The sequence below is a fragment of the Simochromis diagramma genome, unplaced genomic scaffold (assembly GCF_900408965.1).
Source record: "Simochromis diagramma unplaced genomic scaffold, fSimDia1.1 OVJJ01000320.1, whole genome shotgun sequence".
In the NCBI taxonomy this organism is placed as follows: domain Eukaryota; kingdom Metazoa; phylum Chordata; class Actinopteri; order Cichliformes; family Cichlidae; genus Simochromis; species Simochromis diagramma.
The window spans coordinates 5,076,501-5,193,348 of record NW_024386773.1 but is presented as its reverse complement, the minus strand read 5'-3'; the positions used below and the strand labels follow the sequence as shown (position 1 = coordinate 5,193,348).

Genomic DNA, 116,848 nt, shown 5'->3' with positions numbered 1-116,848 from the left:
AAGATTTGTGCGTGCGTAAAAAAGATTTGTGCGTGTGTAAAAAATATTTGTATGTGTAAAAAAGATTTGTGCGTGTGTAAAAAATATTTGTATGTGTAAAAAAGATTTGTGCGTGCGTAAAAAAAGATTTGTGTGTGGACTTAGCCAAAAAAACCCTGCAAGTTACAACTACGAATTTTGACCCTATTTTTCTTCCTTTCATCTGATTGGTGAATGTCATGTCAATCACAAATGTAACAATCCAATCAGAGAACAGATGGGTTTGGCTGTCGGAGGGGCACTTTTTTTGAACTGGGCATTTGAATAAATGCCCTTTTACATGCCAACCCAGCGTTTTCCTTCATCACCACGAAGGAAAACAGTCTGTGGTCGTCCGAGTTTGGTGATTTTTGTGTCACAGGACTACGTGTTTAATACAGGGACTTCCACAGCCTTTTCAACAGCGCTGCGGACGCGGGGGGGGACAGTGTTTTGGAAATGACAGTCTTCATTACAAAGCTTTCTTCGTTATGAATTAGCATACATGTTTTTATTGAACATTTGAAGAACTAGCAAAAAAACCCCACAAACTCTTGTAGTTCACATAAAGTCAGAGATAAAAACGACAAGGAGCAGGTGCATCTAGTACAGGTAGAGCTGCTGCAAAAACCGAGAGAGCTCAGCAGCCAGCAACAAATTCCGGATCCTTTGCTTTTAGTTAGCAATTAGCATTAGCAGCACATCCTGCGTCCGATGTGAAAGGACTTTTATGCTGCGCACTGACTCACAGCAATGGTCCCGGGTCAGCCCTGATGTTGTGTTAAACTAATCCTAAAGTAATAATGTATTTCTAACCACTGATATACCACAACTTTATCCTTTCAACAGCTGCTGAAAGTAAGGGGACCTAACTGCTATCGGATATTTATATAGAGATTACCCTTCAAGGACCTGCAGTTCAAAAAAGTGCCCCTCCGACAGCCAAACCCATCTGTTCTCTGATTGGATTGTTTAATTTGTGATTGACATGACATTGACCAATCAGATGAAAGGAAGAAAAATAGGGTCAAAATTCGTACTTGTAACTTGTAGGGGTTTTTTTGGGCTAAGTCCACACACAAATCTTTTTTACGCACACACAAATCTTTTTTACGCACGCACAAATCTTTTTTACACATACAAATCGTTTTTACGCACGCACAAATCTTTTTTACACATACAAATCTTTTTTACGCACACACAAATCTTTTTTACACATACAAATCTTTTTTACGCACGCACAAATCTTTTTTACACATACAAATCTTTTTTACGCACGCACAAATCTTTTTTACACATACAAATCTTTTTTACAAGTACAAAATATTTATGACCACATTTTGAGCCCATACAGGTCCCAAAAAAAGTTGACATGGGGACAAAAAAGGGCTGAAAAGGCAAGAAAGTTCAAAAATATTTACCTGGGATAACATCTAACAAGTAAGTAATTTAACTGATATCAGTATCCAGTCTGTAACATGATTAACAATATAAGGGATGTATTAGAAGGTCTCCTCTGTTCCTCAATGTCACATTGCAAAGGCTTTGCAACTCTCATTATCTACAGTGCATATCATCATCAAAAAATTCAGAGAAACTGGAGATATCTCTGTGCATAAGGCACAAGGCCAAGGATTATTATTGGATGCCCATGGTCTTCGGGCCCTCAGACGACACTGCATCTCTCATCAACATGATTGTGTCACTGACATTACTAAATGGGCTCAGGGATACTTCCAGAAACCACTGTTGTTTAACACAGCGGTCCCCAACCCCCGGGCCTCGGACCGGTTCCGGTCCGTGAGTCGTTTGGTACCCGGCCGCGAGAGTTGAGGCTCAGGTGTAAAATGTATGGTTTTCAGGGTTTTTATCGGTTTTCAGCGTTATTTTGTTATCGTTTTGATCGTTAACTCGGTTTTCCTGGGTCTTTTCACGTGTGTTATGAATAAATCTTCTTTTTTTCGGTACCAGTACTAGTTTTATTTTGTTGTATTTATCCGCGACACCTTAAAGGCTGGTCCGTGAAAATATTGTCGGGCATAAACCAGTCCGTGGCGCAAAAAAGGTTGGAGAACGCTGGTTTAACACATTCCACCATGTCTTGTTGAGATCTAGCAAGAGTAGATAGTTGCTTGGACAAAATTCACAAGATCACACAAGATTTCAAAGTGCAGGAAAATCTCTGGGGTTATAAGAGGCAGTAAAGCATACACACACAACGTGTATGCTATTGCTATTTATTGTGGTTTAACATGTCAAGGACAAACATATAATATTGTCTGTCTCTCTGTGTTAGACCCTGCGATAGACCGGTGACCCGTCCAGGGTGTACCCTGTTCCTCGACTCCAACCTTTTCTTTTTAAGCTTCAGTTATACGAAATATACTAAACAACTGACAAATAACTAACCACATCTGCTTAATCATCTCCAACACCCTGAAGAACAGCGGGGAGGACAGCGCAGTCCACAAATATAATTAAAGAGGACATGAGCGATTTTGGATTTTGTAACGCATGGCGTTCCCTTCACCTCAACCGTAAGGAATATACTTTTTTTCTCACATGTCCATCACTCATACTCTTGTCTGGATTATTTCCTAGTCAACAGCTCACTGACACTGAAGTACACCCTATAGTTGTCAGCAATCATGCTTCTGTAACTTTAATTTTAATACATAAGAAGATCATTCCGCCAAGTAAAAACTGGAGATTTGATACATCATTGCTTACAGATGAAGATTTTATTAAATATTTTAAAAAACAGTGGGCTTTATATTTAGATTACAATGATCTCCCTGCAACATCCACATCTGTTCTGTGGGAAGCAGGGAAAGCTGTGATGAGAGGTAAAGTAATTTTATTCTCCTCACATAAAAAGAAAACAAACATATTCAGGAATTAGAAGAAATCATCAAATCTTTAGAAGAAGCCTTTGTGTCATTTCAGGAACAGAAAATACTGAACAAAAGATGTAAAACAAAACTACAATTAATTTAAATTATTAATTGAAAAAAAACAGTTCTTAGTACAAAGATTTCGCTTGCAAAATTTTGAACATGGTAACAAATCCGCTCGATGTTTAGCGAACCAGTTAAAATTAAATAAAGAAAAATAAACTATATGTGCCATTAAAGACTTATCTGGGAACACCGAAATTATCAAACAGTCAAGTAATAGCACTGGAATCACCACTGACATCAGGTGAGAATTCTACAAAGAGTTTTGGACAATTCTGGCACCAGTATTCCACAGAATGTTGCAGGGAATTAAGGAAGATGGCAGACTACCACCAAATATGAATTCTGCCAACATTAGTCTCCTGCTAAAACCAGGCAAAGACCCTATATTTCCCACCAGCTATCAATATTAATAAGCCTGGCTAGACATAGAACAGGCACTATGCAATAATATGGAGATTTTGGATCTACCATTTATCAGCTCAAACATCATACGACATCAAATGATCTCGTCTTTTTGTCCCACCTTCGTTATTATACTTGATGTGGGGGGGTGGGTAAAGGCATGGAGTGTCTGGGGATTGCCTAGCGACAAGTTTTTTGGGCGGGTTCAACCCGGGGGCTGTGGTCATGACCTGGATGGGGCTCTGGTCGCTCTTGGGTGGTATTTTTCTGGCGGCTGGGGGAGGGTCTGTGTCGGCGGACGTAGGTTACCGGCCGTGGGTCCGGGACGGGTTTGGTGACTTGGGGTTCTGGGGATGCTCCGCCTCCGGGCTGGGGTTCTGGCTGGGCCTTGGTGGCTTAGGTCCTGGTTGGTGTGTCGCCAGGGTTGTGGGTAGGTGCATGCCTGGGGGCCCACCCCTAGCGCAGGGGGGCCTCTGGTGCGTCATGGTTGGAAAACTGTAATTCATTATTATCAGGATGTCCTATTACTCCCTGAAAAGCCTTCAGTTGATCTAAAATACTGCAACCAGAGTAATGACCAGGACTAGAAAGAGAGCGCATATCTCACCCCGTATTCGCTTCCCTTCATTGGCTCCCTATTAAATCCAAAATCGATTTTAAAATCCTGCTCCTCATATATGAGGTCTTGAATAATAAGGCCCCTGCTTTTAAGGTCCAACCCTACTTCCCTACTTTTAAGATCAGGCTTAAATGTTTGTTTTTGATAAAGCATATACTTAGGGTTGGATCAGGTGACCTTTAATCCTCCCTTATGCTGCACTGACTGTTTCTTCTTCAGTCACCTTTTTCACTCACAATGTGTTTATACCTCTCTGCATTTAATCATTAGTTGTTATTAATCTCCGGCTCTCATCCACATCACGTGTTTGTCCTTTCTTCCTCCCCTCACCCCAAACCAGTCATGGGAGATGGGTGCCCCTCCCTGAGCCTGGTTCTGCTGGAGGTTTCTTTCTGTTAAAAGGGAGTTTTTCTTTTGCATGGTACCAAAGCACTTGCTCACAGGGTTGTTTATATGATTGCTGTGGTCTTTCCTGTTCTCTTTGTATTATTGTAAAGCACCTGGAGGCAACCACTGTTGCACGATATATATATATAAAAAAAAAAAGAATTTGAACTAAATAGAAAATTAAATTAATCACCAGCACCGTGTCCTCTGGGTTAAAGAGGGAGACCTTCCAGCATGTTACCAGCATTCAGTTCAAAAGGTAGAATCTCTGATGATATTGGGGTACATAAGTGCATACAGTATGGGCAGCTTGCATTTTTTGGAAGGAACTATGAATGCTGAAAAGTATATAAAGGTTTCCCTATAGAGAAAATATGGCACATCATTAAACGAAAAATACGTTAAAGACAACCACAAACTCTTCAGCAGCTGGAAACCTATATCAGGCAAGAATGGGAATTCCAACACCAAATCTCCAGACTTATAACCTCTATGCCCAGACGTCTTCAAGAAGTTTTGAATAGAAGAGGAGATGCTACACCATGGTAAACATGCCCCTGCCCCAATTTTGAGACCAGTAGCAAGCATCAAATTTGAAATGAGCTAATTTTGTGCATAAGATTGTAAAACTTCTCAGTTTAAACATTTGTTATATAATTTATGTTCTGTTGTGGATAAAATATTGGCTTGTGTCATTTTAAACTCTTTTAGTTGTCATTTTGTTCAAATTCAAAGTTTAGACCCCCCCCCCCCCCCCAAAAAAAAAACAAAACAAAAACAAAAAAAACCCTAAAACCTAATTCTGACCAATTTTAATAACACAAAACTAACCTTTTTTAAAAAAAAATTTTTTTATTTGTAGTGAACAATGACTGGCAGACAACCAATTTTCGACCCCACTGACGTGCCAAAACTGTATCCAACACTCACAATGTACTCAAAAGTATGATGAAGCATTCAAGGTATTTGATAACTGAACACCTGCATTTAAAACCATGAATATTAATCTGCTACTATAATCATTTTCAATCTGTTGGTTTACTCCAGATTAGTGAAGTCCAACACTGAGGAAGTGACGTGATAAGCAGACATTCATAGATCCAGCTCATCTCAAAAGGTGCTTGAGGGTCAAACACCGACAGATTCCACATGCTTGAAGTCTGTCTGTAAACGTTTGTCTATTGGGTGTTTGTTTTAAAGCAGTAGTAGTATTTGTTGAAGTCCTCATGATGTCAGTGTCCTCACTTTGTGCTTTAACTTTGAGTGGACTAACTCAAAAACACAAAACATACAATGTTTTCACAAAACAACAAACACAAAGAAGTTTCTGTCGGTGCCTGATGTCACATTAAATATCTGTAATGTAAATCAATCCTTTGTTTCATCCATCACTCATCGACTTTGCGAGCTCGGCGGCAGAATGTCCAGTGATGTTCCACTGTGTTCTCATTAGCCCGTTCGCTCATGTGATGAACACGTGTGTTGCGTATCGTAAACCCCTGAAACATGAAGATGGACACAAAGTCATAGCACCACATTAAATCCAATTATATTATTGACTATATTTGGTTTTTAAGATAATTTATTTCTACACACAATACTAGCGGTGAGCTAAAATAAAATAGACTCACAGATTTGGAGATGAAGTCGAGGAGGTGGACACGCAGGCTGACCTCCTGTTGGTGGTCACATGGCCCGAAGGTGAAGGACACCTGGTAATCTCTGGTGTCCATCATGTGTTTGTTCCATTTTGTGAAACTGCAGGAGATTGACTCCAGCATTGCATGGATCTGGAGAAAGAGAGAACTGTGTGAGTGGTTAAACTTTAACACCATCTCCACCAATTATGAGATTTTCTGGAGCAAATATGAAGATATTGACTCATCAATAGCGATAAAGCTTTCACCAAGGTAGGAGGAGGTGTTGAGGTTGTTACATATGTACAAAAGTACAGCTGTGCATCGTCAGCATAGCAATAGGAGAAGCCCTTGAAGCAGTTTAGTAGATGATCCAGGGTAATATGTATAAAGAAAACAGAACTGGATCAAGAATTGAGCCCTGAGGTACCCCTCACATGGGGGGCACAGATGAGGACAATGTAGTTATTAATAAGAATTCTGATGGATCTTTTAACTGAGTATGATCAGAGCCTTTGAATGGCGAGTTGCATCAGTGGGGACCCAGTGGGGACCCACTATGATACACCATTGCCCTTAAAAAAATTTTTTTTAAAAATTGGTCCATTTTTATGAACGGAGAAGATGCGACTCTCTATTCAACATCTCTGAGTATAAACCCATTTGAGAGCAGTTCCAGAGATACCAAACCCGCTGTTAATCTGTCTAGATCTGTCAGTGGTGTCTAAAACTGAAGGTAAGTCCTAGAGGACTAAAATGGAATATTCACCCTTATCTGGGTTCAAAAGAATATCATTAGCAATTTTTTAATAATACTGTTTCAGTGCTGTGGTTTCATTAGTAACCAGACTTGAATTTATCAAAGATATTGTTTCCCTGACAGGTCTATCAAGAATTTTTTAATTGAATGCAAGTTTAGAAATGGTTCTGTAATTGGGATCTAGAGAGTGTTTTTAAGCAGAGGGAAGACAATGTTTTGCAGTAATATGGAATGCAGCCAGATGAAAGGAAATGATTTATTTTAGACGAGGAAAGATGACTGGCAGAACATCATTAATACATTTAGGAGGGACGTCAGCTTGGAAGGAAGAAGTACCTATGTGGGAGACTATATTTTAAGGAGATCTTGGAAATCAGATAAAACTTGGAAAATAAAACTTGAGACAGTTGATCAGATGAAAAGGATCAAGACTTTTCCATTGTCTTCTACGGCAATGAATCTAATCTGTTGGGCTTTTATCAGAGCTATGCTATTGAGAACTGATGAACATACACTAAACAAACCAATGAACTAAATCACTAAATTAAAAAAATAAAATAAAATTAGGTGTTGATATGGGCAGATTGGAAAGAAGAGCTGAAAACCTAGCTGCTGAATTCTCATTAATGATACAAGACTGAGGAGTTTGCTTCTGGGAAGACTGGGAAGAACACTGGCTCTGAAAAAAAAATTATACAGTCATGTGAAATACAATAAAATTATGGAGTCAAATGAAATATTCTTAACTGTGATGGGATGAAGAATATATATATAAAAAAAAAAAAAGCTTTAGACTTCAAACTACAATCTCCTGCTCTGAAGTCCATTTCTCATCTTAAACACGGAACAACATAACAGGTTTTTAATGATCAGATTTATGAGCAGAGAAGCAATGCAACAAATACGAAAGGATTAACATGAAGCTAGACATAGCTTCATTGTCTGATCATAGCCATTTAATATTCAAATAACTTGTCAATCAAATATCATATTGAAACAAAAAGAAAAGAAAGGCATGCATTTAATTTCTCCACTTCATTAATCCAACAGATAGTTCTCTCTTTGAGGAGCCAGTCTGACTGAAGCTTTGTGCAGCCATCTGTCCTACTACAGAGCACTTTCTGCTGTCACACCACACCCACTGGGGAGATAATGTCGATGTTTCACCCATGTTTGCTGAGAGAGTGAAGATTTATTGCTGTGGAAGCCTTGAAGCAAAAATGTAATCCTCAAAATAACAATGATGCTTTTTTGAGGAGTTGAGCAACAAAACTTGTCACACAAGTACATTTTAGTCCCCTGAAGGTTCTAATCTATATCAGATATTATGTCATCGTATTGCCTAGCAACAATCTAGCAATGGATTAAAATGACCTGTGTTTACCTTTTATACATCTACAATGCCTTATAAAGAAAGTTTATCTTATGACAATAACACCCTCCATCCATCTAAATCTACAGCTTCACTTGTCCTCAGCTGTCCCCTCCTGGTGACACTCCTGCAACACCAATCTGTCTGTAAAGCTCCAGTTTCCCTCTCCCCTCTTGAACAAGACCCATAGATATTTAAACTCCTTTGCTTGGGGGAGCAGCTCATCCCTGACCTGGAGTGGACACCTATCCATTTCCTGCTGAGGAAACCTAATTTTTAATTAACAAAAGCTGAATTATGCATGGTATATTATGATGCAGTCACATTGCCTGGTAATCACCCAGCAACTGCCTTCTTATTGCCTCTATGCATCTACAACAGCTCACAAAAACATTTTGTTTTTTCTTTTTTTTTTTTTTGTATAATTTCAACAACATCTCATATCTACAAAATTTGAATTATAGACTTTTAGCAGGCTATAATGTACATGTTTGATAAAACAGCTTGGACACTCGAGTTAAAACTCCTTCTCTTGACATTGATTAATCTCTTAAAACTAATTTCTGTTCATCAGAATTACATATTTAGAGTTTTTGTCCTCATTTACACAAGTAACTCAACACTTCTGGCTCTTTTAGTATTCATGAATCTATGAATATAACATCAGCCACCGACTCCTTTGCTTCCTTCCCCACCTCCAGAGCTTTCCTCTGCTTCTGTGAGCCCCTCTCACAAGTTTCAAGCCACATGAAGGGAGACCCAGTGCCAGTCTACACTGCTGAAGTGTGCCTTTCATTATGCAGGCAAGGAAAAACCTGAAGCAAAGTGTGAAAATCAGGAGGTCACAAATAGAAGAAAGAGTGCTGTTCTAGGAGTCAGGGTAAAGAAGTTTAACACTTCTTGGAAAGCTTTTACTGCACACTTAAGGTATCGTCAGTTCACCCATCTGTAAGGTGCTTTCACATGGGCTGTGATTTGAAACATGTTATTTTCAGTGGTTTCCACCTTGCAACGATGGTCTGGTGCTGTGCTGAGTAAAGTGCAACTGCAGCACAGCTTGGGAGATCCTGTGGATTTGAAGTTTGCCATCAGTATCATGGCATACAAAAAGGCACCTAGCCAAAATTACACAACACATGTTGAGTTTGTATTGAGACCACAGGAGGAAAACCCTTTCTTGAAAGGGTTTGCATTAAAATTGTGTATAACAACAAATGTGCTAACAGTCCTTGAGAAATGTACATAAACAAAGCGTAGATGTGTTATGAACACTGTGTGGATCCCAATATAGAGGTTTCAAACCTTTGCAGTTCAGGTTTCAGCACTCTCTCACCTCTTATTTACTTTGAACATGATGGTGCAATTTGTTGCCAAACTGAATTGTGGATTGTGGAGTTGGGAAATGATTAACTTTTCTAACAGGATCCAATCAAATGAAGTTATGAAAATCCCTCACAGAATAGAGAAGATGTTGCTTGTGCAGCCTGTTAGCCGTCCAGCTTCTGGGCTACAACCCGCTACAGATCATAGAAAATTAGGATTAATGTATAAATTTAAAACATGTATTTAAAATTTTGTAGGAAAAAGCAAAAAATACTGGTAGCTGCTTCTCCTCAGTCTCCTAGTAGATGTACCTCAGCTTTATATCTGAAAGTCCTAGATCAGCGGTCCCCAACCCCCGGGCCTCGGACCAGTACCGGTCCGTGAGTCGTTTGGTACCGGGCTGCGAGAGTTGAGGCTCAGGTGTGAAATGTGTGGTTTTCAGGGTTGTTATTGGTTTTCAGCGTTATTTTGTTATCATTTTTATCGTTAACTCTGTTTTCCTGGGTCTTTTCACGTGTGTTATGAATAAATCTTCTTTTTTTCGGTACCGGTACTAATTTTATTTTGTTGTATTTATCCGCGACACCTTAAAGGCCGGTCTGTGAAAATATTGTCGGGCATAAACCGGTCCGTGGCGCAAAAAAGGTTGGGGACCGCTGTCCTAGGTCATTTGCAGAAAAGTTGACCTCTGACTTTGAACTTGAGGTCAAGGTCACTGAGATTCAAACTCATCCAAGGTTTTTAGTAGTTGCGTCTATGGTATGAATTTCAAAATCCTATGTCATCTCACTCTCAAGTTATTGCATTCACAACCCTGGGTGTCCACGCTGTCTACCTGCCCAGTTGGGTCATGAAAATACGCCATCAATTCACTTATGATTATGGGTCAGGCTTCATCAGATGTGGCCTCCAGCTTGCACTGGAACAGTTTGCAGCTGAGTGTGAAGCAGCAGGAATGAGAATCAGCACTGAAGTCTGAAGCCATGGTCCTCAGCTGGAAAAGGATGGAGTATCCATGCCAGGCCAGGAACGAATTACTACCCCAAGTGGTCGACTACTGGTGATGGCCAGAGGGGCCGATGGCGCGATATGGCAGCCTCGCTTCTGTCAGTCTGCCCCAGGGTAGCTGTGGCTACAACTGTAGCTGCCTCCACCAGTGTGAATGTGAGAGTGAATGAATAGTGGAATTGTAAAGCGCTTTGAGGGTCCCAAAAAGCGCTATATAAATGCAATCCATTATTGTTATTATTATAAGTGAAAGAGTTTAAGTATCTCAGGCTCCTGTGAGGGGAGAGGGCATGTCCCACCGAGAGGAGGCCCCGGGTAGACCCAGGACAGGCTGGAGAGATTATATCTCTTGGCTGGCCTGGGAACACCTTGGTGTTTCCCCAGATAAGCTGGAGGAGGTGGCTGGGAAAAGGGAGGCCTGGGTTTCCCTGTGTAGGCTGCGCGTCCACATTGAAATGGCCGAAAACACTTACGTTCCAGTACTGCGCATGCGTGAAACGCAAGAAGATTCGACCTGCCTCATTTCTGTCTGCTGCTTATTTACTTTCCGGCTCTTTGAAACGTTGTGGCAAAATGTTGAGGAAAAGCACAGAGTTTTTTTAAATGGACTAACAATGAGGTGGAGTTTTTGCTGCCAGTAACACAAAAGTACAAAGTTGCAAAAGAGAGTTAAAGAATTTGAAGAAAGCTATCTGGAGCATGTACAGACTGATATTAATCTTTAATAAGGCTGTTAAAATTGAGAGCAAACAAAACAACTGCTGTGTCTTAGTTTAATTGGTCACATGACTGCATCATATGACTAACATGCGTCATCATTTTAGAAAGTTTGCATTTTCGCTGTCCACACTGCGACGCAAGAGCAGTTTTGCACGTTTTCAAATGTATGCGTTTTCGAGAGCGAAAACGCCATCTCAGTGTGGACTGGAGGCCAAAACGAAGAGAAAACAACGCAGCCAAAGCTACTGTTTTTATTGTTTCTTCACCACTTCCAGGTGTGAGGACAGTGAAGAGAGAAAAAAACAAATACTGCAGAGTCATCACACTCTTCAGAGTCTGTTTTAAACTTCAGTGAACGTAGAAAGATATTCAACAATTTAAGATTCCGGAATTAATAATATATAAGGGGAACAATTGCAATACTGTAAATGTTAACTTCACACAGTGTACTTTTTCCAAAAAGCACGTCACATCACTTATTTTGTAGTGGTTAAACTAGTTAAAAGAAATAACCTATTATAGGAGTCCCAAATTAGTTATGGTAAAACTGTAATAATTAGTATTATTTTTTTAAAAGTAACATTTCCAGGCAGCATGTATAGACACTCAATGGAAAATGCAAAAGCGGTAGCAGAACTTAAAATTTATGAATCAGGCATTAAGCATAAAAAAACGAATCAATTTTATTTAAAATTGTTTGTTTTTTTCTAGAAGCAGACTCAGAAGCAGTCTAAAGGAAAAATAAATAAATATACTGTATAATCTGCTGTGATAGATCAATACAGCCTGACCAGGCCTGTTCCCACTGACCTTGGTGGTGATGGTGAGCTGGGTGATGATGACTGCAACAGGATTGGAGTACTTTGAGAGCTTTCTGGTGCTGGACAACTCAACCACCTCTTCGTAACTGTCTGTGGGGTAGGGCAGATGCGGCTTGGGGTCTCCCAGGCACTGGATAAGGGGCTCAATCTGATAGAAGTCAGCCTCCTTTCTTAGCAGCTCCGTCTCCTTGAAGTCACATGGCAATGTGAGCTCTGACGTCCGCAGGAAGTTGAGGATGTAGCTGAAATAGCAGAACCAGAGACAGGATCAGTCAAGACTGCTGAGCCAACAATTCTGAGCTGTCAGTTAAAGTTGGGGCAGGAGAGCTGCTAAATGATGTGCAAGTAAGCTAAATAATCATGTTTCATACATTTTTTTTCCTAATGTTCACTCTATATGACATTAAAGAGATGTTATATAGATTGGGGTGGCTGTGGCTCAGGTGGTAAAGCATATCAGCTACTGATTGGAAGGTAGGTGGTTCAATCCTTGGCTTCCCCATGCCAAGTATCCTTGGCCTAGTTGCTCTCCGATGCGTTCATCGGAATGTGAATGTTGGTTAAACTGAACTTGAGTTTAGAAGTGCTTGTATGAATGGGGTGAATGAAACATGTTGTATACAGTGCTTTGAGTACTCCAGGAGAGCAGAAAAGCGCTATATAAGAATCAGTCCATTAAAGAGAGAGCATATTCCTAATCATTGTCCAACAAAAGGTTTTCCCCACTGACTTTGATTTATTTATATACTACAGTGGAGTCTAATATGTGAAAAAGCACCATTTAGTAGATTTATATGTTATTTTAATAATCTGTCCATCCAGTGCATCCATCGTCTACCACTGGTCCAGGTCCTGGAGGATGCTATCTAAGCAGAGATGCCCAGATCTTCCTCTCCCAAGCTAACTTGTCTAGCTCTTCAGCGAGGCATTCCCAAGTCAGCCAAAAAAGCACAGAGGGAGATGTACTAAGCGGGACAAATTAGTGTAAGGTTGCAAATGAACCAATGGGAATGGTGATCTGCCAACAATTTGCTTGTTTATATAGAAGGACATCCCCGAGTGGGACTCACCCAATTATTGGAGTTGATTCTAATTTGGTTGTATTCTAGTTTGTGTGAATGTGAGTATGAATGGTTGTCTGTTTCTCTGTGTATGTCCTAGAACACACTGGCAACCTGTCCCGGGTGTACCCCATTTCTTGTGCCATGGCAAGACAGGCTCCATTCCCCACAACCCTGAATTAGATAAGTGGGGGGAAAAAAACAGATGGATGGATGGCTATACCAAGACGCAGCCACTTTATTTCAGTAATGACTGGCATTCTGCCAAGAGCAGCACAAATTAGCAGGTCATAAACAAACAGAGCCAATGAGGAAACGAGTAACATACTGATAAAAAAAAATTACAGTGTAAATGCAGAGTTTATCAATTTGTTTCTTTCTGAAAAGAGCAAGGCAATTTAGATCAGTGAGAGGAAGCTAAAGGAAAAATCAATGGTTCTATCGTAAGGGCTAACTCATCTGTTAAAAAAAAGAAATAGCTAGAGACTGTGTGTGGATAAAGGTGTGTAAATTCTGGATGAATCTGTATTCGTTGTATCCCTCAGACACACCACATTAATTTCTGCTCCGTTTCACTGAAATTTTAGCATTACTGAGGACCAGACAGACAAACATTCAGGTTAAGGACGCAAAGCTTTAAGAGAGAGACAATGTTTTGGCATTGTGCTGACAGCTTTGAGCCATCCACCTGTGCCAATTACACACTTATTCTGATAAACTCTCCCTCCATCATCACACATGAAAGAACACTCCTAGTGGCAACACATACATATCAGTCACAAACTACGATGCTTTTTCTGTATTAAATCGAGCACAGTCTAATGCCACATACCTATATCAGGTCTGTGTGATTTATTTAAATAATGTCCTCCTAAAATGTTGTGTTATGAAAGGAAAACTCATAAATTCTTATGAAAGAATTAACAGGCTGCAGAATTTCCCTTGGTCCCCCAGCAACCACCACATTCTGGTCAGATGCCCAAACCAGCTACTAGCAAATTATTCTTTTTATTTCAATGCGTTTCATTTTTGTTTTTCTTTTTGTTCTGGAGGTTTGCGAAGGCCTCTGCAGCAACTCGAGTCCCCTGAGCCCAGCCTCTCTTTCATCATGAGATTTTTGGACTCATTTTTCATTCAGCCATGCTTCACAGAATCCCAGGAGGTTTTGAGAAGAACAGAATAACATAGTTCAGGGTCAGACTGAATAAAATGTTGATTCTTTTTTCCATTAGTTTACTGCAGGGGTCGGCAACCCTAGGTGGCACGCGAAGGGTTAACTGATGGCACGGCCCATAGCTGGACTGGTCATCGGGCATACCGGGCATTTGCTCGGTGGCCCGATGATTTTTTCTTTTTATTATTATTTTTGTAACGGTATAAACAATGAAAGGTGTTGGATTGGCCAAATGCTGGCCGGTGTGTAAAAATAACTCAGCTGTTTGGTGGTGGCATTGCGGAGCTTCCACAGATTCAGTAACATTAACAAGTGGTGGAGGCCAGCATGTGGATGAGGGAGATCGGAGGCAGGACGAGGAGAGACCCGAGGCGGCCGCTGGTCCGAGCGTCAGGTGAACTGAACTTCAGGTAAGAAGTTATGACCTGCAGTCTATCTGGGTCAGATATAAACCAAGTTTAGGTGGAGTTTTTCGTTGTGATGACTTTTTACAGTCAGTTACAATAACTCGTACTGCGTACTAGCTAGCATGACGGAGTTTCTATACAGCTGGGTGGGTGCTTTGATGTTACTGATGTTGAACTTTATTTAATTCACAAGGTTAGTTAGTAGAGTTACCAACCGTCCCGTAAAAAGACGTAATCCTCCCGCATTCAGAGAAATTATTACGCGTTTTGTGTTGAGCTGAGAGGGGACGCAGTTTGTCCCGGGCTCCAGCTAGAATGAAAAAGGACACAAAGGTGGAGTTATTCTTTGTCTTTGCTGCACAGCTGCCTCTTCTTCTCTCATTCTCTCCCTTCCCTCTCCTGTTGCTACTTCAATCATGAAAATGATCAATGATCAGCCTTTCTCTCTTGTTTGTTTATCACCCACTTTGCGCCAGAAAGAAGAAACCGGCGGATGTCGCGCTAAACAACAGCAGCACGTTTAAGCTTGATCAGCTGTTGTTAGAATTTATTTAATATTAATTTCTAGTATCAGCTGATGTTTGCTGGAGCCACAGCTGTAAAAGCTGCTGATCATGATATCGGTTTGTATATCTGGTGAGAGGGAAACATGAAGATGAAACCAGGAGATGTCCTTACTGAATCATCAGAGCTGAACAGGTGATGGAGAAACAGGTTTACCCTTTAGGTGACATGAATGAGTTGAAGGGAAGTTATGAACTGTTTCTGACAGACAAATAACACCAATATCATTTTCTAAGTAGCTGACAGCTGGTAACTGTCTTCTTCTTGATGACGGTATCTTAACTAATAACCCCAACTACCAGACTAAAAATAACTTAGCCTACTGGTAAGACGGACATTGTTAGCTTTCCACATTCCGACACTTCAAAAGCTTCAGCAGCTTTCCGCTCAGCACAGCATCAGCACCACGGAAATACACGGATACATCCGTAGACTTGAGACACAATGTATTTTTGGGACTTTCAGGTGTATGGACCAATGTTTTATTTTCTGATCAAACCAGAAATCTTTAATGAGCAGCTAGATTTGTCTCGCATTAACTGGCTGAGTTAATGCCAGTTAATGCAACATCGAAGCAGCTGGAATCCACAGCTGTGCGTGTTCATGGAGCTGCATTTTCACCGGCTGGACATCACTACCTGACAAGTTTAACTGTCTTCAGAACATTGCAGAGGCCTTATTGACAGTATTTGGCTCTACATATCTGTGTGAGCAGATTTTCTCTCACATGAGTGTCCTCAGGTAGCCATCTGAATGCTGGACACTCCGAGACCTGTGTCTCTGAGTGGGAGACCAGAGATCATATTAGCATGTGTGTCTCTGTATTAACAAACATGCCATATCGGCTTAGTTTATTTTTCTTATCATTGTTGTGAGGAGACCATAAATAGCATTTGTATTTTCTGTTGTACAGTTCATTTGCTGCTATGGAGTTCTTGTTATGGATAAAAAGTGTCCTTTTTTTGTTTCAAAATAGCTGATAACTATTTGCTGATAGCTGCCAACATCTGCGAACAAATATTATTCTATAAAGTGGTTCTATACAGTGTGTAACTGTTAATATAGAGCGTTATTAAATTTATTGCTAATGCAGTCATATGGCACACTGACCTCTGAGGAAATTTTAAATGGCACTCGCCATCAGAAAGGTTGCCTACCCCTGGTTTACTGTATTTGCAGCTGTTGAAAAAAAAATTGATGATTACTGCCATTAGGTTCTGGATGTATTAAACAGACATACTATGTTTAATACAAAGGTTTCTTTAAAGTCCTTTAGTCAAAGGCTTTTGTTGGTTGGGCTAGACTGTGTATTAATGTTAACTGTTACATAGCAAAGAGAGCTTATGTTAACCAAAGAGTTTTCACAGGTATTCTTGTGGTTGGCCAGCAGGGGAGACTTTCGGCAGCGGATAATGAGGCTCTTTGTTTCAGCCATCTACACAAAACATAGCAAAAAACCCCAACCAAACAAAAAAACAAAACAAACAGGTACTAAGTTGAGTGTAGCCCAAATATAAATAGTAATTAGTTAAGATGTCTTATCATACTATTGTAATAATAAGTGTAACCCAGAGTAAAATCTGTTTTACTAGATTTTAGTAATTTCCTAATTGCCTACTGGTGATGGCCAGAGGGGCCGATGGCGCGATATGGCAGCCTCGCTTCTGTCAGTCTGCCCCAGGGCAGCTGTGGCTACAACTGTAGCTGCCTCCACCAGTGTATGAATGTGAGAGTGAATGAATAGTGGAATTGTAAAGCGCTTTGAGGGCCCCGAAAAGCGCTATATAAATGCAATCCATGACTTTGCTCAGCCAATCGGATGGCATGTAGGTCATAGTAAGCCTGTCCCGGCTTCCTCCCGTCAGATGCGTGGAGGCAAGCCAGGTGACAGAGCTGTTGCAGGTTTGTATTGGCAAACACTTGCTTTTCCCGTTTTTAATGCATTTTTTTGACACCAACTAACTTATGCGACTTAGACGCTGATTACTGTGAGCCAGAGCCGTAGTGTTGTTGTGCACTGAACGGAACGGAATTGGTGAGTTTGAACTTTTAATTGACGGTTTGTATTGCTACCAGCTGATGCTAATTGGCGGCTGCCGGTCCAAACAATTTGATTTTGATTTGACCGATATTTGTTGAATAACAAATGTTGTGAAGCTATATAATATGTTTATAGCAGTTGGAATGTTTCAGTTAAATCCTTATTGGCTAAATATACTGTTTATTCATTTATAAATCGTGTACACAGGAACAAGAATAACTTAATGTATTTAGCTTAACTGGCTGACATTTTTGTATTATTCTTGTCATTTCTTATTGGCCTTGTTTATTTAATGCAGGCCAGGTGAACCTTTTTGGGTATGAAAAAGGATGGCGAGCCAATGAACGGCTAGGAGCAGGAATCATTCTGCATTGAAGCTTCCACTGGACTGGTAGGAAGTTATCAAAGACGATGCTCTGTCCCCATTTTCCGAATACACTGATTTCCGCAATCATACACACCATTCCCCCGTTTATGGACAATAGCGCTTGGACATCTCTCGTGGACATTCAGATAAAACTCATGGACTTTCTCCTCTTCAGTGTGGATCAGTGTTTTTGATGTTAACATGTGTTATTTATGGGGAACTTTTTTGAGAATCTATATTGCTTGGTATAAGAATTTTTATTTAAGTTTTCCTTTTCTTTTCTTGTTATTTTTCTTTGGTTTTGGTTAAATACATGGTACCTGCAAAAGCATTTTGTGTTGTGTGTATTTATTACTTACTGCCTATCAGCTCCAGTAGCATTCCTAAATCTTCTGATTAATAATAACCTGATATTTCACTCAATACCTAGCCTGTATTAATTCATTAGCGCTTCATCAGTGTTACATAAGACATTCAGAATGCACAAGTTTTATCATATAAAACTGTATATGAAAATAAAAAGTGTTTTACATTGCATGAAAAATTACAGCTGACTAGAAACTTAATGTGTTGCACCTGGCAGCTGAAGACGGAAGAAGAGCGATGTAGTGGGTTGCCACGGTAACATTTTTTCTAACTGTATATCATATATATTTTCCCAGCACAGGGACAGGAACATAGTATTGTATACTCCGTATACATAAAAGTTTTTTTTTTTTTAATGTGCACAATTAGTCCAGTGCATGCTCTAAAAGCTTCTTATGAGCTCTAAGACCCTAAAAATAAAACATTTAAGAACTATTTGGTTGAGGGTATCAGTGTTATGATAGATTTCAAATTTTTATATTTAAAGATTAGTGTCTTGAAATTTCCTGTACTTATAACAGGATAGTTTGGACATTCATTTGAATGGTGACTTTCCAGCAGACTACCACTTGCCATGTTATCCATTTAATCTCAGCTGACACAGCCTTAATGTCCCTTTTTCCACTAATATAGTGCTGCTGCCCAATCTAGAAGCAGTTTCCACCAAGGATACACTGGTGCCAGTGCCGAAAAGTATGACTTCACATAACTTCTGGGGCCAAAGTTCGAACCACAGATGCAAATAGCTATGGTAGAGAATACCACAGGAATTTAATGATTAACAGGCCACAGATTCTGTTAACAATGACTGCGTTCCCATGGAAATTACCTCAACTCCTGATAGTGATACTACTTGAGAATCAATAGACTATGTGCACGTTAGCATATGCTACTTCCGGTGCGGAAACTCCTGTGGGGAGCTTTGTTTCCGGTGTCCTATTCGTGCCTTGTTTACGGTCCAAAACAAGTTAAGCAAATGAATGAACCAAGCGGCGATTTACATTTCTATAGATGTCTTGGGCATTTACCCAATATATCTGTAAATGATGTTCATCGACTTGTCGATATTTTTTCCCCCGCGCCTCAGAGCAAAACAGAAAGGGGATTCAAATTTTATATTTCTCAGTATCTGTAAACAGCGGTCCCTCATTTATCGGGGGTGTTATGTTCTAAAAGTAACCAGCGATAGGTGAAATCAAGTAGCCAATTTAATTTTTTTCATCGACATACAGTACTGCACTTCAGAGTCACACTGCTAGCGATCGATGCAGCGATTCTGTACTATACAGGAGAGACATCACGGAGGAGATCGTCTGCAGCGATCAGGACGCAGGACACAATGTGATGTAAAAAAAAAAGCAAGAAAAAAAAAAAAAAAAAGCATGCAAACCTGCACTAAAAAATCTGCGAAACAGCGAGGTGAAAGGTGAACCACGTTATAGCGAGGGACCACTGTAATTTTGAAGGTAAGTCACAACATACCCTTTGTAAATACTAATGTATAGAAACCCTTACCAGCAATAATTCATTTTTTGTGTGGCTTTTTTTCACGGTTTGTTAACATGCTGTGTAGGTGTGTACTTGACTAGCTGATATCGACATAATGGGGAAACATCTGGTTTGACTATTGTTCACCTGTAGTTTGAATGCTGAACATTTGCCTGTTTAAATCATAAGACCAGTCACTATACAGATGTGCTTCTGAATGTGGACGATGTGTCTTCTGATTTTGTAATGCAGTTCTGCTTGTGTTGAGTGATGTAAACAACTGATCGATCTAAACTCTTTAAACGTCAAAATTGATCATTAGATTTTTTATGACACAACAGTGGTGAGTGTTCCCACCTTCTGCTCTTTGTAACTTAACGCGATCTTTCTGTTTTCGAGTTTTGGACATGATTTTGGAGTATATCTTCGCAGTAGCGATTGACCGCAAAGTAAAGCTACCGGAAATGTACAACCCCACATCCGGTCTCAAACCAGGAAGTTAGTATTTTCTCGTGCACAGGGTCTATTATCAAACCTGTTGAAACTTGGCCAGGTCCTCAAAAAGCACTGCATTGCATGTCATCAATCAACTGCAGAAGTTAAAATAAAAAACCCATCTCACTCACCGAAACAGTGGGCCGTCACGGTCAATGAAGTAGTTCCCGTGCGCATCCCTGACAGTGGGGAGGTCACCTCTGAACATGGCTCCCAGCATAGAGTCTGGGTAGCGCTGTAGCGTAGACAGGGATGTGCTATACACACAGCCGCCCACATTCAGAGTAACTGGCTCCCCCATCTGGACAAAGTAGGTAGGCAGAGATAACACTCAAGGCTTTTGTCAATGGCAGTTTTTTTCCACAGCAGACATTGTGACTTCTCACTAGGGTTGTACCTAGGGCTGTTCGATATAACGATATATATCGGATAACGATATAAAAAACGTCTATCATTTCATTTTACGCTATCGTTTGTTTCGTGGTGTCGCAAAATAAACTGTTTACGGCAATATTCTCTCATCGTTTTGATGGTCACTGTAGTGGCTATATTAATTTCTTAAAGTTCTCTCTTTCTCTTATATTTAATATAACCACACTACGGACGGACAAACAACTGTTTTTATGCGTTGTCGTTAGCAACAACAACGGTAAAACCATCGTGTGTCCGTTTGTTTATCTTCCACATAAACCTTTTGGAATAAAGCTCAAGATCCTGTTGAGACTTTTCAAAATAAACTTAATCACATAAAAGAGTATGCAGAGTACTTACGGATAGGGATTGGTACCGGTATCCGGTGCCATCATGGCACCGGTTCTGACATGAACGGTAGTAACCAGACCGAAAAGCAGCGCACATTTCGGTGCTTTTTTTCCCTGAGATGTCATACACTTTGGATTCTAGCCAATCGTTTTACGTTTGTGAGCGTAGTAGGCGGGCCCAGGTACATACGTTCTTTTAGAGCAGAGCTACAGATTAAAAATGCCCAAAGCGAAGCGGTCAAAGTCTGGCTGTACTTCACAGCAAAAGATGCAAACTCAGCAGCCTGCAACAAGTGCTTTAAGGTGATACTGTGCAAAGGAGGTAACACCTCGAATCTGATGAAACAACTGGCGACGCATAGCTGGGGGGGGGTGGTTTAAAGCCGAGAAATGCGCCGTATTTGATAGCTTGCTGCAAGAGCTCACACCGAGCACATCTACTGCGGGTGTGGTGCCTGTTATTGGACCCGGCCGCCAGGTGCTAAAAAAGAAAAATAAACCTTAGACTAAAATGTTAGAACAGGCTTTTCCCCGCAGCACGCAGTGTAATAAATACTCACAAAGAAAACGGCGGCCGTTACAACTTATGTCTAAAAATGTATAGTTTCATGCTTCGGTTAAAACACTCGACTCCAGGTACACGACGCCCAGCTGGAAACACTTTACGCAAGTTGAGCTGCCCGCGATTCTCAGAATGTACATAAAATGTAAAATTTTTGTGATTTATATCGTTATCGGGACGATAGATGTCTTATATCGGGATATGAGATTTTGGTCATATCGCACAGCCCTAGTTGTACCTAGATTTTCAGTCCCATGCAGACTCAAGGGGTTAAACAGTAAAAACAGGCCTAATATGCATGAAAATCAGGAGAACATGAGCATGAGACTGAACATGATGACCTAGGCTACCACACAGCTGCGAGCTGTTTCAGCCTGGGCAAAGTGCTATAAAGAGTATGAGACAAAACAGAAGACAGACACGGACATTGCTCAACTCTCAGATGCAGACTTGAAGACTGGTCTCACATTTGCTGGTGATGTGTCTATCCTTTATATTTTGACATCAAATATTGAACCTGGCTTATATCTACTTGTTCAAGCCCAAACCAGACTAGATTTCTTTCACTGAACAAGAACAACAAAAAAAAAACCAAAATCAAACAAAACAAACAAAAAAAAAACAAAAAACTTCAGCGCAATTTATTCACAACTCTTTTTTTAGAATGTTGATCACATTTTTAATCACCTAATTGTAATGTCTGATTTGATATACCTTTATTAATCCCACAAGGGGAAGTTTCATAAGGCTGCCAACCTATTGCACGCAATGGCAGCGCCATCTTACCCTCCGACCATACATACATTACACAAAACATCACATGGGGAAGACAGGTCAGAGAGGTATAACAATGGAAAATGCACCACATGAGGAAAGATAAGGAGAAAAAAATAACTCCCCCCAGACTGAGCTCCAACAGGGAGATCAGTTTGAGAACAGAAAAAAAACACCTCTGCACATAGCACATGAAAAAAAACTCTTAATACACCAAAGAAACACATGACAAGCAACAGGGGTGGGTAAAGGGTGAGAGACAGCCGAATTAGACAGTACATCCGGGCCTGCGTGCGCTGGTCTCCTTGATCCACCGTCAGCATCGGAAGGGAATAAGGAATAGGGAATCCAGAGTTCAGCTGAGACAGTGTCCTTCGCCCTGCTAGGCTAAGTAAACAGTCTTCCAGCCAACCCAGGTGGCCTTGCATGGAATGGGAAGGAACAATCTAAACACAGTCGTTATCAGGGTGTTTTTGTTTGGCTCCAGCCTTGCGACCGCAGCTGGCGCCGAGAGGGTATCCGCATAAGTGATGGTGGTTTTTACTTTAGTGCGAACAGCTCATATGAATTTCAAAGCAGTTCTACAGTCCAACACTGGTCCCTCAATCTCCCGTTGGAGAGCCGCGAGCTTTGCCATACTTGCGTTCTGTGATGTTGTCATTTCTTGTGCTCAAGGAGCAGATTCTGAGAACTCACGACAGTATGCCTCCCCGAGATGTCATCCAATTTGCGCTCAGAGATGTTATTCCGAGCTAGCCCTTCCGAGATGTATCCAGTCTGCAGTCAGAGATCTTATTCTGAGTATTCACAGCAGCCGTAGCCTTTCCAAGATCTTATCCATGCTGCACTCAATGAGCCCATTTTGAGAAACTTGCGCCTCTTCCCATCGTTTCAATCCCAGCAGGCAGCCTTGTGGGGGTTTGAACAGCCGGTTCCGCTTTCTTAATTCTTTGATAAGTCAGGGCCAAGCCAGCTCTACACCTATCAGTAGTAGTTTATAAAGAGATAAAACTGTATTTGAGCAGAACTGAGTTTAACTTATTGACGAGGCCTTTCCCCAAGAGTACCAGTTTATCATGTGACCCACCCCTGAACTAGAATGATATAACCTGCGGTTGAGCATTACATAATTATAACTTTGACCTTTGACCCTTCTACTAAAGAAAAGTACTGGAAAAGTAGGAAACACTGTTTAACAAGTTTGAGGTTGAGATCAACATTAAACAATGAAGCGTCACATGGATTGGCACTACTCAACACTTTATTATAGTCCTCATGTATTGCCTTACAAATTGTGGGAGTGTTGCATTTTATCTCACAACACACGTGGTTTTCTGAGCACAGGTAATCAGTATTTTAAGTTTTGGAGGTCTACCAAAGTCGAATTTTATGTGTGTATTTTGTGTACTTTATCTGGATTTTCCTTTATGCCATTTTATTGGCTTTGAACATAGTGGAGGATGGAGAGCACATGTGCTGCTTTGATAGGTGATAGTTCGGCAGAGGAGTGAGGTACTGGAGTGTTTCAGGTCGTTGTGACCCGCTAATGGTGGTAAACACAGAACTGGAAAATACTGGATTTTCTGAGCTGAACACATGCCAGAGATGACATCAGGACTGGAATTTTAAGGGGGAGTGGAAAAGGTTAAGCCTAATAAACCAATCTCTGAATTGAAGCGAAAGCCCCTGTGGGTCTGGAGGGGTCCATGTGTCTACAGTTTAATACCCCAGGGGACCTTTTTGACAATTTCTGTCTATATTCTCAGAGGTTTTTTTGAAAGTGATTTTCAATAAACTGGAATTTGAAGCTACAACTCCAATGTTTTTCAAATATATTAGCACCAGCTTGAGAGTTTGGATTGACTAAATTTGGTCTTTGATTTTAGTTTTTTGACACAACACTACAATAATCTGTAATATTAAATCATTTCTAAAACACTAAAGTGTCTGAATTTTGCAGTAAAAGGTTTGAAAGCACCAATTTTCATCAGCTTAACATATCTCCCTTGTTCTTATCCTCGGATAGTTTTCTGAAGGTCATGACCAGAGTGAGGAAACCCCAAAATATCTACACAAAACAAGACAAGAAAAAGATCACACAAAGAGAAAAGGACAGAGGTGCCATCATTCAAATGCCAGACATGTTTGGCTGGTGAAAGGCTAGCAGAGAGAAGAACAGGTTGGACAGCAAAATGGCTGCATACCAAAAAAAAAAAGACAGACAAACAGATCTGATTTACAATAATTTCCTTATGAGGACTTGTTGCTTGTCTAGAAAAACTGGTCAAGTCCAGACCATGTGCTACACAAACAGCTCCCTTAGGAGGAAATATAAGCACAGTGGTAGGTTCAAATGCACTGATCATCTACAACTGAGCAAACAAATGTGAAACTGAATAAACTGAATACGGGATCATATAAAATCATCTCTATGCTTCATCTCAGTCTCTGCCCATTTAGTACTGGATGGTATACTTAATATAGCTGTATACTGGCCTCAATTTCACACATGATAGGACTTCTTTAAATCCTACTAGATCAATGAACAAAGACACAGCCACTGGGGGGTTTTATTATGATGTATTTATAGTAGCCACTAGTAGTAGAAACCACACACTGACACATAGCTTGAACACAGCCTGGATAATCCTCCTTTCTGACACTTTGAATGACCAAAATTTACAAAATGGACTCATTGTTTTATTCAATCAGACCTGAAATGAGTCAGGGCATGAACACATCAAGAGAGGGTCTACAGAGGTCAGGGCAAAAGTCCCTTTTCCCATAGACTTCTATAGGATAGGAAGTGTTTTTGCAGCCACAGCTATCACCCCCTGGTGGCCATTATAAACAATGCAGGTTTAAGATATTTCCCTGTTGGCTTCACTTTTCAGACCCAGAAACGGTCATTTTTTAAAATACTATATGACATTATATAAAAAAAACAATTAGTTGATAACTAGAAGAAGAAGCTCCGCTGACACACAGAGACAGGGAACCAGGTATAGAAGAAGTAGAAGTGGAAACAGGAAGCAAAGAAATCTATGTTGATTTTTTTTTTTTAAATTTTGCTTTCTCTTTCTTGGGGTGTCCACTTCCTGACACTTTTTCCTATCCTCCTGATGTGCTGTTCATTTACATTCATATCTTATGCAAATAATATTAAAAATTCATTGTGTGCATACTGTGAGTACAAGAAAACTATTATTAGAATATAATGTGTTAAATTTGCTTAGATGAGAGGGTCCAGCAGTAGATCAGAGAAATAGGGAAGTGTGTTTCAGTTTGATTTAGCTATAGGCCTGAGTGTGCGTAATTGTGTAGAGGGAGAGGAATTTATTGACACTGGGGGTCTGCCTGCCTTAAAAGGAGACAGAAAGCTACAGTTGGGGGATGCTAGGACTGTATGGAACAGATAGTATAGAGAGGAGAAGTCTGTTACCCATTGTCCCTGAATGTAATAGAAGCTCATAATTGTCACAACTTAGAAGTAGGTTTGCAGGAGATCCTTCACATGCTTAGCTGTAAAAGTAAGACAACAAGAGGCCAATGGCCCAGTGGATGCAGAGTGGGGGTCTCAGTGCTTGTAATCTGTTAACTATGCTTTGTATGTTTTGTAGAGGAATTTGGTGTAGTTTGGGTGAGGGGAGATGGACTTTTATGACCGACAGAAAGTCACATATACAGAGACGCACAGTCTCTCACGTGCACTCACATACACACACAGGTATGTGCATACACAGGCACTCACGTGCTCGCGCATACATACACAAACAAAGAGTTTACAACACATGATAGGGTCGCTTCTATAAAACTGGTTGTAACAAACAAAGAAGTGATGATCTGCAGAGGGACACCGGCCTTGCACATCTCCCCTTCTAGAAGATGCATGCGTAACTGAAGATGAATAAAGGTTTTGTGAAATGACTACTGAGTCCGGTGTAGTCTCTGGAGGCCCAAGGAATAAAAAAGGAACTGGGGTGAAACTGCTTTACGTAACAATACCCACACACAAACAATAAACTATTTGTGAAACACTGTTCTGTGACTTTATATTTTCAAAACATCACCGCTCCTCTTCTTAAAATGAGTCTGTTCCTCCAAAATGATGACTTTATTCTAAGCTTCTCAAAATACTTCAGCTTCACTCTTGAAATATGCCTCATCAGATATTTCTCATAAATTTAACATTGATTTTTGATAGTTTTCTCCATTTGAAAACTTGCTTTTTACAACTTGTCAAAACAAATCTCTCACCACTCCAGCGGTACAGAGGATGATCTGATCTTCATGTGTAACTGATGAACAAAAGGTTTTTTGTACTTTGTTTAGTTTTTGGTTTTTTTTTTAGAAAGAGAGATGAAAACAGGTATTTTCTTCACCTCTCATCAAGGGAACTGTTGTGATTTGGCCCTATATAAAACAAAAATGAATTGAATTTTCTCCAGAGTGTCATCATTCTAAACTGCTGATTAGCGAGTCTTCCTATAGTCTAGGAACCTCTTAGCTGCTGCACGATTTGTCATTAAAATAACAGTAAGTAATGACAAGCCTGTGCACAACAAGCCAAAGTGCCTCTTAACTGGTGTTTTTCCTTCATGACAGAATAATTTGCACTACAAAGTTTGAAAGACAAAGTCTAAATGGAGTTTGTGTGGATTAACTTATTATTTTCATGATCTTACTTTATTGTAGTTTTAGTGCATGTTTTAGTTTTAGTGCATATTTATTCAGATAACAGTTTCATATTCTATATAGTCCTGACAGAAAAATGAGCTACAATAAACCAGTAAACGCCTTCTTATGAAAAATACTAATAAAAATAATATCCTGAGCTTTTGGTCATGCACCTCATCACTGACAGCATTACTTTTCTCTTATGGTATTTTTTGGCTAATGTGATGGCAATGCTTTTAAATATGGCCTGCATTTGTATAGCGCTTTTCTAGTCCATAGGACCCCAAAGCGCTTTACACTACATTCAGTCATTCACCCATTCACACACACATTCACACACTGGCGATAGCAAGCTACATTGTAGCCACAGCTGCCCTGGGGCGCACTGACAGAGGCGAGGCTGCCGGACACAGGCGCCACCGGGCCCTCTGACCACCACCAGTAGGCAAACATGGGGTTAGTATCTTGCCCAAGGATATTTGGCATGCAGCCAGGATGCAGCCTGGGATCGAACCACTGACCTTCTGATTAGTGGCTGACCTGCTCTGCCTGCTCTGCCACCTGAGCTACAGCCACCCCGTAGATACGTAAATACTGGATATTATAAAAGAAATCATATTGTGTTATAAAATTAAAACCGGTTACTACCCACCATGTGACCCAGGTCTCCATTCTCCATCTGCAGTCAATGTTTCTTCTTAGTTCAGGTGGTCGAGAAGATCATTTCTCAGTTTCCACAAACACCTGCAACAAGAGGGCGAACAGCTTGTGAGACGGTTGCCATGGAGACGAGCAACAAGCTGATGCAGTGGCCGTCACGATCAGGAAGACTAATCGAGGCTGATTAGTCTCGAGTTTGCCGACGTGTCCTATGCACACGGCCAGCCGGTAAGAAAGGGGAAGAGACGCGTTTCTTAAATCAGATGAATGAAGCTCACACAGCGACTGATTAATGGAACTCAAACAGCATCTTAATGAGCCGTGATTAAGTTTTAAAATCACAAATCAGACCCAGCTGTGGCTGAAAATCTCCAAACACTGCTTCTCCCATGTTTAATTTTAATTTGGTGTGGTTCAAAATGACTGCAGCAGCACTGCAGAGGTTTTCTTAGTCCACTCATTCTTCCTTCCTGTCATATTCAGGCACCCACATTACCTACAATGCTACTCAACAGCTGATAGTTTGCTTGACGTGGTAGTGGCTAATGTAGCCTTGATGAGCAAACAGAGGTGGCATAAACTCAGTCATTTAAAATCATCATCATCTTCTTCTTCTTTCGGCAGCTCCCTTTAGGCGTCGCCACGGGGGATCTGCCTACATTTCACACCATCTCTAGCATCCTCCTCTTCTCTCACACCAACCTTCTATATGTCCTAACTACGCCCATGAGTCTTTTCTCTGGTCTTCTACTTTTTCTCCTGCTTGGCAGCTCCATAATCACCATCCTTTGTGCAGTATATCCAGTATCTCTCCTCTGCACATGTCCAAACCATCTCAGCCTTGCTGCTCTAATTTGTCACCAAATTCCTCCAACCTCAGCTGTCCCTATTATGTACTTATTTCTAATCTTGTTCATCCACACCACTCTCAACAAATAGCATTGTAACTCTGCCCCTTCCAAACCATACATCATTGCAGGTCTCACTACCAACTTGTAAACTTTCCTTTTACCCTTGCTGCTATCCTAATGTGAAAAATCCCCCCTGACACTCACTGTCCTCTCCACCCTGACAGCACTCTCGTCTTCACCTCTTGTGCACTCTTTGTTGCTTTGGATGGTAAACTCATCCACCTTTTTATCTCTACTCATTTCAGCTTCAATGTTACACTTGTCTCCTCCTTAAAATGAAATTTTCATAGAGGGGCTCATAATTCTGTACTTGTCTGTACTTCCATCAGTCCAGGTTCTCTTGCTACCCTACTCTCAGAAAAGATCCCAATGTCCCTGCAAACATCGCAGTCCACAGATTTCCCTGATGTAATCCAACCCCAACCTTGAACCCATCTGTCACTCCTACTACACACCTCAACACTGTATCGCTGTCCACATACATGTGTTGCACAACCCTCACACTCTTCTCTGCCACTCCTGGCTTCCTTGTGCAGTACCGCAATTCCTCTCTTTGCATCCCATCTTATTCCTTTTCTATATTCAAAATGACACAGTGCAACTCCTTCTGACCTCCTCTACACTTCTTCATCATCACTCTCAAAGCAAGCATTGCTTCTGTAGCGCTCTCTCTCAGCATAAAGCTGTACTGCAGCTCACTGATCATCACCTAGCTTCTTGGTATGGCTCATCAACTTAATCCCTCTGTAGTTATTACAGCTCTGCATATCACCCTTATTCTTGAAAATATGCACTAGTACGCTTCTTCTCTATTCCACAGACACCTGCTCACTCTCCAGGATTCTGTTAAACACTCTGGTAAAAAGTACACGGCCATCTCCCCTAGATGTCTCCAAACCTCTTCTGGTATGTTATTAGACCAACTGCCTTTCCACTCATTCATTTAACAATATTAATAATAAAACAACTCCATAGACTCCCAAATGCTTGGGTTATTAAAACTGGCAGTCTTCAGTCTCATAAGTCTCTGCTACACTTTGTACATCTTCTTTTCATATGTACATATTCATGATTGACAAACAGATTTTTATGTATGCAAATCACAATAGTTACCACAAACTACAGCTTGCAGGTTCAAAAACGTTATTATATTTCATGAAGCCATGCAAAATTTGATCTTTGTACCACAAACCAAGTTAAAACATTTCGAACTGAGTAAAATTTGGTTTTTAATTCACCAAAGCTCAAATTTTGAGCCCTAATAACGTCTTAAGTACAGACGACAGAAACGTGAATTTCTCACATTTACTCTAATAAAGGAAAATATAAAAATATACTTAAATACTATTAACTGTATTAGCACAGGAATAAAAGTTACTAACTGCATATCTCCATTTCATATCAATGTGAAAAAACGATTTGTAAATGTCACTTTAGTCTTTGTGCTTGGCAGATAAACACACAGCCAATTCCACTGACTAATTTCCAAATCTGGGTCTGTTTTTAATAATTACTAATTTATTTAGATTTTTGAAGAATTTCCGAATTACTTCTAGAGGTAAAGTTTAGATATTCCCCAGACCAAATATTCCTCGAAAATCTAACCTAAATGTAACCTTGTTGAGATATGAAAACAATCAGGTAAAGGCCTCCTGAGTGATCATAGTTCAGTTGAAGGCTGGTATCTGTCTCACTGAAGCTGACCAGTGTGCTGCGGCTAACGCCTGCTAGCTCGTTAGCATCATAGCTATATGGGGGAAAAAAGCATCACACCGATAGTTTCATTAAAAATATATATTTAAAAAGTCAGTCGGGTCTTACCTATAACGGCTTCATCACTACCAACCACCGCTTCAACCACAAACACAGATGGAGGTTAGAGCTATTGCTAGCTAACCTGTATGTCCGTCATAATTAATACTAAAGACTTCCGGTAAGATCTGCCAAAATAAAAGTGGAGAATGTAAATAAACCAGTCTAGAAACACATGCAGGTGTGTTTAAAAAAATAATCTAAAATAACCTACTAAAATCTGTAAAGCTTAAAACTGTAATCTGAACCCCTCCCCCCCATTCACTTCTGCAATATGTACAGGACAAACTGTTGTTTTCGCCTAACCTACAGTGTGCAGCTCGAATGAATCAGAAAATAAAAAAGGAACTTGATAGATATGAAAACAAATGAGCTATCAAAGTATAAATATGAATTACACAAGATATATGAAAGCCAGTCAAGAAAATAATCAAATAAGTATATTTAAATGATTGAAAGAAAGAAAGAAAGAAAGAAAGAAAGAAAGAAAGAAAGAAAGAAAGAATAATTAAGCTGACCATGGCAGGAGGAGATTGATGCCACTGATATCAATATGAAAAATCTTCACAATGCACAGAGGTCTCCACCCAAAGCCCAGAATCCCTCTGTCTCTATAATCAATGGAAAGAGGGAGGGCAAGGATTCGTGAATTTTGGAACCACAATCTAGAATTAAACACAGTGTGTCCACAAATACATCAGGAAGCTGCATCCCGGAAAAGAGCTGCTCAAAAATGCCTTAGGCAGCAGAAGACAAACGGTGATGAGGACACATAAAGGAAGTGGGTGATATCAAGAAATCCTATCAGTGGCTAGAAAAGGCCAGCTTAAAAAGACAGCACATAGCAGATCTGCCTCAAATAGCAGATCCCCAGAGGCAGGAGTCTACCATGGCCAATAGGATTCACATTGCAGACTGTGCAAAAGTGCCCTGGAGACTTTCCAGGATGTAAGATGAAAGCTGGGACAGTACACTGAGAGCCACACCCAAGTGGCTGGGTGGGTTAGGTGTGACCCCTAAACTGGAAGTGTGGCTGATTTATTTTTTCAGTTCTGATTATAATGAGCTTGGGAGTGTAGCAATTACCTCCCACCACAGGGGGCGCTCAAAACAACCGGTCACCCAATAGGGACACGATCTGTTTTATTTATCAGAGACTACATCCTGTAGCTCTCAGCTCGTCTGTTTTCCATTTGTTGCTGAGTTTTTGCAGCTGGAAGTCTGCCTTTATTTTCACTGCACTGCACCGAATATCAACCAGATTTTCTCTCGCACATATCTGTGAAGGCCCCTAGAGGAGTTCCGCCGGGCAGGGATTCCAGGATAACGCTGGCGGGATTTGACGTTAGCTCACACCGTTAGCCCTCTGCTGTGAACCGGATCCGGACAGAGTTTTTCTCTCTGCGTATCTCACCACAAACAGAAGACTGAAGTTATGATGGCGAGTGAAAATGCTGACGCCAACGCGGGGAACGATGAGGAAACGGGTCCCTCAGCCGAATCTAACGAGCACGACTATGCCCACACTGCAGACACAAACTTGGCGAGCTCTTCCACCAATCCTCCGGGAGAGCCCGTGCAGAGCGTCCTGGTGCAGCCCTCTGAGTCCCTACAAATGGAGCTTCCAGAACCCACTGTGGGTGCAGAGGTAGACTGCCCTGTTGGGAATGAAGTGGAGGCACAGACCGGAGTACACCCCCAAAAGACTGAAGACTCTCAGTTGGCTGCTCCGGCGGTCCATCGCGGAGGTCCGCGGCGAGTGAGGCGGCCGGAGGACAAAAACTGCTCCTGCTGCAGGCTCGAGTTCGAGCGGCACGGTCGGTCCTTCAACCGGAGGGCGGTGTACACGTTCACCTCCCCGGAAACTGTGCACTGGGCCTTCCCGGGCTGCGTGGTCCACGAAAAGTCCTTCCTGTGCGAGACGTGCGCGCAGGTGATCCGGAGCAAATGCAAACGCAAACAGAGCGGGAAACGGAATCTGTGGCTGAAGCCGCCTCCGACTAAACCGGTGTGTGTGTGACAGATGGTGTGAAAGTTCAGCTTCTCTATTGTGTATATAAGCACGTGTAGGGCAGCAGGTATTTCCCCTTTGGTTACAGGTATCGCTTGCAATTACCCCCCCCCCCCTTCCCACCAGGGGGCAGCATTTCACAGTGAAATCTGCTGATGTTTTTGAACATGAGCTCCTGAGTTTGTAGTTGTTTCCTTTTAGTCTCACCCCATCTTCTGAAGAGGCTCTACTTTTTCCTTAGGTTATCATTACCATTGTGTCCCAAACGACTTACCTGGTTGACCCAATGTACTGTGTTGCGGTATAAATTCATAAAACAAAAAGTATGGCCTAACCTTAGTTGAGCTGCAGCTAATAGTGCTTCAAAGCAAAACACTTGCATTTTTGGACATAGCAGTTGTTTCTTCATATTCTCTTCATAGCTACTTTTCTGTCCCATAGACTAGAGTCCTGGCTCAGAGTACTGTTTTGGTAGTTTATCAAAAGTGGTTTGAATCCTTTGTACAGACAGAAGTCAGCTTCGATTTATTTTTAGACATATAAAGCATATGTTCATCTGTTGGAAGGGCCTTAGATAAAAAGGTAAAGCTGCAGGTAGAGGGATGCAACTTCCAGGTATGAAACCTGAGCCCTACATTGTCTTTCTTGGACCGCATGGGGCGACTCCTCTGATTTTAAATAAATAAAAAATTTAAAGTGTATGGAAAACTAGGGGGAAAATGACTCTTTGTTTTACGTAATGTTTGATCTCAATAAAAACTTTACAGAAGTTTTTGCTTTTTCAGTTGTTAGTTTCAATTCTTACTTAATTCATCATGATATTTATTTATAAATTGGAGTCTTCTCATCATTGTGAGGAAAAAGGACAATAAGATTATGGTTTATGGTGGCTTTGCTCTCTAATTGGTAACTTGTTACCATATGTGCAGGTTTCATAACCTTCACTGACCAGTTGGTGACATTAAGTCTTCTGTTCTTTATATACAGTCTCTGTCTGCCATCAAAATCTGCAATTTCCTCTTATTTTTTCTGCATTTCTGCCATCTGCAGTTTTTCTCTGTCAGTTACTTCCTTGATAAATGTTGTCTGTTAAAACTGTGGAAAAAATCCACTTCAGATTTTCCAAGCCGAATCACAAATCTTGTACTCAAATGCTTTTGTAAGCACATTTTTTTTTTTGAAGTTGTCATTGGTGTGTTGGTGTTTTAAAAACACTCTTACTCTGTTTGTGTGTGTGTGTAGTCGCAGGTGAATGATAAGAAGGCGGCAGGTTGCAGGATGGGGAAAAAGAGCAAAGCAGCGCTGCTTGTGAGCAAGTCCAGCTACAAAGCTGCTTTCCAAATGCTCTGGTCCTCTAAAGGTGCCCGGAAACCCATGATGGAGTTCTGGAGCAAACAGCTGAAAAATGAGGTGAGGAAAGAAGCTTCCTGACATCTCGTATTTGATGTCTTCTTAACTGGTAGCTGTTTTTGTTATGTAATCGGGACTGCCTACATTCTTGTGTTTCCCGGTGATGTTTTAGATGAAGACGCTGTCGCGACTGTCAGACAATCCCTTCCATCAGAAGGTATCTGGGAAAAAACCGCTGTCGTCCTTCCCCTGGCGGCGATGTCTGAACTGGGTTCAGGAAAAGGCTCCGCTTGTCACCACGTGCCTCCGCTCACTGTTCCCAGACATCAATGCCCTCTACAAGAGCAACAGGTAAGTTTGACTCGGAATGTTTTTACATCAGTACTAAGACTTCATCTCATCCAAGCAAACATGGGTCAACAGTTTGAATTTGCTTTATTTGTTCGACAGCCAGCTGACAGAGGAGCAGGCTTTCATGCTGCTGGAGCGACGGACTGTGGTGGCGCTCTCCATCCCTCTCTTCACCAGGAACATCTGGAAGAACAACTTCCTGCAGGCCGCTCTGGGGGCTGAGCTCCGCCTGCAGGGCTGCTCCGGGTCCGCCCTCGAAATCCTCAACACTATGGGCCTGTGCCAGAACAAAGACACCGTCAGGTTGCTGCTGCACAGACTGCGAAATGGCAAAGACATGGTGAGTGTCACCACCGGTAGGGCTGGACTGAAAACAAGATAAATATGCAATCTGTATCGATGTGGCTGAGATTGAACTAATGTGTGAACTATAGAATCAAGCAAGTTTTAAAAATGAAACTCTTCATGCCACCAAAATACTTCAAGACAGTGATTATGTGACCCCTGCAGGTGCTCTGTGGGGTCGGGTACTGTGAGGACGTCGGGGATGTTTGAAGTCCTCTGGGCTGTGCTTTATTTTAACCAGACATGTGTTTAATTCACATGCGTTAATGAATCTGTAAAATAAACATGTCCTTGATTATAAAGGCCTGGACTAATCTACATCCTCGTATAAAATCATCCATCCATTCTTGCATTTAAAAAAACAATTATTATTTTTTTGTCATTTAGTTGGTCCAGCTCTTGGGGGCTAGACTTCTCACTCCCCAGCCACCACAACCAGTGAGGCATTCCCAAGCCAATGTGTCGTGGCTCAGCCTCAGGGTCTCCTCCCAGTATAACATAACCTCTGAACCAGGAGGCATCCTGGTCAGATGCTGAACACCTTCAGCTGGCTCTACTTTGAGCCCCTCCCACATCTCTAAGGGAAAGCGCAGACACGTCTGCTGCATGTATGTGGGATCTCACCCTTTTGGTTAGTGCCCACAGCTTGTAGACGTAAGTGAGGGTAGGAATGTGGCTCCACCAGAAAATTTACAGCTTGGTTTTTAAACTTGTCACAAAAACAAACCCGTGCACAAATCCCCTGCTCCCCTCATTCATGAGACACACCCTGAGATACTTGAACTCCACCACTTGGCGTAGCAACTTTTCACCCTTTTCTGCTCCGAGACTTGGAGGTGCTAATGCTCGTCTCAACTTCTATACAATATAGTTTAATTTTGTTTTTCCCTTTTTATTTTAAGACCACGATTCTTGCCATGACTATTCAGTGGCTGTGGGGAAGATTAAACAAAACAGTCAAAGATCTTTGCTCAGCACAAATGAATGGACTTCATGATGATTGCTGTGTGGGGGCGAGGGAATCCAAGCTTTATATGTGATTTGTTTACATTTAGAAAAATGTTAGATTGGTCATTTAACATGAAATTCAACCAGCTGGCTGTAAACATACTTTAAACTCTTAAAGTGATATTTTTGAACACACGGGCGCTGTTTTTGACTGTTTCTATCGATCGACACAGGATGGAGACGCCGGGATGAACGCTAAAGAAGAGCAACTGAAAGAACAGATGGGAGAAGTGATGACAGATGAGGAGGAAGAGGAAGATGAAGAAGAGAAAGATGAGGAGGAGGAGGAAGATGATGACAATGAAGAGGAGGAGGAAGAGGAGGAAATGGTGATGGCAGTAGAAGAGGAGGTAGTTGAAGAGGAAGTGCAGGACGGGATGCAAGAGGAGGAAGAGGTTGAGGAGGATCGTGCAGAGGAGGAAAAAGAAGAAAAGAAGAGAAAGAAGAGGGCGAAAAAGCAGAGGAAGGAGGAGAAGAGGAAGGAGAGAGTGAAACGAAAGGCGAAGGAGCAGCAGGAGGAGGATGACGACGATGATGATGATGAGGACTCGGAGCAGAAAAAGAAGAGGGTGGTGGTTGTGAGGCTCGGATTGCTGAAGGGACACTCGGAGGTCGGACGATCAGATCTGTCAGCTCCTTAAGACTGCAGGCCCCTCCTCCAATCAGAGAGCAGCACGGAGTCCCCGCCCTCTTCCCTGGCATGGTTAGTAACTGTAGAGGGAAAGTAATAAGAGCTTTACTATAAATGTTCTGTTTCAGTTTGAGCCCAAGAACACAAAAACTGCTCCAATGTGACTAACAGCAAAACACCCACAGCTGATTAATTATGACTGAAAATCAACAAATTCTTCCTTTCATTGGAACTCATAGCAAATTAAAGAAAATTCAGATTTAAAAAGGAAAATAACAAATTTGGCTCAAATCACAAGAACAGCAACAGGATGAAGTACAATGACCTAGAGAATAAAAGAGTAAAAACACTGGGCCTTTTGCTGTTTTAGTTTGAAGATTAAAGTAATTATTCCACATGATATTGAAATATTATGTTAGTAAAGTCAAATATAGCAACAGAAAATAAACGTTATGAGAATAAAGTCATTTTGTTTTGATTGTTTGTTAGTTGATCGTGCTTTAAGGTTTTGCACTCAGTCACAAGTTTTCACATTAAAACCAAATATTCTCTTTATAGTATTTTGAACTTTTAGTAGCAGAAGATGAGATGCTGGTAAACATTGAACAGCGCTCTCTGTCAGGAAACTCTGTTAAGCTAGTTCATTGATTTACTGCCAAATTCCATTCACCAAAACTCTAATGTTAGTCATCCAAAAGCTCTATATAGAGCGGCTAGGACCATATAAAGTCGATACAAAGTGGAAAACTATCCATTACAGACCAAAACATGTTTTTATTTGTTGTAAAGTCATCCATTTAACCATATGACTCTATGGGGATTGGCTCGTGTTTGGAGACAGCCTCAAGTGGCCAGTAGGGTAATACATATTCTGGTTATGCCACATCCAAGTATAAAAGAAAAGAAAACTGAATAGTAAATTTGAATCAATGAACCTACAAAGTCTCTAAAATATGGTTAAATGTGGTCTAGATGAGTAATTAAAAAAATGTAACATTACTCAAAATTCTCTTGTAAATCAATCAGTTATTTTTCTGTTGACTTTATTCTCATTACATTATGGCTTGATTCTCATAACACTGAATCTTTTTCTGCTCATAAGATTTACACTTAAACACACCTTAACTTTCAGTAAAGTCCGAGCAGTTCCCTCCATGGAGTTTTTCTTAAATTCTGGATATCTATTGAATCTCAAAGCACTTCCCTGTAATTACACAGTTACTCTTACAAAAATAAAATTAAACTGCTTGTGATGCCATGTAAAATGCATGAGAGGGGGGTACAAGCTGCACTTTTAGCTTCAGAGAGACTGGATATCCTCAAACACTTTGACTAAAGCCATCAGTGACCGTCGTGGACTCCGTGTTCATTGGACTGTCAGAGCTATCAGGAGGTGGAAAATTTTCTAATCCTGCTGCTGTTACGCCATCTTTATTTTTACAAACTGGCAGGAGAAGATTGTGCGAGTTTGATTCTGAACACTGTGACGTCTCAAAGGACTGAGGCTGGGAGCTGAGTAGATCCACACCCGAGAAAAGGACCTGGACTTTTTGTTAGCTTTGATGAACCAAACTGAAGCGATCGAAGGCTTTGGTGTGCTTGTTTGATGCACAGCGAAGCTTTTATGCATCGTTTCTTCGTGTCATGCTGGACCGATGGCAGGATTGCAGATTCGGGTGCCTGCAGACATCATAGCCACTGAGTAACCATTAAAACAGACTTTCAGTGGTAGTTAGTGTCCTTATGTTTGGTTTTCAGGAGATTGTTTAATGTATCAGAGCTTTTAGAGGAACTTTTTTGGCATGACACGAACACAGTGGGAAATGTGTAAAAAGCCTTTAAAGATGTGATAAATACCAAAAAAGTTCCTTAGACTGTAATTTCAGTGAAGTTTACTAATAAGTTTCAGAAAAGATAATTTTTTGCACTTCAGTCCTGATTACAGTGGAAATGAATGTTAGATAGGTTTGGGGGGGGGGTTTGTAACTGTAATTTGAACCAGAGTGTGATGTTCTTTTCATGGGATTATTACAAAGTCAAAGACCTGTAACATTTAAGAGTTTATAAATGATGATCTGTTTGCTCAGTTCAGTCTGAGAGCTTCCTGAAGCAGGACACTCTGTAACACGCTCTGATTTGTAACGAGGTTTGGTCCGTTGGGGTTTCTCAGAGTCTCAGAGATGGTTTTTATTTTTATGTTTAAGTTGTGGATCGCTGTGTTTTCCGACTGATCTCAGATCTGACGCTCAGACAGGGGAAGCACAGCGAGTCTGAAACTGAGATTCTTACTGCAAAATGTTAACCAATAAAAATGTTTAAGGCTTCACTGACTCTTGTTTATTGCTGCTCTTAAAGGGTATCCGTGAGGTTTTTCCCAATTTTCTGTCACATATGAGCACACTATACCAGTGTATATGTTTAAACAATTTATAAATAATGAAGTCTGTATATAAAGAAGCATAGCTAATAGGCACCAAATTCTCTTTGTGGGAGCCAGATGAGGGGCAGCCAATGAGGAAACTGTTTAGACAGGATGTACTGAGGTGCTGATAAAGGGTCAAAAGTACAGACCTGGAAATTAGCATAATGCATCTTTTTAATCCACATCACATAAACAGTCGCTGGGTTGTGACAGCACATCATCTGCCTCCATCCAGGACTTTGACCAGAATTATTTTAATCTGCATAAAGATCATGAATCATGCACCAAATGCCCTTCCCAACACAACTCTCCTCTTTTTATCTGAACTGGGCACCAGTATAAGGTGCACCCTGGGCCTGTGGGTTCTCCTGCTGACTGAGTGTCCTCAAAACCAAAATGTACAAATTCACTGAGGCTCTGTTTCTCGGGTGTGGATGAAACCTAACCCTAGAATAAAAAAAAATCTTAATCTTCTAAGTTTGCTTTTAGTCCAGGACAAGGATTAGTCGGGAAAACTGGCTGACACTGTGTGACTGATTCTATTGCATGAACCAGTTTTAATCTCAACCAGTAAAACCACTGGATAACAAACAGTTGAAAGTATTCTTCTTTCAGAGCTGTTGAACTCCATCAATTTAAACTAACAACACACTTTGTTGTCATAATACAATGAGTAACTGCACTTCATTAACCTTGTAAGGTCCCAGTAATGACTCTGAGCCCAAGGTGGTGCTTCCTTAGGAGACAGATCATGTGCTCATTGGAAGGTCAGTGGTGTTGCTGCTGTCTGCATGCCAACGTGTCTTTGGGCAAGATACTGAACTCTAAGCTCCCCCTGATGTGTGAATGTTAGAGCACGTCACTTCAGGCCTCACGGGATTAATAAAATCTGAAGTTAGACCTTTATGGAGTTTGGTCCAGGCCTCTGCAACAAATTACTCTGGAGATCCAAATGTTTCAGTTTTCATTTGACCTACTGGAAAGAACATCGTTGCTATTTAGTGTGTAACCTTAAGTTTTTTTCCCCCCACAATACCATTGTTTTGTCCCACCAAAAAAAAAAAAAAAAAAAAAAAAAAAAAAAAAAAGCAGCTCACATTCTGGGTTGGGAAGAGTTTTCTTCAAGTCTTTTCCCATCACTCAGACCTCTTTCCAACAATTTTAATCTGTCACAGTAGCAGTCCACCTGCAGTTTCTCAGCCAGCATATTTCAATCTTTTAGTTCAGATTAGTCTAGTGTCTTCAGAAACTTCAGTTTCCATGGGTTTCTCTCAAGATGAGATCTTTAGTGCAAATCTGGTCAAACAATTCAACTGTGGGCAGGATTGTGTAGATGTAGTAAATCAAACCAAACATGAGGATCAAAGTTTATTTCTGCAACAATCAACAGAAATGAGCCGCTACATTAAATGTTTCCAGCTCACAGCGGTGCCATTTTCCCCATTTTTAAAGACAAACCCCAAGTCTGAGGAGTTATGTGAAGTGTGCGTTTTAAAGGCAGCAGCAGGACTTCCATCCCAGTTCAGATGAATAAAGAGTGGAAAAATAAAAAGGATTATCCAAATCTGAAAAATCTCTTGAGAAGGGTAATTGAAAGCAAATAGCCGAGAACAGTTTACAGATACTTTAGAGTCCAGACTAATTGGTAAACTTTGGGAAGAGTCAAAAATTTAATTTGACAATAAATTACAGCCAACAGATTGTACGATACATTTTTTTTTTCTTCTCTTTTTAAAATTGGGAAAAGTGCAAGAGAGCAGCCAGAGCCACAGACAGTTAAGTCAAGTTAGTAACAGAGTTAACACATAGGTGCTGGGATGACTGAAACAGTGTCCACTGCTCTGAGCTACACAGCTGTGTGCATTGTTCAACATCTGGAGCGTTTGGCGGTATTTACACATTAGATATTTTGCCACCATCTGTAAACAAGAACTCCGGTGGATGAGGGTCTCAGATGTTGAGGGTCTTTTTCACAGAGAAGATGATGTCTTTGACTTGCGGCAGGCTGTGGTCCTCCAAGATTTTAGCGTATGGCATGGGGATGTCCACACCAGTTACTCTGGTAACAGGAGAATCCAGGTAGTTGAAGGCAGGACCTGAGAAATTAAAGGCATGTTAGTCTCGAGGCCTGAAATAATTAGAGGTTGTGACTTCAGACTGAACAGCCATTAGTAAATACACGAGCAATCATTACAGTGTCTATCCCAATACGTGTCATCTGTGCTTTGGCTCCTGAAGATCCAGATCTAGGAGTTTAAGGGAACCAGTTATGCATGCTAATTTTTTTTTAAATTAGTTGGATCTTAGATTACCTTCCATGATCCTGGCACAGATCTCTGCTCCAACCCCAAACTGAGGCCAGCCACCCTCAACAGTCACCAGGTGATTGGTCTTCATCACACTGGTCTCAATAGACTCCACATCCATGGGTCGGATGGTCCGAAGGTTGATCACCTGACAGACAAGAAATGGTTAAGAGGCTTCTGAGCAGTCTAGCTCAGCCAGTCAATAGGTGTTGCATTACCTCACACTCTATTCCCTCTTTGGCAAGGACAGCTGCGGCATCCAGGCAGTGACCAACATACCGAGAGTGAGCAACGAGGGTGATGCTATTGCCTGAAAACAACATGTTCAGAAATAAGTTTTGAAGCCTCAGTGTTAAAAAACTTGGGATCCAGATCCTGGTGTTCTGTCACTCACCTTGTCTCTCAATCTTTGCTTTTCCAATGGGAATGGTGAAGTCTTTGGACTGCGCTTCCTCTGACATCTCAAAGGGAACGCCATACAGCAGCTCGTTCTCCAGGACCACCACTGCAGACAGATTCAGTTCACATGTCTGTTTGAACAGCCAGGCTGCTACAAACTCACTCAAGCTGCATTTTCAGCTGATGTTTATGTCATTTTAAATACTTTCAAACTACTAGGGGAATAATTTCTGCTTCTCCTGGTAGCACCTCATCCTGTGAATGAGGGACAAGTGCCTTGATTGGTAGCTGGGAGAAGTGTTTGTTGCGTTAAAGTTACCCTCCAGAGCAGAACAAGGACTAGTCAGTTGCAGTCCAACAATGCTTGAGTTACTGTTTGACTTTTGGCCGAGACACATAGGGACCAGCTGGCTTGTTTAATTAAAAACTTTGTAATCAACTGAGCTAGCAGTGCCTGAACATTGATATGCAGGGTGACTGTCCAAGTTTTAAGCGTTTCAGTGTGGCATCTCACCAGGATTTTCATCTCTGATGGCTGATTTCAAGAGGCCTTTAGCATCTTCTGAGTTCCATGGACTTACAACCTTCAGTCCTGGACAGTGACCATACCTGGAGACAAATGACCACACTGATGTCAGAGCTGCCAAACATCAGCTAGAGTTACTGCAAACAGTAAAGTGACGTCTTGAACGCACCATGCAGCAAAGCACTGTGAATGCTGTGCAGCGACACCTGCTGATGCTCCATTAGGGCCTCTGAAAACAATTGGGACTGACTGTAGCCCAGCTGACATGTAGTAGGTCTTTGCTGCAGAATTGATGATCTGGTCAATGGCTTGCATGGAGAAGTTAAAGGTCATGAATTCACAGATGGGTCTCAGACCAGCCTGCAAGAGGACATTGATCTTGTTAGGGAATTTGTCACTTGCAAGTTTTAAGTACCAGGTAGTTTGTGAATCTGAAGAGCTTTCATAATCTGTACTTTGAAGCATTCTAGTCTAAAGGAACTCTTATTTTGGCATTTATGGCTTCAAGTTAGGAAAAGTGCTTTATTATACAAGTCAAGGTGGCTTGGGAGTTGCCTGTGTACTGCTGTATTGGCCTTCTTGAGGTGTAAAGCTAATTTGGGGGGCAATGGAGCCATAATTCAGGTCTGTAGAGAGCGAAGTGTGCACAGAACTGAATTACTGCTTAGAATTCAAGTGTAATTATGAAGATGTTGAACTTACGCCCATTATCTCAGGTAATTCTTGACTAAAAGTTATTATTCAGTGTTTAGAATGACATTTTAGACAAACTCAAGTGAAAATGTTACAAAAGTCAGTGTTTAATATATCCCATCAGGAACATGTCAGACTTACCATAGCAGCTCCCACTGCAATACCAGTAAACCCCATCTGCACCAAAAACAAAAAGTTGCTAAAATGAGTCCAACACCACCAGTGGGGATACTTAGATTTGTGGAAAACATCTGTTGGGCAGGCAGTTTGTATCTCACCTCTGAGATTGGAGTGTCAATAATTCGTTTGTCTCCATACTTCTTCCACAGTCCTCTGCTCACCTGCACCAGTAACCACCATTAGTCTGACTGCCCTCATTGGGACAGAACACAAACTGCCTCCAGGAACTTCACTTGCAGTCTGAGCTTTAAACTTACCTTGTAGGCACCGTCATACTGGGCGACTTCCTCACCCAGCAGGAACACCCGCTCGTCCCTCTCCAACTCCTCATCCATTGCCTGGTTCAGGGCATCACGGACTGTCATCTAACAGTGGCAACAAAATCAGTACAGGTCAGAACGCTGCTTCCCACAAACTGAAGTTAAAATGTAACTTATGGACGCCACAATAGCAATTCTCCATCCAAAACCTGTTTCACATAAGGCTGTAAACATTCAGGAGACTTTAGTCTCAAGTGGCTATCAGAAGACTGGAGGTTTTAGTTCAGAACCCAAAAGCTGAAAGTCATTCTTGGTAGTTATTTGTATCCAACACAAGTAGAAATTGTTTAAATCTGCTTAATTTTGTCACTGATTTAATGACCACTTAAAATCACAGCTCTGACCTTAAACTTGTCCGTTACTCTGCCCTAGAGTGCACAGTCTGATGTCAATGTTACAACCAATGTTCCCTCTAATTTTTCATGTGTCTGAGCGAACACACAAACTCCCTGAGCGATCCCTTGGACCTCCCGCCAATTATGAAGGAACTGCTTGAAAGACAGACCCGATACACGAGCAAGCCCAGATACAGCTACAATATTTAAAGACACTGACATGAGTATTTCAACAGCACTTCTCGTTTTGCAGTTTAAAATACCTCAAATTTCAGGATTTTTCCTTGCGGTTCTACTTAAGTGTGCATTTTGTTGCCTGCACTGTTTCAGAACTTAAGCTTTGTTTCAATAGTTTCCCCTCAAACTCCTGACAGTGATTTATGTTAATGTGAGACAGCTGTCAGCGCGATGAGGGCTGATGTGATGTAAACCCGCATCCCTCTGCTCAGTGACCGCACAACAGCACGACCCCTAAACCCTTAACACACGTATTTAAAACAGGCAGCTACTGACTAAAACAAGTCTCCACCCAGTTTTCAGCCTGTTATTGTTGTCTGTGCAATTAAAAACTATACGTACCGACATCATTCGCTTTAGAAACAGCTAGCCTGCTAGTTGCTAACACTGACCTGTACTGCGGCCGGAACGCTCCTGTGAAATTCCCGCCGCTGCAGAGCTGACACGGTATTCTGCAGGAGAAAAGAAAGGAAGCACGAACATTACACTCCCAGAAAGACCAAACAGTGCTTCAAAAACATCGATTTAATCCATACCTTTCCGGAGCGGAGAACGCACCTCAGGGACGCTGCCATCTTGAACCTGTCCTCTGTCGAACTGGAGTGACGTAATAGTGGAAGCTGGTGGAGTTTAACCAATCAAGACGGCACCTCATAGGTTGATTGGAACGTGTCATTTCAAACAGCCAATCACAGTGGTCAAACAAATAAGGAGGCGGGAGAGTAGAAAATGGGGGTAGAAATATCCAAGGACACGGAGCCGCGCAGGCGTCATTATGGAAGACCAATACGGCAAAACATACATAGATAAATAAATACATAAATAGTGTGATTCACTACTTTTTCATTCATTTTTTAAAATTTAATCTGTGCACTTTGACATTATTTCATATGCAACACATATTCAAGTTGGCAATGGAAAATGGCACTTTGTGAGGGGGGGGGGGGGGGGGGGGTATTTTTCTAGTATGCCACAATAGAATTTTTGTTTTTGTATTATGTTTGACTGCAAGTTTAATTTCCAAACTTTTTCATATCCATTAAGAAATATCTTTCCAATCCTCATTCCGATCAAGCTCTAATGGTACTGTCAGTTTACCAGATATCATCATAGAAAATGAGTGAAAACATGAGTTGAACATTTATAACACACACACACATTATGTATGATTGTACGATTATGTATGACATATGTGATTATATATTTAAGGTTAACTTTACTGGTATTTATCAAATTAGTGCTTGTTTTAAGATTCAAGATCCGTTTATTTGTCACACACATATCACGTAATAGCAAATAGAAGTCATATATACGTGCATATTTATTTGATGTTGCCGGTCCTCAAACATCAAAATCAGTCTCAGTGCTAATTTCTGTGCTGAGAGGAGACAGGAGGCTATAACTAAGAGATGCAAAGGTGTATGCTTTGCACAAGTCTTTTTAGCTTCATATATAGAAGAGGTGTGGCCAAACCTGGGATATACAAATAAAGGTAGGAGGAAGATGCTTTAAACAACTTTTAATTCAAACATTAAAATAATCCAACCTTGAGTTCATTTCACCTTGAACATTGTGTCACGATGTGAATTAAATTAAAAGTGACCATAAATATAAAAGATGCAATTAACACTGTTACACCTGAGACCACAAAATAGAGTTAATAGTTATAACATAGCTATAACAAAACAGTTGATGATGTAGCTGTGTCAGTGTCACGGAGGGATGGATGCCTCATTTTGGTCTATGCCTGTTGCCAAGGCTTCTTTATTCTTCTTGTCTCACTCTTGCCACTTTTCATGATGTGGGCGGAGCCCCTGAGTAAAGGCTCTGGACACCAAAGAGGCAGTGATATTACTTTCCTGGACTCAAACAAGAAAAATATTATATATTCATATGTTTTATATGCAGGGCCAAGTAATATTGGGTTTTTAGCAATGTTATGGTCTGCTTACCTACCTCATCAGTTTATTTCCAAACAGAAGCAGATGGGAAGGGCCAAACATTCAGGTCAGTTGGAGACACGTGCGCTCAGTTGATCCTCTATAAAACCTACCCTTCCTCTGTGTTCAGGGAACTCTTCTTTGTCAGGCAGCTCTGGCTACATCACTACTCTTTATGCTTCCACCTTTGCAACCTCATCACTTATCTTTTAGTTTCCTGTAAGAATCCCTCCCTGAGCAAACCTTTCAACTTGTTGATAAGCTTCCATATAAGATGTCACATCATGCCTTTTCCATCTTCAACTGTTCATCACAACTGTAACAAACATGTGGAAATAAACAGGAAACTGTTTTTTTTCCCCAAATGTTTATTCATTTGATACAAGTATTATTTATCACAGCAGGGATGCCAAATCCATTTCACGTTTGCTGATGATGAGGGGGTCCTCTTGCAGCTGCATTAATACACTCCTCAGGAGATTAGGGAGAATTCGCTGCCTTGGATTATTTTTATTAACAAACATCCCTGTGGACCGGGCTTCCACCCTTCTAAAGTGCTGCAGAGACACATTCTGGTTAAACGTAATGAGCATTCACACTGGGCTGATTGCACTGAATGATGAAAGTAAATTATTTGAGCATTGAGCTGTCATCGAAGGGCTAAAAACTTGGTTTTTAAAGAGTCCTTAGGTTACAGGATTCACCTGAGCTCCAGATTCAGCCACCAACGCTTCAGCACACAAGTTGGGTGATCAGGAATAAATCACCACAGGTGGCCACAGTTTCTGTCGCACACAGTGGGTCCTGTCTGCCCTGTGGTGACAGCTGTAAACATTGCACGTAATTTAAAGGCATAATTATTCACCTGTTGTGTTTTCTGTTGCAGATTTACAAGGTTTTACCACAAATCTGTCCAGTGAATTGAAATCAGGTTGTAGCCCTGTTAGTTTAACTCAGCACAGGGCCAGTCAGTCTGCCTCTTTTGAATCAAATATGCAAAATTTTTGTTTTGTATCATCAGCAGACTTAGACTTAAAAAAAGCTGATGACCTTCATGATGATTGGACAGAAATGGATCTAAAGCACAGAACTTGTCGGCCAAGAATTTTGAAAAGTAGTGAGTCAGCATTATCTGCTCTGAAATGCTTTCTTTCACTGCAGACTGAATGTTTTTGGGTTTTCTGCTGTCAGAAAGGACAAATAATCTGATAACATCAAGACTCAGTAATGCCTTATAATTATACAGACACGTGGACTATTGTTAATTGCTAACCAGTCTAAGCCACATGCTGAAGCGTTGGCATACTACTACACAAACCGATGAGCTCCATGTGACATACTGTCATGTACAATAACAAAAAACATTCAGATTTCTTTAGGCACTATCACCCAAATGGGTATGGCACAATAAAAACAAACAAAAGTCTGGACACAAACATTAAAACAGAGGAAAAAAAACAAATGTTAAAGAATCAAAATCAGATATCAGGGTCTGACGTTAATCCTGAAGGCGAGCTGAGCTCTATGGGGCTGCACTTCATCCACAAAACTTTAGTGCTGAATGTTATTTGTGTTTAATGTTACACAGCACTGCATGCTTGGAAAGAAACAGTTATATGAGCAAGAATAATCTTCCCAAATACACTCAGGTCAATAATGAACCGGTTACATATCTAAAGCCTTGGTTCAATCAAACTTCCATAGCATTAGGTTAACTATTCCCAGAAGTACATGTAATGTTGTAATGTTGATGTCAACACATTATCTGTAGTTTACTTGTGAATGGAAGGATTATTAGAAATGATCTGGACTCTGGTCAGTGACGTGAAGAGACTGATGGACCAAAATAAAATCAGGTAAAAAAAAAAAAAAAAATTGAGGATTTACTTGAGGTCAGGAGAAAATGTGATGTGAGATTAATTTAAGACCCTGCACACAATCAGAAGCCGAGCTGCTCGTCGCTGTGCATCCAAGTTGCTCTGATGCGGGGCAGTACAGACGCAATGATGTACGATAAACCTCAACAGCAGGCGGCTAATTTTAAATTCATGCTGCACTAAAATGAGAGACTGTGAGGATACCAGGTGAGAGCATTAATGTTATTGTTCATTTCCCTTTAATCCAACTGTAGTGCAGAGCTAAGGAGAATTCTGGGAAACTGTTTTCATCAACTGTGAGTGAAAGGAGCTGGGATGCACACAATCACACCTTATTTCCTCACACAGATGTTACTTGCTTCACGCACAGCGCCTAAATTTATTAGTCCACCTCCCAGCATAAGGTTTATGCCACAGCTGCATAAGTAATCAGTATTGGTAATTAACAAATTTGTTCTTTTACTCATTTCTGTAGCAGAATGTGCAAGTTTTTGAATCAAAATATTTCTAATAATAAAAAAAAAAAAAATACTTGTTTTTGTTATTCATGAATTTGGAAATTTACTGTTTTACAAGAACAAAATTAAAGCATAATATATTTTGATTAAGATGCCAAATTAGAGTCATTTACATGTATTTCTGAACAGAAAAGCTTGTGGTTGAATGTTGATTGATTTATTTCTGACTTCCACTCACAGCACTCCAGAGTGCCGGCTCACATTTGGCTGTAAAAAGATGAATTCAGTTTGCCTCATAAATAATGATATAGCTCTGATCTAATGTTTTTTCTTTTATAACAGGTGGTCTAATAAATTTATTAAACACTGTACATCACATCTCCCTCCATTATACTTTTCCCACCTCTTATTTCTGGGGGGGTTATTTCTCCTAAACCTCTCATTGCCCCCTCATGCCATCATCAAATAAGTGTGCACAAACAAACAGCTGGATGAAAACACACGTAGTGTAGTTTGTAGCTTCCTATTCATTTAGCTGCTCTTCGTTTTGTGCTCTGCCTCGTGCAAAATATTGCGCCCGTTTGGTCCAAAAGAAGGGGGAAAAAAGGAGATAAAGATGTTCAGAATCAATCTAAACTGGGATTGTTTCATGCTTATAGAGCTCGTGAGAGAGAGGGTACAGTCTGAAGAACTGTGGAGACAACTGGGGGAAATGCAATGCAGAGAAACAGACCAATGAGCAGAGCGCCAGTTAAACCTCCACTGTTTTGTGCTGCAACAAACACTTTTGCTCTCCAGTCATTTCTGTCTGTAATTTCAATGTGATGTTTGATACTCAACTGAAAAATATCTGCAGATCAATAAGAAGCAAATAAACTTTTTTTCTGCTTTCAAACTCTCAAACCAGGAAGTTGACTTTTTCTTGAACACAATGCACTGCATTGGTATTTTGTTTTAATTCAATACACGGCATGACGATGAGTTAATTACAGACAGAGACGACCTGTAGGTGTGTTTTGCAGCTCAGTTGTGAGGAAACTGGCTGAGCACAACCTGTGCTCAGCCTCAGCCTGAATCATCTGTTCAGAGATGATTTAAAAGGAAAGTTTGGTCTACTCCATACTCAGGACTGGTGAAGCACTCTGACACCATCGAAGTACTGAAATTAAGAGTCCTATATCCACAAAATGCAACTTCACCATCGAGCAGGGGGCAGGAATCCATGGTTGCTCCACAATTTCTTCTCACACATTTTTAAGTGCTACTTTTACAAGCACAAAGAACAAAAATTAAGCCAGCTGGCTGTCCGCAGATCAGCCAGAAGAAAAGCTCACCCGATTCAGTTTCCCGGTTTTTATCCGTTGTCTGTCTTTTAAGGACAAAGTAACCAGAAAAGACAAAACCTTAAGGTGCCTAAGATTGTCCAGCATGTTTCAAAGGGCAAACAGGGGTCGCCATTTTACCCCACCTGTCCTCGAGTCTCTCCAACCACAGCAATACATTAAAAGTTAAAAAAAGCAGGAGGGGGGGGGGGAAAAGCAGAAACAGCAATAAAAACAAAAACTGTACTTGGATCTTTTGTTAGTGATTTTTTCACATCTTGGGGGAGGGCCTTCACCACAGTGCAGAACTGGTGTGTCGGTCATGTTGCCATATTGAGGACAGATTGTGTCAGTGGACGTGGTCAGACGATGGGTTTGCTGTGGTCGATGGTATCGGCTTTCTTCAGTTTGCCCTTACTGAAGGTCTGGATGGAGCTCAGCAAGGCGGCACGGCCTCCTCCCGCTCCATTAGAGGAGGACAGAGGAGGAGGAGGACAGGAGGATGAGTCCTGTAAGGGGGGAGGAGGTGGCGGTGGAGGAGGTGGAGGGGCAGGAGCAGTGTGGGATCCTGGGTACGAGACAAGCATAAACAGGAGGAAGTGTTAGAGGAAAAACAAAGGTTTCAGGGAATATTCCTCTGCAGCTGATTGCACAAAGATGCTCTGGAATCTGGTTCTGATCTGAAGTAACCTGGAAAACTTTATGGATCTAAAAGAGCTTGGAACACTAAACAAGGATGATCACGTTTCACCGAATTATTTCCACATGAACACTAACCTGCCCACTGTCAGTTTTAATGGAGACACTTAACACTGGCAGAAAGTAAACCAGTTCCACAAAGACACACAGTAAGACTGAAGTTTGGGTATCCACGACTTTGTACTCATTTGATAATTTATAGTCATTTTGCTAATTTCTAATAAGCAAAAGAAAATTTTCAATTGAGTCATCTGGAGGTACAAATGTATTTATTTTTTTTGTAAACTGGGACAAATGTTTAGTACCAAAGGGATTTTTGATATTTATGGTCACTTAACTGGCCTGTATCTGTTCACATTTTGGTTATTAGTTTCTCTTCAAAGTTTATCCATGAATCATTGGATTAGTTTGATACTTAAGGAAACCTTTTATAATCGTTGCCACCTTTGAAGCATAATTTAGGTCTTTCTAGGTATGTGATTACAAAAGACATCACTGGGAAGAATTAATCTCTGCACTGAATCTAAAATATACATACCTATGTGTCACAAATGGAACACATGCCTCACAGCTCTAATTTATACCCGTTAATACATAATTTCTATCACATAAATGCATTTTATGTACTTTATTTAGATATTGTCTTGATGATATTTTATGTGTCTAAAGAAAAGATGGACGCTGTTTCCAGAGAGACTTTATCTTTGTGAAAGCAGCAATCTCAAATATCACTATGACCAGGCTGAACTCAATCCATCATCAATTTCAATGGAACAACTCTCAATTCCTGACACTACTCGGACATGTTTTCCCCAAATACTTGTGAGAAACACAGTCTAGTGGTTCTTAAAATTAATACACATGTAGTTAGTGCGGTCTCTTTTGTCCTTTTCTCTATACAAACGGCTCCAATTAGAGCAGCACTCACGAACTTCAGTACCAGCTTCTATCAGAATGAAATCAGAGTTCTAGAATGTTCAGCTGAAGTTCCAGAACCTCCAACTTCATCCACAGCAACAGAATTCCAAAGCTCTCTCTGATTGGATGACTCTTACAGCAGTGCATTCTGGGACTTTTTGGCCTCGTATTCCTTTGTTTCCTGAACATTGAACTGATGGTGAATTGAACTCAAACCCGTTACGCCTCTTACAGCTGCGCCATTCTGCATCTCCAAGCTCCGTGAAAGTCAGGGATTACAGGCAAAGAAGCAAAATGCTGGGAAGCGTTAACATGTGGGTAAAGCAGAGGCCAATAGCCGCGACTGGAGTTCGCCAACTCCACAGTGAATAATCCGTGACATAATGAAAGGACATCCATCAGTCTGACAGATGGCAGCCGACCTGGAGAAACCGTTCTGTGCACTCAGGGTGTTTGGGGATGATTGATGATTTTTTTAAACATAAAAATCCAACTGTAATAATTTAGCGAGTGCAGAACCTTTTGTGGCGACTGATTTTTCTCCAGGATAGCTGTGTGACAAGATGACTTTCATTACGTTTGGCAACCACAGTGACCTTCAGGGATTTTTCATGTAATATTCAGATGACTCTTCTGTTAACGTCCACAGCTACACTCTCAGTGAGACCACATTTCACGGTTAAATCGACAAATTTGAACTGAAATCTGTGACCACATGTTGTGCACCCGATTTAAGTGTCACATTGTTTCAGTTATTAGGTTTTGTAAAGGTTTGTTACTGTAATGAGCTGGAATGTTTAAAGTTAAGTTGTTTGTTTTTTAAAATTGATCACAAAATCATACAGTTTACATCAGTTTCAATGACACCTGTCATCACTGACAATGCCACCTCCTGCAGACTGCGTCTGACCAACTGACGACAAGTTTGTACCATAAACAGTATTATAAAAAAATTAATTTAAAAACAACAACAACAATAATAATACTAAAAAAAAATAAAAAAAATAAATAATTAAAACCATGCTGCCACAGCGGCACCCATTGTTTTAGTCTGGTTACGAAGGCTTGAGCTGATTCTCATTCATTTTGGTGTTTAGAAGCCAGAGGTGACAAGTAAAGGAAGATGATGGTTCTTTCTGACGATTATGATCATCACAATTTACAAAATGGACTTCATGTTTTATTCAGTATGACCCGAGACTACCAATTGAACCCATTAACTCCTCAGGAAAGAGCCATTTTCCCCGTATACATCCATACAGCTGCCCTTTTTTTTTTTTGCGACCACACAAATCGCCGCCTGCTGGCCTTGACAGGTTTAAGGGTCTTCAGCACTGACTTGACCTTTCAGACCGTCTGTGGTTTGGAGAAACCTCAAGCCCCTCTGAACAGTTATTTACTTGGTTTAAATAAAACTGATGAGATGTTTTTATTGCTGGGCCTAAAGAAAGAGGTTTTGGCCAGTTATATATGCATATTAAAAACACCCATTTAATCCAAAAGTTAGTTTCTTTAAGATTGCTGTGGACGAAGAATTATCTGAATATGTAATAAAAAAAAATTTAAAAAAAAGATACAGAAAAACCTTAAATAAAATGATAGTTTTTTGTGATCTGCAGAAGAGCTGTGTAAGGCAGGGAGGAAAAGCTATGGGGGTAAAATGAAAAGACATTTCACAGCTAATGGCACAGAGAAAAATTCAACTAATACCACCTCACAAAGTGTTGGAATGATGATGATGGCAAAAAAAAAAAAAAAAAAAAGTGTCACCTCACCCTAACCAAATAACCATCAGACAAAACAAACAGACAGACAGACAGACGTGCTCTAACAGACTGACCAGGCAAAACTGACCAATCACAATCTCCAATGAAAACAGCCGGTCTAAGTCAAGAAGGAGTTTGACCGTCTGTGATGTTTTGAAATCATTGCAGATTGTGAGTTTTGTTTTTTTTTTAAAGATGTGCGTACACCCCCATTAACAAGTGCTTTCATTTTTCATTTCAGGACTCAAACCTATGAGAGCAAGATTAGCCAATAAGACACAGTGATTACATAAACTCAGTTTGGCAGTTTGGTTTGAAATGATCAAACGTTGCTGATGTTTCTGAATCAAAGACTATTTGACAGCGTAAAAAAAAAAAAAAAAGATAAAGGATTAATGGACATGAGTATAAAAGTCTGATTACAAATAGACCAAACAGTTTAAATCAATCTCTTTCCTTCATTAGCGGCCTTCATAAATGTGACCAGGTCTTATAACGAGGAACTGGGGTATACAACAGCTTTAAAAAAAAAAAAAAAAGAGAGAAAAGAAAAAAGAAAAAAAAAACCCACTGGAGACCTTCATCATCATTGACATCAGAATCTTTTACTTTACCCAAAGACACGGTCAGAATGGAGCATGCTCTACAGTGGAGACAGCACAGGAAGGAGAGAGAGAAGGAGATGACGGTTATCTGTTCAGTGGACCAATCAGCATTTACACAGTATCACCAGGACAAGGAGAAGGGAGAGGAAAGCAGAGAGGAGACACTAACAGCAGGGAAGGAAGCTGGTGTTGACTTTGTGTCAGCAGGTTTTGTAAGTTGGTGACATTTTATATTTTTCTTGCTGCTCTATATGATGTACAGTTTACAGATGTACTGTATGTCTTGAACCAAGTTTAGATTAAATATATTGCAGAGAAATCTAGATGGCAAAAAGCGCCAGCGCTTTGGTATTAAGTAAAAAAAAAAAAAGCACAATCTGTGTGCCAAGTCTAGAAATGGAGAATACCACAAAGGCTATGTCCATCTTCTGAATACAGTCTATGGTTTGTACCAAAATTAAAGAAACTTCCTCAAAGTGTTTGAAGGTATTATGGTTTTCTTTTGTCTGCCTGTCCATCCCATTTTCTTTCAAACGAGGCTGAAGTATTAAAACTACAGTAAAATACTAAAACAAAAAAAAAATTGTTTAAATTACACTATGTCTATAAAGCTGTTTTTCAAGATGTCCATCTGCAGTAAGATTGAAGGGTAAGAAAACACCTGCAGGTCCTCTAGATGCTGCTTGAAACTGCTCCGATCCCCACAGTACAGAATACAGCTTTGGTTTCGGACAGTTCCCTTCTTCCTATCTGAGTGGGATAAATATATTTTATAGCTTATCTTATATTAAGGATAAGCGCAAGAGAATGGATGGATGAAAAGCTTAACCACCTTGATAACAGAGTTTTAGGCGTGGCTGTGTTGACTGACAGGTGCTCTGACACAGGAAGTTATAGCAGATCAGCTTCTGCTGAACTTATTTCAAGTCATTATAAACTAACCCTCTTCATTGTGTGTGTTGCTGGTGCCGTTTGTGTGAAACAGACCATCCCAGAAGCTTGTGGTTCAGTTTTCAGATGATGAAACTGTGGCTACATCAATGTTTCATACCACTGGGGATGGACCGACACACAGCACGTAGATTTTTCTTTTTTTTAAACAGTAAGAAAAATACAAAATTTTGGCAGATTTAAAGTTTAAAATATGAAATGAAACATCCAGGTTTCCCACCCTGCATTCACCTACCTAGAGACAAAACAAAGTCAATAAGATGTACTACTACTGCAGAGACAGATACCTGCCTGAAAACCACACGATGAGAGAAGAGGTGAAGAGACAGAAACAGACATTTCAAGTTAATGATTAGTCTTTATAATCAAACACGCAAATTTCAGATGAAAACTGTTATTGATGCGAGTCACAGCACAGCCCTGGCAGGTTCTCGTCACAGGGGGGCCCGACACAGTCTGTCTGACAATGTCCAAAACAAAGAGACAGGCGGGAGAAAAGCAGGCAGTTAAAGTGACAGCTGTAAAGACAGTCTGACCGACATACCTGTGGTTGATGGGGGAGTGGGGGAGGAGGGGCATGTGGGCGGGGAACTAGCTCCAGAACCTGAAGACGGGACAAAGAAACCCCTTTAATCATCTTTAACTTGAGAGTGACCCTTAAACTTTAACATCTCCTGGCATGTTAGAGGTTAGATGGTCTCTTTAACAGTAACAGATGAAAGCTGCATGTGCCATCACAGCCAGCCTCACATACTCCGTCCTAATTTCCTGATCTCATTAACAGATGGCGGCGGCGCTCGTGTGCCAAGAAATGCCTCTAACAGCAGCGACCTACCAGAGTTATTGTTATTTCGGACAGAGACATCTTCTTCATTTTCATAAGCTGAATGTCTGGACTTCTGCAAAGATAAAAACATAGCTGTGTGTTTAATTCTGGAACGATCTGTAGGCTGTGTATATCAAATGTATTTCACTTCAGACAGAAAACAACAACCCGTTTTCATCACAGAGGAAGTGTTAAACTTTAATTAGAGCTGCTGGTGTGTGCTGACCTTCCTCGCCAGGATCTTTCTCTTCTTCTTCTCCTCCTCTGAGCAGTGATGAGACTGAGCTCTGGTCAACCTCCTGTGTTGGTGCAGCTGCAATCAGACAGTCATACAGAAAGTTATTTTCAACATCAGGAAATTTCTCATAAAAACTGGCCACCCTGTAACACTGCACTTAGACGTGCTCGTAGATCTGTGTATCCTGTATTTCTGACGCTGAATATTCTTGAACAAATTAAGCAAATAACACCAGAATAAATTTGTTTTTCTGGGTCACCCGAGAGTTTTGAGTCTTGACTGTATATAACAGATGGACATAGCCAACATTACATCATCCACTGGGAAAACCTTAGAAGCCTCAAGCTCAAGCCTCAAGCATTTGAACATCAACTTATGTTCATTTATACTTGAAGCTAGCAACTCTATAAACTCATCAGGAAAAAAAAGATCCCCCCCTGCTGGCTGTTAGAAATAGTGCAGGTTTGAGGCATTAAAGCATCTGTAAGCCGCATCCATCTTTAATATACAGTCTATAGCCATAAACTGATTTCACCTTATTTGTTTCACACAGAAAGTCCAAAATGTTTACAGTGATTTAAGAGACACCAGGTGTATGATTCATGTCACAACATGTCAGCCTACTAGCTGAACTTTACTAACAATGCTGCTCACACAGCTTTTTACCCCATGTTCTTCTCTTCTGGTGAAATCCAGCCTGGATGACTGTGACCAAACTGATCAAGAACATATTCACACTTTTTCAGGTCTCTCTTAAATCTTTCCTCTTACTCATACTGGTCATACTTTCCTGTGTGCTTTTAATGCAAGTGGGGGAAAATACAGAGTCTTTGTTCCCGTAACAGTCTGTGTTAATCAAATCAAGGCAAGTTTCTACAAAGTTGCTGTCTTAAGCTTGAAACTTCCTCTTTTTGTGTTTACCGACAGAGTGGACAGAATTGGAAATATTCTACCTACATTATCAAGGATTATGGGAAATACAGTGATCTGTGGAGCATTAAGCCTGAGCTAAGCCGCAAAAGTAAAAAAAAGAAAGAAAAAGAAACAAACAGCAATGCAGAGAAATTATTGCTCAAGTACTGTGGGAGGACAGAAGAATGTTGACCCACCAGTCTCTGCTCCTCTAGCAGCCTTTTCTCCAGGCTCTCCTTTGCTGCTTTCAGTGCTTCCTTCAGCCTGCCGGGGACCTGGAGGAGGATATTTAAGATATTATTTGTTTTTATTCTTCATCTTTGTTGTTGAACAAACTCACGGCAATAACGTCAAACTAAACCTCTCACCTTAATCTGGAGCTTTTCTGAACGTTGAAGCTGGACATCGCTGAAAAGCCTGGAAAACAGAAACTTTGGCTCAGAAAAATAAACCTTACACTTCTCTTTATTCAGCTTCTATGTGACTGTCTGCCGCTCATAAACACAAAATTGAACAGGCAGTGGCTGAGGCTTTAGCTCTCACAGACAAAGCTGTGTACCCGATGCAGCCACATGAGGATGTCCTCCTCTCACTGACATCATACAGAGCCAAGAGCAGAACCGGAATGTCAGTGATGCAGTAGCTCACCCAGTTCACAATCCCTGACTATTCAAAGGCTATTGTAATGTGTGAAGTACAAAAACACAGCGCAACACTTCGTTGTCACTAGTTGGCTGTATTGCAAAAACTAATGATATTAAAATCTACTGAGAAGTAAAAGAGGGTGAAACAGTCAGCACAAATTAATCTCATCCAAATGTTGTAAGCGGGACAAACAGACAGTGGCCATTACATGAGCTCATCAGTCCTTCAGGCAGTCAAGGTAAAAACAGTCTTAAACTGAGTGTTTATAGCAGCCTGACATCTGAACCTTTGTCTCACAGGGATTATTTGAACATATGCTTACCTCATTATCTAAAAATAAATAAATAAAAGGCATTAAAAGCCATGTATCACACAATCTGTATAAAAGCCTTATAAAGTGTTCTTTTCATCCTCTCCACTGTAGGTTTGTTTCACACAGAAAAAGCGTAACTGAATTAGGAGTAATTTAGCTGGAAAGTTCTCTCCCACTCATGTGCAAATGTCACAGTGCCAAAGAGGGCAGGCTTGCATGCTTTTGAGGACCCTGAGAACTATACCAGCTTTGGCCCCTGACAAGTTTAACAATGTCAACAAGTCCGAGACAAGAAGCCAGATGAAGGAAGGCCCTGGTTCTCTGGGCTGATGGTGGGGAAACAATACTGTAAGACAACCTCATTTTACAGAAACTGTCCGCAGACAAACTGCTGATTTATGTGAATCTTTACATTTGGCAGATTTCTGCAGCTATGATGGAGAGAACATGCATTTACAGTCCTTTTTTGGGTTTGTGTAGACATAACTTTAAATAAATAAATAAATAAATAAATAAATAAATAAAAAGCTCCTATGTGCACTTGTGGGATAACAAAGACTCCCCGAGGGCTTTCAAGCTGTGTTTTACTTTAAAAACTAAAAAGAGGTGAACTCACGGCGTCTGCATGAGTGCCGACACTGTTGGCATCCCGCTTTTACAGGCTTCTGTGGACAGAATGGACTGCAGCACCGACACTGAAAAATAAACCATCAAAGATCAGCAACAATAAAACTGCAATTGCTCCATTTAGACATTCGGTCTCTACATATTAAAATACAGGATGTGTGTGTGTGTGTATTTACAGACCCACAGCTGTGGAGGGGGCAGGGGGGTACTGCTCGATGGGCACGCTGTCTGGCGGTCGGCCGTACGTCATCTCGTACAGTAAATGTCCAAAGCAGAAGACATCAATGCTCTCTGTGGTCTGCCGTAAACACACAAACAGTTTCTGTCTCTCAAACCTTCAAACAACAGTTTGTGGATCATCTGGCACACACAGTTTATTTAGTCTCTCAGTTCTTAATAAATCATTTCAGAGGTCACACTAACTACATCAATGATAAAAAGAATCTCTGTGTTTAGGTTTAGGTCTTATTTTAGCCTCAACTAATCAGGCTAATCCAAACTGAGTCAGTGTGTGCACATACGTTAATTTTCCTGAACTGGGTGAAGGCAGGTCGCAGTGCAGAGGGAACTCCCAGCATGCCGTTCTCCACGTCCATCAGTCGACACACGCCGTCATCGACAAGAACGTTAGACGTGTGCAGGTGACCAAAAAATATACCAGCGTCATGGAGGAGCTTTAGTCCCTGGATATAAACACAGAGATAATCACACAGTGTATGTATATATATGTATGTGTGCATACATATGTGTGTGTGTATATGTGTGTCTGTACCTCCAAAATCTGTCGGCCATACAGCTTTATGTGTGGGAGCTCGAGGCCCTGACTCTTCTTTGGATTGCAGTACTTCTTCAGGTAACTCTCCCTGGGCTTCACCTGGACAAAGGAAGATTTTTGTTTGAACTACTTTTGACCAACTTGACAAACACAGCTTGATCAAGCCTATTTTAAGGAAACACACCAATGCAACGCATACAGGAATCCTTCCTCATGCAATAAAAGTCCCATAATGCAACCCATGTGTTCCAATATGATGAATGTTATTCTGTAAAAAGCACACCAGCGATGTTTTATTTTAAATTTAACAACTGATGCTCCTCAGCTATGGCTTCATATCACACAGGGAGACATTTAGGAGTGTTTAGTCTACTCAGGGTGTTTAAATCAGTTTCTCCATGTCGTTCCTACGTCTGACTTCCTGCCTCCCTCACCTGTTCCGTGGAGCTTGACACAGCTTCTGCAAAAAGTAGACCCAACGCTACTTTAAGCACAACTGACAGGAGTTGTCTTGAGTAGGGCGGAGGCAAGTCAGGTGTTATTCCCGGCACAATTTTAATGCAGGCAGAATCTGACAAAACTGCATTTTTTGACTTTGGTAGAGGGATTATGGTTACCGTAATAATTGTTAATATTTAATAACTGCTAGCAGTGCTTTGTCTTTTGTTGGTTTTACACATTGTAGTTTGACTTAATGGGAAAATATGAATAGTGCAAAAACACTATAAACCATGTGTATATAGAAATAAGTGGTTCCATCAACTGTGACTCATGAAATTAGGCTGAAATTTCAGGGCGCCTCTCTTCGGTTCAGATGCTGTTTGACTATCTGAAAGTTTGACTGGAGCACACAGACTGTTTACCTTACAGATGTGGTCTCTCAGAGAGCCCTTCTCACTGAACGGCCGGATGAGCAGCGCTGAAGACTCACTGGTGCTAGAGAACAACAGTGGACAGAGATATGGGATCTGTCGAGGAAGAGGAGTTTAATCACTTACAGGCTATAAATGGAAACATATGCAACTCTGATCAGGTGTTTGTCTGTTATACCATTTATAGTGAAGTCAACTTTGCCATTTATGTGCAAAGCTGGCTAGCTTTAGCTGGATTGTCAGTTGACAATTCATCAGAATGAACAGTTTCTAAATTGATCTAACAAATTAAGGTACATGATCACGTCACTAGCTAGCTCTGATGTCACAGATTGCTTTGTCTAATTCTTGGACAAATATGTGGTGCGTACGTACAGACAGGCTGGTCAACAGCTTTATGGCTGACTGCAGGTCTTTGTCTGACAGGAACTTATCAGGACCCAGGTCCACCTACACACACACACACACACACACAAACATGTGTTACCCCACCCTGCTGGGTGATACTATAACATCACCTAATTTTATTGAATCATTTGATGTCTTCTGAGCTTTTGAGGGAAGAAATGTCACTTAATAGTCACATTTTTACCAAAAAAGTCTTATGTAAAAGAGCAAAGTTTTTCTTGTTTCCACATATTTTTGCTAAACTCTTGAAAACTGTTTCTGTGCACTGTCTTCTGAACTCTGCCAGTATCTTATAAAACAAAATATTTTGGTGATTACAGCATGTGCTATCTAATGTAGATTATTTGAATAATGCATTTCTGACATTCTTGCCATCAGTTTGGAGGCTGAGACACTGAAATATGAAGGATTTAACTCACGAGTCATAAATCAGAGTTTCCAGAAGTCACGAGCTGTAAAGTCACCTTAGCAGACTTACAAACACAGAGAGATGTGACAATCTTCATCTCTCCAAAAAGCTTTTAAAATGTAATTTATGGTAAAGTTAGCAAACTTTTAAACCAGTTTTCATATGATTTGATTGGCAATTCTATACATGCAGCTTTACATGCAGTTAACCATTAAAATAAATATTTATGATAAGTGCTTCCACAATATAACTCATCAAACAAGAGCCCGCAAGAGCTCCAAAGCCTTTCAAGTTGTCTGAAGTGAAGAGGCTTTTGGCAAAAGATGATATTTAGCCACCATTTATATTTAAATCAATATTTTTTAACTCATCATTTTTCATTGTCACAGGAATTCTTTCTGTTTTACTCACCCAGCTCAGCAGGTACCTCTCTTTGGTCTGCTCTTTGTTTTTGACTAAAAAATATTTCTTTCTGATCCTCCAGCCTGGAGAAAAACAAAAACAAAACACAAACAGAAAACAGCGCCTCACTTTAACTGTAACTCAGCCAATAAGAGTCAAACATTTAGTCTAATATACTGCAGGCACCTTCACCTTCCTCTCACGAATAAAACACTGAATTCATATCCAGCTTTACGCTCTCATAGGCTGCACAGATTTTGTTGCTTCAGTCTTAACTGACTGGTTTGGCCGGTCACCGTTAGCAGAACAACGCTTTTAGCTTCTGTGCCACCCCCTAAAATTCCTCCAGCTTCTTAGCAGTTAGCATTTTCTCATAATTACATTTGCAGCTGTAAAGGCTAAAGCGATCAAGTCAATTTAAAAAACAACAAGGGTGCACCGTAGTGCTGTACAATCAAAAATGAATAAAACAGGTGAAAATACAGAAAAACAAAACAAGAAAAAAAACAAAATACAAAAGAAACATGTCAGTCCTCAATTACACTGAGCTTACTCCCTATTTATCAAAAAATAAATTAAATGAATGACTTCAATTTATTCAAATAATGGCTGACACAAACCCATAGTCACTGCATTTTAATCTAAAAGAAAAAGTGTAGGAGGATTAACATAAATTGACAATAACAGATGTCAGCAGCTGGATGGAAGGTCTGAACAAACACCACCAACCCCTCCATGATCATCTTAATTAGAAAGGAAAACAACGCTCTAAACACTGCAGTCACAGCACTCTGTTCACTAATGTTTTATAACTGAATCAGTCCGATTTCTTTTTAACATGTCATGTGACTTAAACTTACCCATGTCTCTGAGAGGCTCCAGGACCTCCCACTTTGGGTCTGACCTGAAGAACATGGAGACCTGCTGCAGGGCAATTTCTGAGAGAAAGAGAGCCACACAGTACACTTTAATGAAACTAAAGTCTCCTTAAATTACATTCTCTCTGAGTATGGGCTCACGGCAGCTGCAAGTATGAGTTCTCAGACTACAGCCGTTGTGGGAAATATACCAAAACAAACAAATCTTCATATGAGGAGTCAGAAAATAAACTGGGAAGAGACCCATGACAAATTTTCTTCCTTTTACTTCTGAACTCATATATAATTTTGATGTCAACTACAGCTGTGTAAAGTTCTGCATCTTGCAGGATTGCAATCTAGATGTGCCATTCAGTGTTTAGTTCCTGCTGCAGTGTTTCCAGAACCTCATACTGTAGTGATCATACACACACTGTGAAAACACCAGCCACATCGACACAGCTGCCCAAATACTGTACATGACAGTTGCTCCTAACAGTCCGTTTAATGTCATCTGCTTCCTGGTATATCAGAAAGTGGGAATGATGAGCAGGTGACACGACAGCTCTCACAACTAAGACAAATCTGATATGAACCCTGCTCACTTGCTCACTGGAGCTCATAAAGCTTTAAATGTGTTTTATTATTTGTATTCGTTTTTTTACGTGCATGACCCCTAAGCTGATACTGACGCGTTACATCATCTTGGGTTTATCGTTTTTGTGTTTCTGGCTTTTCTGGTGGTCGCTGGGCGGGAGAACTCAGAGAATCGGATGATTTCTGAATCTTCAAAAGAAATCAACAATGACAGAAAATTGTTTCATATGCAATAAATAACCAATCGTTATGAATCATGAACGGCTGTATTGTAAAGTAACGGATGTTGCTTCACTCACTGTGTGTTTCTGATCTTATCACATTAACCGCACGATGACTAAAGTTTAAAAAAAACAACAACAAAAAAACAGCAACATGTCTCATATTTCGTCTCTTTTGAGTCACTCTGTCGCACCAAAGTCAGAATATGTTAAAAACTACAAAAATGTATCTGTCACAAGACCCTTTCATGCATCTCCAAACCAAACCGACATGATTGCACCTTTAAGTCCCATCAGTCACATTTTAGAAACCAACCTTACTTTTGTAGTTCATACCTGCATATGAAAACAAAATAATAAAATATTCATTTTTTTTATATACTGTCCTATTTTCTGTTTCTGTTCTGTTGCTTAACCCTGGGTCCTAATGGGACCATATGCAGCTAAACACCATCAAACAGGTGAGATAAAGGCTGTGTAGCATGTTTGTTGTTGGTGGCCAAAGAGCTTTTGCGAGCTGTTTTCTGTCTACAGCTAAACATGAATCATCTTCTGGCATCAAATCAGCTGAAACCGTTTCACGTTTTATTCGAGAGGAGGGGGCTAACAGGATCATTTAGGAATGTGTCCCAAACATCCACTGAATCACCAAGCTTACGGACGTGTGTGAAATCCAGTAAACGGAGAGCAAGCAAACCTGTGTAGTTGGCAGAGTAGTTGTTGGGGTCCAGAAACTTCTTGACTGGGAGGGAGCTGCAAAGCAGAGGATGCTGGGTAATTGTGTCCAGATAAGTTTGCAGTCCTCTCTGCCTTTCTGCAATGAACTCCCGGTCCATGTTTCCAATGAGCTTCTTAGGAGGGAGAGGGAGGGTGATGCCGCACACCTGAAGAGGAGGACAGAGAAAAGGATTCATATTTTTATCAACAGGCTTAAACAGATGTTTTTTCTGTATATTGGAACACTACATGAAAGAAAATCACAGTCACTGTGTTTTCCACAGTTCTTCTGCATGCTGACTGAAGACTGGGGGCTGATGGGACGTCAAGGTCAGAGTGAGACCGATGGAGAGGAAACGAGCATGCAGAGCCTCAGCAGAAAAACGTTTAACTTCCTGTTATCCAGGAATTATATGTTTTTACTCTGAGACAAGTAACAATCATATCTTCAGCAGTCAGATACAACCCAGCTCCACTGACTGTTACATTCAGAAAGACATGATAACTGACTGATAAAGTGTTTAGTGTTATTATTAGATAGAAATGATCTTTTCCTCAGTCATGTTCCTGTCAGGTAGAAAGCTTTGAAAGGCAAACTTCCTCTATGTGCCAATATTTGCTGCTCATGTTCTTATATGTATTGCATCACTGTATATTGCAACATAGAAATATGCAGAGCCAAAAAAGCAACCACAACATAATCTGATCAGCAGAAGCTTTGCAGACTGAGCACACTGTGGTTTCCCGGATTTAAGCATTGTTCTACTTTCTCTGAAAATGGAGGAACACTAGATTACAGAAACATTTCACGTAAATTTTATGTACTTACTGTATGTGTTTGCACTTCCACTATTGTCCATTGCTTTTATTTCCTCTCTGTGTGTAGTTATACACTGCAGACCTGTAGCATTTTGTCTCTGTATACTTTCTAAAATTAAGACTTCAGCTGCACATTAATAACAATGAATCAGTGCAGAGATGACTGCCGGCCTCTTATACCACCAGCCGAGGCTTCAGGAAAATGTAAACAGAGTTTTGAACCGGACGTAACCAACCATCTCTGAGCTTTCACATACAGGAAGAAGATTGGGCAACACTGTTTTAGTGGCTGTATGAGTGTCTAAAGGCACTTGTAGTCTGTGGACTGTGGCAAAAGAGTAACAAGTCTCTCACATATTACTGCTGCGCATTTCCACAGCTGACTACTGTGAGCTATGTGATGTCTCCAAGTGTGTCGTTTCCACGACGTTCATGCGAGCAGCATAACGAATTCAATGTTCAAACTGCTCAAACGTCAATGAAACGATCTAAATACCGAGTCAGTCTCTGAAACACAGTGATACTTCATTCGCTGTCATGCAATTCGTGACTGGAACTCACCATCAGGCTGTTGTTAAGAACGTCAAAGTCACTGTAACGTCGAATCACCTGCAACAAACACACACACACACACACACCTGTCAGGACTGCAGCGTTACAGGTCATTAAGATTCTTTAAACGTTGACTTTGAAGAAAAAAATGTGAGGTGAGCATATGTATCCTGGCTTCTTTAAAGTTCCTCCAAGTTGCACAGCTTAACACTAAAAACATTTTGGGTGGATATTTCCAGCAAGCTGTGAATTAAAATCATAAAAAGAAAACTGAACTAATGATAAACAAAGGATGTTTTTAGAACTCCCTTTTTAACAGGAAGAGAGCTTCAGTAGATCCAGTCGGGCAGGAAAGAGAAGACAGAAGAGTAGCACAGAAAGAACCAAATCAGGAGTATAAAGAGGTGTTCAGTGCATCACATGAAGTTCCCCCAGCAGTCTGAGCCTATAGCAGCGTACCTAAAGGATGCTCCAAGGTCACCTGATCCAGCCAAACTATCAGCTTTTTCAGAAGGAAAGTAAGAAAGAATCAAAACTAGGAACGGGTTCCAAAGAAAAGGGGCCTTACTAGCTGAAGGCTCTGCCTCCCATTCTACTTTTAAACACTCTAGGAACCACAAGCAAACCAGAAGTCTGAGAGCAAATGCAAATGCAAATGCAAATGCTCTCCTGGGATAATAAGATACTTTGAGGTCTTTAAGAGATATAGGATCTGATAAGTCAACACTTCGTATGTGAGAAGGATTTTAAATTCATATCTAGATTTAACAGGGAGCCAAAGAAGAGAAGCCAGTGTGGGAGAAATATGCTCTCTCTTTATAGTCTCTGGATCAGCTGGAGCCTTTCCAGGAAGATTTTAAAGGAACACGATAATAAAAAATTACTGCAATTCAGCCTAGAGTTAACAAACGTATGCAAAATGAGGTTTTCTTTGTCACTCTGAGACGGGATGTTTTCCTTTTTTTCCCCAATTTTGTACACATGACACAGTAGTCCTACAAGTTTGTTTAAGGCATGGGTTAAAGTAAATATCTGGCCCAAGATGACTTGAGGTTCCTCACAGCATTACTGTGCTGATATGTTTTATGTTTATCAGGAGACAGCACACAGGCAGGGGAGTATAGCAACAATTACTTCTGTTCTAAATCACATTTGTTTTACTTCAATTTTCTGCTAAAGACTAAAACAGATGCATCAGCAAACAGAGAGAAAAAATGCACAGAAACAAATAAAAACCAGGATGAAAAAGCAAACGCAATCTACACGTTTGTGAGGGCAGCTGTAGTACAGTATGTGCCTACTGTGGATGTTGGGCCATTGATTCTCCAGGTGACCAATTTGAGGTTGTTATTAGAAGATTTACCTGCCAGCTGTTGTCTAAAGACACGCCCCTCTGGACTCGGATGATGTACTCCTGAGAGACAGAGAAAAAATAGAAAATAGAACCATTGTTTTATTAACCTTTTAGAGTCACTAAAAAGAAGAAAGCAAGCAAGAAAGAAGGATGCAAGAATTCAAAATTAATGGATAGATGATAGATGGAGGAAGAAAGGAATGAAAGATGGAAAAGGGGAAGGAAGGAAGGAAGGAAGGAAGGAAGGAAGGAAGGAAGGAAGGAAGGAAGGCAAAGAAAGAAGGAGGGCAGGGAGGTGGATGGATGGAAAACAAATAACAATTGAAAGAAAGGAGGATAGATGGAAGAGAGGAAGGCAGGAAGGGAAAAATAAGGAAAGAAAGATGGATGTGCATGGTGAAGGTTGGAAGGAAGGAAGGAAGGAAGGAAGGAAGGAAGGGGATTGGTTAGGATAGTATAGATGGATGGCCAGGTGAAGAGTGAATGTGAAAAACAAAAGTTTCCACCAAAGCCAAATTGGAAGCAGGATAATGATTTTAATGAGGTTTCATGTTTTAACGATCAAAACTGTTACTAAAATCCACTCACTTGCACAAATGTAGTAAACAGTAAATAAAAATTAATAAAAACACTTAAAGAAAACAAAATTGAACTACAAATTGAACAATAAAACAAATAACTCTTGCAGCGAGGCCAGCTGCGCGGGAAAGGCACCGTTAAAGGAGTTCACACATGTTGGGTGAATCCCCTTTCTGTTTCATTTCCACATAAATGATCCACATCAGAGGATCTGCCTGCGCATGCCATCCTTGTCACAGATCTTTGCAATGAAGCTGCTGAGCAAAATATTTTCTCGACCGTCAGAAACGATGGACGCGAATATGAAAACAGGACCGAGCGTGTAAACCCTGCATTTTCCCCTCTTTAATCCTCTCAGTCCACTCACCGTCTATTTCAAGCTTTCAGAGGTTCAGATTTCTGCTGTAATCGTGCAATCAATCATGTGAGCCGAGCAGCTTCATAAACAGCTAAAGGCCTAAAATCACCGCCGCCCAGCTGATGTTTGTTAATACATTTTGGAGCTTCAGGCCACTAAACTCAGCTCCTCTTTCACCTTTTGAACTGCTGTCTTTTTATCTTTTCTTAAAACCTTTCGTTTCATAAAGTAAAGTCACTCACATGAGGTCCACTGAGGTGGCCAGACCGATGACTTTTATACACAACTGCTACAAAACCAAATGTGTTTTCTTAGTCGATGTCTTTATAAAATGTTTTATATTCAGTGACGTGTACAGCTTTCCAAATGTGTATATCTTAGAAACCAGTCAGGATGAATGTGAACTTCCTGTTCTTGCCTAGCAAATATTGTGTTTATACTAGTTTTCTGAGATATTACATGGATACGTTTCAAAAGGCTGAACTTTTACTTTTTTACTGTTTCCGTTCACTTTCGTTTTTGTTGCTCATATTGGATAACAAAACAAGGTGATGTTGAATTATATCACAAATCTTCATCCAAAGCGAAAATAAGACGAAAGTAAGTTTTCAGATCACTGTTGAAGAACAAACAAACACGTGTCAGTTTGCATTCGCATTAGCAGAAGTAAGATGATGGAAGGAGGAAATACCCTAAAAGAAAACTGACATTTCTCATTATTCAACAGATGCACTGAATTATAATTTGTGCACTGAACCATTGTAGCGACCTTGACTTGATTTATTCGGGCTATGATGTTTGCAGACGACACTGTGATCTATAGTGAGAGGAGGGAGCAGGTGAAAGAGAGTCTGGAGAGGTGGAGGTATGCATTAAAGAGAAGAGGAATGAAAGCCAGTAGAAGGTGGATGAGTTTACTATCATCCACACAAGAGGTGAAGCAGAGAGTGCAAGCAGGGTGGAGTTGGTGAAGATAAGTGTCAAGGGTAATTTGTGACAAAAAGACAGCAGCAAGAGAAAAAGGGAAAATTAACAAGACGTTTTTAAGATCTGCTATGATGTGTGGTTTGGAAATGAAGCCACTGAGAAAAAGAGAGGAAGTAGAGCTTTCGGAACCAAAGTTTAAGATGCTCAGATTTTCAATGAGAGGGACAGAGGAACAAGGATGGACAGGAGTAGAAAAAAGGACAGAAATAGGTACTGCCAGAGGGGCAGCTCAGGTTGAAGTAAAAGAAGAGCACAGAGAATATTCGTGGATACAGTGAAAGAGGACATCCAGAGGGATGACAGATGAGCATTTTTAGCCATTAGATTTTTGTTAATCTAATGGCCAAAAATAACAATAAAATGAATACACTCCTTTTAAGGGAGTTAACACAACACTGTGCCTGTTGTATTCGCAGACCAACAATGCCTAATCACCCCAGAATTTTATCCAGCTGTTATGAAATTTTACAGCAAGTCTTTAAATTCCCCAAATCTTCGAATTAAGGTTGTTACCACATTAGAATTTCACCTGCACATTACCTGCCAGAAGAGCTCACCATAATGAAATTATTCACATATCCACAGAAGAGTGAAAACTTTGTTTATGAGGTGATTTGTCTCTTTTTTGCCCTAATGAATTACACTCAGAGTAGTGAATGGAGGTGGAGAGAGTGAGTCTATAACAGCAGATGTAAAAAACAACAACAGTTGCACTGACTGGATTGTGTCAGGTGCTGTAACACCTGCCAAATGAGACCATAAACCTCCATAGTGCACACTGACACTTTATGATGTGCATCATAAACATGATTTAAATAATTAAATTAAAACAGAACCCTGCATCTAATGGCTTCTTCCCATTGCATGCACTCCTGTAATGCAGTGTTGGAAACATCACTGTAAACGAAACCGGTGAGAGACTCAAGCCCATCAGTGTTTGTTTCTGTGTAGTCAGCTGTTTGTAATTGGTGATAGAGCAGAATGACTAGCAGTACTTTACTGCCTGAGCACAGTGCAGTAACCAGAGGCCTGTCCTCTCAGAGCTGCATTAATTCTGGAGCTGCTTACATGTTGGGAAACTCTGGAAAGGTCTTGTGACAGTTCTGGCATCACACAAAGAGCAAAACATAGCTTTAAACGCACAGAGAGCTGCTTATTTTTGTTTATTCTCACTGTGGGCTGAAGAATGAGGGAAAACAATAGCCCCGTGGATTAACAGATATAAATAAATACGTGGAAACAGGACGTTAATGATTAATACTCACATCCAGCTGTATTAGTGCCTTCAGTGGAAGACATGATTCTGTTTTACAGTGCTGACATTAGCGTGCTAAGCTAACTGGCTAGCTCAGCTGATCGCAGCCGGACTGTCAACAACAAACAGGCTGCCATGCACCCATTATCGGACAACCGCGACAGTTCAACGACACCAAGTTCACTTTATTCACCAACGCCTCTCATTGTAACGCTGCACATTTTGCTATAACGTAACATGGGCATTGCTTTTTGCCTCTAAATCTTTGGCCTCTAACGCCATCAGACACCGCCCCGAACTCCAATGAAAAATCCGATAATTTTACAGTTTCTGTGGATTTCAGCAGTTGCTTAATAAAAATCACACATTTTATCAGCTTACATATACACAGACCAACGCTCACTTTGATCTGCTCTAGTTAACTTGTCAAAAATCACATTTTTGTTTTTCAGCACTAAAAAATATGCAGCTGAAGAAAATAACTACAGAATATAGTTGTTTTCTCAGAGTGACTGCATGCCGAATATTAAATTAGCCCATTAAGAACAAAAAAACAAAAACAAACCATCAGCCAACCAGTGTTACTGTTTCAACAATAATCTAAAAACGCAAAATATTTTAAAGGACTTTGGTATATAATGAAAAAAGGGGACTCTAAAAGCGATCCTTGCGGGGCAACCAGTGTCAGTGCTCCACTGTAATCAGCAGAAAAGGTTACCAAAAATCAGTGACAGCAACAGTCTGGGAAACTACGCTAAAACGAAACTAGTCTTGTCCAGCGTGTCCGATAATTGAACTAGCCACATAGCCATCGACTTAAAAACGCCTCCTTGTAAGAAAAAAAAATCCCGAAAACTAATATTTTTAGCCACAGCAGCACCGATGAGTGAGTCATGCTGAGGAAACATTAACAACGATTTTACGGTTGAAGCCGCGGGCTGTCAGCGGTGAACCGGCGGGGATTTTCGGTTAACACTTACCGTGTGGGACTGCAGGTTCTGGCTGGCTTCGATCATCGCCGTCAGGGGCACTGTATCGTCTAGTAGCAGGCTGCCGGGGGCCGGCTTCTCCAGGAAAGACATCCTGGAGGGTTAGCGGTGGAAGTCCTATCTGATGTCAGTCTGTCAGCGCGGGGAAGGCGAACTGCGGAAACCCGAGAGAAGACAACCAGCGAGTTGATAGCCTAGCTTGGATATGCCGTAACTAGGAAGCGCAGCTCGGAGCAAACGTCACGCAGATTCCCCGTTTTAATTGGATATCGAGAAACCACGTAAAGACGCTTCGTCGCCATCTGCTGGTTTGGAGGAGAATGGTTTCTCAAACTATTTCCAAATGATAGTTATTATTTTGTGTACTTAGAATTACTAACAAAATTTTGGTCAAAATTTATCTAAACAATTATGTTTGTTTTTTCTTTCATTTCTTCTTTAAGCATTTTTATTTGTTATTAGTCATATACACATTCATTCAACCAATTTTTTTTTTAATTTGCCTTTAAATTAGTCTAAAATGTCAAAAAATAAACAATGAATATCAGGTTGAAGGATAGAGATAAATCAAATAAATAAAGTAATGGAAATAAAATAAAAATCTACAGCCATCTGTGTGAAATAAACAATATTTAAACTAAACCATAAATGAAAGAAATGAAGTCAGACACGTACAAAAAAAAGATCTGTGCCTTTGAAAAATTATTTAATCAGATTTAACTATGACCACTTGATTAGAGTTTAGTTTAGAAATGCTTTAAATAGTGCTCTGCCAGTGTACACTCACTAGCCAGTTTTTAGGTACACGTTCAACTGGTTGTTAATATAATTATCTAATAAGCCAGGTAGGCATGTAGACATTGACAAGACAACCAGCTGAAGTTCAAACTGAGCCTCAGAATGAGTTGAAGATTTAAGTGACTGTGAAGGTGGCATGGTTGTTAGTGCCAGACAGGCTGGCGTTCTCACAAACTGGTGATCTTCTTGGACCTTTCTGTACAACCATCCAAGCAGCGTCTCAGTGGGTGAAAATGTCTAGTTGAGGTCAGAGGAGAATGGCCAGATTTAGCACAGAGCATCATTTCAGTCCAGCCGAGCGTTGTTGTTGACCATGTCAATGACTCTTCCAGGCTTCAGTTCTCAATGCTAACAGGGTATACCTAATGAAGTGGCCGCATAAGGTTCACTTAACTGAACAGTTCTCCAGCTTCACTTTGCAGTGCTCAAAAAGTGTTGTTTCACATGATTAATCATGAAACATGGAAATATTAACATATGTCATTATGTTAAGTAAACATAAAAAAACTCACCCTTATAATCAGCTGAAGGAAATGAGTCAGTAAAAAGAAAAATAGAAGGATCACAGTATGGTGGAAGGAAAGAAAGTTGTGTGTGTGTGTGATGTGAGTGAACAGGTGGGTATAACAACACAAGCAGGTTTGAAAAATTCAAAGACAAATTTATTATTTTATCTCCACACAAAAGATTTCAAAACAATAAACAAAGCAGAGCTGGAAACAAATATTAGATGCTCTGCCTATAAACACATTTTTCTTGCTTTGAGCAACAAACAATAATAAAGTCCAAAATACTATTTTGAGGAGACAGTGAGGGGTGACCACCTCCTCCTCTCACTCCTTCTGCTGCTGCTCCTCAGGCAACATCACCATCACCTCACCCTCCATCACCACTTTATCCTTAACAGAGCACGTTACAGCAATGAAGGCGAATGACATCTTAATCTTGCGGACTTCGGCTTCGGCCAGCACCTCCTCTCCAATGTAGAGTGGTGCCGGGAAGCGGATCTCCTGGTACAAGAAGATGCAGCCTCGACCCGGCATCCTGGTGCCGAGCACGGCCGAGATCAGGCCGTTGATGAGGACGCCGTGCACGATAGGTGTCTCAAACGAAGTGGTGCTGGCGTACGCCGGATCCAGGTGGAGGGGGTTGGTGTCACCTGTCAGCTCAGCGAACGCCTCCACGTCACGGGAAGAGAACGCTTTGGTGAGGGAAGCTCGCTGGCCAATGTGGAGTGACCGGCTGAGGTGAGGAGCCGCTGCGATGGAAGACAGCGGTTTATTAAAGACTCGCCTCCACAGGAAACTCATTGCGGAAAAAAGAAAGCTCCTCCGGCCTCAGTCGAGCTGCAGATCCCGACTGTTTCCCGTCAGTGCCAAGAGGAACGGAGACACCTGAACACAGCACAGAGCAACAGAAAGATGGTCTTTATAATGTCTTGGATTAAATATTCCTCAAACACAAATGATGCAACATTACTGCAACATTCCTTAAATTAAAGGAGACCTAACTGAAACCTTTGCAAAATGCACAACTCAAAAATCATCCTTATGAGGCTTGGTCACGATTTTCAGGCTTTAAATTACAAAAATGTTATTATTTTATGGTTGGAAGCTTGTTTCTATAACAAAAACAAAACAAAATAATTTTTGCCAATCATAAGTCAAAATTTTGGAGTTTTAATCTCAAAACTTCAACTTTTACAGCTCATTTTTACAGGAGTTTTAGTTAGTAAGTCAAAATTCTGAGATAATAATCCAAAGTTTTGACCTACAGATGGAACAAAATGTTCGTTTTCCATAATGGGCCTCTAGGGGAGAGAAGGCGATCTGAACTGTGGTCCATGCATCTGTGAGCCCATACAGAGCACCTTGAGAAACAGGATGTTTCTTTTAGCCACACCAACACAATCTTTGCTCACAACTGAAACTTAATTCCACACAGGATAATCCAGCATCAATTGCAGAAGCACCAGCACAAGAGGCTATAGTGCCAAGACATCTAAAAAGAGCGGCCTTACTGATACAGTCCACGAGACGCTCTTAAGGGGAGATCAGCAACTCTAAATGAGTCCCTTTCTGAAACTTTTTCAGCACACCTTGTATATGAGACAGAAATATAAAAGGGCAACATCCTCTTTAAGTCAGTGATGATGTTGCATGCCTCCCAGTCTCTTTCTCATGGTGGTGAACGCCGCTATGATTGCAGCCTTGCTATTGTGCGTCACATGAATCCCTACTGATCACCTTATCTATTGTATCCTAATTTAATCTAACAACAGCAGCTACAAAAAGAACAGTTACATATTTTTTTGGCACTAATCTGTTTAAAACAGAGTAAAAAAAAAAATACTGCTTCATCCTCTTTAAACCTCATAGTGCATACTTAAAGCAACTTCTTCATTACTTCATTTTAAATCCACAGCAGCAGTGTCCAGAAAAGCAAAATGAACAAGAACAAAAAAAGCTCACATATCATCTGTAGAGATTAAAGCTGATGCACAGGAACTTTCCTCTTCAGCTCAGGAATGCGAATACAGAACATTGTTCTGCACAAACATATGTGTAATGCTTCCACACGGACGTAATTTTTTGTGCCTGGCGGCAGAGATAATCGCCTCAGAGGTCATGTGGTTCGGGAGGGGCGGTAAGGTATTCACAGCTGATAGTCTCAAGGTCGACACAGAGCTTTGATGCTCGGCACAAAAAACACACGAGACCCAACCATCAGAAACTCTGTGGAAGGTGACTGATTGGTTGTTCACAGACTTGTGGCTCAGAAGCTGAAAATCAGTAAAGAACTTCACTTTGTTCACCCTCATTTGCAAACAAGAGACTATCCTACAGATGTGTATATTACAGCATGTTATACTAGCACAAGAGAGGATAATGTGCATCAAATTAGCAGCTTTAATGATGACAATCTGGAGGAAAAAAATGTTAAGATTTTCAGCAAGTTTGGTAGAGTTTATTTTTCTGCAAAATATGTAAACTGATTTATTTGTCATCACGCGTCACGATTCTTTAGTCTATTAACTTCTCTAGGAGTGGATCACCTCTGAGAAAATTCTTATTATGAGAGAAGAGCGGGGATCAAATCTGCTGACCTGCAGGACTCTGAAGGCACAGGCCTTGTTCTGGTAGGAGCCGAGAAGAGTCAGGGAGCTCCACAGCTTCACCAAACTTCTGCAAACACACACAATAAAAGAAGAAAATGATACCAACAAGTGGTGGTTAGTCTGTTTCAGTTTCAGCTGTCCCCACCACCCCACCCCCTTTCTCTCATGGTCGGTGGTCACCTGCTGAAAACACGGAGGAGAGCGGTCAGGGTGCCCTCATCGTACTTCAGGACGTCAAAGTTTAATGCTGCTCCCACCTGAGGAGTGAAAACAAAGTAAGAAAAGCTAAACTGCATCCCTCCACGCTACGCATGAATTAGGACCCTGGATTCCGATAGTTTGGACTATCCAGAACATCTCCCTTTCCTTTTCATCTGCTTCAATCTCACCCTCCACATTCAGCATCTTCCTCCTCCGCACACGTCCAAACCACCTCAGCCTTGTATCTAACTTTTGCTCTAAACTGAGCCTGAGCTGTCCCTCTGATCTGCACTCATTTCTAATCCCACCCATTCTGGTCAATCCCAATAAAAATCTTAGCATATTCTGCTCTGCCTTCATTTTTTTTTTTTTATTAGTGCAGTTTCACTCATGTACTTTTCATGTATTCTGTCTTGCTTCCATTCCTCTTCTCTCCAGCACTTACCTCCACCTGCTCCCTACTCTAACTAGAGATCACAATTTCATCAGCAATCATCTTAGTACATGGAGACCCCTGGCTGACCTCAACTGTCAGTTTGACATTTACGTGAAGATACATTATCACAAAAAACCCAAAAACAAACAAAAACAAGACTGATCCAGATCACCACAAACAAACAGTCACTTCAAAGCTGGGACGAGTCCCACATCTGGTAGAATACACTATATTACCAGAAGTATTCACTCACCTGCCTTCACACGCTTATGAACTTGAGTGACATACCATTCTCGATCCATAGAGTTTAATATGACATCAGCCCACCCTGTGCAGGTATAACAGCTTCAACTCTTCTGGGAACGCTTTCCGCAAGGCTTACAAGTATGTGTTTGTGGCGGGGTGTGGCCTGCGATGCCGCAGCAGGTGAGATGGACTCTACGGCATCTACAATCTACACCACTACAAGTAGTGTAAAGTACACCACTACAAGTAGTGGTGTACTTTACAGCACTCCATCCGATGCTTTGCTTGGCCTGGCCTGCAGCCGCTTGGCTACGGACACCCATTTCATGAAGCTCTCTACGGACTGTTCTTTGATCTAATCTGAAGGCCACATGAAGTTTAGAGGTGTGTAGAGATTGACTCTGCACACTAGGACATAGAGACAGCATCTGCTGACCCCACTCTGTGATTTTACATAGAATACCATTTCATGCTGAGTTAGCGTTGTTCACGCTCGCTTCCACTTTGTTAATACCTCTAACAGTCGACTGTGGAATATTCCTTAGAGAAGAAATTTTACAAGTGGACTCGTTGCACGGGTGGCATCATATTACGGCATCACACTGGAATTCACTGAGCTCCTGAGAGCGACCCATTCTTTCACAAATGTTTGTAGAAGCAGTCTGTATGCCTGGGTCCTTGATTGTATACACCTGTGGCCAAGACAGTTACTGGAACAACTGAATTCATTGATTTGAATGGGCGAGTGAATACTTTTGGCAATATAGTGTATTTAATGCAAATTAATCCTCACATTATACAAAGGTTCTGAAACTCAGGAGAATAAAACAAGTAAAACAAGCACAAAAGCTCTTTAACTCCTCACTGGTCTTCATGGTCTCACCTCTCCATACAGAGACTTCAGGCCTGTGATGATGAAGTACTTCAGTTCAACGGCACTTAGTCTGGTTGACTCATCCTCCAGCACACTAAAGACACAGAGGAAAAAATAAAGTGTGCGTGTGTGTACAAATATCAGCACAACATCAAACTCTAAAAACACGATGAGGAACTTACAGGCGGACCTTCAGGTAGTGGTACGGTGAGGCGTTTTTCAACACGACCCGTTGGTAGACAGACGCTTCTTCCTTCTCCTCCACCTGTTTCATTCTATCAGAGCATCAGTGGCTCAGCCTCTGTCTGATGAAGAGCAGCAGGTGGATCAGCTGACTATAAAAAAAAAAATCAAAACAGTGGCGCTTACAGAGAGTCTCTTCGTCATGTCTGCATTTTATCGTTAGCCAATAAATACCTGTACTAAACCAGGAACTGTGTGCGTTACACTTTATTTTCCACAAGCTTGTGAGGGCCTGTCAGTGTGCACTATCAAAGACTTGTAGCAGCAGGTGTTTAAAGCATTTTGTAAGTATTTTAGTTACGGGCTGGACCTTTGGACAGCAGCTTTGGGTAACAAAGCTGCTGCATTTACACAAAAGCAAACAACAAAGACAAACAGGAACACCTCAGAGGAAACCTGATAAGCTCTAAAATATTACGTTTTGGGAAGCCCAGAGATCTGACAGTGAAACGTCAATAAAACACGAGGAAAACTCCGTACAGCCTTTAAAACCCGAAGCTGAAAGCGGCTAACCCTGGACAAGGTGAACCCGTTAGCTTCAGCTAAGTTATTGTAGCTGCTAGCTGATTCTCTGTTATCGACTCCGCACACAGAAATGAACGTTTTTAATTTGTTCTGAAGTTTAATAAAAGCAGAAGCACTTCACTCACCAGCTGCTAAAACGTGGAGGACACACAGCGTGCCGAGAAGTCCGCAGTCCCAGAGAAACGTCTTTCACCAAGGGGGAAGGGGACCCCAGCAGCGCATGCGCAACCAGCTTTTGCAAAGACGCGAAAAACTGCAAGATGGATCACTCTTCGCCACGAGACGGCTTATTTTGTCTTGTACGTTGAAAACCTGATATGGAAGCTTGTTTCTGCCACTGCCACAAAAAACAAACAACAGTACTAACTCACTAACTCTGACAAAATAATTTAAAATTAATTTGTGAATTTTTGAGTTATTGAATCAACATTTTGAGGTAATAATCCAAATGTTTGTCTAATGGATGACATTTTTCTCTATGGAAATAAAAATTAATTCTTCTTTTTTTTTTTTAAATTTCAGGTTGTATTTGACAGGACTTGATTCGTCGCCCTCACAATGTCAAAATAACATTTACAACTTGTGTAACCCTAACCCTAACCTTTCAGTGGTGCTATTAAATAGCATATAGCATATTAAACTTCACAGCTTGAGCTTACATCATTCATCTTCTTTGGCTACACACATCCTGCTTTGATCTTGAGTGGGCCAGACCAGTGAAGCTCCTCTTGCTGTCAGTGTAAAAAGAAGTTTAACTACATATTCAGTCCCAGCTGAACTGCTACTTTACTGCAATACAATGCACAAAGTAGTCCTCTCTACTTTTTTCATCTTATTTTCTTTTTAATCATGTTACTTTTAGTATTTTAATCATGTTTCATCTCTTCAAACACATTTCATTGTAATGCTGACCCTGTACTAACAACATGTGACAAATAAATCTGAATTGCAGGGCCTCGTGGGCAGTGACTACTTCCTGTGCATCTTGAATAAATTACTTGATGTGTTATGTCTTCCAAAATGACAGGATTTTTCAACCAACAATCTTAAACACACAAAATCTTTTAATTCCACCATTTTTCGAACTTTATATATTAACGTTGATAGCTAAAGGATACAAATCACATATTAATCAACAGTAAATGTTTCATTGTAAAGTCAGTCTGATGTGTTTTTGTGATGTTAATTATGCAGTCAGTCCACTGCATAGTTCACAAACAGCTGTAAACAGAAGACTACAATGCAGTTTTCTGAAAGTGAAACATGAAAACGAGGATTGATACCATGACATTAAACTCTAAAGATTATGGATATCAGCCGCCTGCAGGGCAGTGAGTAAGAGTCATACAGATGAAAACATCAGGAATATCTTAAAGTAAAGTAATACTTTTGTGCGTTTGTTCAGTTTTTTTTACAGACATAAACGTTGATGTAGAAATCTCATCATACTTCTCCTCTCCTTCATCATCATGAGGTCAGGGGTCGGCGTACAGTTCAAAGGTTTTTCTTCGAGAAACTTTCTTTACGTTGCCATCGCTGTCTGCCTGCTCAGACAGGAAGTCCGTGATGAGTTTGGCGGCTTTTCTCGGTCGCTCCAGAGCCACAGAGTGACCACAGCTGTCCAACACCGTCACCTGGCAGTGAGGCAGCGCCCCCTGCAGCACAGCGGCGCCCGAAACGTCCAGCACCTGAGAGTTCAGACAAGTGTGTTACAGCTCTGTGTGACGCTGCAGTACGGCTGTACTGACACACTGAAATATCCCAACACCACATGACGGAGATTTACAGATTTACAGATATTCATGCTCTGTTGTCAATTCGTATAGACTTCCATATTAAAATGAACTTCGAACTTTACAGCATTAAAAGGCATATTTACAGCCTGGTAGAAATTGTTTTTTATTTCAACAGTACAATTTAATTTTTTTCTATCTTATTAATATGGATACTGTTAAAGTTGAAACTTCTCTCAACAGTGATTCAATAATTTAAATATGAAGGACGTAGTGAGCACAAGTAGATGAGGAGGGCCACTTGGCAGGTCTGATGACCGGCACCCCTAATTTCTTTTTTTTTTTTTTTAAAGAAGTAGTACATCCTACCCGCAAAGGGCGGAAAATTGGGGCTGAGACATCGTTTTCTAATGATCATCACTGCTGTGGGGTTGTGAATTTACCTGGTCTTCCTTCCCCCAGATAACCTGCAGGGGCACTGTGATCAGATGCATGTTTTCTTGTAGCGAGTGGCGAGACTTCTCCCCAACAATCTCCATGAACACTACACACACACACAGGCAATGAGTTACTAAAGGGAAAATGATTACTGCAGAGTAGAAGTAGACACAATCTGCTTTTCTCCCTGCTTCACTGTCTTTATACAAGTGAGTCATATCAAAAGTGCTTTCCTTCACTAATTAATTTATCTGAAATGTCAAATAGAAAATAATGAAAAAAGGCAGGAGGCAAAGGGTCAGATCAAATCCCTCAGTAATCTGTGACTGTCGATGGAGCACTGCTTGAACTCAATTCACTTCAATATATATAGCACCAAATCACAACAGCCGTCGCTTCAAGGTGCTTTATATTGTAAGGTAGAGACCCTACATTATTACAGAGATGCAAGCATCTCTGCAAGCAACCCAGTAATCATATGACCACCTTTGAGCAACGACTTGGTGATGGTGGGAAGGAAAAACTCCCTTTTAACAGGAAAAAACCGCCAGCAGAACCAGGCTCAGCGAAGTGCGGCCGTCTGCTGTGACCGGTTGGGGATGAGGGGAGGAGGACAGGACAAAGAGAAGAAAAGAGCAGGTGATGGTGAGCAGACTGACCTTCTTTGTAGAAATCATTGTTTGGGATCCTGTTGGCAAGGAGACCGCTCAGCACCTAACAACACACATGCACACAAATGCAAATAAATAAAAAGAAATAAATAAAAGCAACAGCAGTACTGGCAGTGTGACTGAGAGCAGGTATATTGTTACAAGCCTTAAATGCAAAGTGACCCAGAAGTGTCTGTGTGATGGTTGAATTCTGTAAATACTAAAGCAAGCTGGAGCATCTTTTGTGGAAGGAAAGGAGGTTCAGAGGAACAAAATATCATACTCTCTAGGATGCTACTCTCTGCATCCTTTTGTAAAGTTATGATGTCTTTTGTGAAGCACTTTGCAATGTGGGTTTATGAAACTGCTCCATAAATAAAGATATTCCCATATCAATGATAAAAGTGAAGTAAGGGTTGCATTATAACTCAGTTCATTGCAGATCTTTCTGTGTGCAGTCTGCATGTTTTTCCTGTACTGCTTTTCCAGCTTCCTCTAGCAGTCCAAAGATATGCATGTGAGGTTAAGTGATTCTAAACTGGCTGTAGGTGTGAGGTAGATAAAATGCTTAAAGTGCAAAGAATAAAGAATAAAATAAAGCAGATGACAGTCTGCAGGATGAATTTGGAAGAGGAAGCTATTAAAAATAAGACAGCCACTGAGAACAGGGTGAAGTATTGTAGTTAAACTTTGGTAAATTTTAGCTTCACCACAGCAAACCGTAAAACCCACAGTCACATTGTTTAAGTACTTCAATGTGATTTCTCCTAAATCCTTACAAATTCTCCTTCACATCTTTCCTTGTCTTAATGACGTGCTGATATAATGGATCATGTGGATAAGGAAACTTGTGAAGTCATTTCTACAAAGAATCTGAACTGTGCCCATGCAGCTCAGCCCTGTACCTGTCGGGGGAGTTTTGGGGGGGTGTTACAACAGAGTCTCAGCATGTCCTCGAGCTCCTGAATGGTGGTGGGGACGAGCGGGATCGACTCTTCCTTCTCACCCATCTCCAGCTCCCTCAGGCGACTGATGAACTCCGAGTCTGTCGGGTAAACCAGGCCTGTTTGGGAGAGAAGATGAGGAAGAGGAATTATGCAAACCTGATCATCATCAGCAAACGTAAGGTACGTCTGCTGAGTTTACCTGCCGGGCAAACCAAGGTGACACTGGATAGGTGGGTGGGGTAAGTGGCAGCGTACACCCCTGCGACGTTGCCACCCATTGACGTGCCGACCAGGTGGAAGGGTCTTTTATCGAGACCGATACTCTGCACAAACTACACAGGAAGAAAAACAGAGAGGTGAGTTTTGAAACAGGACAGTAGCTCAGTGCTTCTGCTGTGGTCCAAACCTGGAAGCCTCGCTTTGATTACAAGAATAACCTCCCCCTGAAAGATATCCCAGTGGTTTTTCCAAACTTATAATTATTACAAAGTGTGCAAGTGTCACACACACACACAAATTTGTACAGACCTGGTGGATTCGTTCAACCTGACCGCGGATGCTGTAATCCTCTGGACCGGTGCGACTTGTCCCCTCGTGTCCCGGCATGTCCACACACACCACATGTTGGTTTCTAGGGAGGAACTGGAGGAGAAAGCAAACACCAGTGATGGTAAATTTGATTCTTTTTACTGAATCGAGTTTTAATGAGTCACTCACCAAAGTGAATCGGATTTTTTGAGTCATTTGATTCACTGAGTCAGTTGACCAGAGAGTGCAAAAAATTTACATTTTCACTCAAACTTAATTTGTTTAAGTTTGAGTGGGGGCGGTAATGCGCCTTAACATTGGTTGCCAACCAAGAAGAAGAAGAAGCTGTGAGCCAGGAGGGGGTGAGTGAGTGAGTGATTCGTTCGCTCGCTCTATGATTCAGCACAGGAGGGAGGGGGTTAGTGAGTCCTGAGTGATTCGCTTACGCTTACGATTCAACACAGGAAGGGAGGGGGTGAGTAGCTCAAATGTGCTGTTAGCATGTTAGCAGAGCGATGCTACTGTGAACCGAGGAGCTATTTTCTTGATGTGAGCTTCTACTCACATCTACTTTTTCTTCCAGTTCAGAGCAGAAATGCTTTTGTTAAGAAACTGGCTGTTGTTTCCCCCCCCCCCACAATTTTAATTATAAGCTAGATATATTTCTACTAAGCGAATTAGTTTGCTAACAGAAACAGGGATGAGTCAGTGAGTCAGTTGGGCTTGTGAATCATGATTCACGAGTCAGTAAAGTGATTCTCGAGTATTGAACGATTCGTTCACGAATCGAACATCACTAGCAAACACACCAGAGGCTCACTTACATACACTTCATGACAGAAAGGCTGGAGAATCACCAGTCAAATCTGACAAAATCTGCTTCAACAGTTATAGATTTTTGCCCAAAGGTAAGATTTTACAAAGGGGACAGCTTCCACGTCTCCACGCACAATTCACCAACCCTGTGTTTCCAGATTTACACACAGCTGAGCTGAAGTTCCTTTTTTAGCAGTGAAAATGCCACTGTCACAAACATGTACATCTGATGTTTTGATTTATTTTCGTGTAAAAACCTTGACAACAGGTAGCCACATATCCTTGGTGGCAGAGAAGCCGTGGAGCAGCAGCAGTGATGGTGTTGCGCCTCCTGGTGCCCCGCGTGTGGAATAACAGAAGTGGTAATTCCCACTGTGAGAGAAGCGGACAACCAATCCGAGCCTGCGGCGCCAATACCTGCAGAGATTTACAGGTGAGCAGTTATAAAGTCTCATGTTCTGGATGTTCAGTGATTCCTGAGGATTAAACATGAGGCGATCCATCCACTAACATTATGAAATAAATCATGTGATTGTGTAGTCTTTAAAAACAAGATCACTGTTTCTGAATTTTCTCTGACTCTGATCATCACTTTATTTTAGGATTCAGTTCAACATCCTGCAGCTGCACATGGTTTCATATGAAAAGGGTCATTGTGCAGTCAAAACTGGTGTGAGATCACATTAATGGGAAACTCCCCCCACAAAATAAAAGCACACTAGAAAATTAAAGGTTTATCATGAAAAGATGATGTCCTGTAGAAATCATTTTATAACTGCTGTTATGAAAATAAGAGTGATGCTCTGCCACTTATTTCCATAGTTTGTTCATGTGATTGTTTAATAATTTATTGTGCAACACTTTGGATATTCATATCAACCACAAATGCAGCTTCATTACTCAACATAAACATAATAAGGTGAATTTCTGCTACCCTTACAACAGTCAGGGTTAAAAAAATGGGGCGTTCGTGGCTCAAGAGTTGGGAGTTCGCCTTGTAATCGGAAGGTTGCCGGTCTGAGCCCCGGCTTGGACAGTCTCGGTCGTTTTGTCCTTGGGCAAGACACTTCACCCGTTGCCTACTGGTGGTGGTCAGAGGGCCCGGTGGCGCCAGTGTCCGGCAGCCTCGCCTCTGTCAGTGTGCCCCAGGGTGGCTGTGGCTACAATGTAGCTTGCCATCACCAGTGTGTGAATGTGTGTGTGAATGGGTGGATGACTGGATATGTAAAGCGCTTTGGGGTCCTTAGGGACTAGTAAAGCGCTATATAAATACAGGCCATTTACCATTTACAACGGTCAGGGTTAAAAAATAAAAACCAAACAAAATAAAAACAGAGATCAGGAACGGTCCCCGAAATCTGGGACCAAAATGATCTCGACAGATAAAAATAATCTTCTACACAGTCACAGATTCACTGTTAATTCTTTGCACATGTTTTTCTTCTTCTATTATATGTCAGTGAGTCAGCACTTTGTGTGTGTGTGTGTGTAAGACAGAGTGAAGCAACATCAGTAATCCAGTAATCAGCCAGCATGTAGTTTTTTTCACAGCTTAGTCTAAAGTTCAGAAGGAAAGGTCACTGCTTTGGCTCTTTCACAATAAAAGCATTTTTGAAGCTGTATTGGAACACAGGAACTACATTATTTTCATTCAAATGTAACGCGTGTCCAGTTTGTCTGTTTGTTGCTGTTGAAGGCTTTATCTGGTGGGTTTAGTAACTTTGAAGAAAATTGCTTGGAGTAACATTTATTAGATTTATTTTCATAAAAAATAAGAAAAATGGAAAACCACTGTACAAAAGTGCAAAAGTCCTGAGCCACCAAGTCTTTTTCCTGATTTCCTTATCTTAAGAATGGCTTCTTGGCAGCCACCCTTCACTGACACCATTTCTAATGATACTTCAGTGAAGAGTAAAGGGATCAGCCAAAGGGTCAGATGACTCTTATGGTCCTTTGTCAGGTCTTTGCTGGATTTTCCTATTTCTTAAGGACTCAGATACTGCTACGGTTTATCAGCTGTAATTTTTCAGACCTGTAATTTCTTTATTTTTCCCTCATGAAAAGCAGCCAATGTCCAAAGAAAAGGTTTGGAAGACCTCCAGAAGGCTGGACACCTACTGATGATGACCACAAATCACAACAAAGTCTGGCTGCTTGGAAGCAAAACATGAGAAATAAGGAATGACTTGAGACTTTTGCAGAGTACTGTAGGTGGAAAATCTTTTCCATTTCTTCTGCTATAATCCAGTGGTGTGCCTAAACCAAACAGATACAAGTCTAACCCGCCTGTTTGTTCTCTGTGTGTATGTCCTCTATGTGCCTTTACCAGTTGTACGCCTTGAGGAGCGCTCCAGGCCAGAACAGGAAGGAGGTGACGAAAGCGAGCACGGGCACAACCAGGACACCTCCTGCCAGCATTATCATTTTGGCCACATTCAGCTCCATCATTGCAGACTCCTTTAAAAAAAAAAAAAAAAACAGATCACAAACTGCACTCTCAGCTCAGTTTAACTGTAGATAATCAAGCAGAAACTGAATAATTTATTAGTCCCAGACGAAACTGTGTCCTCACAGTTGCTCCAAGACAGTAAGAAGAGTAACTACTAGTATTATACTGTATAATAATAATAGATACAGACGCTGAGTACTGCATCCAGAGTACTGAAGTGACAAAAGTCCAGTTAAACCACTCAGTCTTGCCTCAGTCAATGATACATATAGCTGTAAACAAACATATAGTCAGGGAAATGTGCTGGCTTATTTATGCCTTTACTCCAAAAAAAAGACAAAGCCTAACTTAAGCTGATAAATAAAAAATATTCCCATAGCTTTCCAAAGTTATGGCATCACTTTTTTTTTTACTTTTAGTGTAAAAGATCCATTTTTCCACTGCAGAAAGAAAAGGTGGGAAAGCATTTTAAGTGTAATTACATTGCTTATAATAATAAAAGCTTGTAATAAATGAAATTCAACTCACTAAAAATATAATACAAACTTCTTGTGGGTTCCCTTTAAATAAATTTTAATTATACTTAAATGCTTTGAAAAAAAACCTGGATGCAAGAGAGCAGGTAGAGCCGAGTGTAAAATATGAACCCAAAACTCAGTAATAGGAGTTGCCTGCTCAACCCAGTGAGCTAAACCACCATATGTTAGCTTGTTTCTTAGCTCTAATTATCAGGCACCTGTGTCCGTGGCTTCCACACAATATGTCATAAATGCAGCATTGAACCAGGCTTGTTGATAATGAGCACACGAGGTCAAATATGGCAACTTATGGTAACAGCAAATTGACACAGCAGTTGTTAATAGTTAACGTCGAGGTATTACTTCCATCTTTCATATACAGTCTATGATTTTGACATGAAATCGCAATTAATGCAAGTGCCACAAAATCAACAGGATACAATAGGATTACTTAACCCACTGAACAACGTCCAGCGCTGCAAGCCCAACCCAGAAAGACACTGAACCTTTGAAGCAGCTGCAAAGTTCACAGTTTCCGGAGAAAACACCTGTAGGGGGAATATGCTTAAAAAATAAACTACTTCTACTTGTAATATACCGTAGTAATACACAGTAATCGGGATTTGGAGGTTTGCTTTGATGTAGAAATCAGACCAAGTAAAAAAGTGCATTTGTTAGGCGTTTTTTTTAAAGGTTAGAACCGGAAAATGAGTAAAACAAGTTTACATTGAGAAAAAAATGCGGAAGTTTCCTTTAACCGTAACGGTCACAGGCTTAAAGAGACAAACTTCTCTTTTTGAATATTTTGTTCACTGACGGTTTGATGGTAGAGCAGCAGATACAAAGGTTACATTAAAAACCCGTGTCCTTTTAACGTGCTGAAAACGTCACATCGGACATAACGCGGACACCTCAGGCTGAGTACTATAGCGGTTTATCTACACCTGCAGGGTCAGCGGCGCCCTACCTGTCAGGGTCCTCTTCGAGCTGTCAGTGCCGGCTGTCCTCCATTCAGTCCGCTGCTCTTCCTCCTCTTTCACCTAAATTACATAACAGCCTTTCATCCGCATTTAAAGGGAAACTGCAGAAGAAAAATGCTGTGCTGCATTCAGGTGCCGTCAGAAACAAAGGATGTGTGATGTGTGCGAGCACGTCCACAAGAGGGCGCCAACTTCTACAGGCAGCTCTTAGAGAACAGCAATGATGCTCCAGAATTTCTGTCGAAGTTAAAGCAATTTATATATTTATTTTCTTCAAATGAATGTTTCAGTTGATTTCTGTCCAGTGTTTTGTGGTTCGGAGGGCTGGCAGATCCCCAGTTTCAGACTGGGAGGAGACAAAAAGCCTCGGAGGGTTGCATAAGAAAGGTCATTGGCTAAAAATCTGTGACCAACCAAATATGCTGATGATCCTGCTGTGGTGAGAAAGGAGCAGCTGAAAAAAAACATTTAAATAGTGGTTTGAACTGATTGGAGCTCAAGTGGAAAAACACAATGTCAGGATTTAGCAACATATCTGTCACTGCTTGTGTGTAATGCTAGAAAACTTTCTCCTTCTTTCTTCTTTTGATCATCCAAGGGGTCTTGAACTTTTGCCGTTTTTTTTTTTTTTTTTGGCCAAAAACCTCATTTAAAGGCTGCCCGTCTTCGTGGATTTGCTAAATTATACACTGAAAACCACTTTATAATAAAAGGAAAGAATATACTTAGGATCTAAATAAGAGGGTTTTAACAGTATGACAGTTGCTAATAATAATGAATTATAATAAAGCAGGAAGTAGTCTGTAATATTGTTTGAAATGTGAAAATAGCTGGAAAAGAGGGGAAAAGTTATAAACTTGTGATTATTTACAATAAAAAGACCTGCTGTGGTGATGCCATCGACTTCTGAGTCGCAGAGTCTTCAGGCCAGTTATTATCATCATTTAAACTTTGTATTAAGAAACACTTAACCTGCATTAACTATTTTTGAACCAATCAGCACACAAACACCAGCACTTTCAGTCAGTCATTTAAGTTTGTTGGTTACTGTGAGTGTGAAAAGATCATCAACCTTCTGAATGAACAACTTTTACATTCCTATCTCAAGGGAGCTTTCAATGCTCAACAAACTGATTTTCAGCCATATTAGGGATAATCATGTTGTATAATCTGTGTAATCAGAGGCTGATATTACACAAAGATGAGCTTTTCTCCCTGCTTACAATGCACACTATTAAAGGCCATAAAACTCTGCAGATCAAATAAATTGTCTCACTTTGGGGCTAAAAATATCCCAATCTGTTTTTTCTTTCATGGTTCAGGAAGCAGCTGTCAGACGGTCAGCTGGGTGATGTAACTGCCCGAGAACGTCAGTCCAGAAACCACAGGAATACCTCACATTCCTGCAGGTAGTAGGTCAGCACACACACAGACACACAGACACACACACACATATTAGTGGAGTTTTGTAATCCTCAGTGATTCTAATTTTTCTGCCTGCAGCTGGTTTATTTGAGAAAACTACCTGATTTGTTCTTGTGAAATTTTCATTTGTTATGTTTAATTTTTGATAATTAATCAATGTCTGTGTGTCATAGATTAAAATATAGTTTTAGTACAATGAAGAATATTAAATATTTGCTGTTGTAACAAGCGGTCACTGCCAGTCAGTGAAGAATAAGATGCTTTTAACAAATTATCTGTGTAAACATGCATCTAACCTTTATTCAGCCAGGGGGAAAAAGACTCCTGAGAAAAAAAAAATCTATTTACAACAGTGTCCTGGGCAAGAAAGATGCGGTAATGTAACGGTAAAGTAACGGTAATCTAATTACCGTTTTTGCAATAGTAATCCATTACTTTACTTGTTACTTGAAAAAAGTAATCAGATTACAGTAACGCGTTACCAGTAACGTGGGATTGTTGAGTTTACCTCGTCAGTGGATTATTGTTGAAAAATCTTGCTTTGGAAAGGATTGCCTAACTAACTCGTTGTGTTTGCCTTTACTAGGAATTGGGAGTGGAGTGTGTTTCACGGGAGTGGAGCCACAGTTTGGAATTGGAGTTTGGAGATTGCTGTGTCCTGTGTTTGGGTCTCCTCCTTACCTAAAACCTGACAGAACTATCGAGCCAGTGATGGACCTCGAGCCCATGAGATATCGCTACAGGTGAACTTAGTGGAACGCCATGGAAAGATGTTACAACACATCACCAAAGAGTAGAGTGTAGGCCTACTCCTCCAGGTGGTAACGGAACTAAAAGTCATGTTGGTAACACCACCATCCTCACTATAATCGACTGGTTTTCCAAGGCCGCCCATTTTGTGGCATTGCCTGGATTGCCTACTGCCTTGGGAACCGCCAAACAACTCACCCAACATCTTTTCCGACTGCATGGTGTTCCTCAGGACATCGTCTCGGACAGGGGTCTACAATTCACTTTCCAGTTGTGGAAGGAGTTTTGTTCTGAACTGGGGGGCCAAATCAGTTTGTCCTCTGATTTCCACCCCCAGACTAACAGCCAAGTGGAGAGGGCAAATCAGGAGCTGGAAGCCGTCCTTCGTTGTGTTGCCTTCTCTAACTAGTCCATGTGAAGTGATCAGCTGGCATGGGTCAAATACAGCCATAACTCCAGCACATCGTCACCCACTGCAGTTTTAGCTTTTGAAGCATCCTTAGCGTATCCCTCTCCTTTCCATCATGGAGGGTTAGTTGGCTGTGCCTTCCATTCAGTACCATGTACGTCACTCCTGCTGGTTGTAGCGGACCGCAAGGGCAGCTCTCCTCGAGACCATGGAGTTAAATAAGTGGCTGGACGATCGCCGTTGTGTGTCGGCGGCGGCCTACCAAAGCAGACAAAAAGTTTGGCTCTCCTCCAGGTAAATTCCTTTGAGAACTGAGTCTAAGAAACTAACTCCCTGGTTCCTTGGCCCCTTTGAAATCCAATCCATTCATAACCCAGTATCTGTCCTATTAACCATTCCTCGCAACATGAAGGCTGACAAAGTGTTCCATATTTCTCAGGTGAAACCGGTTTGGACCAGCCTGTTGAGTTGTTTTAGTCCACTTAACTGAAATCAGGTTTGCTTGAGCATCAAGCTCATACTCCCAGCCTGTTTTATTTCGTGTTACTCAACCAGAATTAAACACCATGGGTGCACCATAAAAACCAAATGTTTAAGTCCAACGGTCAGAAGGTCATCCCATTGTTGTTCAGGGGAGTGATAGAATATGCTTCATTTTTTAAATCCAACTGCTAGGAAGAAGCATACTGCTTTTGAAATTTAATAACCACAATACACAACAGGACACTTATTCATTTATTTTATTTAACTGAAAATAGCATTAAACATAGTGGGCTTTCACTTTTTCATCATATCTTTATAACTTTATTTACTCGATAAAGCATAATTTTTTTTATATATAAATCTTTGTTGCTCATTTATCCAGAGAAAGATTAACATCTTATTTTTCTGCAAAATTCAGAGGTGTAATGACTAACTGAGTTGGGCCAACGGCTTCCCTCAGCTTCCAGTTTTTGCACCATGCTAAGCTAAACACATTAGCTACTACTACTACTACTACTACTACTACTACTACTACTACTACTACTACTACTACTACTAGAATCAGTGAGAGGAATTGGTATTTAGTATTGACAGTACTGTCTATTATTTATATGCTACATCAACTCAAGCAATACTGCTAGCAGTTAAATGATAAAATACATAAAGGCAAAATGTTAGCTAGTGCTACTCTGCTAGCTGGTTGTAGCCTACATGAAAAGAGAAAAACAAATCCCAAAGAAGAGAAATTTAGGATTTGGGTTTTATCTGTAAACTACTGTATGTCATTGTATGTCAGAGAGATTTTTCTGATATATTTCTGACTTTAATGTCACAAAATCCTATTTCCCGCTCATTGTTTTTAACCTTGAATGGACTTAAAATGCAGTTGCAGAATTTAACACACGGCCAACTAACTTTGCAGCTTTATTGACCTCCAGTAGTGTCCTCTCAGTTTAAACTAAAATTGTCACAAAAAATGTTTACATTTATGAAGCTTTCAAAATCTATACGAAAAAAGAGGGACTAATTATCAGGAACAGCATAAAGCAGCATTTAGCAGCAGCAAAAACTTAAATTTATAAGAGGTTAAATGATTATTGAGTCTGCAGTTTCTTGAAATCAAACACATTTAACACAACATGGAGAAAGAATAAAAATAACAAAAACATTACATATATAGTATTAGCAGATATTTAAATCAATACTAAAATCGTGATTATGAAAAACTTATAACTAAAATCTGCTGTAGATTTTTTATTTTTTTTATTTTTTACATTTTATTGTATTAATCAGTGCTACCTCTTTCCAGCCTTATGCCTGTCCAGTTTTTACAAGGCTTCAGTCCAAAACTAACAGGTAAAGTTAAAACTTGACCTAGTTAGATAAGTTAGATAACCCTTTGTTAATTTGGTATTAAGATAAAATTAAAATCAAATTATTTCAACTGATCTTTTTTTTTTTTTTTTTTTTTTTCTCTTCATTCAACTGCCAAGTTTTCTATAAATTACTGTCAGTTTAGGAAGTTTAAGCTGACTCCCGAAAGGCTGATTCTGTTCATCTGGACTTCAGTGGGAGAAACATTTTGTCACTCATCCAAGTGACTTCTTCTAAGTGCGTTTTCAGTTTCTCCAACTGAAAACGCTACATCCAGATGAACAGAAACAACCTTCTGAGATTTATTTACCTGGCTGATTGAGCATGCATCAACACATTTAAAGCTGACTGTTAAAGTAGAATATATTTAAAAAAAAAAAAAAAAAAAAAAAAAAAAAAAAAAAAAACAAAAAAACCCAGTTCCTAGTTACTTCGTATGAAAAACAAATATCCTTTTTGCACAAAGGTGCAGACTCATTTTTTCTGAGAAAATAAAACTTTAAGGGGTTCGATCACAGGCAGAAATGACTTCATAACAAAATAATTTTTCAGTGTAACCCTTCAAAAAACAAACTACAACAGTGTCGAGTAGGGCTGCTTCACACACTGTTCTGCCCCTTGACCCTGTTTTAATGCTCCAATAGTTTGATGACTGCAGCAGTCTTACCCCGGCTGAATTACAAGGACAACAACACAAAAACAAAAAATATTTTTCAACACAAGCACATATTTTGAAATTATGATTATTTCACCGAGAGGAGAACAGTTTGTGCTAAGAAAAAAAAAAATCCAGAGGAATCAACATCCATGATTTCTTGAGACAATTTAAAATAATTACTGACCTCACCAGATGAAGTTTAACTAAAGACACATGACTCAAATCTGCAAAAAACACACCAACAAGTCTCTCATGAAAATGAGTGAGAATACAAATTTTCTCAAACAGGACAAGATGGCATTTTATTTAGTTATTTACTTACTCATGTTAACTTCAACATTCTTCAGTTACTGGGTAGTTCCTTCATTTTTTAGCTGAAATTCAGCTCTGGGTTTTTGTAAGAAGTTGCAGGCTAAATGCAGAACATCTGTTTCCTGTTACTGTCAGTGCTATAAGTGCCAATACATCAACAAAATGTTTGCTGAAGTACTTAAAGCACTTTTGTATAAACCAAACAACTCCTTAAAATTTTGGAATACCAGTAATCTGAATAAGTCAGTTCACATCAATATCACCTGAAATATTTCAAACTATAATAAATCTGCTGCTGTGTTTTTGTAGGAAAGAAGATTTGCTAAACTATCAAGTGAACATATGACTTAAAGACTTTTAGCCCCAGTGCGTATTTAAACTATACCATTTTTTTTATATATAAAAACAGATGCACTAATTTTATTGATTCGTTTTTAGATTTGTTGATTTATTTATTTTTTTAAACTTAAAATTGAACACCACATTTTGTAGTGACTCAGTGCTGACAGGGCGTATCCAGGGTTTGCCCGCATTTCCAGCAGCAATAATGATGAGGATGCCATGCTTGTCCGTCCTTCGCTGTGAGAAAAGACTGGCAGAAAATCAGCTGGAGAAACGGAACAGGAGGGGGGATGGGGATGATGTGAGAGAGGACACAAAAAATAAAAACAAAAATATTGTTCTGATAAAATAAATTATATCTGTGGCGTTGCATAGAGTTGGTAGACTCATTTCTCATTTCACTGGGTTTAAAACTTTTAGCTCATTATTAAATCCACATATGAATGAATAAGCTATGTATATACGAAAATACTTTAAAGCATTGTATTATTATCTACTATAATCTATAACAGGGCCTTTTATTGTTATTTACCATTTAAATAATTTGTAATAAATGTAATAAAAAAGGAGCTAAAACATATTTTTATTAATAACAAAACAACTGTATACAGACTGTTTGAAAAAAGATGCATTTTGAAACTATGACATCACCCATTGTTTTTAAAGTCTAGGCTTCTGTTGTGACTGTTGACATCTAACCTTTTTGAAACGGATGACATGACTGAAACCCCCCCAAAAGATGCTGCAGACTCACGCATTAGCATCTAGCAGGTCACAAGGGAGGCTGGCACTCAAGCCTGTCTTACTTTATTCTCCTTATCATCACCATTTTAAACAAATGGCCCGGCATACTTTACTAAATTAATATCATGCACGTTTTATGATAGTTTAAAGTAGCACTTCAGTCCATCAGGAAAGTGTTTGCAGTGGTTGTGGATGGATGACACTGCCACATAGAGCTGTCTTTTCATACTCAAATGCAAAGGCATAATAAAAGATGGACTTAGCGAAAAAGCCAATGTGGAGCTTGCATTCTGTGTAATGGCCACCAGGGGGTGTTTGTAAAAAGACTTCTCGTACGATAGAAACCTGTGAGGAAAACAGCCTTTGTCCTGACCTCTGTGAAAGTCCTTCTAATGTGCTAGTGGGCTCAGTAACTCACTTTAGGTCATACTGAATAAAAAAATAAAGTCATTTTGTAAATTTGGTTCATTCTCAGAGTCAGAAAGAGGGATTATAAAGTATATGCTCAAGCAAAAATCAAAGTTAAAGAGGTTTAAATGTGACAGCAGTTAGTATTTTATGGTAGTTCCTCTCACGTGAACACCTTATTTACAGTGCGTGATAAACTAAATTATTGCTATGTGATGACTTAATAGTAGTATATGGTATTGTTTTGTTTCAGATTTTCTGATTTCATGAAGTTCAGACTGCAAACAGATCACCAACACTTACTGATCAGCAATAACTACAGGGAGTGAAGCCTCACCTCGTCGCAGCCCGAGCACCGTGGCCACTGTGTCTGACAATAGTGTCGTCCGCAGAACAGCTTCTGATTGGACCAGAAGTAGACCAGGTCAGCCAACATCTGGCCGCACTCTGAACATACAAAGCACTTGGGATGCCACAGGGCAGCGTGGTAACCTGCACGCTCTGCATATACTGCAGGACTGTCCTTGGTAACTTCACCTTGGCAGCCGGTGCAATGCTAGAGGACAGAAAACTGTGTGAGAGGTCAAGTACGAAATTAGTGAAACAAATGTAGAGTCTCCTGATCCACAAGAACTTTGGTTTAAATCAAAACAGAAAATTCCCTCCACAGGGAATCTAGAAGGATTTCTGGATCCCGATCAGTTTAAAAGATGACATAAATCTCCACCTCACTAATCAACCAATCACATGACTTCCACAGGTAGAACAAGTAAATATACATCTGATCTCAGTTCTTTGAGCACACATGGTAGATGCGACTTTGGCACGATTTTGCCGTTGCAACACGTGAAAGTAAAAAACAAGCATGCTGTTCTGTTCTCACTGAAATTTGATAGAAAAATAGAAATATTTTCAGTAGAAACACAGAAACAGGTTTTAATTAGGACCAGTATTGCAAACAAGACTACAAATCTTTCTTTAGTGAAATAAAGGGAGCAATAGTCGACCAAAGAGTCCCAAAAATAGGCATAACTGGGCAGCGTTGGCAACATTAAGTGTTTCAAGTCGAACTAAAACCACGTTTAGTCATCCAATTTTGCAGTTTTTTGTTGTTACAAGAAAGAAGAGCTGGCTGGAGGAACACGGTGAAGTTAGTGTTTGATTGAAAGGGGGTGTGATGCCCCTGTGCTGTTGTTACACCACACTGAAACAAAGCAAACAAACTTGCCCTACATGTCATGAGCAGACAGCATGTTAGCGGTACTGATCGTGAAATAAGACCTGAGAAGTTGGATAAGGAGACTTCAGCAGGCTGTTGTGCAGAATCTGTCTGTGAGCTCAGTAACACTTTCTGCTCTTACTGTTGTTGTGACTGTATTTGATTGGTTTGATGCGAATTCGATTTCTTATGTACAATATAAAGGTTGTATCATGAAACAAAAAAAAACCCCTAATCATTAATCGAAGCTTTCTCTCTTTTCCTTCGTATTGACAGATCTGCAGCTGGTAACAGCTGGTGATTAAAGCATCCAGGGTCATACACCCACTTACATATTCAGTCTTGTTGTTGTATTCTGTCCCATTTGTTGGGGAGGCGACACTGCTGTTAGATGAACCGTGATCCTGATGCTGAGGAGCATCCTTCTTATTGCTGCTGCTGTGTTCCTTCACCTCCTTTGCTGTCCTCTGAATGACTGCTTCCCTCAAAGCTTCACCCTCACCGGGTAAGGCCACCTCTCCTACTCCCAGCACTTCCTGTTTGTACTGCTTCACAAACAGCAGCATGGAGGAAATCTGCAGGAAGAATGACTCCATCATGAAAGTGATTAGCCAACTTTTAATCTTTTGATTATAGGTGGAATGATTACATACTGCTCAGGTTATTGATAATCATGTGTGTTGAACTGGTCACGGCAGAGTAATTTACCTCCTCCTCACTGGCCAGGCTCTGACACTTCATGGGGTCCTGATCGTAGGCGGGGAGCTGGATGAGGAGCTGCCTGCGTCGCTCCAACGCTCCAACAGTCCCTGAGACTGGCCTCTGACTCTCTGGGAGGAGCTCCATGTACTGCATGGCCTTCAACAGATGATGCAGTTTTCACAAATTCAATCTCTCGATCTTTTCCCGCTGCTGAAACCTGAGCTTATCTAACACATTTTAAGCCGTCATCGGACTCTCCCGATGTCGTCACTGACATATCTGTGGTTTGTCAGATTACTTCACCAGAGTGAAGCAGTGACTAAAAGTGTGGTAGTGGGTTGGAAAACGCAAACAAACAAAAAGTGAGGGATGAACCAAATGAGATGTTCAAGGTTTTTAGAGGCACATCTGGAAAACAGTCCCCCAGTTGGATTTGGATCTGCCTCTACAAGTTCAACCGCAGTAACGTCTGTCATCTCCATAATTATAGGCTGGGAAGCCTGAAACATACTTGAGTCTGGTTTTAATGGGACAGTTCATATTCTTCATACAGGAAGAGCAGCACCAACTGAGGTAAATCTGAACTAAAGTGTCCTGAGTGAATAAATAAAGGAAGAAGTTTGAGTTGTTAACTTGATGATGAAAACAAAATGTAATTTCATGCATGAATTTTTCTTGAGTTTTCAGGGTCCTGGATTGGTGACCCAGTGTTTGTGTTTTTAATTTAAGTTTTACTCTTTGAATTATGGTTTTCTGTCGTATTATATCCATTGTTCCTGGTTTCTAGGGTTCTGTTCTGTTTCTGCACCTTGCCTCGTGTTTCCATGTCTCAGTATCTAGTCTGCATCACCATGAATGTCTTGTGCTTCCTGTTTTATTGTGATAATCCCGTTCAGTGTATTGAGTGGCATGGATGGCTCAGTAGGTAAAGTGGTTGCCCCATGATTAGAAGGTCGGGGACTCAAATCCACTGAACGCCTACCCTGAAGTACCCCTGAACAAGGTACCGTCCCTACACACTGCTCCCTAGGCGCTCGTGTCTGCCCACTGGGTGAATGGGGCAGCCCATAGGAGTAATTAGTCCCTATGGGGACATACACATTATTATTATGAGTTTTGCTTCTCTGTGTCCTGTTATGTCAGATTCGTCCCAGCTGTGTTCCCGATCCTCTCATTGTCCTACTTGTGTATTTAAGCTCTGCGTCTTCCTTGTTCTTTGCTGGTTCATCTGTACGTCTTCCCGTTCTTCATCCCCTACATTTCATCTGTGGTGTTTCCATGTCTCCGTTTCCTCATTCCCAGTTTCAGATTTTTTCATATTACTACTACAGCTGTTTGATGGGGTATTTCTTTGGCTATTTGCATTGTCCATTTATTCCAGAGCTATGCTTGAACAGGTAGCTGGAAGCAATAGCTGTATGCAACAGCTGAGCTAAATAATATCGCTAAAATGGAGCTCTTTACAGTGTTTGTGGTCCTGTTAGGTTATTTTAATGCATCTATCTGAAAAATATCCTGTGGTGTCCAAAATCCATCCACTATATTTTTAAAAGAAAGAATGAAAGAAAAAGAGAATCAGCAGCAGTCTCCTGCACTCCACAGTGAATCCTACCAGTTTCTGGTTGAGGCCGGCAGGAGCCCAGTCATATGTGGTGGTGTTGAAGGTCGGGTCTTTGCGTGACACCACCGGATTGGTGACAATCATTCGGTTTCTCTTGTACATGCGAAGGCCACCACCTCCTTTAATCTTCGCTGTCAAATGGGAGCAGGGCGAGTCTGCGAGCAGGCGTCCTATTCGCTGGTCGTCTTCAAGGTCATTTCCAGGAGCGTGGTCGACCGTGCTGCAGCCACACACTGTGCAGGCTTTTCTGGATAGAAGAAACACCAAAAAGGATAAGCGACGATTTAAATCCGTTCTTGTCATTTTACGTTTTTGTTTTGTTTTTTGACCAAATATTACTCTCTTTGGCTTGCTCAAATAAAAGCCGTTTGAATGCAAGACAAGAACATTTAACTTGTGTTTTTCCAGCTTGCCTGGTTATTTCTTCCATGTAGTCTGAAAACTTGGGAGTCTGGGCATGTGGTTTGACAGCCTACACCCATCTGGTGTTCAGTCACAAACATATTTAATATTTTTCTTCAAAAGGAATGAATGTGTAAGTAGTGAGGGAGCAGTGGTGAGACCACTAAAATTTTACATTTCCTGTACAGGAAAAAAATGAATTAAAAAAGGGGGGGAACTGTACCTCCAAGTATGTGGCTGAAAACCAGAGCAGCTCTCCTTACATATGAGACAGATTGCTGCACGTCCTCCTCCTCCTGCACCTCCTGCAGTCTGCTTTATAGACATCTAAAGAGAGCACAACACATCACAACAGATAAAGGGCTGCACAATTAAGGCTGCACTTCTAGTCAAAGCATAGCATTACGATCTCGTGAGGTATATCTGTGATTTAAATATACTCATCATGGACATGGATGTCATGGTAATTATGCACATTTAATGATTTCTTTGAACTGTTCTTTCTCTAGGCTGGAATGACTGTACAGCACACACCTTTAATAACTTAAAAAGAAGACAAAAAATAACTGAATGCACATGTTTGAAGTTAATTTTGATTTTTTTCTAATCTCAATTGAGTCAAAAGTATGTACATAGACTCAAATATCAAATATAACTATGGTTGACCACTTTACCTGGAATAACCGTATTCAGAGTTCATTTAAATATGTTGGTTTCTTGGCATGGACCTGGCTTTAAAAGCATAATCTACAAATTTTCAACAGGCTTAAGTTTTTGGGAAAATCATTAGGCAGAAGAGAACAGATGGATGGATTACTCAATCTATAAAAGGGTTTACAAATTAAATGGAAGGATGGATGAACGAGTTTTCTCCCACTAAAGTCTAACGGACACTAAATGACATCGAGGGGAACTATTTTTCAACCACGACTAGAAGTCAATAAAAATCTTCCAGCTTGTGCTGAACAAATTTTGGTTATTAGTCACTTTTAATAGTTTACTTGTCTGAATAACAGTAGGTCCTTGTTTTTTCTTTAATATGTAACACTCACTTTAAACAGATATGCTCATCTATGTACTATGTTTGGAAATTAGCCTCGCTTTATACACATTAAGACTTTTTAAGACTTCTACAGCTGCCATCACTATACAAATAAGCTGCACAAATGAATGTAAAGCATTGGTATTGTGCCATTGTCGCGCTGACCTAGTAGGTGTGGCTGTTATTCCTCTCGTCCTCCTCCTGCCCACTACCTGTTCGGTGCTGCTGCTGGTGCTGCTTGTGCATGGCCGCTGATTAGACCTTGGGTGCAATCAACAACTAAGCACGGCCTGGTGTGCGCCGCCCTGCCAGGTGAGCCACATTAGAGCAATCAAGGGTGGGCGTGCCTAGTAGACCTTAAAATGCATGCAGCAGTCATTTGACCCATGTGTGACATACTCAGAGGACAGCAAACAAAGTACAATCCACTTTTACACTGTGAGGAAGACTTTGAACAAGACGGGCTCTTGGGCTCACATTTGCTGCATATATATTTGGAACTATAGAAGCTCAGTCCTGCAAATGTTTTACGCTTAGGGAAATAGTTGCTGCATTTAAGTTTAAAAAATTACTTAAAACTAGTGTAAATATGTTTGGTTTGATTTAAGGAAAATAATTCTTTGTAAAAGAAAATCCTTGGTTAAAGTCTTTATTAAAATATTTGTGAACTCTAAAATGTATACTTTAAAATACAATTGTTTATAAAAAAGTGTTAAATGCAAAGAAGACACATTTTGTATATTTAAGAACCACAGTTAAATTAACACAGTTAACCACATGGTAAATGGCTTTACTGAAGTGTATTTTGTTATTTCATCTGTCTTCTGTGTAATGCATGTAATTTATCTGAATGGTTACTGGTTAATGAAATGTTCTTTATTTTTGTTTTGAAAGGTTTTTTACCTGCTGCTACCTACCTACCAGCTATCAAACTAGCTGGTCACAATAAAGTTGAGCGAAATTCAAAGTCTGGTCTTTTTTTCAAGTGTGGGCACCTCACAGTCAGAGAACACTTGACAGCCATTGTGTGTTATTTGCCCTGAGTATAACCGGCTTGAAACACAGATAGCTCAACCAGCTCTGCAGGTAGTCAGTTTTCCAAATACAAATATTTTAATTTACTGATGGCATTTTTTTTTCAATTGTAAGTACATGTCTCATGTGATTCTTCATTTTCTTCTTCACTCCTTTTTTTTTTCTTCTTTTACAATAATGTAAGTGAATGCCTGATTGACAAAATAATCATAACTAGGTTTTTCTGTAATGTTTAGCCCACTTCCTCTGCTAATGAGGACTGTTAGATGTGGAAAGTATGTGAGTCCTGACTGAAGAAAGAAATGCAAACAAAAAGTCCAAGTCATTAGAGACTCGTGTCACGCAGAGAAGACAGACGAGATACGGGGAATTAGACAACATTTCCAGACAGTTTGACTGTGGCGATGATGAGTACGATGATGGTGTGTGAGGAAGCACTGGGCGAGACAGAAGACGTGTTTTGTTTTTTTTCCCCAAACATTTCTCAGTGGGTGTGGGAGGAAGAAAAGGGAGTGAACACCACACACACCCACACACAGGATGGATGATCTCATCGTACCACCCAGTGACTTCATCGTCACTGTCCTGACAAACACAGCAGATTCCCCCCTTTGCTGCTCTTTATCCTGTTTACTCTGTTAGCATTGCGTGCATTAGTTACAATGAAAACACTTTGTTTTTGGACTTGTTAAGGTTACTTGATTAGTTTTCTGGAGAAATTTAAAAGAGAACAAAGTTTGTGCGTCTGTCATGACTTAAAACAACCACCTGTTATAGTGTGAGTAAACAAGAGGCAACTCACTAACTCGGTTCTCAGGAGAATACAGAGAAACGGAGCTGAAGTGTTTCTGGATATGCAGCTGGGAGGGTTTGGGAATTTGGTGCAAGTTTAGGTGGAGAACTGGCAAATTTAGCCCACTTTGACCAACCTTAGACTATGCGTGGTGACCTTCAGCTGTCCAGGATACAGTTACAGCACCGGGGCTTTGCCTAATGCAAGTATTTTATTCTGGCTTGCCAGAGTATTAAAAGAGCAAACTGTTTTGGCTTTCTGGCTTGTTAGGCATTTAGTTGTTATAGCAAACAGCTAGCTTTTATGTCACTACTGACAGCTAAACAAAGAGCAACATGTGAGTGATGGCAGACTGTTTCTAAAGGCTTTGGCAGGAAATCTGATGACTGTGCTGCTGAAACAACCTGCTGCTATTTGTCTGGACTGTCCACCTATCCATCTGTCAGCAGGCATTAGCTCTCCCATCCCTCCTAAAAGGCATTCGCTCACGTAACATTGCTGAATACATGCAGAGACACACACATTCGAACAAGATATAGACATACAAACTAAAACCTCTGCTCCATTCAAGTTTTCCAGCCTTTTCTTTTAACCTTGCAGCAAGGATTTACTCCCATCCACACAGCTTAAGTGAGGATACAGGCGTCTTCTAACCAACAAAAAGAATGCTAAGAAGGAATTTGCCAAACAAAATGAAATTGGGTTAAAAAGTGAAAGATGATGACATTAAAAAGAAAAGAGGTTTCTTTGGGTTTAAATGTAGAAGGACACTTATCGTCTTTAAAAACCTTTGAACATCCATGAATCTCTGAAGCTCTGAGTTTTGGCATTAAAACGTTCATCTAACTCTAGGAAAGAAGGCAAACATGTTAGTAATAACAGGGTTCCTTTTCAGGCAGAGTGATGAATCTGATGCCACCAGCGAGGTGTAAAGACAGAGACGGAGAGTGTGTTTAAGTGTGTTTGACTGTGAAGCGACTGGTGATTGGTGCGTGTTGAAAAGGTCACAGCTGAAATAGAAACAGCTGAAGAAGAAAAAGACTTCATTAAATCCCCTTGGAGTACACTGACTGGCTCACTGTGTTTATTGTTGAGTAATGAGTGAACATCAGTCACCAGGAGGTCAGAGTGAAACACCTCACTGAGGTTTGAGGTTTGAGTCGAACGCAGCTTTAATAAAGGGAAATTTCACCAAAGAAGGCAGTGTGATTTCTGTCTTCCTGTAGAAAGCCAGTTTGTCAGATGTTTGTTTGAAGAATTTTTACTAATGAGTCATAGTCAGAGCAGACGTTACTCAAAAGCTCCTTCAAAAAGAAAATAAACAAGCAGATCATGCAGTATTTTTCTTTTTGAATGGAGGTTTTTCTGTACTTCCAGAAATGCCTTTTTATGACTATTAACTTATTTTTAAGATATTTTCTCCACGTGCTTTGGAACAATTGACCGTATATGATCGGATTTGGGGAGTTTCCTTGCCATAGATGCAAAATGTTAATTTGATCATCTCCGAGCCACCTTTTGCCCTCAGATTGCACCTGGATCTTTGGAAAACTTTAGTCTTTGGGATGTTTTTAGTTTTGTTAGTCTTTAAGAAGCAGCTAGACAAGCAAAAGCCCACAAACTGGGAACAGCTTGGAGCACCAGTAAGACAGGAATGGGTGGCCATCAATCAGAATTTAAAAATACAGACTCTTTGCATACATTTGTCTTGTGGAATGCTTATGATTTTTTTCACTACATCATAGAAACATGTAAAAAAATATGATGTAAATAAAAACTGAAGTGTATGAAACACGAGAAGTCACACACTTTACATTCGAAGCATGTTTCTCGTCTCACTTCTGTTTGTCCTTCTGTGCAGAATATGATGAGTGATGTGTGAACTGTGCACAGTATTCAACACTGTTTTATCACAGTGACTGAAGCTTCTCAGCACATCCACTGAGAGTAGTTTCTATGAATATACCTGCTCGTGAGTAGTAGAAAGCTTTCTTCTTTTCATTATCTATTGTTACTTTTCAGCTTTTATTTGCTGTTTTGTTAGGTCTTGGAGAACCATATTCAATTTCAAGATTGTTAACTGCACTTAGAGAACATGTCTGGCATTAGGACTTGAAGGCTAATGTCTCACGTTTCATGTAAAAACACCAAGAAACTCGATGATAATACAAAACCGAAGATCATCATAAAAACAACACCAAGTGAGATCCAGTATCACGGGAACTAAGATTCACACTATACTTGAAATAATAAAAGAATCAAAACAGGAAATCTCAAACTCAACTGGTCAAATCATCAAAAACTTCAATAGAACAGCAGCGAAAAGATAAACGAAAATAAACATAATAAACAAAAATCCAAAAGCTGCAGGGAACAAAATCAGGCGCCACGACACACTTCAACAATCTCATGTGCCTTAGAACAAGACAGACCAACAAATCTATCTCAACACAACACACAACACATACAAGCACAGTCTTTATCGGCAAAACAAACAGTACAGTAATTAGAATAAGTTTATTTTTAACAAACCTCACTCTGCTGCAGGGCAAAGGGATCAAAGTGCAAATTTGAATCTAATAATAAAAGTCCTGATCCATTATAGAGTTAACACAGACCCAGACAACTTCTAACATTCACAATTATTACAGCTGATGACAGGAGGAAGCTGTAGCAACCAGACAAAACTGTTTTGTTTGAGCTAACATGAACCCTTAAATTACCGGCTTATTGAACATGTTATGAATTGTCTTTATTTACTTATATGCATATAAGCATACATATATGCATATAAGCATGCATATATGCAGCATACTAACCTTTGTCTCCAGTTAGTTTGGACACCAGTCATACTGACTACATATTTTGGCAGCTTTAAGTTAGGATGCTAAACTGCAGCCAAAATTCTTACCTCTGTTCATGACAACAAAAAATACTGAACACTTATAAGCTGAGGAGAAAGCTTCCTTTTTCTGAGGAAAACGTGTGGCCGTTCTATATTTAGGAGTCAGATAAGGCGGGTATGTTGTAGGTGGGTACACTTGGCTGAGCTTCACGAGTAATGTCAAACATGTCGGTTATGTGAAGTGGAAACTACAGGAAATGCTGTGAGATAAGAGGCTGGAGGTCACAGAGGGGCAGCATCTTGACTTTGAATCAGAGCTTTGGCACACGGCATCCTCTGCATTTCCTGCTGCTCTCCATTTAAGACAAAATTGGACAAAAATGCCACGAGTGAGCTGCTGTTTCCAGCTGTGTCACAGTCTCCGGTTACTATTTAAAAGAGTAAACAGTGGCCTGAAGGAGGAAAAGGCTGGATAGGATGGTGGAGACCACAGGGAACTTTTATTTTTACCTGTAGTATACATATTTAAATCGGTTGCTGTTGGTGACTGTGTTTTGGGGATTTGTATTATTTAGTTTATAGTTTTGCAACATTTCCTTCTTTCAGTCTCATGAGATTGTGGATTCATCATTTTTATTTTTAAACTTTTACTGCAACAAAAGAGATCATTTTATGGCAACCTTTCTTTTTCTTTGTAACCTCAATATTCATAATATGAAGCTTTTTTGGGGGTGGGGGGTTAACAACATGTAACAAAAGAATAACGAGAGGGGTGCATGTATGGGGGCACACTGCAGGTTATTTCAATGCTGGTGATGGCGGTTTTTCCAGCTCGGGGGTATAAAGACAGGGCTCACACCACAAACAGGTGACGCTGATCTGTCAGGTTATCATCCTCGGACTGATGTGACCTCTGGACGAACAGCCAGAGGCCGAATTACAGGGGGGATCGGTGGGAAACAAAGTGCCGCCAGCACAGACCCAGCAGGCAGATCAGGACCTCGTGGTCATGGATTACCTTCGCTGACTGAAATAGAAACCTCCAGCTGTTAGACTCAGACTGCAGAGAGATGTGTCCAAACTGACTTTAGCCTACAGCACTTATAAACATGACCAGAACTGATCACAGTGACTAAAGCTTGCAGAAAGCTCGACTCAAGCTGGACTTCTGTTTTTATTTGTTTGGAGGTTCTTCCTCATTGGGTCAGATAAGGACGTCGGATGTAATAATGTAATCTGAAATCAGAAATCAAATTGCTGTAAAGTGTGTTAAGTGTGTGTAAGCTCAAAGTGTGTACGTGGCCCATTATTCATTTAAAGTTAGAGGGTGCCATCACTGAGTTCAGCATTACAAAACTGAGTGCAGTGTGGTTGTGTTAGATTCACTAATGCTGTTTTCCAGCTTACTATTATCACAATTACTATTATTACTATGATTACTATTATTAAAATGTTTTCAGCTTCTACAAGAGTCACTTTGCATGACACAGAGCTCAGAATAATCCTTATTTATATCACACTATCTTATTCTCTCTTATTCATTACCTGTCCATCTCCTTTTAAACCATCAAACTCATTTCTCTGTTTTTCTGCATGATAAAGAAACACTGCTGTATTAAATGAAAGAAATCTGCCAGAATTTAATTGCAGTAAATTGTAAGAAATAAATGTGTAAAATTACAGAGAAAGCTCTGGTAGCTCAGACTGTCCTGTAATTATAAGAAACGTCTTAAAAATCAATTGCTTAATTACTCTTGGTGTAGTATGAATGGCAGAGGAGGAGGTCTTTATCAGCAGGAAAAGCTGTAAAACGTATGAAAATACAGTTAAAAGACTAAGTCTATGTCCTCTGTTATATTTTCCAAAGATGTGCTGAATTGGAATGTTTCCTGACTGGATTTTGGCCCCTGGGCCTCATGTTTGACATCCCTATTTTAAAGCAACTTTCTTCTGATTGGTTGCTCCTCAGGTATACCTGAGATGACCATATTAAGGACACCTGTCTTTATCTGATGTCATACAGATCCAAGTCTAGAATGAAACAGTCTGAAGTCTCGGCTTTTGCTCACAGGAATTACTCACACGCACACTGACCTCATTATGTGAAACTTTGTGTTTAATGTGAGCATACACCACTGCAACTGCATATAATCACAGGAAAGAAAGAAAAGCAGGATAGGTTACCTTTAAATGAACATCATACAACTCAGATGACACTTGATTTTCTGTATAGCTAAATAAAATAAAACCTCTCTCAGACAGAAATTCGTGATCTTGAACACTGATGAATGAATGTTGAAGAAATGTGAGATTCTTCTGAGGCTTGAATGTAAAACATCCACACTCATAGCTGACAGAGATTTCAAACCTCTAAATGTCAGGAAAGCTCACTTAGGCACATCACAGAGTTCCTTCTGACCTTACACTGATGTGATGTGCCACACCAGTAAGTGACCCTCTGACCCACTGACCTCCACATCTGGAAATATCTGTGAGCAACAATCTGTACTGATGCAGATGTTTTTACCTTCTCCATGGCTGAGTTCACGTCCATGTAGTCCAACGTCCGTCGGTGAGCTGTCTCCTTGGCTCCTCGACTCCGTCTGCCGCCGCTCTTCCAGAACAATGAGACTTTAAATTCCTCTCCCGTTGACCGCACTTCCTCACTCTCCGCCCACAGTCGGTTCTGCTGCCACTCTGCTCTTCTCTCCACAGCTCACTGCAATTTAACCGTCCACACCTTCATCAGCCCTCCTTTCTTTGTCCTCTGCTTTTACATTTCTCTCTTCTCTACACTCAGCAAGATTAAAACTGACCTTTCTCCTCTTCAGCTGTAAACTCCTGCTTTTACTTTTCCATTCAGCGTATTCCCCCCACTCTTCCCTCCTGATCTGCGTGGTTGCCAGCTCTGCTTCTCCACCCTCTGCAACATAAACTGAGCAGGTTTCTTCACCTCTTGATTTTGTTCCAACACGCAAGGGGGGAAACTGGGTTGTTTTTTGTTTGTTTTTTCCTGCAAAATTTCTAATCTTCCAGTTTTACAGTCTGCTGAGTGGGGAATTCACACTGCTGTGTTAAATTTTGCAGGCACTTGCAGTGTTGACTGTTCCAACCACAGCTGCATTGTCCCTAATCACAGCTGCTCTCTGCTGCAGAACAGCACACTGTTGGGACTAACTGGATCAGTGAGGCCTGACTGAACTGTTTGTGTTTTTAATCTCAGACAAAGACTGAGAGGGAGTCCCTGCTCACACTCCTCCAGCCAATCAGAGTCACCCTGTAAAACTTCTCAGCCAGTAGGAATGGCTGAATTTCCTCCTCCTCCTCCTCCTTTTCTGCATTTTCAGTGTGGCTCAGAAAAGCTTAGACCAAGGCATGAGCAACACACCTCAGGTTTGCAGGTCCAGACGAGGCCTAGTGGTGACTAACACGGCATGGCCGTGTTTTTGTTATGGCTTTGATTTCTTCAGGATTGGTCTTAGCGGGCTGTTGAAGGTCCTGTGAGTGCAGAACAACGGCTTCATAGCTGAAATGTTCTGGCGATCCCTCTGACTGTTGATGATCGTTTTCTCTCTCATCTTGTGCTTTTATTTTGTAGCTATCTGTGTCTATCAGAAATAGCTACAAAATAAAAGTCTATCTCTGCAGCTACACCTTCTTGTCTCTTTCTATGGCTTAAAGCACACAGCTTTGAATGAGCAAACTAACATTCAAATCAAGCTGATATGTTGGCCTGGTCTGAGCTCTTCAGTCTGCACATGTTAGTAATCCCACCCTTTTTGACAGTAAACTCATTCACTTGTTTAAATTTAAAAACCCAACGCCATTGCAGATAGGCCATTATCACACCTGTTTTGGTACTAAAGGGATATGTTTAGATCCTTTGAGGCACTTTATGTCTGTAATTGATTATGATGATGTGATTTATATGGATGCTTTGTCAGAATCCTTACTGATGCTAGATTCTGTCTATCATGGAGCACTGATTCAATATAAAGGCTTGTACTCTTCACTGTATGCTGTATGCTCAGGTTGAGCGGTCTTCTTTGTCGTGTTATAGCCCTAGCCACTGAATTGTTGTTATTTATAAGGCTATTCACATAAAACAGCACACATTTGCTGCCTTCTTACTTACTGGCTTGCATTCATCAACTCAGTTTATCAAATGAGCATTCAGCTTTGCAGTTCCTTGCTCCTGGGATCAGCTGCAGAATCAACTAAAATTTCAGGAACTGCCCTCACTAAATGAATTGAATTAATTAAACGAAGTCACTTCAGGCTGCAGATGTTTTCCTTGAATATTTTTAACTTTTTTTTACTGGCATTATAGAATTACTTTTACTAAAGCATGTGTTTTTGTTATTATTTAAGTTTCTAAAGTTTGTTTGTTTCTGTGTTTCATTCTTGTCTCACATTCTTCGCATCTATACATACAAATTATTATTATTTTATCTTATTGATCCCTTATGTGTTGATTTAATTGATGTTACTTACGCACGTGAATATTTTTTGCAGTGCAAAAACATCCACAGGAGGGCAAAAGCCACTTTATTTTTACTGTAGTGAGGATACGAGGGAGGAAATAAAGCGGATTTGAACGCAGCCAAAAATTTCCCGGGAAACGATACGACGTAATAAACCCTGCCCCTCCATCGCGCTCAGACAAAAGATGCGTTCGCTTTATTCTGCGGCTCGACCCTAGTTGTTTTTATTAAGGTCATCACACAACAGGACGAGCGGTCGTTCTGCTCCTTGTCTTAAAGCGAACACACCGTGCTTTAAGTTCCCTCCCCTTTCAGGCAAATACACCAATGAGAAAGCAAAACCTCAGCCGTCTCTCTTGAATATTCATGCTTTTTCGCGGGCTTTGAGTGTCACATGGTCCTTTCGCGCGAAAAGCGACTCACGGCAGGAAGAAGAATAAGTAGCTTTTGAAGCAGCAGCGAGACAGAAACGCAGCGATGGCGGTGAGTAAACTCATTAAAAACAGGCGCAGTGCTCTAATGGGAGGGCTCAGCTTGTAGGCAGAGGCGCATTAATCTATACGAAGCAGTTTTTACCAGTCAGCTTTAGTTTTTCTGGGAAAATAAACTTTGTTCATTCGTCGAGTCACAACAATGACAGAGAGCGTCATCAAGAGTTGATGTAGAGCTTCATTCTTTGCCAGATATCAGAATTAAAAATATACTTTATGAAGGTTTTAACTGCGCGTGTTTTGCTAAGAACCGTTTTTCACCTTCGTAGACTGGACCCAAAACCCGTTGTTGTTTTTTGTTCCTTCGCTGTAAAAAGGAGACCTGCCATGTGGTCAGTTAGTTTGTTTTTGCATCTGTAAACAGTCTCAAGTAACAACCGAGGAATAATAAAACTTTTTTGAATCTTTACACCCCCTTGCATGAGTCCTTACATCTGGAATAATTGATTATAGTTTACTTACAAGCCATGATGAGCTTTAAATGATTGGTTTCAATCAAGTAAAGAATCATTAAAAGATCATTAAAATACACTGTCCTGTAATACTTAAGCTATTAAATTACATTTTGCTTCTAATGTTGGCTCGCCACATTCTTAAGTGTAATAAACATGTCTTACAGTCCTACTTTTAAAGCTCTATGGTCTTTAAGAAGTCACACAGCCCTATGAGTTTTTCTTCCCTTCTTAGATAAAACTAACTACTAAATGTTACCAGTTAAAAAATATAAAAAAAAATTCAAATTGATGTACATCAAAACTACTTGAAGACAATAATCCTTTGACAGCAGTGGCACAATGTACCAAATGTATTAAAATGTTCTGCCCTCATCACCATCTCTACCTACTGTCTTTCTTGCTGCTGCCATCCACTGAAAACAAAATGCAAAAAAACCTGAATCTGCTAGAAGAAAAAAAATAAAATAAAAACACAGACTAAAATTAAATGCTGTATGTGAACAGTGGAAGCTGTAGACAATGTCAGGTTACTTTTGGCAGTAAATATAAGAATAATATATTTGTTCTGAATTCGTGTTGTTGACAGGATTCCTCAGAGTCATACCACATGGCCACCAGCCCCAGCCGAGCCTCCAGGAGGGGAGACCTGACCTCCAGCCCCGGACGAGACTTGCCGCCCTTCGAGGATGAGTCGGAGGGGCTGCTGGGAGATGGACCCTTGCCTGGGGAGGAGGAAGAAGATGGAGAGGAACTGATTGGAGATGGAATGGAGAGGTGAGCGTGGATTTAAAATGGCCTTAAAGCTATGAACTCTGTGGGGGTTTTTTAGTGCTTCATAACAACTCTGTCTCTGTTCAGGGATTACCGTGCCATTCCGGAGCTGGATCAGTACGAGGCAGAGGGTTTGGACCTCGATGATGAGGAGCTGTCAGAGCTGTCGCCAGGAGCCCGAGCGGCCGCTGAGGAGGCCATGAGGAGGAGGGACAGGCAACAGGGAGTCAGGGGGCGCGTGAGGCCAGGATTGCTCTACGGTGAGGCTTGAGTGTGTGGATATTTGTCAGGGTGGTGACGGGTAGGCTATGATTAATTCTTTCATTTTGTTGGCTTCCAGACAGCGAAGATGAGGATGACGAGCGCCCGGCTGCTCGGCGAAGACGGCTGGCTGAGCGGGCAGCAGAAGGTGATGGCGAGGAAGAGGAAATGATTGAGAGCATTGAGAATCTGGAGGACATGAAGGTTTGTGATGACATTGGAGATGAGCTAGCACACAGAAGTTTTTCAGGTCCGGCTGTTTGGGACGTCTTTGTAACGTTTTCACATGCTCTGCAGGGCCACACAGTGAGGGAGTGGGTGTCCATGGCGGCACCGCGGCTGGAAATCTACAACCGCTTCAAGAACTTCCTGCGCACACACGTGGATGAAAACGGCCGCAACGTCTTCAAGGAGAAGATCAGCGATATGTGTAAAGGTAGTGCAGTTTTCAGTAAACTTTAATGTGTGGAAAAATACAATTGTTGGCTGATTTCAGGCAATGATTGAATGAATCAATCTGAACCTGTAATCCAGAGAACAAGGAGAGCCTGGTAGTAAACTACGAGGACCTCGCAGCCAGGGAGCACGTCCTGGCTTACTTCCTACCAGAAGCTCCAGCTGAGATGCTGAAGGTTAGTGAACTTGTCATCTTGCTTAATGTCCTTTACTGTGCCTTTTGTTCATGCATATATATTTAACTTTAGCGGATATTAAATGCTGTGAAAGTTAAATGTGAGTGTCCTTCAATTATTTTCTCCGGTGCGTGTCTGATTGTTCTTTGCCAGATTTTTGATGAAGCTGCTAAAGAAGTTGTGCTTGCCATGTACCCAAAATATGATCGCATTGCCTACGAGATCCATGTCCGCATCTGCAACCTGCCTCTGGTCGAGGAGATCCGATCACTCAGGTAACACTTCAGTTTTTACCCAACAGGTATTTTCAACTTGAAGGAATAATTCACAGTAGTAATGAAACTAAGGCGAGACCTCCACAATAGTCTTGGCGAGGCACATCTGTGGCTCTTCCAGAAAGGGCCGTCTATATATGAAGGAGCTACTTAGGTGAAGCTTTCTGCTCTTTACCAACTGTTTTCTTCTTCTGTTGTCCTCTTCAGGCAGCTCCACCTGAACCAGCTCATCCGGACCAGCGGCGTGGTGAGCAGCTGCACCGGCGTCCTGCCTCAGCTCGGCATGGTCAAGTACAACTGTAACAAGTGTAACTTCGTGCTAGGGCCCTTCTTCCAGTCCCAGAACCAGGAGGTGAAGCCGGGTTCCTGTCCGGAGTGTCAATCCCAGGGACCGTTTGAGATCAACATGGAGGAGGTGAGGGGAGGGCCGGGCTGGCTGATGGTTGGTTGTGAAAGTTGTAGTTTGTCTGCCGGGTCTGTGCCCAGTCTGAGGATTTAAAATTACTGCCTCCTTCCTGCAGACGGTGTACCAGAACTACCAGAGGATCACCATCCAGGAAAGTCCCGGTAAGGTGGCTGCAGGTCGACTCCCTCGCTCCAAAGATGCCATCCTCCTGGCCGACCTTGTGGATAGCTGCAAGCCTGGAGACGAGATTGTGAGTCTGTGTAAAGAAAATAAAATTGTCATATTTGAGGCAGGGAGGGTTGAAATTGATCAGAAAAGTAGAAATTAAAGACATTTGAGGCTAGATGGAAATAAACGTTTAGTCACATTTGCAGAAACATTAGGGTCGATAAAGAGTTCATGCTGTGTTGCAAAACTAAATCAGTTTGAATGTGCTAGAATACAATTTCATACACATGTAATTTTCAATGTGTATTAAGGACTTAGAATATTCACAATCTGTTGTTTTAAAGTGATGCATGTTTTTCTGCTTATCAGGAGCTGACTGGGATCTACCACAACAACTACGATGGCTCTCTGAACATGGCGAATGGTTTCCCGGTGTTTGCCACAGTGATCCTGGCTAACCACATCACCCGCAGAGACGAGGGGGTCGCCGTGGCCGAGCTGACCGACGAAGACGTCAAAGCCATTGTTGCTCTGTCTAAGGACGAACGTATCGGAGAGAGGGTGAGTAATCTGATACAAATAGTAAAAATGGAGAAAGGATGTTATTTCGGCTCTAAGGAAATAAAACAGATCACCCAAAAAGTAAAAATTCAATTGTAAATGGATGATGTCATCTTTTAAAATGATCTTCTGATTGTAATTTGAAGTTTGAAATCTCTAGGAGGCCTCAATTTCAAAATTGAGATTTTTATGAAAGCTCAAGTCTCTAATGTTAAACGGCAAAGAATATTTAGAAAACAGTCTAGAAATTAAAACAAAACATCCATCCATCCATTCACTTGTTTTAGATGATTCAATGCTAACTTACAGCTCAGTGTCATGAATGAAAATCAATCCCAGTTAGGCAAAAAAAAAAGATTGACGCAGATGGTCCACTTTGGCGACCCCTAAAGGGAGCAGAGGGTTAGGGTTAGAAAACAGACACTTATCTGTTAATTGTTTTTAGGAGTGTGACCACTGTGGCTGGTGTTATCAGTTTCCCCAGCTAACTGCTCTATTATTATTATTATTATTATTATTATTATTATTATTAAAAACATGATGAACTGACTGTGATAGCAGATCTGCACTGGTCCAACCACTGCAGTGCAAATGTTTTGGTAACTCCTTTTTACTGTCTGCAGATCTTTGCCAGCATGGCGCCATCTATCTACGGGCATGAGGACATCAAGAGAGCGCTCGCCCTGTCGCTGTTTGGAGGGGAGCCCAAAAATCCAGGTAAAGCCTCTCATCTCTGAATTCGAAAGAATAACAGTGGATCAGTTTGTCCTCCCTTTAACTCTCCCCTTCTTCTCAATTCTTTCTTTTCCAGGTGGGAAGCATAAGGTGCGTGGGGACATCAACGCGCTGCTGTGCGGAGACCCAGGAACCGCCAAGTCCCAGTTCCTCAAGTACGTTTCAACACACAGTCGATGTTGTCAGCGGCTAAAGTTAATTAATTGATGGAAAAAAAATAAAGGCCTGAAGTTTACATGCGCAGGGCTGTATTTTGTGTCTCTTGACCGCAACTGTCCAATAGAGGTAAAATGTTGATGAAGAAATCTGTTGTTGGAGTAAAAGGATTGTTTCAGAAGATGCGCTAACGTGTTTCCATCTGCAGGTACGTAGAGAAGGTCGCGAGCCGTGCGGTGTTCACCACAGGTCAGGGGGCCTCCGCTGTTGGTTTGACCGCTTATGTTCAGAGACACCCAGTGAGCCGTGAGTGGACGCTCGAGGCGGGAGCGCTGGTGCTGGCCGACCGTGGAGTCTGTCTGATCGATGAGTTCGATAAGGTGAGCTGAATCCACGTATCCAGATTGGTGGGCACCCCCTCCTTCTCTTAAAAAAATTAAAATAAAAATGTGCATGTACCTGACTTTGTGTCCTCCCAGATGAACGATGCAGACAGGACGAGTATCCACGAGGCCATGGAGCAGCAGAGCATCTCCATCTCCAAAGCTGGCATCGTCACCTCGCTGCAGGCCAGATGCACAGTCATTGCTGCTGCCAACCCCATCGGTACGTAGCAGTCATATTTATTAGCTCAGTATGTTGGAGATGGATTCATTTTAAATGCTGATTAAGCTATTTTTGGCAGTTGGTTATAATCTGAGCTACTCTTTACAAGGATGCATAAAATAAATGGACACGTGCATGCAGCTTTTATGAATATATTAAAAAGTGAGCGTTGGATATAAGTCAGTGAAGTCTGAGAACAGGCCTTTTGTAATTAGTCCAAAGGAAGTGTGAGAGAGGCCTTTCAAAAGCAACATCATATCTCTTGTTTCCTGGCAGGTGGCAGATATGACCCCTCCCTGACTTTTGCTGAGAACGTGGATCTGACGGAGCCCATCGTGTCGCGTTTTGACGTGTTGTGTGTTGTTCGAGACACCATCGATCCCGTCCAGGTAGATGCAAACACACCTGATGCTGAGCTGCTGTGGGACACTGTATTTCTTTAGATCAAACTACAACTGAACTGGGATAATCATCTGTCTTCACCTGCTCTGGTGAAACTGACTAGTACTTCCAAATATTTAACTGAGAGGATTTATTATGTTTGTCATCCACCTCTTCCTCCTCATCTCCTGAACTGACGTCTGGGCTCTAACACACGAAAACATGCTTGTTTATTCCCAATGTTGTTGCAATAACTGATTACCTCCTCTCTGATGTAAATTTCACCTGTGGCTCTTCTGTTCTTCAGGATGAGATGCTGGCGCGCTTCGTGGTCGGTTCCCACATCAAGCATCACCCTAGCAGCAAGGAGGGGGGAGTGGCATTGGAGGAGGTGGTTCTGCCCAACTCATCCGACGTGCCACCGATTCCACAGGAGCTCCTGAGGAAGTACATCATCTATGCTAAAGAGCGGGTACAAACACATGCCACACAGATCCTCACTCAGGTTTATTTGTTTCTCTCTGGCTGGAATATCATAATTATGTAATCAGCCTGAAAGCTTGCGAAATGAGGTAGCTGTTGTTTTACATTATATGTTGTTTTTGTTTTTTTGTGTTACAAGTTTTGTCCAAACAAGATTTATTTTGACAAACAGTAAATAAATTATAAGAATTTGTAGGTAGGTGGGTGTATTGCAGCAAATTAAAGCTAAAGAAAATTGAAGGTAAAGTTTGTATTTTTTGTGTCTGAAGGTTCACCCGAAACTGAACCAGATGGACCAGGACAAGGTGGCTCGCATCTACAGTGACCTGCGTAAAGAGTCAATGGTGAGTCTGAAAAACTCCTCCCACTTTATCTCTCATTTACACATAAACATGTTTTTGAAATCCAGGGAGAGTAACTGAATTCGTCAAACCACTAAGAAAGAAAAGCGTGTGAGAACATGTGCTATACTCAGGATTTGTTTCTCAGAGTCATCAAACTATTCATCTGTGACTGTGGAAATAACCCACTCTGGTTTGGTGTCACAGGCCACAGGCAGCATCCCCATCACGGTTCGTCACATTGAGTCCATGATCCGCATGGCGGAGGCTCACGCCAAAATGCACCTGAGGGACTATGTACTGGAGGACGACGTCAACATGGCCATCAGGGTCATGCTGGAGAGCTTCATCGACACACAGAAGTTCAGCGTGATGAGGAGCATGAGGAAGGTTTGTGGATGTTTTCTGTTGGCCTCAAACATTAAAATGCTTCTTCTCAAAGGCGAACGATGGACACATTTTTAGATTCAGTAAGACTTGTAGTTTAATTCAGTTTTACATGCAGAAAAGGTTTTGAAGTAAATCCAGTAATGTCTGAAAGCAGGGACAGCTTTTTAGCTAACTTGAGGTAGTTTATTGGTACCAGGTTGCCAAAGGGCAGATGTATTAAGGCTAAACTAAGAACAGATTATTGATGTTTAGCAGCAGGTTTTCACCAAGTTTGTAAATGTATTTATTATACATGTATTATGTATTATACATGCAAACAGCCACTTTCTTTTAAAACCCTATAAATTTATGAAAAATCAACAAAATGAAGTGTCTATGGAGCGTGTATGAAGTGTATGTGATTCTTCCTGATTGTGTTTACTGACCTCATCTAATATTTTTGTGTCTGCTCAGACATTCGCCCGCTATCTGGCCTTCCGCAGAGACAACAACGAGCTGCTGCTCTTCATCCTCAAACAGCTGGTGGCCGAGCAGGTCGCCTACCAGAGGAACAGATACGGAGTCCAGAACGACACCATCGAGATCCCAGAAAAAGATCTTCAGGATAAGGTACTGAGAGACACACCGGCAGTACATCGTTATAACTCTAGACTGGACAGGATGTGAAACTACACACACTTTAAATTTATTGTCCTCCTAGTCGTAAATACTCTTTTATCTTAGAAACTCACACTAAGGTCATTATAATAGGATGTAGTAGGGTAGGTGTAGGGAAATCCTTTCATCAGAGTAGTCAGACCTCCAGTTCAGTGTGTAATGCTCAGATGAACTTCAAAAAAATCAAATAGTAAAATGTGAGCAAGCTGGTGAACCCATTCAAAAGTGTGTTGGTTCCTGGAGGTCTTAAACTGATCACATATTTAATGAAAATGAACACCGTCCTGAACCTGCCTGACTCTCCTGCTCCTCCCCCTCCAGGCGAGACAGATAAACATCCACAACCTGTCGGCCTTCTACGACAGCGACCTGTTCCACTCCAACAAGTTCAGCCACGACGGCAAGAAGAAACTAATACTGCAGCAGTTTTAAGAAGCCTTCCAACCTCACTCCTCTTCTTACACCTCCTACATTATGAGCTCTTACTTCAGTTTTGGTCATACTGGATTCAGGACTCTTAATTTTGGCTCTGAACTGATTGGAGGTGACTGAAGAGCAGCCGCTGTTGAAGGACTGTTATAAAAAGGATCATCTGATAAGGAAGATTTGACTCTGAAGGCAGCAGCTGATGACCACACTGTTTCTGATGGATTGATACCGGTGGTGACTGTAAATTATTTTAGATAAGCAATTCGTCAAAAATAAATAAACTGCATGAATAATAAAAAAAGGGAGAAAAGGAACATGTTTATTCTGTCCTGGGGGTCGCTGCATCTGCCTTCAGGTGGGGTTGATTGTAAATAAATGTACATGTTAATGTGGCGCCGTTTATTGTTTTGCGTAACGTTATCTGAATGCGTTGTTACATTGTCCAAACTCACTGACTTTGTATTTCAGACCTTGTTGCTCTTTCTCGGAGGTTTGTGCTCTCATCAGGAAGTTAATGTAGCTTGAACTGAAACCTCCATGCTTCATAAGTCTGGTTAAAATAAACTAGTGCTTGATGATGTCACTGTTTGCTTCATGATGGATTGCAGCTCTGTTTTGATTTCAAAAATGTATTTCATCAATTACTGGTCTCTGCTCTGACTTTTCTCCATGTAATTTAAAATCATCTAAAATGCACTGAGTGAAACGAGCGCCTCAACATTTTAGTTGAACTTGCAGATTGAGAGAGGTGCAAATTTTCTACACTTGTTATAAATGCATTGCCAAATTCTACCTTGTATGGATGAAAAGACCCAGAGCCTGTTGACGGGTGACTTTAATCTACAGTAGTAACATTAAAAGTTTGCAAGCGGTGTACATGATTCTAGTTAAACAAGCCTGATGACAACAACTACAGCAAATTAAAGACAAGTTATCCTGGGAGTGTAAAATCAAAAGAGGGAACATATGATGAAAAGATATAATAAATTGCAGTGTTAACTGTGGGAGAGGGAATAGTGCGACTCCCACTAAATAACTTGCACTATTTCTTTGTTTACTTTGAGATTTAACATTGGTTATCTTGTCCAGCAGAGCAGCCTGAGCCCTGTGCCAAAGACCAAGTTCAGTTACCTGGGGTATCTCTCTAGTAACTGGATTCACTTACCCTAACATAAGCAGGCATGTGGAGCTGATTATCAAATCTGAATCTGACCAATCACATACATTGACCCACTATTGATCATATCATTGATTTATCACATGAGCAACGGTGTGAAGAAAGGTGTGCATGACCATCACTAAGAGTTGAGGGTGAAAACACTGAAATCTTGCCCCATCCCATCATGTAACCTACTGAGCTCACCTGAGGTAAGGTGAGAAATATCAAGACAAACAAACATAAAGAGGGAAATGTGGCATGCGGTGAGTTCTACGCTGTGGGCTCTTGCTGAATGAAGCTAGGACAGCCACTGATGTTTCTTCATTAGTGACAGTTTTCTTGCGTCCACATTTTGGCAAATCCAACACTGAACCAGTTTCACGAAACTTAGCAAGCAGTTTGCTAACTGTAGCATGGGAGATGGGTGGTCTCGTAGGGTGTCTTGCATTGAAATCTGCTGCAATGACCCGGTTACTGCGTTCACCAGATATCAACACAATTTCGATCCGCTCCTCACGTGTCAACCTGTTCGACATGTCAATGGCTGTGAACAAAGAGAAACTTGTAAATAACTCATGAAAGAATACAGTTACGTTGAAACCAAGCACATCATTGTTTTTCTTGTGACATTACCAATAAGTTTGATGTGTCACATGGCAACAAAAGTTGTATCCAAGATGGCCGACTTCTAAATGGCCTCCATGGTCACCACCCATCTTTCCACAGGTCTCCACTTCATCAGACATCACCTAGACACAGAGCTGGATGAGGCCAGCACAAACAGCGGCCTATTCGACAAAGATGATGGATCCATGGGGTCAGGAAAACCAGAAGCAGGGGAGCTGAAGAGGTACCTTTCATGTCCATTCACTGGAGGTGCTGATCTATTGCATGGCGTTCCTCACATCAAGAAGCTGTCAATCAAAGTCAGTACAGCTCTTCCTGCATCTGGAGCTTGTGAAGGACTTCTCAGTCATGCAGGACTCCTGTTCACTGCTAAACAGTTACAGCTTCACAGAAAGAACCTTGAGAGCAAACTGCTGCTGAAGCTTAACCATCACCTCACCGAGTGAAGAAATGGCACATTTTTGCTAAATATGCAGGAATAGATGCACACCCATACAACTTATGGTAAACTGAGCTGCCTTGTATGAACATATGTTGAAGATGCCTCGTTCTAATGTTTTCTCTGAGGCTGCTGTGCCATTTGGAGCAAAAATGAATATAAAGTTTACAGTATATCTTGTCACTGGAAATTGTTTGCACTGTTTATATATTTATATTATTTACTGTAGGTTTTGGTGAAAAAAGCTTTATGTTGTGAAAAACTGAAATCTGGAAATTAGAATTGTTGTGCCTTATTTTGTTGATGTTTTTACATATATTCCTTTTGAAAATACTAAAATTTGTATATTTATTTATTTTTGTTTGTCT

General features: G+C 40.8%; 9 protein-coding genes and 1 long non-coding RNA gene across 14 annotated transcripts; 3 read left to right on the top strand and 7 right to left on the bottom strand.

The window, feature by feature from the left end:
- Positions 1–5,226: 5,226 nt before the first annotated feature.
- Positions 5,227–30,502, bottom strand: kctd6a (potassium channel tetramerization domain containing 6a). The gene is made up of 6 exons (XM_040004489.1): positions 30,157–30,502; positions 27,417–27,508; positions 20,122–20,291; positions 12,017–12,269; positions 6,018–6,176; positions 5,227–5,885 (listed from the first exon to the last, which is right to left on the bottom strand). Exons 2-6 carry the CDS (start codon positions 27,441–27,443, stop codon positions 5,775–5,777), a joined length of 720 nt encoding a protein of 239 aa, XP_039860423.1. The 5' UTR covers positions 27,444–27,508; positions 30,157–30,502; the 3' UTR covers positions 5,227–5,774.
- On the top strand, positions 17,036–18,086 carry LOC120716845. Its single transcript, XR_005692047.1, has 3 exons — positions 17,036–17,135; positions 17,210–17,268; positions 17,573–18,086. It is a non-coding gene; the product is annotated as an uncharacterized LOC120716845 (long non-coding RNA).
- A 552-nt stretch (positions 30,503–31,054) lies between the features above and the next one.
- Positions 31,055–38,169, top strand: LOC120716823 (bromo and FHA domain-containing protein DDB_G0267958-like). The gene is made up of 5 exons (XM_040004464.1): positions 31,055–32,155; positions 33,401–33,568; positions 33,681–33,859; positions 33,959–34,199; positions 35,386–38,169. Exons 1-5 carry the CDS (start codon positions 31,583–31,585, stop codon positions 35,851–35,853), a joined length of 1,629 nt encoding a protein of 542 aa, XP_039860398.1. The 5' UTR covers positions 31,055–31,582; the 3' UTR covers positions 35,854–38,169.
- A 1,451-nt stretch (positions 38,170–39,620) lies between these two features.
- pdhb (pyruvate dehydrogenase E1 subunit beta) lies at positions 39,621–43,908 on the bottom strand. Its single transcript, XM_040004477.1, has 11 exons — positions 43,798–43,908; positions 43,654–43,713; positions 42,627–42,734; positions 42,468–42,530; positions 42,331–42,366; positions 41,666–41,856; positions 41,485–41,579; positions 40,966–41,076; positions 40,790–40,881; positions 40,578–40,719; positions 39,621–40,361 (listed from the first exon to the last, which is right to left on the bottom strand). The coding sequence occupies exons 1-11, from the start codon at positions 43,834–43,836 to the stop codon at positions 40,216–40,218; spliced, it is 1,083 nt and encodes a 360-aa protein (XP_039860411.1). The 5' UTR covers positions 43,837–43,908; the 3' UTR covers positions 39,621–40,215.
- A 1,651-nt stretch (positions 43,909–45,559) lies between these two features.
- On the bottom strand, positions 45,560–69,763 carry pxk (PX domain containing serine/threonine kinase). Of its 2 annotated transcripts, XM_040004452.1 has the most exons (19): positions 69,501–69,762; positions 65,351–65,401; positions 63,997–64,044; positions 62,597–62,783; positions 61,085–61,162; positions 60,234–60,307; positions 59,381–59,455; positions 58,997–59,101; positions 58,131–58,232; positions 57,880–58,041; positions 57,539–57,656; positions 57,348–57,426; positions 56,142–56,190; positions 55,971–56,048; positions 54,850–54,936; positions 54,633–54,696; positions 54,342–54,401; positions 52,856–52,884; positions 49,355–49,426 (listed from the first exon to the last, which is right to left on the bottom strand). In XM_040004452.1, the coding sequence occupies exons 1-18, from the start codon at positions 69,600–69,602 to the stop codon at positions 52,868–52,870; spliced, it is 1,536 nt and encodes a 511-aa protein (XP_039860386.1). In that variant the 5' UTR covers positions 69,603–69,762; the 3' UTR covers positions 49,355–49,426; positions 52,856–52,867. The 2 variants fall into 2 exon arrangements, with proteins under 2 accessions (XP_039860377.1, XP_039860386.1); XM_040004443.1 differs by lacking the exon at positions 52,856–52,884 and having other exon boundaries at positions 45,560–49,426; positions 69,501–69,763.
- A 1,184-nt stretch (positions 69,764–70,947) lies between these two features.
- On the bottom strand, positions 70,948–71,644 carry LOC120716767 (hydroxyacyl-thioester dehydratase type 2, mitochondrial-like). Its single transcript, XM_040004381.1, has one exon. It carries the CDS (start codon positions 71,615–71,617, stop codon positions 71,141–71,143), a length of 477 nt encoding a protein of 158 aa, XP_039860315.1. The 5' UTR covers positions 71,618–71,644; the 3' UTR covers positions 70,948–71,140.
- rpp14 (ribonuclease P/MRP 14 subunit) lies at positions 71,590–76,209 on the bottom strand. Its single transcript, XM_040004391.1, has 6 exons — positions 76,076–76,209; positions 75,365–75,517; positions 75,192–75,276; positions 73,606–73,682; positions 73,414–73,492; positions 71,590–71,701 (listed from the first exon to the last, which is right to left on the bottom strand). The coding sequence occupies exons 2-6, from the start codon at positions 75,454–75,456 to the stop codon at positions 71,645–71,647; spliced, it is 390 nt and encodes a 129-aa protein (XP_039860325.1). The 5' UTR covers positions 75,457–75,517; positions 76,076–76,209; the 3' UTR covers positions 71,590–71,644.
- Positions 76,210–76,996: 787 nt separating this feature from the next.
- LOC120716753 (monoacylglycerol lipase abhd6-A-like) lies at positions 76,997–85,290 on the bottom strand. Of its 2 annotated transcripts, none has more exons than XM_040004362.1 (9): positions 84,997–85,290; positions 83,389–83,519; positions 81,320–81,479; positions 80,247–80,360; positions 79,918–80,050; positions 79,677–79,834; positions 78,781–78,835; positions 78,127–78,227; positions 76,997–77,638 (listed from the first exon to the last, which is right to left on the bottom strand). In XM_040004362.1, exons 2-9 carry the CDS (start codon positions 83,508–83,510, stop codon positions 77,426–77,428), a joined length of 1,056 nt encoding a protein of 351 aa, XP_039860296.1. In that variant the 5' UTR covers positions 83,511–83,519; positions 84,997–85,290; the 3' UTR covers positions 76,997–77,425. The 2 variants fall into 2 exon arrangements, with proteins under 2 accessions (XP_039860296.1, XP_039860301.1); XM_040004367.1 differs by lacking the exon at positions 84,997–85,290 and adding an exon at positions 84,490–84,598.
- Positions 85,291–88,941: 3,651 nt separating this feature from the next.
- On the bottom strand, positions 88,942–104,715 carry lmcd1 (LIM and cysteine-rich domains 1). Of its 3 annotated transcripts, XM_040004340.1 has the most exons (8): positions 104,390–104,715; positions 104,101–104,292; positions 96,082–96,185; positions 95,448–95,703; positions 93,842–93,991; positions 93,466–93,708; positions 92,252–92,470; positions 88,942–91,027 (listed from the first exon to the last, which is right to left on the bottom strand). In XM_040004340.1, exons 2-8 carry the CDS (start codon positions 104,125–104,127, stop codon positions 90,917–90,919), a joined length of 1,110 nt encoding a protein of 369 aa, XP_039860274.1. In that variant the 5' UTR covers positions 104,128–104,292; positions 104,390–104,715; the 3' UTR covers positions 88,942–90,916. The 3 variants fall into 3 exon arrangements, with proteins under 3 accessions (XP_039860274.1, XP_039860279.1, XP_039860284.1); XM_040004345.1 differs by lacking the exons at positions 104,101–104,292; positions 104,390–104,715 and adding an exon at positions 97,066–97,177; XM_040004350.1 differs by lacking the exons at positions 104,101–104,292; positions 104,390–104,715 and adding an exon at positions 95,870–95,938 and having other exon boundaries at positions 96,082–96,180.
- Positions 104,716–106,408: 1,693 nt separating this feature from the next.
- Positions 106,409–114,702, top strand: mcm2 (minichromosome maintenance complex component 2). The gene is made up of 20 exons (XM_040004321.1): positions 106,409–106,540; positions 107,590–107,777; positions 107,862–108,034; positions 108,115–108,239; positions 108,333–108,471; positions 108,570–108,667; positions 108,821–108,942; positions 109,150–109,357; positions 109,464–109,598; positions 109,886–110,077; positions 110,701–110,794; positions 110,889–110,967; positions 111,177–111,348; positions 111,448–111,574; positions 111,851–111,963; positions 112,263–112,427; positions 112,708–112,782; positions 112,987–113,169; positions 113,623–113,778; positions 114,148–114,702. Exons 1-20 carry the CDS (start codon positions 106,535–106,537, stop codon positions 114,256–114,258), a joined length of 2,661 nt encoding a protein of 886 aa, XP_039860255.1. The 5' UTR covers positions 106,409–106,534; the 3' UTR covers positions 114,259–114,702.
- Positions 114,703–116,848: the final 2,146 nt, after the last annotated feature.

Bases quoted from the DNA above. Each gene is read 5' to 3' on its own strand.
- kctd6a (XM_040004489.1), bottom strand. From the start codon at position 27,443: ATGGAGAATGGAGACCTGGGTCACATG. The intron at 20,292-27,416 runs GTGGGTAGTAAC...TACTTTGTCCAG, and splicing joins ATGGAGACCTGGGTCACATG to ATGGGGGAGCCAGTTACTCT. The intron at 5,886-6,017 runs GTGAGTCTATTT...TTCATGTTTCAG, and splicing joins TCGACTTCATCTCCAAATCT to GGGTTTACGATACGCAACAC.
- LOC120716823 (XM_040004464.1), top strand. From the start codon at position 31,583: ATGATGGCGAGTGAAAATGCTGACGCCAACGCGGGGAACGATGAGGAA. The intron at 32,156-33,400 runs GTGTGTGTGTGA...GTGTGTGTGTAG, and splicing joins AGCCGCCTCCGACTAAACCG to TCGCAGGTGAATGATAAGAA. The intron at 34,200-35,385 runs GTGAGTGTCACC...CGATCGACACAG, and splicing joins TGCGAAATGGCAAAGACATG to GATGGAGACGCCGGGATGAA.
- pdhb (XM_040004477.1), bottom strand. From the start codon at position 43,836: ATGGCAGCGTCCCTGAGGTGCGTTCTCCGCTCCGGAAAG. The intron at 43,714-43,797 runs GTATGGATTAAA...TTTCTCCTGCAG, and splicing joins GCGTTCTCCGCTCCGGAAAG to AATACCGTGTCAGCTCTGCA. The intron at 42,531-42,626 runs GTAAGTTTAAAG...TTACTGGTGCAG, and splicing joins AGTATGACGGTGCCTACAAG to GTGAGCAGAGGACTGTGGAA.
- pxk (XM_040004443.1), bottom strand. From the start codon at position 69,602: ATGTCTTTCCTGGAGAAGCCGGCCCCCGGCAGCCTGCTACTAGACGAT. The intron at 62,784-63,996 runs GTGAGTTCCAGT...CCTCCTCTTCAG, and splicing joins TTCTTAACAACAGCCTGATG to GTGTGCGGCATCACCCTCCC. The intron at 56,191-57,347 runs GTGAGTTCACCT...TCTGTTTTCCAG, and splicing joins TCGGCACTCATGCAGACGCC to GCTTTTCAGCGATGTCCAGC.
- LOC120716767 (XM_040004381.1), bottom strand. From the start codon at position 71,617: ATGAGTTTCCTGTGGAGGCGAGTCTTTAATAAACCGCTGTCTTCCATC.
- rpp14 (XM_040004391.1), bottom strand. From the start codon at position 75,456: ATGAAACAGGTGGAGGAGAAGGAAGAAGCGTCTGTCTACCAACGGGTC. The intron at 75,277-75,364 runs GTAAGTTCCTCA...CTGTGTCTTTAG, and splicing joins CACTACCTGAAGGTCCGCCT to TGTGCTGGAGGATGAGTCAA. The intron at 73,493-73,605 runs GTGACCACCGAC...GTGTGTTTGCAG, and splicing joins CTCCTCCGTGTTTTCAGCAG to AAGTTTGGTGAAGCTGTGGA.
- LOC120716753 (XM_040004362.1), bottom strand. From the start codon at position 83,510: ATGATGGAGCTGAATGTGGCCAAAATGATAATGCTGGCAGGAGGTGTC. The intron at 80,361-81,319 runs GTTTTTACACGA...TTTCTCCTCCAG, and splicing joins TGTGGCTACCTGTTGTCAAG to TTCCTCCCTAGAAACCAACA. The intron at 78,228-78,780 runs GTCAGTCTGCTC...GTGTGTGTGTAG, and splicing joins CAATGATTTCTACAAAGAAG to TGTTCATGGAGATTGTTGGG.
- lmcd1 (XM_040004340.1), bottom strand. From the start codon at position 104,127: ATGGACGTGAACTCAGCCATGGAGAAG. The intron at 93,709-93,841 runs GTAAATTACTCT...TTCTTCCTGCAG, and splicing joins GCCTGGCCAGTGAGGAGGAG to ATTTCCTCCATGCTGCTGTT. The intron at 92,471-93,465 runs GTAAGTGGGTGT...TCTGTCCTCTAG, and splicing joins ACAACAACAAGACTGAATAT to CATTGCACCGGCTGCCAAGG.
- mcm2 (XM_040004321.1), top strand. The intron at 111,964-112,262 runs GTAGATGCAAAC...TCTGTTCTTCAG, and splicing joins ACACCATCGATCCCGTCCAG to GATGAGATGCTGGCGCGCTT. The intron at 112,783-112,986 runs GTGAGTCTGAAA...TTGGTGTCACAG, and splicing joins ACCTGCGTAAAGAGTCAATG to GCCACAGGCAGCATCCCCAT.